General features: G+C 34.2%; 13 protein-coding genes across 30 annotated transcripts; 10 read left to right on the forward strand and 3 right to left on the reverse strand.

The window, feature by feature from the left end:
- Positions 1-3353: 3353 nt before the first annotated feature.
- Positions 3354-10338, forward strand: LOC109817537 (protein IQ-DOMAIN 5). Of its 5 annotated transcripts, none has more exons than XM_020382813.3 (7): positions 3354-3602; positions 5062-5179; positions 5904-6140; positions 6598-6825; positions 7880-7993; positions 8572-9061; positions 9739-10338. In XM_020382813.3, the coding sequence occupies exons 2-7, from the start codon at positions 5096-5098 to the stop codon at positions 9873-9875; spliced, it is 1290 nt and encodes a 429-aa protein (XP_020238402.1). In that variant the 5' UTR covers positions 3354-3602; positions 5062-5095; the 3' UTR covers positions 9876-10338. The 5 variants fall into 5 exon arrangements, with proteins under 5 accessions (XP_020238402.1, XP_020238403.1, XP_029131076.1 ...); XM_020382814.3 differs by having other exon boundaries at positions 3355-3602; positions 5907-6140; XM_029275243.2 differs by lacking the exon at positions 3354-3602 and adding an exon at positions 3649-3796.
- Positions 10339-10973: 635 nt separating this feature from the next.
- On the forward strand, positions 10974-13814 carry LOC109817549 (Core-2/I-branching beta-1,6-N-acetylglucosaminyltransferase family protein). 2 transcript variants are annotated; one of them, XM_083065912.1, is made up of 2 exons: positions 10974-12539; positions 13335-13814. In XM_083065912.1, the coding sequence occupies exon 1, from the start codon at positions 11407-11409 to the stop codon at positions 12520-12522; it is 1116 nt and encodes a 371-aa protein (XP_082922038.1). In that variant the 5' UTR covers positions 10974-11406; the 3' UTR covers positions 12523-12539; positions 13335-13814. The 2 variants fall into 2 exon arrangements, with proteins under 2 accessions (XP_082922038.1, XP_082922037.1); XM_083065911.1 differs by having other exon boundaries at positions 10983-12539; positions 13338-13814.
- A 10867-nt stretch (positions 13815-24681) lies between these two features.
- On the reverse strand, positions 24682-28824 carry LOC109817538 (Outer membrane OMP85 family protein). Its single transcript, XM_020382815.3, has 11 exons — positions 28625-28824; positions 28458-28524; positions 28327-28362; positions 28017-28161; positions 27571-27729; positions 27361-27431; positions 27204-27282; positions 26949-27064; positions 26626-26773; positions 25778-25847; positions 24682-25213 (listed from the first exon to the last, which is right to left on the reverse strand). The coding sequence occupies exons 1-11, from the start codon at positions 28656-28658 to the stop codon at positions 25056-25058; spliced, it is 1083 nt and encodes a 360-aa protein (XP_020238404.1). The 5' UTR covers positions 28659-28824; the 3' UTR covers positions 24682-25055.
- A 90-nt stretch (positions 28825-28914) lies between these two features.
- On the forward strand, positions 28915-41440 carry EMB2820 (Cytidine/deoxycytidylate deaminase family protein). 8 transcript variants are annotated; one of them, XM_083065851.1, is made up of 10 exons: positions 28978-29194; positions 35244-35343; positions 35429-35480; positions 35570-35643; positions 36588-36709; positions 37522-37604; positions 39510-39606; positions 39925-40308; positions 40673-40800; positions 41121-41440. In XM_083065851.1, the coding sequence occupies exons 2-10, from the start codon at positions 35274-35276 to the stop codon at positions 41296-41298; spliced, it is 1188 nt and encodes a 395-aa protein (XP_082921977.1). In that variant the 5' UTR covers positions 28978-29194; positions 35244-35273; the 3' UTR covers positions 41299-41440. The 8 variants fall into 8 exon arrangements, with proteins under 8 accessions (XP_082921978.1, XP_020238405.1, XP_029131077.1 ...); XM_083065850.1 differs by having other exon boundaries at positions 28991-29194; positions 35251-35343; positions 39859-40308; XM_083065849.1 differs by having other exon boundaries at positions 28996-29194; positions 39859-40308.
- A 140-nt stretch (positions 41441-41580) lies between these two features.
- On the forward strand, positions 41581-46647 carry LOC145952829 (uncharacterized). Of its 2 annotated transcripts, XM_083065848.1 has the most exons (3): positions 41581-45741; positions 45833-45996; positions 46091-46647. In XM_083065848.1, the coding sequence occupies exon 1, from the start codon at positions 43705-43707 to the stop codon at positions 45613-45615; it is 1911 nt and encodes a 636-aa protein (XP_082921974.1). In that variant the 5' UTR covers positions 41581-43704; the 3' UTR covers positions 45616-45741; positions 45833-45996; positions 46091-46647. The 2 variants fall into 2 exon arrangements, with proteins under 2 accessions (XP_082921974.1, XP_082921973.1); XM_083065847.1 differs by having other exon boundaries at positions 41581-45996.
- Positions 46648-50658: 4011 nt separating this feature from the next.
- Positions 50659-55171, forward strand: LOC109806752 (GTPase LSG1-1). Of its 2 annotated transcripts, none has more exons than XM_083065546.1 (7): positions 50659-50958; positions 51740-51847; positions 51943-52029; positions 52263-52356; positions 52818-52874; positions 53516-53595; positions 53705-55171. In XM_083065546.1, exons 1-7 carry the CDS (start codon positions 50765-50767, stop codon positions 54819-54821), a joined length of 1737 nt encoding a protein of 578 aa, XP_082921672.1. In that variant the 5' UTR covers positions 50659-50764; the 3' UTR covers positions 54822-55171. The 2 variants fall into 2 exon arrangements, with proteins under 2 accessions (XP_082921672.1, XP_020224848.1); XM_020369259.3 differs by having other exon boundaries at positions 50818-50958; positions 51960-52029.
- An 8719-nt stretch (positions 55172-63890) lies between these two features.
- LOC109805799 (serine/threonine-protein phosphatase BSL3) lies at positions 63891-76007 on the forward strand. 2 transcript variants are annotated; one of them, XM_029272871.2, is made up of 21 exons: positions 63903-65059; positions 67319-67379; positions 67490-67568; positions 67674-67753; positions 67840-67934; positions 68034-68133; positions 68972-69041; positions 69268-69369; positions 69453-69534; positions 69716-69895; positions 71002-71275; positions 71359-71602; positions 71700-71870; positions 72197-72435; positions 73478-73562; positions 73664-73762; positions 73842-74041; positions 74121-74196; positions 74888-75023; positions 75109-75248; positions 75376-76007. In XM_029272871.2, the coding sequence occupies exons 1-21, from the start codon at positions 64633-64635 to the stop codon at positions 75457-75459; spliced, it is 3024 nt and encodes a 1007-aa protein (XP_029128704.2). In that variant the 5' UTR covers positions 63903-64632; the 3' UTR covers positions 75460-76007. The 2 variants fall into 2 exon arrangements, 1 of the variants encoding a protein (XP_029128704.2); XR_014430094.1 differs by lacking the exons at positions 75109-75248; positions 75376-76007 and having other exon boundaries at positions 63891-65059; positions 74135-74196; positions 74888-74964.
- A 197-nt stretch (positions 76008-76204) lies between these two features.
- LOC109805800 (Chaperone DnaJ-domain superfamily protein) lies at positions 76205-82435 on the reverse strand. The gene is made up of 9 exons (XM_083065391.1): positions 82211-82435; positions 81166-81256; positions 81020-81080; positions 78284-78361; positions 77911-77984; positions 77542-77655; positions 77319-77426; positions 76622-76660; positions 76205-76523 (listed from the first exon to the last, which is right to left on the reverse strand). Exons 1-9 carry the CDS (start codon positions 82309-82311, stop codon positions 76437-76439), a joined length of 753 nt encoding a protein of 250 aa, XP_082921517.1. The 5' UTR covers positions 82312-82435; the 3' UTR covers positions 76205-76436.
- A 2766-nt stretch (positions 82436-85201) lies between these two features.
- Positions 85202-87043, reverse strand: LOC109806409 (protein FAF-like, chloroplastic). Its single transcript, XM_020368801.3, has 2 exons — positions 86887-87043; positions 85202-86672 (listed from the first exon to the last, which is right to left on the reverse strand). The coding sequence occupies exon 2, from the start codon at positions 86611-86613 to the stop codon at positions 85474-85476; it is 1140 nt and encodes a 379-aa protein (XP_020224390.2). The 5' UTR covers positions 86614-86672; positions 86887-87043; the 3' UTR covers positions 85202-85473.
- A 5792-nt stretch (positions 87044-92835) lies between these two features.
- On the forward strand, positions 92836-96273 carry LOC145952740 (uncharacterized). Its single transcript, XM_083065694.1, has 2 exons — positions 92836-95489; positions 95962-96273. The coding sequence occupies exons 1-2, from the start codon at positions 93779-93781 to the stop codon at positions 96201-96203; spliced, it is 1953 nt and encodes a 650-aa protein (XP_082921820.1). The 5' UTR covers positions 92836-93778; the 3' UTR covers positions 96204-96273.
- A 475-nt stretch (positions 96274-96748) lies between these two features.
- On the forward strand, positions 96749-98955 carry LOC145952741 (uncharacterized). The gene is made up of 2 exons (XM_083065695.1): positions 96749-96837; positions 96914-98955. Exons 1-2 carry the CDS (start codon positions 96765-96767, stop codon positions 97762-97764), a joined length of 924 nt encoding a protein of 307 aa, XP_082921821.1. The 5' UTR covers positions 96749-96764; the 3' UTR covers positions 97765-98955.
- A 16886-nt stretch (positions 98956-115841) lies between these two features.
- MEF20 (mitochondrial editing factor 20) lies at positions 115842-118994 on the forward strand. 3 transcript variants are annotated; one of them, XM_020369252.3, is made up of 2 exons: positions 115842-116042; positions 116802-118994. In XM_020369252.3, the coding sequence occupies exon 2, from the start codon at positions 117147-117149 to the stop codon at positions 118575-118577; it is 1431 nt and encodes a 476-aa protein (XP_020224841.1). In that variant the 5' UTR covers positions 115842-116042; positions 116802-117146; the 3' UTR covers positions 118578-118994. The 3 variants fall into 3 exon arrangements, with proteins under 3 accessions (XP_020224841.1, XP_020224842.1, XP_020224843.1); XM_020369253.3 differs by having other exon boundaries at positions 116819-118994; XM_020369254.3 differs by having other exon boundaries at positions 116847-118994.
- A 17874-nt stretch (positions 118995-136868) lies between these two features.
- Positions 136869-138549, forward strand: LOC109792144 (E3 ubiquitin-protein ligase PUB23). Its single transcript, XM_020351527.3, has one exon. It carries the CDS (start codon positions 137220-137222, stop codon positions 138429-138431), a length of 1212 nt encoding a protein of 403 aa, XP_020207116.1. The 5' UTR covers positions 136869-137219; the 3' UTR covers positions 138432-138549.
- The last annotated feature ends 5630 nt before the right edge of the window (positions 138550-144179 follow it).

Below are 144179 nucleotides of genomic sequence, written 5' to 3' on the forward strand. Positions count from 1 at the left end.
ATCATGTTTAGGACAAATCAAATGAAGAATAACAAGATTAACTTTATTTTTTATATCTTAATTAATTATGAGACAATTTTTTGTATCAAATACAAAATACTCAAAAAATAAAAACACCTATGACTATTCCAAGCAAGCGCATCCAAGTCTCTATAATATAGTATAAAGGTAGTCGATTCTCAAGGACTTGTGAAGTAGATTTTGATTTCTATTATACTAATTGTTACTTGTAAATTCAAAGCTTGAATATTCACACATGTTAAATATTTGATGTGATCAGTGATTTAAACTTAAATAACCAAAGTCAGATTAATTTTAAGAAAAACAGATATGAGAAACAGTTGGGATTAAATTTCATCAATCTCCCTCTTATGTATTCCTATTGATTCTTACAAATGATTTTATTACTCATTGCCATTGAGTTCTCTATATTCATTCATACCCAATTCCTTGGCATAAGAAATTCTAAGATATTTAACTCGATGAATGATTCCTCACTTTATTCAGTTAAATGTCTTGCATTAAGAATCAGAACTTGTTGCAACTATTAATTTCAAAACCATCCCTGACTTTCAAAACTAATAGGTGATTTGTTTCAAATCTAGATTCAAAAAATGTTTTCCAACCAAATTATAAATCCAAGATCAAAGATAAATGATCAGTTTATCAAAGCATTAAGAACAGAATACAAATCAGTGACACTGAGTAATAGATGTAATATATATATGAATCAAAAAGGAATACAAAGGAGTTCGATGATTACATTAATCCCAACCCTAGAGCTTTAGCTCTCCATAAAAGAAGAAAGCACAAAATAACAAGAGGAAAGGTAGAAGAAAAAGATCATCTGAAGAACCGCGTTCCCACGAGCTCCAAGGTGCTCTGTTTTCTTTCTTGTCTCTGTTCTTCTCTTCGTGCAACTTGTGATCTGTGTTTTCTCTCTCTTCTGCCCTTTTATAGGTGCTGAAATTAAAACAGAGTAGGCAGGAAAGAGAAGGAACCGCTCAGCGCCTTGAAACGGCTGAGAGGTTTGGAGAATTCTTCAGTATGAAGTAATCTGAAGGACTGAGCCCCTCAAATCCACTGAGCGCCTTAGATGATCCTTCACTATTAAGCAAGCAAAAGGGCTGGGCGCTTCAGATATACTGAGCGCCTAGGAGGTAGAGAACACTCATTCTTCCAGGGCCAGAATCGCTCAGCGCTTGGGAGTGGCTGAGCGCCTCTCCTTTGGTGCACTTGTTAAGCTCTCTAGCTTGAAAGCGCTCAGCCCTTTTGAAGGGCTGAGTCGTTTGCCTCCAGACTTCAAAACCTACAAAATAAACACAAAATCTGATCAAAAGACTCATCACTCCCCCTGTAATAACGTAAATTAAGAGTCCCTCTTTGATTCTAAGTATATTGGCCAAAATTATATCAATATATACAAAAATTGTGCTAGATAAGTGTTTCAAATTTATATTTCATCAGACTAGTTAGACACTTATTAACAAAATACTCAAAAGATAAAAACACCTATGACTATCATCATTATTATTACACCATTACCATTCTTTCTTTTATCATTAATGTTATTATTATTATTATTGTTGTTATTATCGATAATATTATTGTAGTTGTTGTCACATAACCACTCTTATCCTCATTAACATTAATACTACCACCACCATCATAATTAATAATAACTTATTAGGATAATTAATATTTAAAAAGGCATAGTAATAAATTTAACATTATTTTCTTTGTATCACTCATGACTAACCAACCAATATATAGAGTAAAAAGTTATCAAGCAATTTAAGTGTTTGTATTGTATTGGTATTTTTATAATGTATCTTAGTTTGCATCAAACAACACATCCTTTTATTTACTATTATCTTTAGTCTTAATTATAAACAATAAATTAATTTTTTTTCCTAATTAAGTAATTACTCATCAGTTTTAAAGTTATCCAAGGATATTTTTTTTATGAGTTAATCATCTATACACTGCCAGTGTAAAGTTTTTTTATACTGGCAACTAATTATATATTTTAATTGTGCCATGTCACTGTTAAAAGTAAATGTGTTTATAGTGACATGACACAATTAAAAGATATAATTGGTTACTAGTATAAAATTTTTTTACACTAACAGTGTATAGATAATTAATTTTTTTTTATATCCTTAATTTATTGTTAACTCTATTTTTAACACATTTGTTTATAACTAACATTAAATATAATAATCACTAAAAGAAAATGGTATATTTGAAATAAAAATTGAATTTACAATATAATTAATGAAAAATAACTAACTTATTTAGAGATCAAATAAAAATTGTTACTAAAATAATAGTTTAACCCTTCTCAAATAACTTGACCTATTTAACTCAATAGTGCAATTTTACTCACACTATATCAAAAAGTGATAGTAGAAGGTAAAATATTAAATTCTATAAAAGTAAATCTTTCTTAAATTCCAATTAAAAAAAAAATACTCATTCTTTTTAATAATTTAACTCTTAATATATGTACCAATAAGATATGATATGATTGATATATAAATAATTTTCTCTCTCTTAAGTATGTGGTTGAGTATTAATTCTTAATTTATATATATATATATATATATATATATATATATATATTTATCTGAAAAAATCAATTCTTTAAATAGATGTCAGTACTTTAAATTAATTCTTAATTTTTAGTCATGGTTTAATCTTTTAGTCAAAGAATATTTTGATTAAAAAAATTCTTAATACAAGTGGATCCAATAACAAACTATTAATTTAGATATTTTTAAGTAATGTATTTTAATTTATTTTCAAATATATTTCGTTTTAACAATATTGAGCATTTTGGAATTCATTTTTGACTCAAATTGAAGTGAATTTTGAGAAGCAAATACATATGACTTTTGCATCAATTGCAAGGATTTGATGTGAATCCATGGGTGAATGTGAATCACAAAATCACATCCCAGCACACTAAATCAATGGCGCTAAAATTTTCAAATTAAAAATTACTAGCAGTTGCTTTAATGCAATGATGTGATTAACCTAGCAACTAGCAAGGATTAGCCGGATATGGCGAGGTGGGGGTAACACGTTCCCGTGAGTTACTCCATTGACAGCTACACGTCATCGTTTTGTGTGCTGCTACCGTCCCGGTGCACGTTAGACCGCACCTGTCCTAAGTCCTTGCTCCATACTCGTGCTCCCTCCCCTATTTTTTAAACCAATATTAGTTATTTAATATATCATTAAAATATTTCTATATCTCTTTCTCAGTCACATCCTTTTAAAAGTTAATGCTTTCTTTATTTATTAAAATTAAAATTACATTCCACATTCATTCACAATACATTTTTTTTTATATTCTTTTTGATTAAGTTTTATTTTATTTTATAGTTTTACCGACTCGTCTTACATTACATTACATTCGTTATCCATTTTATTCCACTGAAAATCATTGCGGAGTGATAGAGAGCAAGCTTCACTTGGAAATCTTCTGAAGAGACACGGAGTTTGCGTGGCTGAGAACTCGGCATTGACTCAGTGATGGTTCGATGCAATTTCGTGAATTGTAGCTCAGTGACGATTTCTCTTGCTATGACTTTCAGGTGAATTGCGCCTCGACTCTGCGATTTCTGGATCTGCGATTCTCTTGCTTGGAATTCTAGGTTTTAATGGCCATTAAATTGAATTGTTGTCAAGTTACCAAATCTATCCGGCATTTATATCAAACTCAAACAGCGAATTCATTTTTTCAAGCAACCGAGTCAACACTAACGGAGGCGAAATGTCAACGTCCTTGGTTATTAATTATCATTACACATTTGATTTTCGTTGCTTGCCATATATAATCTTGATCTTTGTGATAATACCTTTTCAATTTTCATGGTCGTTTTTACTTCAGGTTTTGTGTAATAATTCAAGCTTAGAATGACTTCGCCCGTGAGTTGAAATTTGAAAAGACATTTTTGCCAAGTTGTTACACAATTCTATTTATTTTTGTGTGTGTTTAAAAGACTTAACAATTGATGACATGGTATTGCAGACTTGGATTACCGCGTTATTCAAGTAATACAATTTTTGGAAAATTTAGCATATAGCTATTGTTGTAGTCTGATGCAATCTGGACTTCTTCATAACACTTGGCTATCGCCTAAGACCTAGGTTTTCGTATGACAATGAAAGAAAAGAACTGCAGTAGCAGTGGCGGAACTTGAAAAAATTTTTCAGGGGTGCCAGATTATTTTTAGGGGTGCCAGATTATTTTCATATATATATATAAAATTATAAATTATTTTTTTATTAATTAAAAAAATTAGAATTTCTCTTTTTTAACATAATTTTTTTAGTTTTATTATAATTAATAATATAATAATATATAAATATAATATTAATATATATATATATAAAAAAATTTAGAAAAGTTTGGGGGAGCCGTGGCTCCCCCCTGTCCCTATGAAGATCCGCCCCTGTGCAGTAGGCTATCCTTGTGTGTTCAGATTTGCAATTTATGTCTAATTCTCTACAACACAAAATTTGGCTTTTGTAATGGAGCTATTTCACATATTACCCTCGTTCGTACTACAAATGGTCTTTCTTTTATATGAGGTCAATGTCTTGATCAAGTAGTATTACGTTTATACTTAAAGCCAAAAAAATAAAATAAGAGAGTAAAAACAAATAGTCATTTCAAAAGGTGCATTTTCAGTTTTTCACCTAATGTGCAGCAACTGCATTGTGGTAGATTGAGATCTTTCGTTAGTACTTCACATCCCCATTGCTTATGGTTGCTTAGAAGTGAAAACTCTGTTCTTATAGTTATAACATATAACTAATACGAACTATTAGTATTTTGGAAGAAAACTTTAAATTTAGACAAATCATAACCAATATAGACTATAAAAGATCACAGGAAGGCATATTACTGGTCATAATTGAATTGGTTGTCATTTTTAAGTACAAGTGCAAACTCTGTTCTTATAGTTAAGCCTGTTCACTTTAATACTCTGTGCTTGCTTTGTTAAGATTGTGTATAATCAACTACTTTTGCATTGAATTCTGTGCCAGGTTTGTGCTAGATTGAGATAAATTTGCTCTGACTATGGGTGTATCTGGGAGGTGGATTAAAGCATTGGTTGGTCTAAAGAAATCAGAAAAGCCAGCCTCTTCAGAGAAGGGTGGAAATGTTAGTTTCACTCTCTCTCTTTCACATAACACTTCATGCTTTTATTCCTGAGTTTAAGACTTTTAGTATTTCTTTTTAGTATTTCTACCCACACTACCAGGAAAAAAAAAGCAATAAAGTTTTGTTGCTTGGGTTTCAACTAAGTGGAAAAAAAGTATTGTTTTTTTCTTATGTGTTTGTGAGTGTTATTGCGGTTACTGGACATTTAGTGGTGTTGTTTTGATTCTTCAAATGTTATAGCATGGTTCACCTTGATTAAAGTAGTTTTTGTACTGGTCATTTCAATTCTAGTATGTGCTCAAGGAATTTTCCTCTTGCAAACTATGTAAACTGAATTTAGTAAAATTTAAAACCAGACCTACTATAGATAAGGAGAGAGTTGTTGGAAAGTCTCACATTGTCTGCCTTAATTACTAGGATGCAATTTAAATACCTGTGGGGAAACTTCACTTTATGTCATTTGATTTAAGGGGAGACATTACATCCCCTAAAGTCCTAAACCGATGGCAAAAACCTCACATTGCTTGGGCAATTCAGAGACAATTGATTTTAAGATGAAATCTAATAAGATCCACCCAAGGAGGTGGTTTTTTTAGCATATGAGAGAGGCCACTCAGGTTTTCCCTTATCCCAAAGAAGTTCCTCTGGTTCCACTCCTGTATAAATTACTACACATTACATATTGTAAAATGACGTTTTTTTTTTTTAACTTCTCAATGGTAAGAAGGTTGGCAAGTTTCATCATCAGAGAAGGCATGTTGTTGAACTTGATAATGGTAAACATCCAACTGAATTGGAGAATGATGCTACTCCACCTATTGGAGATGACAACGGCCATGCAAACCTTGACACCCATGATTCATCTTGTTCTTCACAACAAGCACACGATGCTTCAGATAATCAACAAATGAGAGAAGAATGGGCTGCAATATGCATTCAAACAGCATTTCGAGGATTTCTGGTAAATTTCATATTAAATTTGGCTTAATGTACATGAGCTGAACTGAAATCCTTTATTGAAGAAGTTGCGTAAACTGAAATTGCTATCTTAAAATATATATTTTTTTTTCAATGCGACTGTAGAGCAGTGCTTATGCAATACCATTTATTTTTGTTTTCCCCCCCTTTTTTATTCTTTAGGAGTCTATCTTATTCTCCAAAAATTATTTTTGGTATTGAAGAATCAGGTATTGTTGTAGTTGGCATTGGCAATAGTGATTTATCTACCGCTAGGATGTCATATTTCTGGAATTTAATTGATTTTTCTTTAAGATGCACTTCAGATTTATTTTAGGCTTCCACCCCCGCCTTTCTTTTATTTGCTCCAGTATTTGTTCTGAGGGTTGTAATGAAAAATTTTCAGGACTTCTATTGCTAACAACTTTGACCTAGCTGAAAAATTGTGTTTTATGTATCAGGCCAGAAGAGCACTACGGGCTTTGAAAGGTGTGGTAAGGCTTCAGGCTCTGGTGAGAGGCCATGCAGTGAGAAAACAAGCTGCAATAACACTCCGTTGTATGCAAGCTTTGGTGAGGGTCCAAGCCCGTGTTCGGGCAAGGCGTGTTTGCATGTCATTGGAAACTCAATCAACACAACAGAAACTTCAGCAAAACCTTGCAAATGAAGCTCGAGTTCGAGAAATAGAAGTAAGGACAGAGGAGTACTGTTCTGAAAGTGACATTACTTTTTTTAATTGTGGAATATCTTCATCTCTTTCACTATTGTTTCCTTGTCATCCATTGAGAAATTGAGCATGAATTTGAGATATCTATTTGATTGTTACGTTTAGGCAAGAGGATTTACCCTTTTCCCCCTTGCTACTTGTCACTTGGGTCTAGTTGCAATAAATTTCAACATAATGTAGTCTTTTGGATCCAATGTTATTTTGGCATTTTCTGGGCAATCTGTCATTCTATATTTAGTTTTTATGATGAGTACATGCTTTCCCTGATTATATTAAATCAATTTACATGTAGATAATTATCAGAATGCTAGTGTTTTGCTAAAGCAGTATACTAAACTAAAACTGGTATAAACTGTGCCTATAACAGTTGAATATTGTGTGCTGGTTTAATTTCTTTGAGACATTTCTGATGGGAATATCAGGATAAGAAACATAGAACTTGGACTAGGTTAAAAATTAAAAATCCACGGAAGCTGTGCAGTAGATTCTGGAGGGTGTATTGTGAGAACAATAATAAAGAGGGGGGAGATTTTGGGGGCTTGGGAATCAAGAGACACGTTTGAGAAAAATCATATGGAGGTAAAGCCAGTTATAGAAGCTGAAAGGGGGAAAAAATAGAAATAACTGGACCTGAGGGAACTGCTCTTCAAATAAGAAAGAATAGTGAACAGTTACAGAATAATACTGTCCCAACTCCCATTCTAGTTAAAAAGTCCCAGCGCCTCTGAGGGGAGTTCAATAATTTCTTGCAAGGAACTTGGAAGTAAGGACGCGAAGAGGGAAAGGTATCACATGCAAAACCCAAAACAAATTTCTATGATAATTCCATTCTGATTTTGATCTAGTTGCATATGCATCACATTTGTGCACAGAATGTTTTCATAAAGGTAGTAATTGCATAAAGAACTGTATTTACAAAATGTCGTAGTGCTTGGTTTGATATAATGTAATTAAATTTCAGTTTTTTTTTTTAATCAAATTATCTGTTTGAGGGACCTCGTGACTTATATATACAGGAAGGATGGTGTGATAGTGTAGGATCTGTTGAAGAAATTCAGGCTAAAATATTGAAGAGACAGGAGGCTGCAGCAAAACGTGAGAGAGCCATGGCATATGCTCTATCTCATCAGGTGAATTTATAATAGCATGTTGTTTAACTATGTGTGCAGCGAGTGTTATACATTAGTTAAAATTTTCTGCAACCTGCACAATAAGAAATATCAGAAATTTGTAATTTCATTAATTCATTTGCCATTTGCCTTCAAGCTATTCTCCATAAGGAGACATAAGAAATTGCTTGTTATATCCTATGCAAGTGTTGTAAACTCAATCCGAAGTTTTGAATGGTCTGACTCAGACAAATTTGTTTTGTATAAAGAATTATAAAAAAGTGTACTAAATTTGGAAAAAAAAATTTCTCAAGAAGAAAATTATTGGACCAATTCAAACATTATTCAATCAGGCTGCTTAGTTTTGTAACTTCTAATAAGTTATATTCGTAATGTAACATATTAACATAGTACGTTACTTGATGATGTTATCAAGTGGGAGTGAACTTCTAGAATTAAGAGGAACTCAGAACATTGTCCAACAATTTCCTCATCACATGATCAGCAGCTTTGCATTCATTATAGTATCCATTTTCCTTTGATACACGGTTTTGGTCCACAGGCTTGGTGTAAGATTTTTCAAATTTTCCCCTTGGCAGTGGCAGGCAGGATCAAGACAGCAGACTGTTTCCTCTGGATTTGAACCAGATAAAAATAGCTGGGGTTGGAATTGGTTGGAAAGATGGATGGCTGTCCGTCCATGGGAGAATCGCTTCGTTGACATTAATATGAAGGATGGAGTAACGGTACATGAAAATGGAGCTAAGGATGATATAAATGGAACCACACCTCAGTTGGGCTCTGCTAACAGGAAACCGTCCTCATCAAACACTCATCTAAACCCGACAAGTCAGGGAATGGGTCCCACTATTTCTGATGGCTGTGATTCTTCACCTAGTAGGTCTGCAGGTTTGCTAGAGTCATCAAACACACAGCCTGTTAAGCCAACTTCTAAGGCAAATGGCGAAAATACTGTTGAAGAAGTTAACTCAAAACCTAGAAATGGGTCAAGATCTCAAAGTAATCCAAAGGAGAGAACATCACAGGCAGATAAGCAGGGCAAAAAACGATTATCTCTGCCTAACAATGGTGAGTATTCTTACTGTTCATTTTATTTTTTCTTGTACATTGGGGGTCTGAAAGCTGCTTCGGGAAGTTGGAACAATTATCAGGTAAACTATAATATAGATAGACTAACCCCAATCATTGCATTCCACTTCAGCTAGTTTGAGTGAGAGACTGACAACTAGGTGCATTCACTCATTTACAGAGGTTGACCAGCATTGTAGAGGACCCCAAACCTTAAATTGATAACATGAATCTCTGTTGCAAGAGCAATGCTATTTTTCACGATTTTTTTGGTGAAGGGTTTTACGGAAGTAAAGATGACCAGTCACTTTAAAGAGTTTTGTTATGCGTTGTTCATTCTTATGGAAATGTTGCAGAGAAGTTTTCTTAAATTTCAGCATATCTTTCTAAATTTGTAGAAAGTAGAAACCCATTCCTCCGCATTCACTATGGTTTGAGCTATCCATTCTAACATCACTGAGTTAGTTAGTTGTATAGAATGATATCACTGATAATTCCTAAACCCCCTGAGGAATTAATTTGCAATTTTGATTAGAAATTTTAGTAACCGTCTTTATTTCTAAAATTCTTGTGTTGATGAAAGCCTAGTAAGCAATCTGAAAATCCAGTTGGCTGCTGGATTATGTCAGGATAAAACCAGGCTTTGCTTAATATTATCTCTGATCTCTGTTGAGCAGGGGGTGGTGCTGGATCTCAAACAGTCAGACACCCTATTAGCACCAATGTGAAAGGGACGCTAAGCACGCAAAAGTCTAGTAGAGATAAACCTAAGCTCAATGGAAGAAGGGATGCGAATACAAAATCAGTTCCATAGTTCAATGGAAGAAATGATGTGAACATAAACACACGGATATATAGTTTGGAGAATCTCAAATAAGGGAAATCACTATATTCTCCATTGATATATGGCCATTTGTTGTTCCTTGCATATAATGTGAAGCGGTGAGGGCTTTGTACTTGGTTCATCCACGAAGATGGTGATGTGGTTTTACAGTTTTGAGATTGGCTTGGGTTGTGATGGGAATAAGATTTGTCTGGTTGATACAAGTTTGTTTTATTTATGCATTATTTGTTGTGGTCTCTGGTCAGAATGTCAATTATGTGATAACGTGATGTATTTATATCCAAATGTACACCTTTCAGTGTGCGATTGCCTCCCGAGGCATTGTATTGTGTTGCCAGCTGTTCTTTAGTGAGTATACTTTTCCTACACATACACACTTCTGCGTAGATTTGATTATTTGATCATAATTGGTTATGCCTTATTTTCTGTACAATTCTCACTCTGATTTTATCATATTACCAAATGTTAAGTGATGTGTTTGATAAGGATATTACAAATAGATAATTGCCTGAAATTTGGGTTAAGATTGTCCTAGGTCCAAAATCCCAGCAGTCATGATGAAAAGCAGATCTAGCAAAGCAGGTAGATGACTTTCGCGTTCGTGAATTAATTAAAATCTGATCCAGGCGGTGGTGGGGTTCCTGATCTGCCCTCCGAATAGTCAGCGGATTTTGCTAGCTTTATTATTCTTTGATTGGTTTGTATACATTTAATATTCATTGAATTTTAATCTTATTGCGGTATAATCCATTATTTAATGCTGTGTAATTAATTTTATTAAAAATGTATTAGTACAAAATTAAATTTCATTTATGTCCTTTCATAACTTTTAGAGTTAATTTTAAAAATAATTTTTCATAATTATTAATTAGTTGATAGTTTAACTTTTCTATATTAATAAAGTGTAGAATTTATTTTTTATGCATAGCAATACGATTTTCAACATATTTTTTCTTATGATCTTTTTTATAAAAATAGAATCTTGCGGTGGTGATTTAGCGTAATATTGTTATCGTTAATATCTTTTAAAAAGAAAGCAACAAATTAATTACTCGGTAGGTAGGTGAAAGAAACCGTAATAATTATAGGTTAGTTGTTATTTTGTTTAGTTTTTGTTCCAGATAATGATATAGTCTGAAATTTGAATTACGAAAAAAAGAAAAAGTGCGTACGTTAGATGTTGTACGGTGAGATGGAGCAGTTACAGTAAAAAGAAAAATCCGAAATCCGAACCCGTCCCTCTCTCCCCCTGCTGTACCCACCCTACCCACCATCCTCCCCTCCTTTCTTCCAATCAAGAAACGGAAACCTACTCATAAGTCACTGATGAGAAAACAAAGTCCGAAGTGGAAGAAAAAGAGGAACCTAGAAAAGGCAGTGGAGTAGAAGAGGAATCAATCAATCAATCAGAATTGGAGACCGGAATAAGAGCGAGAGGCATAGGCATTATAAGTGGGCGAGGGTGTTGGCGCAGTGGAGCATAAGCATTGTGGGAAAGCCAATGTTGTCAAGCCCATTTGTGCTGACCTTCTCCCTCCTCCTCTCCCTCCCAATCCTGTTCCTTCTAGCACCAAGAATCCTGCCACCACGGCCACACACGAACCCCATCTCCCCCTCGGACGAACTAGATGACCTAACCCTCTTCAACCGCGCCATCGCCCACTCCCACTCCAACCCCAACCACAACCCCTCCAAATACTTCCACCTCTCCTCCAAAAACCCCTCCCTCAAAATCGCCTTCCTCTTCCTCACCAACTCCGATCTCCACTTCTCCCCCCTCTGGAACCTCTTCTTCCACCAAACCCCCCCAAACCTCTTCAACATCTACGTCCACGCCGACCCCTCCGTAGCCAACCTCACCCTCTCCCCTCCCTTCCTCAACAAACTCATCCCCCACGCCAAACGCACCTTCCGCGCCTCCCCCACCCTCATCTCCGCCACCCGCCGCCTCCTCGCCACCGCCCTCCTCGACGACCCCGCCAACGCCTACTTCGCCCTCCTCTCCCAGCACTGCATCCCCCTCCACTCCTTTCCCTACATCTACCGCTCCCTCTTCCTCTCCCCCACCTTCGACACCACCTCCTCCTCCTCCTCCTCCTCCACCCCTCAACCCTCTCACCTCCCCATCCGCCTCCGCTACAAATCCTTCCTCGAAATCCTCCACCGCTCCCCCAAGCTCTGGCGCCGCTACGCCGCCCGTGGCCGCTACGCCATGATGCCCGAAGTCCCCTTTAGCAGCTTTCGCGTCGGATCCCAGTTCTTCACCCTCACGCGCCGCCACGCCCTCCTCGTCGTCAAGGACCGCTCGCTCTGGAGGAAATTCAAGATCCCTTGCTACCGCGACGACGAGTGCTACCCCGAGGAACACTACTTTCCCACGCTCTTGTCCATGCTCGACCCCGATGGCTGCACCAAATACACGCTTACACGGGTCAATTGGACCGGCACCGTCAACGGCCACCCCTACACCTACCGCCCCACCGAGGTCTCGCCCGAACTCATTCTCCGGCTCCGACAGTCCAATCATTCCGAGTCTTACCTCTTCGCCAGGAAATTCACCCCCGATTGCTTGGAGCCCTTGATGCGCATTGCCAAATCCGTCATTTTCAGGGACTGAAATCTAATTTCCGCATCGTAAGTTTTATCCTTTATTATTATTATATTATTATTATTATTATTATTATTATTATTATTATTATTATTATTATTATTATTGGGGTTTGATGCAATTGACAGTACGTAACTGAGTTCGTGATAGCAGAAATTATGATGCTCAAAAGTTTTTTTCTTTTTTAATTATTATTATTATTATTATCGATGCAATTAGCAGTAGATAACTGAGTTGCGATGATCAAAACGTTTGGGTCTTTGCTGTGTGTTGTGGGATTTTTCTTTTATGTTTGCGATCTTAAAATGGTTCTTGATATTGATGGGCACTGCTGTGAAATTGCTTTTTAAGCTACATGTCTGTGGGTGTGCATAGGTGCGGTATGTTCATGCCTTTGCTTTGTGGTGTGAAAAAGATTTATGACGTTTGGTAGTTGAATTCTGGATGTCGAAGTCATGGTATTAGACTAGTAGGTGCTTGGCTAACAAGGTTGGTGCAGTTGGTGAGGATAAGATTTATATACCATACAGTGTGAGAATTTCGTTGGTGAATGATTTACAAGTAGTTTTGCAAATTTTTCTTGGACCGGTGAGGCTTGTCTTATTCAGAGAGTTCTTGGCATCCAACTTACCTAATAATCTGAAGTGTTACAAGTATCACAGCCTGTTTGATTATTTCCCCCCCTCGTTGTTTGTATTAGTTTGGTTTCTTATGCTCAAAATGCAAAGATTTGCCGGTGTTGTTGTGGATGGATTTTTTTATTAATTTCTTTGTTGGATTATGCAGTTGAGATAACTTTATTTGATCAAATTTTATTCTAGCAGGTGGAAAAGGTCGGTAAAGAGATGTATGGCGATATAGTATTGCTTGCTGTTGCTATGGCTATAACTTGACGGAGGTGTATAGTTTGAAGAGGCACGAACAGGATAGCCCACATCCTATATACCTGCAACTCTCAAATGAAGAGACTTGGGTTGGAATTACACTAATGAGGGAATCAAATCAAAATTTGAAAGCAAAAACACAGGGAAACGCCTGCGTGAGTTAAAAAGGAAAGGTGGGTGATCTGGTCGTGTATTCAGTTGGGTGCAAGTGCTCAAGTAATTGCCAATCTGTCATAGAAGATTATGTAGGTAGTTTTTCTTTTTGTGGGATGGTTTTGTACATATGAGTTGTGTAAAAACATTGTTTGAAAGCTCTACAATGTTACCACTTTTTAACCAAAAAAAAATGCTGTTGTGTAAACATGAGGCAACAGTAACTGCAATTATAAAAAGAAAAGAAAAAAAAAGTTCTGTCCACATTTGTCCAATTACTTCTCTATTTTCAATTGATCCCATTGCAAACCTGCTATTTTCGTGTCCTGTTCCTCAATTCCATTGACCACTTTTTTCTTTTGTTCTTTTTGGATCTTTGGATCTTTGTATTAGTACATGATCCCTTTCTTCTGAAAGTATCAAACCGCAACTCTAATTTCAATCCATTAGGTTAGATAAATATGTTAAAGAAAAGAAATAAATCTTTTAGAATTTGTGTGGATTAGTTGTGGAATCAGGTTGTTTCCCTTGGGTAGCGAGATATATTGTATTATTATATATGATCAATGACTAGTTTTTAGCTGTAGTTGCTAGACTTTGTTTTGTGAACATTTTCTTTGCATGAGAATGTGAGATTAGTCGGTGGCAGTGTGAAAGATGAAAGCAATCATGTTTAGCAGATATAAAAGTTATTAATTGTTCAAATTCATATATTCATATATTATATTTGAGAGATGAGCATCATAGATAGATATGCATAGTTGGCTTTTAGAGTGGCGACAAAGTTGTAGTTGTCGGTGGTGGCTGTTTTCTCTTTCTCATTGAAAAAGTGGCCCCGAGAGATGTGCCACGGACAAAGAAAGTCGCAAACCTTTCTTCATCTTTGTGGGGACCATGGCCCCACATAAACACAGTTGGCTTCCATGTTTTTTGTCTTTGAATTATCGTGTACACACGAACATGCGATCATCTTCTGTAGTCTGTAAGTTTGTAACTCACTGGGATTTTTCTTTTTTAAAATTCTCACCTCTTCTGAAAGTAGACAAAAACACCTAGTAATGTATGGTTAACATGTTTTGTTTTATGGGATGTCGGTACTTATTAATCTGAGTTATTTATTGTTTAATTTTGCTCATAATTTGATTGAAAGCACCCACTGTACAACATTACATTGTAACTGTAACTTTCATTGATTCACAGAGGAAAGAGGAAATAGTTCCATGTATTATAATAATGGATTATTTTAATCATCCCAGATCGGTGGGGGATAATAATAATAATGGCAGAAAATAAGAAGTTAGGTAAGTTAACATAACAACTTACCACCAAATTTTGTCACTCATCTCAAATTCCGGTTGAAAAATGAACCATTATTCAGTACGGAGTAATATTTATTATATTTCTAAAAAAAGAAAAGCTTGTGGTTGGACAGTTGCTGTGAAAGCACGAGTCAAAGGTACCTAAATCAATTTAGTTGGCAAGGCTCTATAAGATTTTTTACAAATTAAATCATGTTCCTGAGAAAAAGAAGGGAAACGAATAAACTTTAATCTTGTAGGCTTTTTGTCGAGTTTCGGTACTTCCCTTGAGCTGAAAGAAATGTTGGCACTGTCGAAGCACATGTGGTCTTCACCTTCCTGGAAACTGAAGCAAACAATCAAAGTAGACAATTTGCATTTAATTATTAACCCTTTGTGACAGTTGAGAATTCTACTTTTCATACCTTTAACAATTTTCTTTTATTTTTTTCTTAACACCATTAACAGAAAATATTCACATCCACAAACTAAGTTGCATGAATATAAATTCCAAATCAATTAATCCTAATTCTCAACTCTTATTCCCTGTCACCACTACCGTCTTGCTTTTGCTTTAAACCTATCAATTAGCATTATAAGATATATAATTATGCATATACCACATAATTAACAATATTAATTTTTATAGTATCAAATCTATTATCAAGCATTAAGATATATTCTTTTTATTTATTATTATAATGTTGAATTCTTATATTTTACAATTTAGTTATTTGTAACAAAAAATAAAAATATAAGTATTTAAGATTAACATACAAATAATTTTCAAATACATATCTAATAATATATGTATAGGAATTTAAAATCAACTAGAAATCATAAATGTCTCTCAATGAAACTACATCATATCATATACAGTAATTCGAAACTGAAATGTAAACTTAGGTTGTTGGTCAAACAACACTACCAAAATGACTACAAAAAGTAGTACCAAGCTATACCACTATTCAACATAACTCTTAACTCAATCTTTTCCTTCAGCCCACCCCTACTTTGCTCCTATATAAAAATACAATTAGTCCAACCATAAGAAAATATGTAAGGATAAACTAGTATTAAAAAATAACAAGGTATAAGAGTACTAAACTTACTATACAACAACTTAAACAACTTAACATTAAATAACCACTTAAGGCAATAGTTTAGCAACATAACATCATCCTCAACTTACAACACAATCATACAACTATCAACATGTCAAAACTGCATATGAACAACACAACTCAATGTTCAACTTGAACAACACAAACACACCACAACTTATCCACACAACATCATAGCATATGTATAACATAATTTAACAACTCAACAACATATGCACAACACAACAACTAAATGTGTCATCACACATTTCAACTAAGAGATCTCTTATAATACAAGTGAGTAGTTTAAGTGACTTGACTCTATTGAATCAACTAACAACACGATCTTTTTGGGCTAGCTAAATCAACAAATAATTTGGATAAAAATTCATAATACAACATGGTTTCTCAAATTTTGTTACTTAAACTAAAAAAATCTAGTACTTTTGTCAGGGTATAATAGCTTAGGTGTAAATTTATCATGACCTTAGTATGCCCTTTCTAGTACTTAGTTATGAATTTTAGCCCCTAACCTTGAACCTTACTCTACTTGGTTGCTTTGTACATGTATGACTTGACCTGACTCCTATATTGTGGTTACTTATAGACAGTATGACTCGACCTTGTCTTCATACTATATCAACTAAGGTTCTAGAGAAGACTTAACAACTTGTTTCGAGAGTCAATTTCTCAAGAACAATTTTTTAATAATTGGGTTCGTAGAGCATCACAACACAATATCCTCACAATGAGATATTCAACATTTTAAAACAACCTCTCTTATAGTTCTAAGTCAATTAACACAACTTAACATAATGCCTTGAGCATTCTCAATAACACAACTTTCAATACTACACAACATGCAACATTACTATTTTTCAACATTCCACAACTTTCAATTGTAAGCAACTTAATCACTAACATACCTCATCCTAGATTAATATTCAATGAACTAGAATCATACAACATACCACATATAAGCAACTCAACTTATCACATGCATATTCAACACTAAGTCAAATAAATCAACATTGTAACACTATGTGTTTTTAACTTATGTTAATTAATTGTATGATTAATTATTATTTTGTTATTATTATCATTATTTGAGCTTTAGGGGTCAAAAGGCCCTTAAGAGTTAAGTTGTCTCTGAGATAGTCTCAAATAGTTAAATTGGTTCAACTTAAGAAAAAGTATATAAGATTTTTCTTAAGACACGAGCCTCACAAATTCATGTTTTAAGAAAATCTAAAGAGAAAGTCTCTAGAGTCCAAGCTTTCTACTTCTTATTTTCTTACTAAAAATTCCTTTCTTTTTCCTTCTCTACAGCTAATCCAAGGTGACTGTTTGGAGATTGAGCTACCTAGAGTACAAATCTTGAGTCGGAGTCATGCAAAATCTTTTTCTTCCCCTCTTCTCAGTTGATCAACTAAAGGTAAGGAAAATTTATGATTGATGAGTATTTGAGTTGTATGACTTGTTTGCTGTGTTGAATCATCATGTATTGGCTGATTTTGATAGAATTCAAAAGAGAAATTGAGTTTGCTTAAGTTTTGGTGTTTTAAAGTGCTTCTAGGTGAAGTTAATGATCCTTGAAATGTAATGGTTGCATGCTATTTATGGGGCTAGTTTTGTGTCATTTATGATGTATAATTGTTGAATCATATGTTGCATGTTGGTATTTTGCTAGATTTTAGGCGGATTGAACCAAAATGAGATTCTGTCAAGTGCATAATTTCTCATCATGTCGAGCATGACTTAAATAAGGGGTTTTATACTCGGTCATGTCGAGAGTGGTTGAATGGTGTTGAGCATGAAGAGAGAGAAATGTCTTTGACTTGGTCACGTCAAACATGGTTTGAATGGCGTTGAGCATAAGGAGAGAGAAATGTCTTTACCTACATGATGTCAAGCGCTAGTGTTGTGATGCCAAGCGTCAATCAGACAAAGATTCTCTACCTAAATTAAGGTCGGACATGATTTTTGTCATGCCAAATGTGAGAGATTAAGAGAGTCTCTACCTCACCCACATTGGACGCATGTGGATTGTCAACGGGCGTGGGCAAGACAAAAAGCCCTTTGTCCTGATAACACTAGATGCACAAGGAATGACGTCAAGCATTGGTTAATTAATGAAACGTGATGTTTTAAGTTGTTTAATAATTGAAGTATGATAATTCAATGATATGATGAATGTTGTAATATGCCATTTCATTATGCATTGAATTAGGATAATGTATAGTGATGTATGGAGTCATTTGAGTTGTTAAAGTTGTAATTGTAAAGTCATATGATGTTTGTATGAGTCGATAGTTGATAAAGTTGTAAAGTTACAAGATGTTATAGTCGATCAAGTTGCTAATTGATAGACTTGTGGTGAAGATACGTGTCTAAGTTGAGATACATAAAAACTAGAGAAGAGTATATGTGTTTTAGAAATTAAAATATCCCATTGTGTGGATATAAGTTGTGGTGTTCTAAGAGCTTAAGTTGAGAATTCTTCAATAAGTTTTAGATGAGTATTTATTTTAAGTTATCTTCTCTAGGATTTATATGGAATCTGTATAGGGTTTAGGTTGAGCCATACATGTATAAAGTAACTAACTGAGTAAAGTATGAAGTTGATGGATAAAATCTTTAACCGATTACCTGAAGGATGTGTAGTACTTAGAGGATAGTCGACAAGGTAACCTCATAGGAGACTTAGTTTATGTGTGCTAAGGTCGTGGTAGGCTCACACACAAGTTGTTCCACCTTGACAGTAATACTAGATTTTCCTAATTTAAATGGTGAAATCTGAGAAATCAATTTAAGTTGTATACTTGACACTTTGATAAGGCTTAATGTTGTTTATAATTGACCAAACTATGATAGATCAGACATTGTGGTTCGGTACGATATAACTACTTATACTGCTCATTTTTATCGTAAGAGATTTTCGTAATTTATATACATGATAACACATTAGTTGCTTAAAGGTGTTTAAGATGATAAAGTTATTTATGTTGAAAGTTGTTGTGATGTTTGTATGATGATGTTGTTAACAAGTTGAAAGTTGAGTTGTATTGAATGTTGATTAAGTTGTTTATGTTGTATTGTCGTAAGTTGTTGTGAATGCTATGCTGACTCTTTCACAAACTTACCCTTTCTTTTCTTTATAGTTGAAATTGCAATGATCATACTTTGTATGATAGTAGAACATCATTAGCAGGATAACTTGTTCAACTAGTAGAGGGTCACATGGTTGATGACCTGATTTTAGTGCTGTCATTTTGATGTGACATGGTGATTGTATAGATATTTGACTGATGATTAGGGATCTTTTGTGTACAATAATGTAGTTTATGTAGATTATATATGTGTACATGATATATATGTAAACCCATAAGGAGATTTATGATGTCGATATTATGTTTTCTATACATGATATATGTGTACATGGTATATATGTAATCCCATAGGAAGATTTATGATGTCAGTATTATGTTTTCTATACATGATATATGTGTACATGGTATATATGTAATCTCATAAGGAGATTTATGATGTCAGTATTATGCCCTATACATGTATAGATTGTATGAATGAATAAGTAATTGTTACATGGAAACCCTGGGGTAGTTGACTATCATTAGTATTTTCATTACGTAATACTATACTGTACTAAGTATAGTGAACTTCTAGATCGTTACAAACATAATTTCATTAGGTAACTCATGCCCTATGTCCGACGTAAATGAGGTAGAGAGTCTTTAGCTTGCCAACACTCGACGCCAATCTACCCTTACTTGATGTGAATGATGCAGAGAGTCTCTATGGCAATCACGTCTAGTGTGGCTAATACCTACGCCCAAGCTCGTTTAGGTAAAGAGCCTCTACATGACTCAAGTTCGATGGCACAACACTAACACTCGATGTGATTTAGGCAAAGAACTTTTGTCTTGATCACACTTGATGCCACTTAACTAGGGTCCAACATTACCAAGTTAAAGAGCTCCAACGACATCCTCGCCAGATGCCATTCAACCAATGCTCGATGTGACCTAGTCAGAGAGATATTCTTTAACTTATGCCTAACACTACCAATCTCATGCTTGATATCAGTGAGAAATAGAGCCTCTGACCTACATCACATCCGATGCCTTCAAGTTGCACCTGACACGATGATGAAATATGTACTTGGTAGAATCAAAAAATTGGCTCTCTTCACCTTAAAAAAAAAATAGGAAATCCAAGCATGCAATGCACCAATTCATACATACACATTCCAGGTAACTCAAATACAACCACAAAAACCATTGCAAAGTAAGATCTATCGAGTCCTTCTCATTACTACAAGAACACCAAAACTTACAAATTTTAAATTTCCATCTCAAACAATCAGTATAGCCACGATTTCAATGAAATTCAACAACATACACATCATAGATCAACAAGGAATTGAGTCATAGCTTCCTTTACCTCAAAATTTGAAATAAAAGGGAAGAAAGAAGAAGAAAATGAGCTCCTCCAAGAAGCTCTGCATAACACTTTGAAATTCTGATTTGAAGTTATCCAAGCTTGAATCTAAGCACTACAACTCCACTCAGCTTCGAGAAGGGATCACAACTCAACTATGGAATTAGGATGAAGTAGAGTCATTTATGGTTTCAAAGTTCCTCTCTTTAGATTCTCTTTAAATTTCTTAAGAAGTGAATTTATGAAACTCAAGTATTAAAGATCCTATATATCTTCCCTTATCAGGTCGAACTTAATCTCTACTCAAAGAAACTCTTGAATAACTAAATTGCTTAGGATATTTAAACCCTTAGAGTCTCATACACTATACAACTAGCCACAAAAGTCAATAAATCAACAATTCAACAATTATAAAAATGTATAGTGTTACAATTATCATGATGATTTGTAATGTTATTTCAATTAAAATTAAAACAATAAACAATTATATCTAAGTACAATGAATAATAAAATAACTAATATTTTATTCCGTGTATTTCACATGTTATATATTTATTATAATTAAAATTTCCAATAAATTATATATACAAATAAATACTATGTTTAAATATATAAATTATATTTAAAATTTACATAAACAAATATTTTTAAAATATAAATTATATCTAAAATTTAAAATAATTAATTTATATAGCTACACAATATTATTTTTAATTACTAATAATTTATTTTAAAATATTAAAATATAATTAATACTTAAATAGGATAAATAAAAAATTAAACTACATAAAAAATAAAAAAAAATATTAAAAATACTTTAGTTGAATAATAACTCTTAAATATGCTCTTGTATAAAATTGTCATTAACACTTGACATATAGAAGTTGATCAATAAGTCACTATGCATGTGGAAAAAAAAATCATAATTATTTTATGTATTATGTGTATATCATAAATATTTTTTTTTAAACTTCTCATTATTTATAAGTGTTTATATCATCAAATAATTCTAAATAAATCTTAATTAAGTTAGCAAAATACACTTTTTAAATTTTAGAAAATGAACTTGAAAATATCATTTTTTAGAAAAAATAAATCCTTAAAATATGAGATAACAAAAAAAAATTATTATAAAAAATTGAAGCTAATTTCTTTCAAAAATATACAAATAAATATCAAATAAAGAGAATATTGTATTACAAGAAAAGAAAGTGTATAATAAAAGGCATACTTTTCTTTCTGAGTCCGGAATAACAGAAAACAATTCAATATAACATACTGTTAAATTTCTATATATAAATCTATAAATTGATGAGTTGACACGATTTTATTTTATTTTTTTATAAATTAATGATGTGTTGACACGATTTTTTTTAATTGACGATGTGTTGACACGTTTACAAAACCTTTTTTTTTTTTAACAACAAAATCTTAAGAATATTCAAGTCCATAAAAAAATTACAAGTCCATCTTAATAAATTAATAATTGATGCTTAGCGATGGATCTTGGATACTCCAGCTCATGACAAACTAGGTTAACAAATTCACGTGACAGTGTTTTCTCACCACAACAACGTGCAAGTGATGATAAACATCACTTAAATCTTTTAGTAAAACATTATTATAGTATGTGTTAGTTCTAGGGAGATGGACTTTAGGATATCAAAGTCATATTCATCACCTCATATTTGAATCTTTTAAAACAAAAAAAATATGAAAACTATTGTTAAAATTCGTTTTTGTTATCATATGAACCGTAACTATGTTTTTATAAGATTATTTTATAATATTTGTCTGAAGAAATATTTTATGAGAGTTATTTTTATAAGGTTATTATACAAACATACTTTACAATAATAAGATATTGTCTGTTTTGGGTCTTAGCTTTCACGATTTTATTTTTGATCATCACTCAAAAGATCTCTCGATCATTGAAGTATGTTTATGCTATATAAATTGTTATTTCTTATCTTATTTTATTGATGTAAGACTTGTTTGTATCCCAACAATTTTTTAACCTTTTTATTCGTGCAAAATATTTTTTAACAAACTCAACTGACCTTATTTTAGTAAATTTTCTTTTGAATACGAGAATTTGTTTAGAAGAGATCGGATTTAATTCTAGACTAATTACTTGTTGGGATTTATTTTATCTACATATTTGAGTGTGAAATTAAGGTTTAAAACTAAATTAGATTTCAGAATTTGAATTATCACGTTTAAAAGTCCTACTAAGTGCATATTTAAATTAGATTTAAAAACGTGAATGTAGATTTTAGTCAAAATTAATATTTTTTATTTCAAAGTAAACGTAAAAATTCAAGTCACAACTCGAATCCAAACATACTATAAAACGAACTTCATTACTCATCCTGTGGCATCACACCACCAACCACTGTGATACTAAAATAATTTCAGTTTTGACAAAATTAAATTAAAATTAGAAAGCTACAATTTAATCTTATACACAAACTAGATTCTATATTTAATTTAAAAGCATGAAATCCCCGTCACTTCAAACTCGGAAACAAACTTAATTTTATATTATAGAAAATCTTAAAATTTTCTACTTAATGGGAGGAAATTCTTAAAAAGTCTACATATATTATAGAAAATTTTGAAATTTGTTTAGGTAAGAGAAATATACACTAGCAGTTTATTTTCTGCCTCACTCTTTACTATTGATTAAAATTTGTTGAAATCACAAAATTTTAAGATACGCAGCATTAACAATGAACACACCATTTCTTCCATCAAATTTTAAAAAATAAACTTAGGTCACAACCACAAAGTTCTGTTTCATTTTGTTAATTTTCCCGTTTCATTTTAGCTTCTCATTGTATCAGCTTCAACTTGAAAGTTGAAAGTAAAGCACTAGAATGTGATTGCCGTTTGCTTTATTTTATCATAACAAAGCAATGACTCATTGACTCCAAATCAAAGACTACAAATATCTCAATTATTGAATGGTGTAATCTGAAGTAATAAAGGAGTTTTTTTTTTTTTTTTTTCTGTTGGAAAAATTAAGCAAGCATCAAGTCTATATGGAATTTGAAAGGTCAATACTGCATGTTTGATATGATGGTGCCTTCCAAAACATCCACCTTAACAAATTGGTTATACCGAGTCCACTCTACGAACAGTATATTCATTATCCCTTTTGCTTTATACCCGTATATTCTACACACACCAAACTGTCATCATCTTATCTTCCCAAATATGTGACTTGGTTTTAGTTTCCAAAAAACCATCCACTTCTACATTAGACCCCAAAAAGGACGTGTGTTTGATCTTTGGAAAAACCATATGGGTTGAGAGCTGCACTGTTTTGCACCTCAAAGAGTTTTGATTACGGAAGGAATTTGTCCTCATCATTGGGTCAGTGCTAACTCATGTCCTTTTCAGGTTTCTTTTGAACAAACTACTTCTTCATGATAACTTACAAAATGATTTAAATTAAACTTCTCCCATAAATTTAAATGCACATTAACTTTTCTTTTAGAGAGTTAAATAAGATAACTTGTGAAAAAACTGATATGGGTAAGTTGTTTTTAACTCGCTAGAAAAAAAAACTGACGTGGATAAGTTATTTTAACTTGCAAAAAAAAAATAAAAAATCAAACATGCACTTTGTTTCCTCAACAAGATTGTGCAATAAGAACATCATCTTGCAAAAACTGAGGGTGTTTTGTAGAATTTCATCATGCCCTTTGTTTTGTAGATAAGCATCTGTCAGGACTTAATTCATCGTATGAAGTGGGAAACTTACTACAGGATTCCCTTTATGGCTTGTACTCGGATCCAGAGACTCTCACCACCCAGTGTCACAAATTCTTCGCTTGTATAAATGTTTGTCGGTAGGTCCTGTGATTTTGTCTCCTCAGTCCATTGATAGATTTGACAACTTTTGGTATATAAGTTATATCAATGAGTCGTTGGTGTAATTAGTAGCAGTTCTCTTAAAGTATCTGATTAAGTCGTATGAATAAAAAAATTAACAATTAACAAGAAAGATCAATTAAAGTAATCAATAGATTTTTTTAATTGAGATTAATTGTCGATAAGATACTATGTGGTAACACCAGTTATAAAAAAAAATCAATTTTTTGGTTATAACCATACGTGAATAAGGTATAAATTTGGGTAGACCGCAAGTTATTTATCCCCCAACTAATGTAGCCTTGAATGTAGTCTCTTTACCTAGCTTTATTACAAAGTATACCAAAAACTCGCAGCATCTCTATAATGATGGCCAAAGAAAACAAACAAATGTGTAGCAATTGTACTGTGTGATTTTATTCAAGTGGAAGAATTCAATCCTATTTCCTTTCTGTTGAAAGTAATTTACAATAAATAATCGACCTGCCTGCACCCATTTACCAAAAACCAAAAGCCTTACAAAAATGCCAACCAAATTTCCTACTATCATAAATTGTAAGAAAAAGAATATAATAACGATTTCCCTCAACACATGCAAATATACCCGTGTGTTAGAAATAGAGAGAATGCAGTTCATAAAATTGACTTAGGCTAGAATTAAAGACAAAAATATTCCAGGTTCGGTAGCTTCACCATTCCATCTTCCATAGGACCTGTGTAGTAGAGGAATGTACTGAGAGATCTGCAACCTCCAGGGTCTAGAAATCTCATGAAGCAAGGTTACTGAGGCCAAAATAGAGAGTTCTCTGCTGAAATGCATTAATAGCATAATCAACTTGAAAATGACCAAATTGTGATTTAAATCGAAGTCCATATCCCAATCCAACTCCAGATCCTGGTTTACCATGCCTCAAAGCTGGATTTCCTGAAATTTCGAGAGATCAACACCATGAGAGCACATTAAACGTGTAATCAGAAACAAACATGATCAAGTAGATCAATTTAAGATAAAAACAGAGAAAAAAAGAAGAAGAAGAAGATGCCATGACAATGAAAACATAGTAGTTTAACTGAATATAATGGCAGATGTTGGATCACTTGCTTCAGTAACGGATTTATATGACCATCCCATTTAAAAGACATTTTGTTCCAAGGCTTGGGTATTGAATATTGAATCTTATCAGAAAACTTAGTGATGGGACTCTAAAATAATGGGGAATATTTATTGTTCCAGATTATGGTATAGTTTTTGGCTTCTTATAATCATAGCCTTTATTTTACTACACAAAATGATTCCTAGCGACTTCCTCCTATCATCGGAGAGACAGAATAAGATTCATATACACAGTTTTGTATTGTCCCACCCAAGCTCCATTATTATTCCACCAAATCCACAGAATGGAGCTTTGTATGTATGGACATGCATAAATCAATGCTAGACACAAGAAGAGACAAGTAATTTGAGTATCATAAGAATGATATTACTCACCAGGTACAAGATGACCAGACCGCAAGTCTGTTCCACAATCCAAGAAAATGGCACCTTCCAACATCTTATTCTATAGTAAAAAAAAAGATATCAAGTAATTTAGTATAGAGCATTTCATTTCAACAATAAATGTAATAACAAAAAGAAAAAAAATGCACATATTTAATTCTGTTTACCTGCTTGTGTGTGTGTAGAAAAGTAATTTTAAGGAAAGAGATGAAATATTACAAATTTACAATCACATACAAGGTACGTTAATTGTAACTTGTGGAAACATAGTGGGAAGGCAGGATAGGCTGACTCTGATACTTTGGATAGGATTTCAGTGCCAAAAGCTCACGCACACAAAAAGAAAAAATGCTCTTTTCAAATCAGTCATATGGAGAAAAGTGAAAATTTCAACAGAAATGAAGACCCTAAAATTCTTAATTTATTAAGAGATGACACGTAACAGTAGCATTTTAAATCCAATATGCCATGAGCAAAGCACAAAGCCACAAACAAGAGGCCAGAGAAGATGGTGAATATGCTTCATGATCCTGTCAACCTCTTACCAGATGGCGATATATATTCCCACAGGTGCTAAACATTCATTAGAACCATGGATGACAGATATTTCAACAACTTAAGTAGCAAAAGAAGTTATTGCCATAGGTGGTGAATATGGGATCATGCTTACTAACACCTCACTATACGCAGTAGTACTAGACGAAACAAAACTTCAAAGAAAGCGAGTTCTTTATCAAAGAAAGTGCCGTTTAGCAGTATAAGAATATTTAAGGAAAAGGAGGTTCCAAATCTGTCTGATTTTACATTATAGGATTGCTGTTCATTATGCTATCACATACCAATGGGAGTGTTAGTTCGCTATTAGCCACCAGACATGATCGCCCAGATCCAACTGCTCCTTCGCCATACCCTCGCACACTCCCAAGCCCTCCAATGGAAAATGCTTGGTAAGGAGCCATGTCCCCAACAATAGAGCCACCTGAAAGCCTGTTGCAGGAAAGGGTCGGGCTGATGGTCAATTTTTTGTCAAATGACATGAAGAGGAAATGAAAATAGGAGAATTTTCAAAAGCACAAATGTATTTTAATTTAATTCTCAGCTCCACATAGTTCTTTCTCAGAACGCACATAGTATTTATCCTTTCATGTCTCCACATACCAACCTTGTTAACAGAAATGCAGGTCCAAGTTTGATTCCCTTTGAAGCAACAAATTTAAATCTATTGAAGATTATCCACTTAGAAAGAACTGGAATACCTTGTTCTATTTGAAGATTAAACTGAAAAAGACAGGCATTTAGTCAGTGGAATACACAAGAATTTCTTTTGTGATAAAAATACATATGCAACTAACTGATTCACAATCACTCATAAAAAGGAACTTGGAAGCAAATTGGAAATAAGAATATAAGATATTACATGAAAAAAGCTATTTTCATTCGCCTTTGCAAATCGACTCTCTTGCTTTAACACTACCATACTGTCATGAGGATTGCCACTGCATCAAGCAATGTACATCACATGATCAAAATCAGTTCAACATCTTCAGAACTGGAATACTAGAATCCTTAATTACCTGCAAGTCAAAGGAAACCCATCATAATCTCTACTTATAGCGCGCCCTTCATCGTTCAATGGACGAACATGCTGCATGATGGTTTACATTATAATATTAGTTTCCAATTTTCTTATAACCAAATTGAAGAGTAATGTAAAGCAAAGAAACTCATGCTGGTCATGGTTGGGCTTTAACATTAAGACAGATTCATGAAAAATCCAGCTGAACCTCAAACTTTATGCTGGTTGAGCTGCTCCATTTTGAACTAGCAGGTTCCTTCAGGTCCATTCCCACCGACAATCGAGATAAATTTACTCCTCCACTTCCGGAGCGGGAGAAATTGTTTACAGGGATACCATGGATTCCAATTTCAGGTGAAAGCGAATGCTGGAAGAGGAAAAAGTGAGGCAAGAAGTAGAATTTAAGAACGTGCTACAAACTTCACTTAAAAATAGGCTCATTGTACAACATAGCCTCACATCATCACCATACCATAAAATACAATCCAAAAAGATAGTATATGCACTAATAGTGTAAATGTTTTTTACATTATCATCCAATCACATACCACTGTATGCATTATAAGTTTGTTGACTATCATAATAACTACCTTAAAAATCATACCAATGATGATTTCTCATTTGGCAAAGTATTGTAAAAAGCACAAAGCTAACCTGCAATACAAAAGACTGCTGAGCAAGCCATTCCGGCCGCGGCCTTCTATAAGCAACCAACACATTTGAATCATATAGACCCTTATCCCACGAAACATCAAGCTTCTCACTTCCACCAAACAGATTTGGGTGTTTGATGCAAAGACTATTCAGCAAAACAAGTTCAACTATTCATTACACAGTTATGAGAAAAACTAACCAATACCCTCGACCCAAAGCATAACACAAAGCCATCAAATTTCAAAATTTCGTCCCTCAGATTCCACTCGCATAAAATGACAAAATCGGGGAACAAAACTGAGACTCTCACCTCCCAATTACCAGTGAAAGTGGACTGCCAGAACTCCTATTAGGGGAAAATACAAAATAAACATTTGTGAGCTCGTACAAATCGATTAATTAATTATTTTTTTTCAAAGACAGTGCTGAGAAAAATGAAACCTGAGAGTGGGGAGCATCAAAGAAGCGCATAGCTTGTGAGTAAAATCAACGTTAACGTCAATCTTTGCTGTAAAACCACTCAAAACGGAGAGAAAAACACTTGCATCAAAAACCATGGTCATGCATTAAAAAAAAAAAAATCAAAGCTTTTGCATCTTTGGTCTAACCTTTGCCAGCATGGATGCTCTTCTGAGCTCCCATCCCATCAAACACGCATCAACCATTAAATTAACAGACACGCTATAATTGAACCAACACGAGAAAACCCCAACGTTTGAAAGATTATATAGTATACGGCATCAGCATGCGTGCAGTGGAGACAATGCTGCGTTTCGTTTTGTAACGTTGGCAAAACAACAACCAACGACGGTGTTGTGTTGTGTTGTGATTATTCTGTTCCTAGCTTTCAACTTCTGTTATCCCTTTCGCTTCTCCACACTCCACGACAATTGCACTAGCACGTGACACGACAATCTATGCTACTGGGCCTTAGATATTGGACCAAATAACTAAATTTTTGGGCCGAAGGATATCAGCCCAATTTATACCATCGGGCTCGGCCCATTTTCGTCACTCTCCTCTTTCCTACTCAGTGCACGCCGCACGCACCCATCCCCAAATTCGACGCCGCACCATAACCTCCTCAACGACGGTGACGGCGACGGAGACGGCGCAATTTCCGACGTCCTTCTTCTTCTTCAGCGACTCGGTGTCAGTTATATTTATGCACAATTAAGGTATGCAACTCATTTGCTCTTCTGCATTGGTTTTCATTGTTTATCTATGCTGAACCTGAAGCGTTCTCCAACTACTTCGAAAATTCTTCTACTGCCAAAAGCAAATTGAGCAATTACAGGCAATGTCTGTTTTTTGTAAGAAAAATAGAAAATCCGTGTTAATTTTTTTTCTCCAAATTATTGTCTGCTTTCATTTTTTAGTTTCCCCTTAGGTTCGAAGGAATTTAAGGTTGCAATCTTCTATTATCCGAATTGACAGTGCACGATGTTAGCGTCTAATGTGCTTTATGACTTTTTGCTCATTTTTCGCATTGGTTTAAGTGTGTGATTATTTAGCTCGGAAAATTGTTGATTGAGAATGAGAAAACAGTTTAAGTGAGGTCGGAATTGTGCTATTTACTTATGAAATTTCTTTCTGTATTGTGTTTTGGTGAAATTTACTTATAATTTTATGTGTATTTGTGTAGTATGTAGTGTGAATTTGGTAATGAATCGCGATACTTTTTAAATCACCCCAAATTTACTTGAACTGACTGAGTACTGAGTACCGGGTACTAAGGATGTGTTTGGGTTACAGTTCCTTTGAACTGTACACTGTACTTATAATCCACGCTTTTTTCAATTCATCAATATTGTTGCTTCTTCATTTCGTGCTTTGGAAAGAACAAACGGACATCTGGGGCTTCTAAGACGGCAATTCAAACACACCAAGACGCGCTAAGTCTAACTTGTTGGTCACTTCTTAAATGTACTTGACAGTGTATTAGTACAACTCCATTCTTTTTCTAGAATCTAGATTGAAGTAGGCAATATGTCTTGTCACTTAATTTGTGATCCTACTGAATAACTGTTCTTCAGGTGAGTATATATGTATGGCTGTGCTAAACCTCAAAAGTGGACTGAAAGTAGAATGAAGAAATAGGGATCGCCACAACTGATTTTGAGAAATGGGCATCTTTTATAATTAGTGCCAATGCAAAAGAATGCATGTCTTCAGCACCTCTGGCACTTTCATGTGTTAAATATAATCGTAAAGAAAGAGCTCTGAAAATGACACTATGCAGCTCCATGATCATTTCTACTTATGTGAGTGAACTGTAAAGAGAGCAGTTGCAAAACTGACTCTCGGGTGGTTAGTCTGTTATAGGTGTATTTGTCCTATAAATAAGTGGCTTTGCTCCACTAAATCAATATCAAGAATCAGTTACATTTTCATAAAGTTTTCTGTTTCTCTCCTTCCTCTCTGTTATTCAATATGGTATCTAGAGCGTGACGATCTCAATGGTCGATTCATCTCTCAACCTCTCTTCCTCTGCGCCAATCACCTTCGCGCACACGATTTCAATGAAACTAGATGAAATGAACTTTCTGATCTGGCGTCAACAAATCGAACCAGTCATCAAGGCTCATCGTCTTCAACATTTTGTGGTGTGTCCGAAAATTCCTTTGTGATTCTTAAACGAATCTGATCGAAATGAAGGAAGAATCAATCCAGAATATACAGCTTGGGAGCAACAAGATCAAATGCTTATGTCGTGGTTGCAATCGTCTTTATCTCCTGCAATTCTCTGGCGAGTGTTAGGAAGTGTTCATTCCTATCAAGTTTGGGATAAAATCCATGATTATTTTCACAAACAAACTCGAGCTAGGGCTCGACAGTTACGAACAGAGTTGCGATCAACTTTGCTTGAAGAAAAGACTATGGAAGAATTTCTTCTTCGCATTAAAGCCTTGGTTGATGCTCTTGCATCTGTTGGAGAATCAGTTTCACAACAAGAACATGTCGATGTGATTCTTGAAGGTTTATCGCAAGATTATAGTTCAGTCATATCTGTTATTGAAAGCAAATTCGATACTCCTTCAATTGAAGAAGTGGAAGCGTTGCTGTTAGCACATGAAATGCGCACTCAAAAATACAAAAAGAAACTCCTATCTGAATCAGCTGCAGTCAATCTCACGCAAGTTCCTAATTCGAACCCTAATTTTCAGGAAAATGGTAATGTTGACAATCAGGTTAGTCATTCTTCACAAGGTGCTGATGTAAATATGAATGGTGGAAGAAATGCGTATCGTGGTCGTGGCCGTAGTGGACGATATTCAGGCATTCAGTGCCAAGTATGTTGTAAGATTGGTCATATTGCAACAAATTGCTATCATCGTTTTGACCAAAACTATCAACCTATCTTTACCTACAATTTTCAAGGCAATTTTTCTCAGAATCATGAAAACTCGTTTAGTGGAAATGTTGGACAACAGAGTTATGTCAATCAACCACAACAATTTTTTTCGCACAATGGATCCAATAATCGGTGGACTCAGAACAACAGGCCAACTTCTAGTCAATGGAATCCGAACACCAGATCAACTTCTCAGCAACCAAGTGCTATGGTAACCAACACGAATAATGCTCCAAATCCTACAAGTTGGTTTCCAGATTCTGGTGCGTCATTTCATGTAACAGGAGATCAACAAAATATTCACCACATCAGTCCCTTTGAAGGTCCTGATCAAATTTTCATTGGCAATGGTCAAGGTTTTCCTATCCACTCTTCTGGTTCTTCATTCTTTTTATCTCAACATAATCCAAAAGTTTCTTTAGCCTTACATAATCTGCTGCATGTTCCTAATATTACCAAAAACTTAACCAGTGTTTGTAAATTTGCCAAGGATAACTTTGTCTTTTTTGAATTCCATTCTACTCACTGTCTTGTTAAATCTCAGGCCACCAATGAAGTTTTGATACATGGCAGAGTGGGTCCTGATGGTCTCTATTGCTTTCCCAGTCTTCAACTTCAAGCTACTCCAAGCACTTCTGTCACCTGTTTAGTGTCAAATGTTTCTAATGATGTAAATACCGATGTTGATACCTTGAATAATTCTAGAACTAGTTCTCAGGCCTTGTGGCATGCTAGACTAGGACATCCAAATTTTCATGTTCAGAAAATTGTTCTACAATAATGTAATGTTCCTATTTTGAATAAAAATGATCAGTTCTTTTGTGCTGCCTGTTGTGTTGGAAAAGCCCATTGTTTGCCTTCTTCTTTGTCTGAATCTGTCTATAATACTCCTCTGGAATTAGTGTACAGTGACTTGTGGGGACCAGCCCCTATACAGTCTTCAAATAACTACAAATATTATCTAAGTTTTGTTGATGCTCATTCACGATTTACCTGGTTGTATTTGCTGCAAAATAAGAGTGACACATTTACTGTCTTTAAACAGTTTAAAGCCATGGTAGAATTGCAGTTTAATACTCCTCTTAAAAATCTTCAAACTGACTGGGGAGGTGAATTTAGATCCTTTACCAAATACTTGAAAGATCTAGGGATTAATCATAGACTCATTTGCCCTCATACTCATCATCAAAATGGAGTTGTTGAAAGAAAACACAGGCATATTGTAGAACTTGGCTTAACATTGCTCAGTCATGCTTCTCTGCCTTTAAAATTTTGGGACTCAGCCTTCACTACTGCTGTTTATCTTATAAATAGATTACCAACTACCTCTCTCAAGTTTGATGTCCCTTATAATGTTTTATTCAAACAGATGCCAGATTACAAATTTCTAAAGACTTTTGGTTGTGCTTGTTTTCCCCTTCTTAGACCTTATAACAATCACAAACTAAACTTTAGGTCTCATGAGTGTGTTTTTCTGGGATATTCCACCTCTCACAAAGGTTATAAGTGTCTTTCTCCAATAGGAAGGATCTTCATATCCAAAGATGTTGTTTTCAATGAATATAGATTTCCTTATTATGATCTATTTCCCAATAATGTCAATCCTCCATTACATTCAGTAGATTCCTCTCAACATGTTACTTCAGCCTCAATCCCTGTCCTAAAGACACTGTCTCCACAATCTGCTGTACACAATTCTGGTATTCCTGCTGTCACGATTAATTCCAATTATGATTCCAGTCCAGATTCTCGTCTCAACCCCTCTCCCATCACAAATTTGTCTAACAATACTAGTTCTCTTGTGTCTCCTATTAATACGGAATCTTCTCTACCTCTCACATCTCAAAATGTTCATCCTATGCAAACTAGATCTAAATCTGGTATTTCAAAACCCAAATTACATTCTTCTATCTTTCTCATTGAGTCTGAACCAAAGAGTGCTAGGCAAGCCTTCAAGGATCCTAAGTGGTTAGCTGCTATGCAACAAGAATATAATGCCTTGATTAACAATAACACATGGACACTTGTTAATCTTCCACAAAACAGGAAAGCTATAGGCTGCAAGTGGGTTTTTAGAATTAAAGAAAATCCTAATGGTATTGTGAACCGGTACAAAGCCAGATTGGTGGCTAAAGGATTCCATCAACAACCAGGATTTGATTTCATGAAACATTCTCTCCTGTCATTAAACTCTGCTGCAGTTTGGGTTCAAAGCTAGCAAATGTGATCCTTCTCTTTTCATTTATCACATAAATAACAATATTGTCTATCTTTTGGTCTATGTAGATGATATTATTATCACTGGAAGTTCATCTCAGTTTACTCAACACCTCATATGTCAACTCAATGCTATATTTTCTCTAAAACATCTTGGCAAGTTGGATTATTTTTTGGGAATAGAGGTCAAACACCAGCCAAATGGTTCTATAGTTCTCACACAGAGCAAGTATATCCGTGACCTTCTTCAGAAAACTAACATGCTTGAAGCCAAACCAATTTCAACACCTATGGTTTCTACTTCCAAGCTGTCTAAGCATGGGTCTGATACATTGACTGATTTTACATTCTACAGGTCAGTTGTTGGAGCACTACAATATGCTACAATAACCCGCCCTGAAATAAGTTTTGCTGTCAATAAAGTCTGTCAGTTTATGGCAAGTCCTCTTGAGAGTCATTGGAATGCAGTAAAAAGGATTTTAAGGTATCTTAAAGGTACATTATATCATGGGTTACACATTCAGGCTGCTGGGTCTCATCAAAAGTTTCAGCTACATGCATTCTGTGGTGCTGATTGGGCTGCTGATAAGATCAACGTCTGGTGCAGCTATCTTTTTTGGACCTAATCTAATCTCGTGGTGGTCTAGAAAACAACCTGTAGTTGCCAGATCAAGTACTGAGGCTGAATATCAAAGCCTTGCTCAAGCAACTGCTGAAGTGCTATGGATTGAAACTCTTCTTCATGAATTGGGAATTCCTTTCTTTGTTCCAGTTGTCTACTGTGACAATCAAAGCACAGTTTCTCTGGCTCATAATCCTGTTCTTCATTCTAGGACAAAACATATGGAAATCAATCTGTTTTTTGTTCGAGAAAAGGTTCTTGCCAAGCAACTCAGTGTTCAACATATTCCAGCTCAAGATCAGTGGGCTGATGCTCTCACAAAACCTTTGTCATCTGCCCGGTTTTTACTTTTGCAAGACAAACTCAAAGTTGTTGAGCTATCATCTGCTGCTCACCCAACTTAGGTTTGTGAGGGGGTATGTGAGTGAACTGTAAAGAGAGCAGTTGCAAAACTGACTCTCGGGTGGCTAGTCTGTTATAGGTGTATTTGTCCTATAAATAAGTGGCTTTGCTCCACTAAATCAATATCAAGAATCAGTTATATTTTCATAAAGTTTTCTGTTTCTCTCCTTCCTCTCTGTTATTCAACACTACTACATTAACTTTGTTCATTTTAGTAATTTTTGTCAAAGCTACACAATGTAATCTGAGAGTCCATTGGAAAATACTATTATTTTATTCTTTTCTTTCTTTCTTCAAAATTTTCTTATTTATATCATCAAATTATTTTTTGTGCTGATTTCATTTTCTGCAGACCATAGCTTTATATAAATATTTGTAACCTTATGTTGATGGTTAATGATTTATTATATTTTTATATTTTATGCACTTTTTTTTGTGCTTTTTTTAGTTAAAGTTTGCTGTGCTTTTCTTTGATTATGGTGAGCCAACCTGATTAACTGACCTATGGTGGGTTGAGTCAGGTTGGATAAATTTTGGTTCATTACTAAAGTGAGCGGCCAACCTGTGTGGACTGGATTTTTTTTACAACCTGTGGTGAGTCAACCTAGCTAATAACTCTATTTGGCATTAGGTTCCAGGGGAAGCAGAGCGAGAGCAGGGAATGATGAATAACTGCTTGATTGTGCACATCCCAGACAAGGAGCCACATGACCTTCACCATCAACCGACTGGTCACATTATCTAAACCCATTAGTTGATCCTTTGGTTTCTTTTTGGAATTCACTGAATTGAAACAGTCACTTTGTTTATGTGCAGAGTGTGTTTTTGCTTCGGCCATTGATCCTAAGCATGCCAACCAAATTGTGAGGTTAGCTCCCTACCAAAATCTCTATGCCTTGCTTCAGTTTTTTGTGCCTTATGAACTAATCTATGGAAGTTGCTTGAATTTCTTGTTAGGTGCTTGAATCAGATAGCACCGCTTGAAGATCTCCGGCATGTGAAACGAATTCAGAAGAAGGTTCTTGAAGAAGGTAGTTGGATATCATTGCCAAAAAAAAATCATATGCAAGCAGAATGTCTTTTCCTTTTCTTACTTTTAAGAGAATGAAAAATTAGAGCGGTTTTCTTGAGCTTAAAAAAAGTCATTTTGTGATTTATAGTTTTCTTATGAAGTTATGAACTTTTACTTTTTTTTTTATAAATTTTTAAAATGCATTTGTTATTAAAAATACTTTTTAAAAATAAATAAACTCATACAAACTGCTTTAGACACAAAAATATTAAATATGTCTATTTTTAGTGAGCAAACACTTTTCTGGCACAATAGGATTGACTGTGCTGACACTATACAAGACCATTTAAAACAAATGGTTATAAAGTGAGGGGTACTTTAAAAGAATAAAGTGTAGCTTTATATTTTATAATCATGTTTAACAAATTCACAATTTTTTAAACATGATTATGTAACTAAATATTTTATCACAATTTCTACTGTTGATGATTATAAATCTGCGTTACCCTCTAAAGTGCACCTCTTACTTCTAAGAAGCAATATCCTAACAGAAATGCACAAACTCTCCCAACTAGGTGTTACGGTGACAACATAAAGAGAAAAGAATCTTGACTGTAAAACATATGTTGAAATATGTGTCTCCTACAAAATCCATGGACCGTGAAAAACCAAAATTATCAACTGCTGTGGAATTTTGTCAATGGTGTAAACTGTATTGAATGGATATATAAATGAATAAGGCATGATTTAATTAACACAAAGCATTTTAGATTCTTGCACATAGAGCTAGGTCTTGTTTTCTATCTCCAGAACATAAAGGGGAATGTTTACTTGCAGATGACATATAGTATCCTTATGCGCTTATTTGTATAAGCTTACTGTTATATTGCTTTATTCTGTGTTAATATGAGATATGGCTTGTTGACCAAATCATTTGCTAATGACACGGGGATTGTTTGACAGGACAAATACAGCTATTGGTGATCTTGTGTCTGGCCTCTGAAGGCAACAATCAATTGGATAGTATGCCACCTCATCTTCAGGAGTTGATCAGTTCCTATCAGTTGAGTCCTTTTATCACAAAAGTGGGTCTTTGTTTATTTTGGTATTTCATTTTACTTTAGTTAATGCACTCTTAGATTATGGTTTGATCACGGGAAGAAAATATAAGATGAAAAATATATGACGAATGTATCATATATTTAGATTTATATAAATTTATAAATAATTATGACAAGATTTGACTTGTTTTGGTTTGGTTGTTGTGATTGTGTGTGATGAAACTTCAAAGCTATCTGATATTTATAGCAGTGTGGATGGTCAGTAACTTGCCATTTACATGAAAATAATTCCATGTATTAATTCATAGGACTATATATATCATTAAAAAAAATTATCTTTTCCATTAGGCAAAATCTAATATTGATGCTAAGTGTGGTACCCAGAAATTATTTATATACTCTAAAAGCAATTTTACTTTACCAACCAAATAAAACCAATTCTGCTCAACTCACTTTTGAAATATCATTACCCATACACAAATAAATGTTTTTAAAATCAATCCTTCCAATATCACTTTTACCATAACCTGAAACCAAAAAGAGGTTAAATGATCTATTTAAAAGAAACGGCAAACCTTTAATGTTGGAAATCATTAGTCTATATGTGAATGGAATGGAGTTTAGTTTTCTGTGTTGATAAAATGATGTGTGTAAAAAGCTCTGGGACTATGTTTGTTAAATAGTCATCCATTTAAAGATCCACTATCAATGAAGACTAAGATTATTGTTTAATTTATTCTGGTGAGTTTTGGTTGGAATCCTCAGGACTCTTGGTCTTCAGGCCTTGTCGTGTTTGCATTAGTTAGTGCATGTATTAAATTTGAATATAATTTTAGGTCTGCAAATATGCTGCAACATCTAAAGAAGAGTGGCAAGAGCAATGCAAATTTTGGCCAACATCATACCACCCAAGGACTTAGTAAGTTTCATTTTACTATTCTTTTATTTCTTTACCTGTTTTTATTATTTGCAATGTCTTTCATTGCTTTCTTTTATCAAAATTCACAAACTGTTGGTTCCGCTTAAGTATAAGAAAGTCAAGTATCTATATGAAATCTTTTATCAGGTGAATTAAGCAATGCTTATTAAAATAACATGTACTGTTACATGAGATTTTAAGGAATACATCCTTCAACTTGATGAGATGATTTGCAATATGCTCAAACACTTAAGGAGGCGTATTGGATTGAGATTTCGAAAGATAATTTTAGTATGAAAAAAGTCTTCTAAATTTTAATGGATTTTAAAAGACTTTGTAGCAATATCATGACTTTTAGGATTGTTTTTAAAATACTTTTAAAACTTGGATTTTAATTAAGATTTTGTAATTCATATTTTAATGGATTTTGTGATTCAGATTTTAATGAATTTTGACGGATTTATATGATAAGATTCAAAATTTTATATTTCAATTTTAAATTTTATTAAAAATAAACATATGAATTTTAATAATTTAAAAATTTTAACAATAGATAATATTTAATAATACAAAAATCATTTTAAATATTTAATAATTAAAAAAAATATTGATAAATTATACATCTAAAAAAAGGATAGGAGAAGAAGAAGAGATAAATAAGAGATGAATAAAAAGAGAGAGAAAAGAGATAGAGAAGAAAGAGAGAGAGAGAAAGAGAAGCAAGAAAGGTGAGATTGAAGGAGAGAGTAAAAAAAATATAAGATGATGAAGAAGAAGAGATAAATCAGAGATGAATAAAAAAAAAGAGAGAAAATGAGATAGAGAAGAAAAGAAGAGAGAGAAGCAAGAATGGCGAAAGAGAAGGAGAGAGAAAAAAGAATATAAGAGAAAGAAGCAAAAAAGGCAAGAGAAAAGATTTAAGAGAGAGAAAAAAGAAAGAGTATAAATAGAAGGGGGGAAAAAGTCATGTGAAATCTCAAAAAATTTTGTGAGATTGTTTGATAAGTTAATTACATATAAATTATACTGAAAAGTCTCACAAAATCCATTATTCAAAATAATCCATTAAAATATCTATATTTTTTAATATTAACAAACTTTTTTTAAGTAAAAAAGTCTTAATTGAATATCATCATATTTTAACAGACTCCTAAAAAAATTTAGATTGTCTTAATTAAATACCATCAGATTTTGACTACTCTTAAAAAATTCTGATTGTCTTGATTGAATACTACAAGACTTTTTTATAATAAAAAAGTCTTTTAAAATTCATTGAAACCCTTATTCAATATACCGCCCTTAATATACAAGATATATCTATAAGTTACACAAGTTAGCTTGATATATAGTAGTTATAATCACTAGTGCATCCTGGATAAAAAAAACAATAAAATGACACAAGCACCCTTGTGTTTATAATATCCATTGTGTAATTATTATTCTGTTTTCATATATACCCTAGGCTTGTTTACATTTTTATGATATTTCGTGTAAGTATAGTATCTGATGAATCAGTCTAATCATTGTATATTCTTTTTTCTGTGGGTAAAAGCTGGGTAATCTTAATTCTTGACTCGGAAAGGGTCAACGTGGATTGTTGAAATTTTGGACTTGGTAGGTATTGTAGGAAGTATTGTGAATTTTTAGGACCCTCTGGTGCATTGAGTTATTCTAGTTTTATCATCAAACTCTTACCAAACACAAACACTGAAAACACGTGGTTGATAACATAGGTAGGTGAAATTTTGTTGATAACATAGGTTGTATATATCTAAAATCTCAACATTTTATTTGGTTTCTATTTTGTCAATAATCTTATTGGATGAGAACACAACCTTGTCTTTTATGGTAAATTGGTAATAGCTGACTTTGCTTCTTGGCTTGACATTTTTAATCAAATAACAGCAACATTGATGGCATTACTGGATTTAGCGAGGAGGACTCACGATCAGTTTTGAAGTTTATGCAATCAGCTGTAGAGTTGGCAACATCTGACGGCTTGGTAAATGTGCAAAATTTTCCTTTTTGAAACTATTTGTGCCCATGAAATAATGCATCCATAACTGATTGGACAAGCTTAACATCGTTTGCTTTTCTTCTTCTGATTAGTTTTCACTTAATATGTAATAGCTTGAGGTTTTTTTAATTTGGTCCTTCTTTCCTTTGCTTAATTAGTAAAGACTAGCTTTGTTTAAAATGTCCTACTAGTAAATTTCACATTCAGCTGCTGCATACTAAATTTGATGTATTTTAGGTAGTCAACGCTGCAGTGATAGTGGATCCTTCAACTAAGCAAATAATTTCAACTGCATGTGATCAGATTTTTGCTTGGAACACATGCAAAGACGACAGCTGCTATAGAAAGCCAGAATTATGTAGTTCCCGTACTATTATTTATAGTAAATGTGATCCCCATGAAAAATTGCATTCAAACAGTCCCTCCAATCAGCTTAAACAACCATATACAGGTGTTGCTTGTTTATATCCTCGGCAATGGGCTGAGCAAAAATCTCATCCACAGAGTTCATATTATTGGCACCCTCTGCAACATGCTGCCATGGTAGCTATAGAATCATCTGCTGCCAGGGATAGATGCCTTTTTCCCAGAGAGGAGAACAGTGAAGCCAAATATCTGGAATTGGATAGCGAGAATTCTTCTTGGACTAGCTCTCCTGCAAAGAGACAGAAAACTGCGTGTGCAAATGTAAGTTTACGTAAGCCTGATAATGATATTAGGTCTATTTAAGGAACTTGGGTGGTGTATAATTTAATGATCAGTTGCCGCTGCCCATCTGTATGAAGTGTTAACCATGTCACTCCAATAGAAGTATTAAGAACACCTTAAACTCCTGGTGTTGCTTTTATAGTTGCAATTCAAGTAATGGCAATTACTTGTTCATATCTAGAACTAATGAAGCATCTCACAAACTCGCACCAAATTCATTAATTCAACATTGGCAATATAGAAACATATGCAATGGCATTTCTCTGGATTATCTGTTGATCATTCTCAGTTGAATATATTTTGAGAATAGCTATAATTTTTTGGTTGGATTATGGTGTTTCAGGGTGAGGATGTCGAGAAATTGAATGCTCACGGTCAGGGTGATCATTCTCAGACTTCTGATCAGCCACCAACACGACCGTACTTATGCACTGGTTATGACATATATCTTATTTGGGAACCATGCCCAATGTAAGCTTATAGACAAGATAGTTGTATAACTTAGAATCATTTCTATTTCTTTGCTGAATTCCTTTGAAGTCGAAACTGGCCTTGTTTGCTCATCCATGAAGGGAATATCAGGAGAAAAGGCTAGCAATAGCATTCTGATTCTCCTTTCTTTTTGAATGCCATGTACCTGTGAAGGAAATTCCCTTCTTGATTCATAGAATAGGAGAAAATCTTTAATTCTGATTCTCCCTTTATATGAAGTTTTACTTTTGGTTAGGTTTTTTCCAAAGTAGTTGTTTTCTGATATATTTGCCTAATTTTGCTTTCCACTGTGATGTCAGGTGTGCAATGGCCCTCGTCCATCAGAGAATTAGGCGAATATTTTATGCGTTTCCAAATCCTAAAGCCGGTGCCTTGGGTAGTGTTCACAGATTACAAGGAGAGAAAAGCTTAAATCATCATTATGCTGTATTCAGGGTTTTGTTACCTGAAGAAGTCCTGCATAAGTGTCATACTTAAGTTGCAGAGCCAGAGACTATTTATTAGTGAATTTTGAATGGTAATTTGCGAATTGTTAGAACGACTTTCTGATATTACTTGATTGAGAAAGGCTAACTATACTCTCATACATCATTAATATATCATTTGTCATTAGTTGAAATTTGTTAGAAATTACCAAATTGTGAGTCTTACTCTTTATTTATTGAATCTCACTCACAAGTCACAATTTGTATTTTTCAAAAAATTTAACCAATAAAAAACATGTATTAGAATTTAGAAGGAATGTGTTAAAAGCAGTGTTGTAAAACTCGGCTCGACCCGGCCGGTCGAACCGGTCGAACCGGAAACCGGTAGTTAGACCGAGCCGAACCAGTGATCAGATCGGATATGCAGCTGATTCGGTATGTGACTCGGTTTGACCCGGTTAAAAACCCGGTTGAACCAGCGACTCGCGGGTCATGACCCAAATCGGGTCATCAGTTTTTTTGAAAAAAAAAAATTTAAACGACGTCGTTTTTTAAAACGCCTCTGCTCGTTGCACGCTGCCTCCTCCTTCAGAAACCCTAAGGTTATTTTTTTCAGATTGATTTTGAGAAACAAATCCTGCTCGTCGCACGTTGCTTCTCTGCACGCACCACCGCACTGCCACAGTTGCACCGCTGCACCGCTGCACCACGATAGTCGCACCACCGCACCGTCGCACTACCGCATTGCCGCATCGCTACACTGCCACCTCGTCGCACCACCGCGCGTTGCTTCAGGTTATAAGTTGTGCGATTTTTTGATTGTTTAAAATATTGGTAGCATTTTTTGATTTTTTGATTACGGCTACTTGAACATTATTTTATTCAAACTTGGGTTTTGGATCATCTCGTTGCCAAAAATTATAGTTAAACCAACTCTGAATCTCCACAATCGCCATTTTTGATTTGCCAAAAATTATAGTTATATAGCTAGTAGTAGGGGTGGGTATATGGACTCGAGTCCGCGGACCGGTCCGTAAGTCCGCGGACTTCACGGATAACGGACTCAATTTTTTTAATCCGTATAATCATATGGACTTTTTAGGTCCGGCCCGTTAAGTCTGCGAATTTTGCGGATTTAATCCGCGAGCCCGCGGATTACCCGTTTAAATGTGGAACTTTAAATTTGTTTGGTTGTGTATTAAGACTTTTAAAGTTTTAAGGTAGTAAGGCTTTAATATTTGGTTAATAGTTGGTATGCTTGGACTTTAAATTTTAAAGGCATTGAGACTTAAATATTTCTATTAGAAATTTAGAATGTATAAACTTTGTTATTTAAGACTTTGGTTTATTATTTATATAATGTTTGATGTTACTATTAGAAGTATATTTATATCATTTTATATGTATTTTTTTTCCTCATGTTTTCATAGGTTAAATAAAGAAAAAGAAATTCAAAATCTCATTAAATGTGTCAATATTCATTAAAAAAATTTAGATTTAATTGGGCCCGCGGACTTATCCGTTTATCCGCGGGTTTCACGGGCCGGATACGGACTTGAAAATTTAAGTCCATTTATTTCGCGGACCGGATTTATCCGGCCCGTTAAAAATGCGGATTTCGCGGACCGGGCCTTAAACGGGCCGGACCGGTCCGCATACCCACCCCTAGCTAGTAGCACTGGTCTGTGGCATACTTAATTGTTTGGACGTTCATATCAAATTTTTTTCATTTTCACTCCTCATTGAATCTGCAGAGGACCCTACTCTGTGTATATCTTGGTGTTAAATGTTGATGAATCTAGCTACTTTGATATTTAGTATATATCAATAACCGGAACTTATCTATTTCCGTACAAAAAGAAACATGACTGCACCAAATTTAAAACTAAAGCACCATAGCTCTATAATATTGCTTGTTAAAACATATATACTAGCAAGAATGCGCCCTTACCTATATTGTAAAGCCCAAACCGAAATAATGTTGCTGTCAACCTAACAATGGATTATCTTAGAACCCAGTAGCAACTACTAAAACAAAGGTGAAGACAGCCAGACAATCTTATTAACATTTACATGCAAATGCCAGCATTAATCATAATAGTATCATATGCCAAATACATTCAGAGAAGTCACCACTGGGTCCAGTTAGAAATTAGAATACTTAGAAGAGAACTAACAAAGCCAGGAAGGTGTTGGTAAAATGGATACAACCTTGGGCCAAAATTGAAGCCCAGAGAATTGTACAATGCCAGATTAGGCAACTGGTGGACGGAGAACGTGATCCTGTGAGTGGCAATGTGGAGAGTTAGCTGTTATTTGAATTTATAATTTGGTTATTTTTAACATTATGTTATTGTTAGCTACTCTTTGATTTGCTCATTATTATATTGATTTTGGTTGATTTAATTTACAATAATTTTTTTGTTGGTTGTTATTGAATGATATTTTGATATTAGGCATGACAACCGGTGAAACGCCATCATCACAAGAGGGTTCTACTCAAAACTCTTTCCAAAAGAATATTAGAGGGAAAACTGATATAGCTTGGGGGCATTGTAAATTGCTTAAGGAAAATGAAAAATCTATTATATTATGCATATACTGTGATAAAGTTATTCGGGGAGGTGGAATTAATAGGTTTAAGAGTCACTTGGCTGGTGAGAAAGGTCAAGTTGAACAATGTAAAAAGGTTCCCGCAGATATTCGTTTTCAGATGAAACAAAACATTGATGAATGCAAGAGCAAGAAAAGAAAAATTCAAGAAGAAAATAATGATAGTTACTCTTTCCCACCTATTGAAGAAGGTGAAGTGCCAGAAGTGGAACAATCAACATCAACATTTTTAAAAGGCAAGAACCGCATTGGTAACTTTTTTATGCCTAGAACAACTCCTGGAGCTCAACCTACCTTAAAAAGTGTGTTGCAAAGCAAAGAAGTGATAGAAAAATGTGACCTTGCTATTGCCAAATGGTTCATTGATGCATCAGTTCCATTCAATGCAGCTAATTCAGCATATTTTCAGCCTATGGTTGATGCTTTATGTAGTATGAGTCCAGGGTACAAGGTTCCAAGTATGCATACTATTCGTGGTCATTTGTTAAATAGGTGGGTTGATGATGTAAAGAAGCTTGTAGAAGATTATCGTTTAATTTGGAAGAAAACAGGTTGTACTCTTATGGCGGATGGGTGGACTGATCGATGTAGGCGAACTTTGATCAACTTTTTAGTTTATTGTCCTAAAGGAACTATTTTTCTTAAATCTGTTGATGCTTCTCATGCTTCTAAAACTGCTGATATGTTGTATAAGCTTTTCAGAGAGGTGGTGTTATATGTTGGGCCAGAAAACATTGTTCACATGGTGACAGACAATGCTGCCAATTATGTTGCCACTGGTAGGTTATTGGAAGCAGAGTTTCCTAAATTATTTTGGTCTCCTTGTGCAGCACATTGCATTAATTTGATGTTGCAAGACATGGGAAAGTTAGAGGAAGTAAGTATAGCTGTGTCACATGCCTCAAATATTACTAAATATGTCTACAATCATTGTTATGCATTGTATTTGATGAGAAAGCACACAGGTGGAAGAGAAATACTTCGTCCTGCTCCAACTCGGTTTGCAACTAATTTTATTGCTTTGCAAAGTATTTTGGCTCAAAAAAATCCACTAAGAGCCATGGTAACATCTAAGGAATGGACAAGCTCGGCTTATGCCAAAGAAGCAAAAGCAAAGAAATTTGTGGAACAAGTCTTAGACTCTGGGTTTTGGACTAAATGTGCTGATATAGTAAAACTCACAGAACCACTTGTACATGTGTTGCGTATTGTTGATAGTGAAGATAAACCTGCCATGGGTTTTCTTTACCAAGCTATACATAAAGCTAGAGAAGAGATATTGAGAAGGTTTAGAAGAAATAAGATGAAAGTGGAACCTTACTTGAAGATCATAGATAACCGTTGGGATTCACAGCTTCGTAGAAATCTTCATGCTGCTGGTTATTGGTTGAATCCAGCTTGTAGATTTAATGATGAAGAATTTGAACAACATTTTTCCACAACATCTGGACTTTTAGATGTGATTGAAAAGTATTCTCATGGAGATCCTGAACTACGAAACAAATTGACTACTGAGATGAGAATATACAAAGATGCTGAGTTGGATTTTGGAAGGCAATCTGCTTTGTATGAAAGAAATACAGTTATGTCAAGTAACTTCATAACTTGTGACTTTGTGATCCTTAATGTTTATTTAAGTTTAATACATATACTGATTTATTTCATGCAATATTCTAGATCAATGGTGGGAATCTTATGGGTGTGGTGCACCAAATCTACAAAAGTTAGCTATTCGTGTTTTAAGTCAAACTTGTAGTGCTTCGGGTTGTGAGCGCAATTGGAGTGTATTTGAGCATATTCATTCAAAGAAAAGAAATAGGTTGGAGCATCAAAAGCTTAATGATCTAGTTTTTGTTCGTTACAACTTGAGGTTACAACATAGGTATTATTATGTTTCTTTCTTTTTTTGTGTCATTTTATTTCTAAATACATGTACTTAGATTTAAATACATTACATATTTACATGTGCTTAGGAAAAAGAGACATCAAAGTTATGATCCTATTAATCTTGAAACGCTTGATGACCATTCTAATTGGGTAATGGAGGATTCCCCACCATTTTTAACCAATGAGGAAGTGGATGCACTACGTAATGACCTTGCAAATATGACCATCCAACCAATTTCAAGTGACATTGGTATTTTTTTTATATTGTTATTTCATTATTTTGTATTTGTTATCACTAAATTTGAATTTGTAATTACTAATTTATTTCTAAATTATTGTCATAGATCAATTAAATTTGGATGAGGATGATGATGATGATGTACAAGCACAAGATGATACTATGGAAAACATGAATTTAAATGAAAGCAATATTGAAGAAGTTATTGGAGAAGGATTTGAGATTTTTGATGAAAGAGTGGTGGCCACAACTTTTACTCCTTGGACATAAATAGTTTATATAGATTTGTTTAAATCTTGTAGTTCAATTATGTTTAAATATTATTTGTAGCTTTGTTATGTGACTTGTTATATGTTTGAACTTACAAGTTAGCTTGGAACTTATGTGTGTTTTTTACTTGTTTGAAACTCATATTTAGAACTTGTTTTATTTGCTTAAAACTCATGAATGACATTATAAAATTATGTTAAAATGTGTTTGTAATTTTTGTGGAGTTTATTTTAAGGTATGATGTGATTTTTTTTTTTGAAATTTATAGGTATGAAATATGTATAACAAATATTTTTTTAATTTTTTTTAATAGAAACCGGGTCATGCAGTTTAATAGGTGACCCACCGATCTAACCAGTGACCCATTGACCCAGTACTCTCACCGGTTCAATGAACGGTCCGATTTTTAAAACACTGGTTAAAAGTGTACTGCAAACACTTCTCTGCCTTCTTTCCAATTCTCAGATTTTTATGCCGGTTTTGCAAGCATTTTATGTTGGTCAAGGAAAGCATGGTCATATTGGCCCATGTATCAGTATAGCATTGTATAGGATTTTGATTCTGTTTAAACTAATTACCAGTCTAATATATTTTCTGAAATTTCTGGTATGCTGTAAATTTTGGGAACGTTGTTGGTCATTTTTTAATAAATTTCTCTATATAATTACTTAAAAGTAAAAGTTTCGGTGTGTCTAATAAGTTTCACACATTACTTAAGAATCGAGATTAAAGATAATTTACAAGTATCCTTTTTTAACTTACTGAGACACTTTTTAAAAGATAAAATTGTAATGGTTTAACGAGCGTCAAAGTGATAATATTTTGGATGCAGTGGCCTTTAACGATGTCAACGGACTTAGAAAGAAGGATTAGGTTACTCTTATCTCATTAGCCTCGATTGAAAGTTTGCTTTAATATGCTTAAAAAACCTCAACACTTAGGAATTGAAGCTAAGGAATGTCAAAATGGACAATATCTTAGATGTAGTGACTTTAATGATGTCAATAGATTAACTATCGAAGCATTAAAAAAATAGTTAATCACTTATACACTGCTAGTGTAAAGTTTTTTTACACTGACAACTAATCATATCTTTTAATTGTGTCATGTCAGTTGTTTATTTAATGAAATAATAATAAAATAAGCAACTTTAAAAGATATGATTAGTTTCCAGTGTAAAAAAAATTACACTGACAGTGTATAGATGATTAACTCTTAAAAAAATAAGAAGGTAATAAATTAAACTTCTCTAAGTTGAAATTAATATATTGCATCCAACTTTTGGAGAAGGTCATAAGTCAATTTAACTTAGAAGAAATTTATTTATTTTGACTTTCTTATCTTTTTTCTTTTTATTATCTTGTCTAGTCCTTTATATAAAAAGTAAAAAAAATTTATCAAAATCAATAAAAGTATTTAAGATAATTAATTTTCATTAATAATGTCATAAAATTAAATTTTATTTCAAAAACACCTTCAATTAATTGTTTTAAATAGTGTTGCATTGTCGTTATGAATTGGCATAAATGATTTTCAAGATCCGGTCTGAGTTGGCGTTGTCCATGGTGTGAGTTGGATACCAACCTTTAAAATTTTACTTTGATGGGCATACCTATTCAAAGCAATTTTTTGGTACCATAGATGAAATTTCTCTAGTAAATCTCTATTGACTTTAAGTTCGATAATAAAGTTTTGAGTAAAACTGAACATTATTAAGTTTTAACTAACTACTAAGTAGATAGTGGTATTTAGTCTGAGGATTTTCAGCATATCATTGACTCCCTGTCTAGTAGACTTTGAGTGTTATATTCTATCTATCATTTTTAAGCATAAAAAAATAGTGGTTGCATTAGATCACACTACAAATAACTTTTTTCATGGATGAATATCACTTGTATTGCTAATAGATTAATAAATGTATCCACTCTCAGTATAAACAAAATTAGCAATTAATATATCTTAAAATAAGCATTTGTTTAATATATTTTAAAGTAAGTATATGTTTCTTATAATCACAACAAAAAAAAGTATATGCATTTATTTCTTATAAGAGTCTCGAAAGAGTATGATTTTAAATATTTTTTTTTACATAAAAATGGATGTTTGTAAAACAATGATAATAATAAAATGTAAACATATTTTATTATACTAAATCTTCGGTTTTCCAATTAATCTAATTTTAACCACGTATTTTGAGTTTTTTAATATATTTTTATATATATGTGATCCATACAATATCTTAAAATTAATAATTAAAAATTAATATATGCTTACAAAGTGTGATTTCTACTTATCAAATATTATTTTAATACAAATGAAGATCAAACTTGGAGTACTAAGTCAATCCTATGTATCCCATGACACGTCTTACAACCACTAAATCAAGAGGGTTGTTAATATGACTTAACTTATTTTGACTTGTTGGGGACATTTATTTACATTCATTCTTTTAAAGTGTATATTTAAAAGTTTTGTAAAATATTTATAGAGAAGTGACATAAAAATACATCATTTATATTTATTGAGTTTCAAATTTATTTTTAAAAAAGTTGTTTTTTTTTTATCATGGTTAGATAATAATCTTATTAGCGTTTTTAAAAAGAAAAAGAAAACTGTTATTTTTAAACATAATTTTGAATCTTGCTTATGATCGACCTCTCTTATTTATAGAATAATAAGGTCAAGTGAGATGAATTAAGTTGAGCCAAAAGTACGTTGATTTCTATATACTAAAAAAAATGGCATATGTAAGAATCTTTTGTTAATTTAATTATATCTTTCAAGTGATGTTGTTTTATATTATATATATCATTCAAATGAAGTTTGGTGGTAGTATTTCTTTACCCAGAAACAATATGAAAAACAAATTGAAATTAGTTTGGTTCTATCAAATAAGATAGTAAAGATTTCGTTAAAATTTCAAAGATGTCAGCAATTCGTTATAAACTTTTCTAATTTTAGAAATTAGTTATAAACTTTTCAAATATGTTGTAATTAATTTGGGTATTGAAATCATATTTTGTTCTGATCTAAACTTTTCGTTATAAGAAAAATTAAAAATAATATTTTTTGGACTATAATATAATATTTACATTTATAAAAAAAATACTTTTCTCTTCTTTCTTGATATACCAATACCCAAGGTATTAAAAATAATTTTCTTTATTATATATGGATGTAGATATATGATTCTACTTATCAAATGGTTGATAATAAAGATTAATTTTAATATAAATACGAGTAAATTCTTGTATAATTGGAAAAATTTATACTCTGTTCGAAGAAGGTGATTTAAGAAAAATTTGAAAAAAAAAAGATGAATTAAAAATAAATTAAAATAACGACTTCTATTTGATGAAGTTGATTTAAAATTGAACTAATATGAGGGTTACATAATGAGAATCATCATCTCATATGAGAAAATTCTTGTGAATGTGTAACATTTTATATTTATGAACTTGTGTTTTATAAATGTTAATGCATTATGTTATATCTATATTCTAATATCTTAACACATTAATGTAACATATTATCTAATGTTGAAATATGTTAACTAGTAATGATATATAGAAGCTACAAGTCAAGTAGCATATTTTAACATAAAAATTTAACTATATGAAATATAATTTTAAAAAAATATTTTTTTAATATATTTTTTTTATATAACTTCATTATGATGAATAACTATAAATTTTCTTTTATTTTATATTATTTTTTTAATATTTTTTATCAAATCAATTCTTTTCTTTTTTAGTTTCTTCGGTTTCTCTCTCTATTTCAAACAAAAAAATTAATGTTTCAAGAACTTAAATTCAAGTACACAGTTTTAGATTTCCTTTTTTTTTTTATGATCATTGTAGTATATTTTAAAAACAAAATACATTCAATTTTTCCCGTGTGAGATTGAGAAAGATGGCATTCATGACACACGTGGCAAAAAAATTGGATCCGTTCAAAATATACTACAATAATAATATAAAAAATTCAAATTTTGTGTACCCGGATTACAGCTATTGTAGCATTAAATTTTTTCAGGTGTGTGTAATGTAAAGACTAATCTGTATCCACATCGAAACTAATGTCTGCTATCTAAATTTTCGATAAATAATGTTATCAACTAAATTAATTAATCTTTTAATCCAAGTAAATTAGGTTAATTAGTTGCGTGTGCGGTGTGCGTCAGCGCTTGCGTTAGTTGGATTTGTTTTATGAATTAATCACCTATACATAATTAATGTATAATTTTTTTATATTAACAATTAATTATATCTTTTAATTATATCATATTATTATTAAATGTATTTATAATAATTAAAATATATAATTAATTGTTAATGTAAGAAAATTATACATTAACAGTGTATAGTATACGACTCTTGTTTTATTTTTATTTTTATTTTTTGTCAGGATGAACAAATTAACTTGTATTCCATAAGGTATAAAAGGTAGAAGAAAAACGGTTGAGGAAAAATCTAGGGTTTGAGTTTCACAGTGAGAGATTCCAGCTAGAATGGGAAAAAACCAGAAATCAGGTTTAGGAAGAGCGTTGGTGAAGCAGCACAATCAGCAGAGCAAGGAAAATGGACGTTTACAGAAGAAGAAGGTTCTGGAATCGTTCACAGAGATCAGCGACATCGACGCCATCATCGAACAAGCTGAACATCCTCAACCTCTCTTTCCAACCCCTCACCGCGCCATCAATCTGTAAGTCTGCCAAACCCTTTTTTGCCCTTCATAAAAAAATGGGAAATTCATTTGTTTTGTTAGTTCCAATTGGGGAGAATTTCACTTCAATTTGCATCTTTTATTTTTAATAGGACTTTGAGGGAGGTGGGTATTGGTGGGTATTCTTCCCAAAATAAATAAAAGAAAAATTAAACATTTGCTTAAAATACAAAATGCATGTAACCAAGTCTCATGGCTCGGAGATTGTAAGGTTTGTTCTCAGACAGGTCGACTTAGTCGATCTAGTGCTTCCAAGATCGATTTTTTCAGTGTTAAAATAATATTTGGCTAGGGAAAGTCACGTTCTATAAGAACGTATTAATCTTTGGTTATATTGTGTGAACTATATCTATACATTATATATATATATATATATATATATATATATAATATGCATGTTGTCAGGGTTAAAATACAAATTTGGTTCACGTGTATAGAAGAGCATTGTCGGGAGAGTTCAGCTCCTTAAATAGTCTATGCTCTTTGTTAGATACCTTGGGTTCACATAAAAGATGCATCTGTATTGTACCAATATCAACTTGTCAACAATTTTAAAGTATCCTTGCGTCATAACTTGTTTGTAGTTGTGTACTTATATTGTGCCTAACTTAATGTGGGTTACTTAAAAGGAATTCTCAATGTGTAGAGGAGACAGTGTGAGAAATTTTGTATTTTCGTTAAATGGTTGCTGTTTTACCCATTATCCTTCAACTTTGGTGTATGTGTATAGTGAAAGTTATGATTTTTGTTGCGAGTGTAGGGATTTGGACTCTGGCATGGGCACAAATGGCATAACACCTGAAGAAATGAGGAAACTGCGAAAGAAGGAGGAGGCTTTGCATGCTAGCAGTCTCCGTGTTCCACGCAGGTATTTTTTTCATTCATTGTTTTGTTAATCCGTAATCGATTCTTCTCTGTTTGGTTGGTTGATTGGTCTGAGTCCATTTTTACTAACTACTTTAGGCCACCATGGAGTGCAGACATGTCCGTTGAGGAGCTTGATGACAATGAAAGACAAGCTTTCCTAATCTGGCGTCGCAGTTTGGCAAGGTTAGGTCCAGATTATATCTTCTTGTTAATCAATATAAATAATTACATCAAGCTAAATTAACAGAAAAGGGTAAATATGCTGCTGCTTCGCTGCAAACTGGAAATCAGACTTAAAGCCACAGCAATTATAGTTTATAACTATTCCTAAAAGTGGTATATTAGAAGAATAAGAAAATGAGAACAATTGTTTTATATATTTTTTTATTTATATTTGTAGCATGATGATGTTTCAGACTCGAGGAAAATGAAAAGCTTGTTCTTACCCCATTTGAGAAAAATCTTGATATCTGGAGACAGCTCTGGCGGGTTGTTGAGCGCAGTGATTTGGTAAGTTGATACCATCTTTCAACTTTGGTCTAAAAATATTTAACTTTTAGTTGATAAAGGGTTTCAAATTTCAACACGATTGCCTAGCAACAGTGGATAATAGTGTAGCTTTTATGATAATTTCTTATCCCCACCAAGAGATACATTCATTCTTTGAACTAAAAGGCCTATTTTTTTTAGTGAAAACATTATAAGAGTAATTGTTTTTACTGTTCTTATCAGTTATGATAATTGTTGCATCTCCATACCCCACTAGGTGGTAGCCTCGTGCATTGGTTTACAATTTTTATTTTCTCTTCCTTTTGTTTTTAAAACTTGTGAAACTTTTAAGATAATGATCTCATGGGTGTTATTTTGATGAAAATTATATATCTGGCATTTGCTTTGTTTTGTTCTGCTTTTAAGGGGCATGAATTCTTTAAGATGTCCGTATAATGATCTCATTCTCATTCTTTTACCAGCTTGTTATGGTTGTCGATTCCCGAGATCCACTATTTTATCGCTGTCCTGATCTTGAGGTAATACTCCCCTTCTCTTTTTCCTTAATATCTGTGCTGGATTGTAAGCTTAAAGTAACTTGACAAAAGTAGAGACCTTGAGGTCTTTGGCAAATCTAGTTGCAGATTGACAAAGGTAAGATATTGGGGAAGACTTTTTATTCAAGAAGGTGGTATACAAACTGCAAAGTGGAAGATTATATTCTTTATATGTGATGGATACATAATTTAACAGAAAGTAACAATTATGTGGGGGAGATATTGCATTAATTGGTTGATGCATCATGAAAATGAAGTTTTAGCTCCATCCCTCCGAAACAATTCCCATCAATACGTCAAGGAACATGTTAGAGCATTCAAATGAGTATGCAGAGAAGTTTCAAAATGTTAAACATGACATCACTATCATTAGTGATTATTTTAGCTAAGCTTATAACTTGTTTGCTACTCAGATACAACTGCTAGTAAAAATAAAGAATATAATAAATGTATCAGCATGACTATATTTGTGATTTATCTTTTATCTTAGCTGTTAGATACAACATATAGTTTCTGATGATAAACCACTTTTAGCATAGTTTAAACTGATCCTCTTTGTTTGAATAATTATTCTAATTACATGTGCTAACCATGATTTATTTTGTATTGATTTTACGAGACAGGCATATGCACAGGAGGTTGATGAGCATAAACACACATTGCTCTTGGTTAATAAGGCTGATCTTTTACCTGCTTCTGTCAGGTTGAAACTTTCTGCATATGGTTTGTTGTTATATTCCATTAAATCATAACACTTAGTTTTGCATCCAGAAAAGATTCTTACCATTCGTCTCCGGCCCCTTTTCATGCAGAGAGAAATGGGTAGAGTATTTTCGTGCTCATAATATTCTATACATCTTCTGGTCAGCTAAAGCTGCTTCAGCAGCTGTTGAAGGTAAAATGCTTTGGTCACCATTGGAAGCTGATGACTCTAGGAGGAACAATAATCCAGACACAAAGATATATGATAGGGATGAGCTTCTTGCACGGTTGCAGTCAGAGGCAGAAGATATAGTACAGATGAGGAGAAATTCTAGCTCCTCTGGCACAGGGCCATCTAACATTCAATCTCCTTGTGAAAATGTTGCTGGTAGTTCCTCTTCAGATAATGTAGTTGTGGGATTTGTTGGATATCCTAATGTTGGCAAAAGTTCAACTATTAATGCTCTGGTTGGTAAAAAACGGACCGGTGTCACCTCTACTCCAGGGAAGACAAAGCATTTCCAAACTCTAATTATTTCTGACAAACTGACCCTTTGTGACTGTCCTGGATTAGTTTTCCCATCTTTCTCAAGCTCAAGGTCTGAGATGATTGCTTCTGGTGTGTTGCCTATCGATAGGATGACTGAACACAAGGAAGCAGTCCAAGTTGTAGCTGATAAAGTTCCAAGACATGTCATTGAGGAGATTTATAAGATCAGTCTACCAAAACCTAAGTCGTATGAGCCCCAATCACGACCCCCTCTGGCATTTGAACTTTTGGGAGCATATTGTGCTTCTCGCAGATATGTTACCGCTAGTGGACTGCCTGATGAAACTAGAGCTGCTCGCCAGATACTGAAAGACTACATTGATGGGAAGCTGCCTCACTATGAAATGCCCCCTGGAATGTCTAATGTGGAACTAGACTCAATTAACTTGCATGACTCAGTTTCAACGGGTACTGAAGATGTTGACAGTAAACTTGCACCGGATTTTGAGCAAGTATTAGATGACCTCAATTCATTTGACATGGCTAATGGACTTGCTTCAAATGGAGTTACAATCAATATGTCTCCTGCATCTCTCCATAAGAAGCTTCATAGGAAAAAAGATCGTTATTGGAGAACAGAGAATACTGATGCTGAAGGGATGCGGGTTGTAAGGTTCCCTCAGAAACCATTAAAAACAAGTCAACCAACAGGAGTCGGGTCTAGCAGAAAGAAGTAATCTACCACAACCACAACCTGGCGAACCAAGATTTAAATCTCCGCTGAGAAAGTTGTTGACATTTAGTGTTTGACCATACGCCTATGATATTTGTACAGCAGACAACACCGGATCTGTGAGGCCCAGTATGTACATTGTTGGTCTCAGATGCAACAAGTTTTATACTTTATAATGAATGCACTGTAGAACCAAAATAAGTAGACAATCCCGATAAGGCCCACAGAAAAGTTTTGCAACATAACCAAATATTGTATGCATCTTGTTAGTTCAAGATTATACCAAATCTTCATTACTTTCGTAAAAGATACCACTTTTGCTTAATATAAGCCTCCCAATGGGAGAGACGGATATATTTTAAGTGTCCTCAATTAAATAATTCACTCACTTAAACACTGCCGTCCTAGCTAAGCAGATATGGAGGATAATGAAGAACCCTAATGCTTTATGGGCGTAAAAGAGTAATAAAAGTTGTATGGAAGAAACTTCCTTAAAAAGGTAGATGGATTAAAAACGGCACTCTATTAAGATATGGGTCAACAAAATATGGATGTTGAATAGTAATGATAGATCACGGAATATTAAATAGTTGGAAGGAATTCTTCCTACGACTACGACTTATACTCAAAACTGGGTAATTTATACGTCACTTAAGTTCTAAACCACCTATGATCCATTATTTTAATTAGTAGATGAATTGTTTTAATGTTTGTTTGATATTTTAAAACATATAGATTATCACATCCAAGTTCCAACGACTATAATTATCAATTCTAAAAAAAAATGTACTCTAGGATTACTTTAAACATTTTCCTCAGTGTTTTGCATTACATAAGCCCAGCCCTTGATTAATATTAAAATCGATGGAAATATCCATTTGGTCACTAGCCAGTCTAAATAGTCTGTATTTGGATTGGATTATTTTTCAGCAATTATAGTTAATTTTCATAAAAAAATGTTTTAATATATTTTTCTCATTTTGTTATAGGGATGAAATATTCACCAACTCATTAAAGATATACATAACCATTACATAAATTTCTTATTTGAAAAGTAAAATCTCTATTTTTTTTTCTTCTCTAAAATCCTCTTCATAAGCATAATAGCAACTTCCTAAACAAAAATTAAGGAATGGTCATGTCCATTTTTATTTTTTAATGAGTTAAAATTATAGCAGAAAAGGTTAAACGTAATATGTATGCGTATGATTCATTGTCATGCTATCAAATTAGTGAAATGACATTTTTAATAATTTTTTTTATAGAATGCAAATTTAATTAATTCAACATTTATATTCAATAGTATTAGTAATTCAATTAAGTATACAAAATCGTAATAAATTCTAAAATTATTTAATAATTCATTATATTACTTTATTTTAACATATAAAATGATATCCCAAATACATATTGTTAAATAATATATTGAAAAAAATTTAAATTATTTGTGTTATATTATAAATACAATGATTAAATTAATCAAATTTAAATAAATATATTATTTTATTAATTTGACATTATAATGTCAATCAACCTTAACATTCATAAATATTTTTAAAATGTATCATATTAATAATAAAAAAATATTATTTTATTAAAAAATTAGTTCTCGATAAATACTAGTACATTTAAAAAAAAAGAGATTAAACTAAAACTCAAATTGAATAATTCCAAGCGTGTGGTTCAGCGATAGAAGTTGATCCACGCTTAAGCAAGGTCAGAGATTCGAATCCTACCTTGTGTATGCAGTCGCGTTAAATCTTGGAGCCAGCTATCCCACCTTTTGAGATGCCTCTAACGTAGCGAGGAGATTAGTCACTACTATCGGCCCTGGATACTCCAGGGACAAAAAAAAAAAAAATTCAAATTGAATATATCTTGTCTAAAGCGAATTTAGAAGGACCTTTTCCCCCCGCAACATGTACTTTTTCATAAGAATATTTCTGTCTAACACGTTGCATTCAAATAATTAAGAGAAAAAATATGGCGATTGATTAAATCTAAATGATTAAAATATGTGTTGCAGATACATATGTTTGTGTTGCAGATAAGATGATTACGATACTGATCTAGCAGGTAATTGGTCCACGTGGACTTGTCTATAAGATGAAGTCGACATAATTGGTGGTCATGCCACCTTCCAGCTTAGCGTGCTAAACACAAATTCCCTATCACACTTAAAATAATTGCTATTAATAAAATACATGCTTCATTTAAACACACACTCATAAAAGTGCTTACACAGTGCTTTAGGTTGTTAATTGGATCAAATTATTCTGACGAGTTCGATAAATTGAATTCAATTAATTAAATTATTTTAGATTTTTTTTTCAAATTTAACCCGAACTAAATCAATTATACTCAATGTTAATTGATTTAAATATTAAATTTATATATTTAAAATTTGAATTAATTCTAATCAAACCAATTAATATATATATATATATATAATTTTATTATTATTTTTTATTTGGTTAACAATTAATATGTATGTATCATTTTGATTATTTTGAAGATGATTTCATAATATAATTGTAGATTTTTTCATCTTTTTTTCAAATACTTAAAGAAATCAAGAAGAATTATATTGTAAAATATTGAGTATCATTTTCACATACTTTAGTGCATTTAAAGTTTTTAAGTAAATTAGAAAAAGAAACTAAGAATAATTATGTTGCAAATCTATCAATTTAGTTAATTTTTTACAATATATCAATTTAGTTAATATTGAAAATTTTATTTACTTTGAAAAAAATATTTTTTTAAAAAAAAATTTGGGTATCCAATGATTTGAATCCAACCAACCCAATCAACATTAGGTTGGTTCAATTTAGGTTAAGAGAAAAGTTTAAATTTTAAATCAATCTAAATCAATTAAATTTAATTGATTCAGATTGAATTTTCATCTAAACCCAAATCAACCTAACTTGTGAACACCCCTGCCGTACCTAAACACTTGTGATGGTCTTACCCAAGTAATGTACAAATAATGTGACAATTTTACCATTTATAATGGTCTAGTTCATTTTAAATAGACATATTTTTAGTAAATTAAAAGTGCTTATGATCTATTAATATATATATATATATATATATATATATATATATAATATGATGAAATTATAAATAAATTCATATAAGTAGTGCTAATAAGAATAAGTGTGATTCATTAGTAATAAAAGAGTTGTTTTAATGATTGATTATAACTAGGTGTAAAAAAAATGTATTTGATTATAACTATGATTAAATAATAATTACTAAATTATTTTTTTTATTGATTTGTTGATTATTAATGTAATAATTTTTTATATTTAAATAGGGTAAATGGAAAGAGAAATTTAAATTAATATAAAAATACTCTTTATTGTAAATTACATAAATGGGATATGTAATTATTTTTCGATAAAATAAACTTAACTCATCATTAATAATATTTTGAGCAATGTAAAATGGGATGTGCCTAAACTCTTTCCAACCTCAAGATCCCTAACCTAGTTGATAGCTTCCAAAAGTGTCAAAGCTTCACCTTCATGTGACTTAGGAAGGAAAAGGAAGTTGTGGGATCTACCACTGATGAAGTTGCTCGAATGGTCCCAAAGACAAATGTCAATGCTGTAAGAAATTGCCCTAGTGAAGAGAGCAACATCTATATTGCATTTAATAGTATCTGAGCTAGTAGGGAGCCATTGATGATGACTTCTCCTCGGACCAAAAGAAGGAAAAACATTTATTCTATGACGAGCTTGGACCCAATCAACAAGAAATGCTTTATCTTTGAACACAATCTCATTTGGATCCCACAAAACTTCTTCCCAAAGTAACTTGTTTCTATTGTACCACATACTTTAGATTAGCATAGCAAAGTCAACTACTTTCCTAGCCTCCTAACTTTTCAACACTTCAAAAATCAACTCCTTCAAACCTTCCACGACCTGGACAAGCCACTTCATCTAATCACCAAGGGGATTGGTAGACCAACATTATTTTTCTTTGGAGCACCCAAACAAAACATGCTAAGCATTTTTGACATTATTGTCACACGACACACAAGAAATTGGGCAATTAACGCCCAAAAACTGAAGCCTAGACCTCGTAGGAAGGACGTCCTTACAAACCCTCCACAGAAAGCTTATAACTTTCATTAACACCTAAAGCTTTCAAATATCCTTCCAATTTCCTACCTCCTTCAAATGGTCAATATTGAGCGCGTGAGTCATGTAACCTTGATAAACTGATCTAAGTGAATAACAACCATTGTTACTTCAACTCCAAATTCGAAGATTGAGCCCATCAGTATCAAGTAAGGGTGTACATTTGATGGTTTCCCTATCCTCAGAACTGAATGAAGCGCTAATAACATTGAAAATTCAACAACCATTTGTTTTATCAATAAGACCACTCACCTTAAAATCCTGAAGTCCCTTGATATGATTTGTGTGAATGCATTACATCCTTGTAGATTATCTAATGCAAGGTTCATTCCATACTGGTATATTGTTATTGCTACTAATCCTCCACCAACTACCTAGCTTGATGAAATACTTAGCACAACAAATGCTTCTCTAGGTGAAACTAGGATTATGACCCAACTTATCCTTCATGAAGTTACTGTCAAAGTAGTACCTTGCTTAAAGAAGACAACTAACTAATGAGTTAGATGAGTTAGAGTCGGAGGTTAGCTGTCAGGCTTGTTTCCCCCATAACAGCCAAATTGAAAGTTGTTAAGTTTCTAAAACCCAGCATGTTCTTTCCTCAAGGATAATTTATCCTATTGTATCCAGTTAATACCATTGCCTTGCCCCAGCCTAAAGCCCAACTAAAACGTGTTCAACATCCTTTTAATCTCTTTTAACAAAGAATGAGGAAGAATGAAAACACTCATGATGAATGGAATAGCATACAACACAACCTTAATCATAACTTCCTTCCATCTATAAATAGAACTCTATTGATCCATGATTAAAGCCTCTTCCAAATGTGATCCTTTACAAAGCCAAAAACTTTCTTCTTGTTGGGACACACCAATGAAGGAAAACATATATACTTTGCTAAGGAAGTAACTTCATTCACACCTAGAATACTCAAAATAGATGCATGTGTTCCATGGTGAATATTCCTACTAAAATAAATGTTTGATTTATCCAAGTTTATTGATTGACTTAAAGTAGCTTCAAACACGTTTAGAATCTTGGTTATTACTCTCACTTCTTTGTCATCAGCATGAAAGGACAAAAAAATCAGCAACAACACGTCAAGTGGTTGATAGAAGGAAAATATATGCACATTTGAATGTCATGGATATCTCTAGAGCTTTTGGCATTACTAGTAAGACGATCGAAAAAACTTCCCATGTAAAGGATAAACATAAATTGTGATATGGGATCACCTTGCTTTAGACCTCTACTTGAGGAGAAGGGGTTGACATGATTATCATTAACGATGACCTCGAAGCTAATTGACTTGATACACATCCTCATCCACTTAATCCATTTACAAACAAAAAAATTAGCTTTTGAAGAACTTTCTTTGTAAACCCAATAAATCTTATAATAGGCTTTACTAATATCAATTTTTAAAGCCACTTTACATTGATTCCCTCAACCACAACAGTGGAGATAATACATAATCTTTGAAGCCACCAAAACATTATAAGTGATGAGTTTGTTATCGATGTCTACTCTGAGTTGATGCAGTAGGATATAAACTGTTTTGAGTCTATGGTAAGGGTTTTAGAGAGGATTTTGTACACCAAGTTACATAAAGCTATAGGTTTAAGATTCTTCATTGTCTTTGGATTCTTGCATTTTGGGATAAGAACAATAAGTATATCATTAAGGTGGGCTGGGAGCTTACTTTTATCGAGCCACTATATACATGAACGAAAGATGTCATCACTACACCTTTTGTAACGACCTGCCTAGTCACTACACTTACTATGGTCCAACAACAACTAAGAGGAAGCACAAACATCAAATATTTGCCTAGGATATCATGCGAGCAATCATTTATGTAGGAAATAAAACAATTATTCTATAACATATATACATACTTATACAAAATAAGCAACTATTGTATATAAAATCAACCTACTCGCCGACCAAACGTCTATACAATACCTAGCTACCTCAAGGTAGTAACATCCAAAAGAGGGCCACCTCCAATGTGACTCGCCATAGAACAACATAACTTGACCTGCTAATCCCGTCTTGCTCCTATACCAAGTATGATCATAGCAATCACAAACCACTAGAAAAAAAAATATGGTAAGCTTGTGAAACAAAACAATGTCATACCAACAACATTCAACACAAACAACTAAAATGGCACCCTTTAATACACCCGATAATAATTCTACAACACAACTTAAAGTACTTGAACAACTCGTACAACTTAGCAACTTCATTATAGATATCATATAACACATAGTCATCAAACAACATCACACTCACGACTTTCACCATATAACAACCTATACATCTTTACACCTTCAACTTAACCCCTTTCAATATGCACATATACATATCACCAGAAAATATGAACATCTATGTCATCAACACATCACAAACAACATAGCACAACACAAACACTTATTTGATTATCATCCACCTCACACTTGTAGTAGAACAACATATATTACACACACACACACACACACACACACACACACACACACACATATATATATATATATATATATATATATATTATATATATATATTCGATTAGGGACTAAGTTTCCAACCTCGTACTTTACTCAGTTGGTCATTTATAATCAGTGTAGCTTGACCTTACTCTTATACTATGATCACTTTATACACATGTATCTTGACCTTACTCATTTACAAATACCATATAGAACCTAGAGGAGACAATTGAAAACAACATACCCATTCAGAAGTTGACTTACTAACTGAAAGGGTTCAACACAACGTATATCTGCATAAATGGGATATTAAATCCGAAAAACATCTTTAACTCTCTTTTAGTTCCTATGTATCTGAACATATACATTTATCACAATCACATGTCTAACAATTTAACACCTTAACAACTTATCATTATACATCATTAAGGTGTAAACATCATTCAACTTACATCTCAAATATACAACAACATAACATTATATCAGCTTACATCTTTACAACTTAAAATCATCTTTTAACAGACATACCAACTTTTAACTTAACAACAATAATAAATACAACATTCTATACATAACAACTTTACAACTTTGAACTTTAAGAATTATCAACACTCATCTTATAACATATATATCATCACATTCGACATCAACATACAATCTTCTACATTGTCAACATATCATTCCATCACACATCTCTAGCAACTTAGTAGCATACAATTTTATAACTTTCATGTCAACTAACTTACACCATTCAATTTATAACACTTCATAGCATATGCAAAAAATCCATACACCATATTTTTCCTTAAGAACATAATTAGCATCATACATCATCCATCATAAATTCATATATCCTCATTCAACTATAAGACAACTTAAACCATCCTACAACATGTATAACATAAAATTATTAACTTTCAATTTGTAGATTTCATTATCATATGACATCTTCATACAACCTATTCATCATCACTTAGCCATAAAACAACTTAAACAACAAGTATTCATTATACATCTCATTCAATATGAAAGCAACCAACTCAATTAGAAAATAAAATATGTGACTAAGTGAACATGGAATCTCACACTAAGTGTCAAGCTTCTAGAGGGTCTTGTAATAAAATTTTCAAGTTTCTACACTGAGTATGAAATTTCATGCTTAGTGTCAACTTTCTAGTGGCACACCTAATTTTCATGCTAAGCATGAAACTCACACTTAATCTCACCTTTGCTAAGTGTGATAACTCACGCTTAGTCTCAATATTCTATATGCACTTCCCAATTCTCACGTTAAACGTAAAAATCTATACTTAACCTTAGAAACAAAAAAAAAACATAATTAAGTTTAAGTTGACTCACTTAACCCACTTAGAATTAAAATCTAATAAAAATATTATTTTTTAATAATTAAAAAAAACATATACATATATTGTATCTATATTTAAATCAATAAATGATTTGATAAAAAAAATTGTCTTTTTTTCTCTAAAAAATATAATCATTATTGATTTTTATTAATATTTTTGTTTTAAAAAATTTGACAAGTCAACTCATTCTCGAACCAATTGAGAATTTATTAAATCACTACAAAGGGTTTTCTATAGGAATTATAGTCATTTTTTATTTTTATTGAATTATTGGTCCTATCATAATATCATATAAAGTATTTTATTATTTTTTAAATATATTTTTTAATTTTAATTCTAATTTGATTTAAAAAAGTAGTCCAAAAAAGTTATACTTTTATGATTTTCCGTATAGTTAATTTTCTTAATTTTTTATAGCTTTCAATTTATTTTATCTTTACTTTTAAATTATGTTTCAGTATTTTTTTTTACAAAATACGAATAATTAAAATAAAATAAAATTACGACATAAATTATTTATGATAAGTTCAAAACAATATATATATATAATAATAATAATTTATTTATTAGAAATTTCAACTATAATATATTTTATATATTTAATAATATTTATTTTGACTATAAATTTCAATTATATAATGATAATAAACATTAATCATATAAGCTAAAATGTCAATTTGAATAAAAAATAATACACCTAAAAACAAAATATTTATATTTTCACTTTACTCATTAGAGAATTATTTTTAAAATAAAATAATAAAAATATTGAGAATAAAGTTTTTACTAAAATATTAATAATTCACTCTTACCATATATTTTTTTAATTAATATCAAACTTAATTTTGAATATAATGTTTTATTCACTATTTCTTTAATCAAGCTGCATGACTAAACATAATTTGCAACTTCATTTTTGTTGAACAGTAAGGCATGGTGGTTTCATGTGAAGGTTAATAATGAAAATCACAACCCAACTCAACAGAAACAGAGAATGAAAAACATTTCAATACAGCGCGTGCTTTAACTTAGCGCTTTATAACCGTGCCGTTAAATAAACAGCCCTTACAAGGTGACCAAAAGTCAAGTTCCCCAATAATTAGGAAGCTGCCAGCAAACACCGTTAAACGGTTTAATCAATCCCCGGTTACCCAATTTCCGTTCTCCGCCGCCGCCGTACATGCCCTGACCGGTTCATTTCGGTCACCCCTCTCTCTCTCAAGTCTCAACCTTTCTAAAAAAAAACTGAATATACATAAAAACACATTTTATTTCGTATAAAAAATCCAAAAAGGCTAAAAAATTAATTCTAGAGAGAGAAAGACATAACACCTTCAACTCAACTTCAGAGAAAGTTATTGGAATTGTTTATTTATTTTTGTTTTCCTTTTCCGCTTTGGGGCTGCGAGTGTGTGTTGTGGCTTTGATATTGTCTCCGTTCCCGTTTCCTTCTTCTACCGCTTCTTTTCTTTTCTTTTCTCTGCGTTTCAACTTTCAACACAGAAGAGAGAGAAAGGGAGGGAGAAGATAGAGAGAGAAAACCTAGACACTATTTTTCCTTTTCATTTCGCTCGTTACTGTTTTCGTCTTCGAATTGAGGAATCGTCTCGTTCCTGCTAAGCCTTTTCAATTGCGAGCATTGAGTTTGCTTCTTTGCTTCTTCGTGGCGCGTCTTCTCGAAGCCAGCGAGCTCGTTTGAGGCCTTTGGATTCCGCCGAACGAATCGAAATGTTGTTTCCGAATGCGATTTCGCCGGAATTCTAGCTCCGATCTCACGAAATTGCTCGAATCTTAGGGTTGAAGCAATGGATGTTGATTCCTCCATGGTGCCGGAGGCCGATCACGATCCGGCCGTGCAGAACCACGCCGCCGCCGCTCCTGCGCCGGCTGCGACGGAGGGAGAGCATCTGGCGGAGCCACCGTCGTCCGGAGGCGGATCTCCGGCGCAGCCTCAGGTGCAGCAACAGGCGGCGCCTGCTTCGGCGCCGCAGAGTCCGGTGGTTGGACCGAGGCTGGCGCCATCTTACACTGTGGTGAATGCAATTATGGATAAGAAGGAGGACGGACCGGGGCCGAGGTGCGGCCACACGTTGACGGCGGTTGCGGCGGTCGGAGAGGAGGGGACGCCGGGGTACATTGGTCCTCGGCTAATTTTGTTCGGTGGTGCCACTGCTCTTGAAGGGAATTCCGCGGCTTCAGGGACTCCTTCATCTGCTGGAAATGCTGGCATACGTATGTATTTCATTATTTTACTGTTTTTTTCATTTTCCCCTGCATATGTTAACGTACCATTCCGCGGGATATTGTGGTTGAGTATTTTGGGTTTTGGTATGTGTTAGTTTGAATGTCTGCTAACTAAACGCTTTGCATGCTTGATGTGTTTTAGAGTAGAATTAAGTTGTAGCTACACACACGGGGGTCTTTTGTTTTTGTCACGGTCTAGCTAGGTGTTAGTTATAGCTATTGATTCAATGTGATGGCTCTTTATTGCGTATTTGTTTTAGGTCAGGTAAATGCATAGATGGTGATGGATTGGTAATATTTAGGCTATTCAATTTTCATGGCATCTTTTAGCTTTTAATGCTTATGGACTTGTTTCCCTCCATGGAAACTAGGGTTTTCATAAATCTAGCTTTGTTGATCAAGGTTTTAAATCTTGGTTGCGGTTGCAATTGCTTTGTGGTTTTGGTTGTGGCAGGCACCACCAGCAAGATGTTATAAGTGCTTCACGTTGTGCTGTCCACATTTTAATCCTTGTTATTTATTTGTTTATCTTTTGGGATAGAACCTGGCTGTGTTGATCAAGGAAGCTTCATACTAGTTCACTTTGATGGATGAGATAGATTGGAGTAGAAATGAATGGAAATCACATTTACGATTATTCATTTGTTGGATAGTTTAGAATAACAAAAGAAACCAAGCCTTGTCCCTTTGGCGGTGTCATGTCATCTACATAGACCAAACAACGTCACAGCACTTCATCAAGAACAAAAGTTTTCAATAAATTCAATTAGAGTAAAACTGATATGAACACAAAATCTCACAGCAGCAATTAAAACCTTTTTAAAGTTTCCTTCTAAAGTTTTCTTTGGTTTGTCTTCACCCCTTTCAATTAAACTATTCAATTTGATTTACTCTCATTGGGCCTTTGTTGTTCTATTGCAGTTTTGCTCACATGATCAAACCAACTTAGACTAGTTTATCTTTTTTCTATTCATTAAGTGAAACTCCAACTTTCTTCCAAATATTTCATTCCTAATCTTATCTTAGGGATAGAGTATGAGTCTGTGTGCATTTGACCCAAATAAATGTAATGAATTAATTATTTATGTTACAATTTTGTTTCTATTTGTGGTCGGTTGTCATTTGGGAAATTCATAAAATTTTATTTAAAAGTCTTTCCGTAGACTTCACTTTTTTCCTATTTTGAGGGGAACAATAACTCAAGGAGACATATTTCATAGGGGACACTTCATTCCATTTGGTTTTCGATATAATGCATTCTAAAGATGGATTTAATGGTTCTTCCTTGGTCCTGTTAGTGTCTGTTCTGTTCCACTTCATAGCCTATGACAAGCTCTAATTCACCCAAACAAGCTGGACAAGCACTAATCCCCCAAACAGATAAGCTCTCTTGAGAGAAAGGCCATGGATGGTTTTATATGTAACACACCCTTTAAGCAAGAGAATCTCAAGCAGTGCAAAACCCAATTTACCTTACCCTTAAATTTACTTTAATTATCAAGAATGATGGTGGCAAGGACTGAATTCCTGACCACGATTGTGGCAACAACTCTTCTAAAAGCTTAAGATCTTTGGTGGAGGACTGAAAGTCTGAGAATGTGACAATGAGTTTGGACTGGTTGTACCTTTCCATTTTTCGTATAATTTTTTTGGTTATCATATATGATAAACCATATTTAGTGACATCTTTGGTGCAGTGGTATACAGAGCTCAATAAACCCCTTTTTTACTTTAGAAAGAATGGTTCTATTTCAGCTTATGTTGTGAGAAGTATTCATTTCAAATGATGTTCCATAGCAGTTCTTGAAAATAAATAACAATGCATTTTTTGTTTCCACATTGTTTCAATGCTCTCTATTGTAACCTGGAATATTATGTTTTTGTTAATTTCAAAGCCCTGGATAATTTTTGTTCTAATTCTCTAAGTCATCCTAGTAGGAAAATGTTCATAACTCTATTATTTGTGGTGCAAATTGATGTTGGTAAACTATATACCAAAAACTTGATTTGGTGTAAACATTTTTTATTATTGGGGAATTGGCTATATTTGCTTATCTTCCTGGTAGGAGTAGTACAATGCAAACAATAATTTATGTAGATTTATACATTTTCTCAGTCGAAGAATTGATATTGATCGGATTAATAGAGCTTCTTTTGTGAATTAAATGACATGGATTATAGTTTTAACAATTGAGTGTAAATGTGCTTATGCTCAAAATTTATCATATTATATGATTTGTGTTTCAGGTTTAGCTGGTGCCACAGCTGATGTCCACTGTTATGATGTATTGACTAATAAATGGTCTAGGTGAGCTTAAAACAAAGTTATTTTTCTCACTTCCATCATGACTTAATTAATGCTTGTATAGACTTACATACTTTGTACTATCAGTGCATAATAAGGGCAATATCATGCAGGATAACTCCCTTTGGAGAACCTCCAACTCCAAGGGCTGCACATGTGGCGACTGCTGTGGGAACTATGGTGGTTATTCAGGTAGCATGGCAAGGATATCTTATAGGTTATCATGATATTACTGAATTTTTTCCTTTCTTTAAATAATTAGCTTAGTTCATAATGGAATGTTGCCATGTTACACAGGGTGGCATTGGTCCTGCTGGTTTGTCAGCAGAGGACCTTCATGTTCTTGATCTCACTCAGCAATGGCCACGCTGGCATAGGTTTGAAGCATTACATTTTTTTTTCCTCGATGCCTTATGTTTCCAATGTTAATTTTCTAATCTAGTGGGTTCTGAAATTTATGCAGAGTGTCTGTTCAGGGCCCTGGACCTGGGCCACGCTATGGACATGTAATGGCTTTGGTGGGGCAGAGGTATCTAATGGCAATTGGAGGCAATGATGGTAACTACCCACATGCCATCCATTTTTCATTGTTTACCTTGGTTGTTCTTATGTGTGAAAATTTATTGGATGTCACACTACTTGGTCTTTGTTTTCCAGGAAAGAGACCTTTGGCTGATGTATGGGCCTTGGACACAGCTGCCAAGCCTTATGAATGGCGCAAGTTAGAGCCAGAAGGAGAGGGCCCACCACCATGCATGTATGCTTCTGTCTCCACGAATTCTGCCTTATTAGACTGATATTTTGATACCACTCTGCATTTGGTTTTAAATTTTTATGAACATTTATAGGGTTTGTGTACATTTTAGCATTTGAAATCATGAAATAGGTTGTGAAGGCTGACACTCTAATTATTGCACTAGCAAAACTGTTGAGTGGTTAGATTCAACGCTTCATTCTAGTTTGCTTCTATGTTAATTGGATTAAATAATGTTTTTATGGATTTAATTTAGTTGTTAATTTCCTTTCATGTTCATAGTTTTTTTTAAAGTATTTTTCACTTCAAGTCTTGGATTTTTTTTTTAATCTTTTTCTCCTTTTTTTTTCTCTTAAAATAAAACTTGACTATATTTCTACTAAAATTAAAACAAGTTGAATTGTCTGAAATTTTCTTTAGTTTTTCCTTGTAGCAATGGTGTCCATTTGTTTACTATCATTACTTTGTAAAGTTGGACTGTCATGTTATCTTGTGATTGCCTTATTCTTTATGTGAGCATAGTGCTTATAGTAGGCTCACCTTCATTTTCTTGTTTTTCTCTTTTATTTTATATATGAAAACTTGAGTTAGACGATTGCAGCATGATTAGTGTTTCTAGAACCTCATCTTAATTTGATAGTTTTGACTAGCATTAATATTACTGTTTCTGGAACAAGATTATCTCATTATTGCTTTCTTTTGTGTTAGCACAAGAGAATCTTAGAATATGTAAACAAACATTTTTGTGAAGTGTAGACTTACCTTAAGTTTATGAAGTTTGCTATCATTTAGTGCAACTTGTCATGATTCAATTTTCATTTTTCTATTTAATGTTGACCAGGTATGCAACTGCAAGTGCACGCTCTGATGGACTTCTTCTGCTTTGTGGAGGGAGGGATGCCAGTAGTGTTGTGAGTTATCTATTCATTCTGTTGATTTGATTTTCATGGGAAGCTTGTAATTTGTGTCTGATACTCGAGTTTTTTTTTTTTTTATGTGATGCCCCTTTTCTTTGCATTTCCTTGCATGTGGCTTGTTCTTATTGAATTTTAACTAGATTGTTATTTGTTGTGACTCCTGTGAATTACTTCTTCCTATGCTTTGTTGAAAATATCTTTTTACCATTTATGTTTGCAGCCATTGGCAAGTGCATACGGACTTGCTAAACATAGAGATGGTCGTTGGGAATGGGCAATTGCCCCTGGTGTTTCACCATCACCAAGATATCAGCATGCAGCGGTTGGATTTATTATCTTTTATTTATTCTCATTTTTCTTAGTTGAGTATATGTTCAGGGATCATGCTTAATTTAATGATTCTAGGTGTTTGTTAATGCAAGGCTCCACGTGTCTGGTGGGGCTCTTGGTGGAGGACGGATGGTTGAAGACTCATCAAGCGTTGCAGGTGCCAATTGTTGTGTTGCTTAAATTTTTTCTGTTTGTTGCCTGGTGCTTTTTTATTTTTGTTATGATCTGGATTGTGTACTTTAAATGGTCTATTATTTTAATTTCTGTATATTATGGAGGCAACATTTAATGTTATTCCAATTGATGCTGCATTAAATTTTTTTTTTTTCTGTTTGTAGTATTGGACACCGCCGCTGGTGTTTGGTGTGATACAAAATCTGTTGTTACCAGCCCAAGAACTGGTAGATACAGTGCTGATGCAGCAGGAGGAGATGCAGCAGTTGAGTTGACTAGGCGTTGTAGGCATGCAGCTGCCGCTGTTGGTGACCTAATTTTTATTTATGGTGGTTTACGTGGGGGTAAGTCATAAATATAACTTCTTGTGTGTTCATCCTACTGGATTTTATTTCATATTTGCTTGGTATCTTATGATATTTTTATCGCTCTAGTTATAGTTATTCAGATAATTACTTGGCACTCCTTACAAGTTACAATACAGTTGGAAATTCTTTTCTGTTATCTTTGATATACATGTTCTGTTCTTTTAATAAAACTAGGTCAATTTTGGCTGCTATGACATTGAGTAAACAATCACGAGAGGAAATTCCAATAATCTGAGTTGCTAAGTACTTTCTTCTCAGATGAAAAGTATTCTGTTAGTGACTAAGGTAGTGTGTTTGTCTCAGTTTTTTTTCTGGCTTTTCTTTTCCTTAATTGGAGAAAAGCTCTTAAAAAATGAAGAATATTATTTTTTTATAAAAAAATAAAAAATAAGCTGCACACCTTTGCCTTCTCCCTTTTATCCTGAACTAATTGATGTGGGACAAAGAAATACACTACTAGGGCCTATTTAGGTAAACTTCTGCATAAGACTTATACGAGAGAAAATAGGAAGGAAAAATGAAATAAGCTTCTTCATAAGCTAAAATTACCTTATGCATAAGTTAATTAGTTGAAACTTTTTTCCTATTAACTTCTCCAAAATCTTATTTTTAACTCATGCATAAACTAATTTTAACTTATGGAGAAACTTATTTTGACTTTCCTTCCTGGTTTTTTCTCCTACAAGTACTTCTGGAGAAGCTTATCCAAACAGACTCTTAGTTTTAAAGGAGCTTTTAAGCTAAAACTGCAAAATAACTTGTACATTATTTGTAAAGCTCTTATTTTGAGCTTTAACTTTAAAGTAGCCTTTAAGCCATAAAAAAGCTGGGCCAAACATAACATAAGATTTATTTTATTGATTCTCTTTAACAACCAAGGTGTGTTTTTCCTTTTGATCAAGTGGATAAAATTTTTGCCCGTTATTGCTATTCAAGAGAATGGCCATTTAATCCCTGTTCATCTTGCAAGCTGAAATCTATGATTTCATCTAAAATATTTATTAGCTTTCCTGTATGATGATCTAACCAATTCATCACCTCAAGAGCTGGGCTGACTGTAATGTATCATGTTCATTCTTCAGGAATCTTGCTAGATGACCTACTTGTTGCTGAAGATCTTGCTGCTGCTGAAACAACAGCTGCTGCTTCACATGCTGCTGCTGCAGCAGCTGCTTCTAATGTACAAGCAGGGCGCTTACCTGGACGATATGGATTCATTGATGATAGATCAAGGCAAACAATGCCTGAGGCTGCTGCTGATGGTTCTGTTGTTTTGGGAAGTCCAGTTGCACCCCCAATGAATGGTGACATTTATAACGATATCAGCACTGAAAATGCCATGCTTCCAGTACCTCGGTAAGACAGTTTTTTTCATTCTCATTGGGCAAAGCATTTAATGTTACTCGTTTGGCTTCATTCATCTGAAGGACTTTGAACAGGCGAACTGCTAAAGGAGTTGAGTATTTAGTTGAAGCATCAGCTGCAGAAGCGGAAGCAATCAGTGCTGCACTGGCTGCTGCCAAGGCACGGCAAGAGAATGGAGAAGTTGAATTGCCTGACAGAGACCGTGGGGCGGAGGCGACCCCAAGTGGGAAACAAACATCTTCCTTGATTAAGCCTGAATCTGATTCTGCAGGTTCAAATAATGTTACTCCTGGTGGAGTCCGGCTGCATCACAGAGCTGTACGTAATACATTTTCATTACTGGGGAAGAAGTATTGTATGCTAGTTTCCATAAAATATTTAGGCCCACTTTTTGGTTGTGTTGAATTTTCTCCAGGTGGTTGTTGCTGCAGAGACTGGTGGAGCATTGGGTGGCATGGTTAGACAGCTTTCAATTGATCAATTTGAAAATGAAGGCAGGCGAGTTAGTTATGGGACTCCAGAAAATGCAACTGCTGCCAGGAAATTATTAGATCGGCAGATGTCTATCAATAGTGTGCCAAAAAAGGTACAGATTGATCTCTACAACTAGTTACTAAATGCAGAATAACAATAATTCATAATTTCATATTAATAATATTAGGAAAATTCCTTGTAGTTTGTTACTTGGTTGGCCATGCTTATTGACCATTCTTTCATTGTCACTGCTTACTCCATCTTACATCACAATTTTCTGATTATTATTTTTGGGGGGTTTCTGGTCATGGTTTACATTTATATTTATATCCGCATGTTGGCTTTATCATATCTCTTCTGTTGGATTACTAAGCAGGTTTGCTTTGTATTGTATTCAGATTCAGATTTGTTTCTTATGGGGTTTCCTCACTTTTATAGGTCATTGCGCACCTCTTAAAGCCTCGTGGATGGAAGCCACCAGTACGCCGGCAGTTTTTCTTAGATTGTAATGAAATTGCTGATCTTTGTGACAGTGCTGAGCGGATATTTTCAAGTGAACCAACTGTCTTACAACTTAGGGCACCAATTAAAATATTTGGTGATCTACATGGACAGTTTGGTGATCTCATGCGCCTTTTTGATGAGTACGGTGCACCATCAACTGCTGGTGACATTGCGTAAGTTCATAGCTTCTGTTGATGGTTTTATTTGTGGATAATGAATACTATTATGGTGTGCATCATGATTAATGTTTCAATTGGCTATATTCCTGGTCAATAGGTTAATATTGTATGTAGGCACGGTTGTTGATGAAAAAGATGTCCAATCAAAACCACAACCAGCTTTCTATATTTACACCAAATTTGTTTTATTTGTATACACACAGTGCATAGTTGAGATCTTTGAGCAAATTTTGATTGATTATCCAACATGCACATTTTATTAATGTCTATTTGATTTTCAATTTTTTTATGACAGCTTTTCTTCACCGATTATCCCATTCTACTCTACCATAACAGAGTGGTTCTTGGCTGTGCATATAATCTGTCTGCTATCTAGTATGCCTAGTTAGCACCAAAATGCATGATTCACGTATTCCCTTGCTGGAATGATATATTGCATTTTTTTTGTAGATTTTATTTTATTTTAATTTTTAAATTGTGCTCTGAATAGGATATCTCCTGAAGTTTGCTTTGGATGCCCTAGCATGCTAGACTTGTTTATTTTAGTGGGGTTAAACAAGGAAATTGTTATGCTAATGTGAGTTTACGGTGACAAATGGAACAGAAATTGGGGTCCAAGAATCTTAAATTATTTTTAATATTGAATGATTTCTTGCAATTCATTGATTGTAAAGATGGTGCTGCCTGAGAAACAAATCAATTGCATGAGGAGTGGAGTGTTGAGAAATAGATTTATTAGTGTGATTTGGATTTAAGAAAATTTTCTTGGCTATGTAGACAAGCACTAGCTGTAGACTAAACCCAAAGTTTATAATTGTCTTTTCTTATAGTTTAGACTTTTAGTATAAATACAAGTGTTAGATTAATATTTATAGCACGATATTCAATCTCATTAGTAAAATATTTTTCTTTTTCCCCTCTTTAAATCTTTTCCCTTTTCCATCTAATCCATAAAATATCAACAGGGCTATTATAATACTAGTTATTTAGGCATATGTTTTTTCTCTGTTGCTAATTTTGCATAAATGACTGTCAGATATATCGATTATCTATTCCTAGGAGATTATGTTGATCGGGGACAGCACAGCTTGGAAACTATAACCCTTCTTCTTGCTCTGAAGGTACTCTTGGTTGTTTAGGTTTTCTTTGTTTTTTTGTCTAGTTTGAAGCCAATTGCTCTGAAGGTACATCATATTTATGCATGGTTTTGTGAATATTGTAGGTTGAGTATCCCAACAATGTACATTTAATACGTGGAAACCATGAAGCTGCAGATATTAATGCCCTCTTTGGTTTCCGAATTGAGTGCATAGAGAGGATGGTAAGGAATTTCATGTACCAGGAATTGTGTCTTGTTTATATCGGAATCATCAATCAATCATATAATTATTGTTGATCAGGGTGAGAGAGACGGAATTTGGACATGGCATCGGATAAACAAGCTGTTTAATTGGCTTCCTCTAGCAGCTTTAATTGAGAAAAAAATTATTTGCATGCATGGCGGTATTGGTCGTTCAATAAATCATGTAGAACAGATTGAAAACATTCAGCGTCCAATTCCAATGGAAGCAGGATCAATTGTGCTTATGGATCTATTGTGGTCAGTTCATGCGTGCTATTCCATGTTTGTCACTGTGCTTCATGTCCTTCTGGATAATAATAGCATGATATGTTTCCAGGTCTGACCCTACAGAGAATGACAGCGTGGAAGGTTTGCGGCCAAATGCTAGAGGTCCTGGATTAGTTACTTTTGGGGTGGGTGCTCCTTATGTGTTGTCATTTTGGAAATAATTTTTAAGATTTCTATCGTAATTTGGTTGTTTCAGTGTTTCTAGACCCAAAAAATGGCAATACATATTAATATGCTAATACTTGTTTATCTGATAGAATTTGATGATTTAGAATGTGCGTATAATTATTTATTTCATTTATTATACTATAAACCCTTGGCAATACACTTCTAATGTATGATTTTCAAGCATCTTTTGAAACTTAGAATCGAAGAATTTAATCAAAATGCACCCATATTATAGAAGTTTCTTACATTGTAATTGAATCATAGATGGTTATGTATGTTAAGATTGTTAACTTGCATAGTTGACAGTGTAAAAAAGTTTAAATTGACAATATGCATATTAAACTCATTAATTGAAGTGTTTCTCTTTGAAACTTTTTTCAAGTTTAGCATGTATCTATTAGATAATTATGTTTGAAAGGTAGAATAGATTTATATTTGAAAGATCATGAAACTGATTAATGCCTGTAAGTTGTTATTTATCCATCCATATGTTATACCCTATAATTTGTAGTTTGTCTGCGATTGATGTAGTATTTCCCACAAGGTTGCTTTGTTGAATAACATGCGTACTTTATGTTTTTGACCTTTCTTATTGATATCCTTGAACATGTGTTCTCATGCTCATTTAATTGTGGTTTGGTACTTCAGCCTGATCGGGTCATGGAATTTTGCAACAACAATGATCTTCAGCTGATTGTTCGTGCACATGAATGTGTGATGGATGGATTTGAGCGTTTTGCCCAGGGACATTTGATCACGCTGTTTTCAGCTACAAATTATTGTGGTATATATGTTAACTAAGTACTGCGTTTCACTTTCCTCCTTTGATCGTGTTCCCGTCTAAATTTTGGCACTCCTTGGTCCAATAGGTACCGCAAATAATGCTGGGGCAATATTAGTTTTGGGTAGAGACCTTGTTGTGGTTCCTAAACTGATTCATCCATTACCACCAGCAATATCTTCACCAGAAACGTCACCCGAACGTCATATTGAAGATACATGGATGCAGGTACTCCTTCAAATATTTTCCATTAAATAGTAGCTCTGTGTAATAATTAGTTAATATAAATGACACGAGCACATCAAAGTTAATAGCGCTGTTATTGAAAAATAAACAATGTTATTAATACATGCAGGAGTTGAATGCTAACAGACCACCAACACCAACTAGAGGTCGACCCCCAGGAACAAATGACCGAGGTTCGCTAGCTTGGATATAGTGATCATCAAGAATTATTTATTCCTTACTGGCTCGTGCTATGCTATCAGCCTTGTTTTAATGTTTTGTATATAGCATGATGCCATTTACTGGAGTCTCCGAACCTACTCCCCGCAGAAAGTTTTGGTTCTCACCACTCCACCAGCAGGCAAGCCTTGATAAGATAAGTACACATTCGGCACGCAAGGTTGGTAGCCACTGCTACGTTTACTTTGACCAAGCTAGAACTCTCCCACCCATTGTAAATTGAGCATAGGTTACAAAATCAAGGTTATGGTTGTCATGGAGCCTATATTTTTGTCTTCAATTCTTACATATTTTTTACTTCTTGCCCTTAGGCTATTGTTGGGGTTTTGTTAATCAAGAGGACGCGGTTTTTTTTTTTTTTTTTTTTAATGTGATGGTGAGATATAAATCAGAAATATTTCTTGGAGGTCCTTGTATCATAGGTTTTGCTCTGTAATTTTCATCTCTGTAGAATTAATTTTTGCGTGGATCAGTATTCTCCGACGAAGAATGTTAATTTTTGATAGTAGATTTTGTATTTTACATTGTGCCGCAAATAACTAGGAGATCGAAATACTTATTTTAACAAATTATCCTTGACCAAGATAAGAAAGTGCAAGCCAATATATTGTCTCCATTTTTACGTTAAGCTGAATACGTGAAATTGTCAATTGTATAGAATAAAATAAAATTCTGCATAAACCCTTGTCTAACCTAACATCTCGTTACCTCGCTGCGGATGATCAGAAATAAAGGTTTCTTTTTTCAGCTTAATAATTCCTATGTATCAACATTGGGGTGTAACGTCCTAATGGGATATTCATATTCATTGGATGGAGGTCTACATGCCTCAAATGACCTTAGTGATAAGCTACAAGTTACAAGTATCAATTTGATACAATAGATAGCCTGCCTGCCTGCATGCATGAATAAGTTCTCTCGGACTCCTCGTTCAGCTGATTGCCGTCACCCCTAACCTCTTTTTACAGGCCTCTGAACGTAGGATTTGTTGGGATCTTCCGTCTTGAGCTTTGGGGGCCGAATTTCTCCTTTCTTGTTCTGCAGACATGTAAAATAGTGATATTACTTGAGCAATTCTTTGATTCCAAGGTGCATGTCAAATTAGTATATGAAAATCAGAAAGCTTAATATCTCACCTTCTTTCCACCCTTCATAAAGTCTCTCCAACTGGATACCTGATAATAATGCATTGTGTTAATTTATCTTTCTTTCTTTAAGTGTATATTTTTTCTGATAAGGAAAAAAAAATATTGCATGCCAACAAAGGACACGTGAAAAAATGTCTCTACTCAACATTCATTTTTTAAACAACTTCAGAGTAAAATACGAGAAAAGAATGGTGACCCAATGCACAAGGCTACTTATATATATATCCCCTTATGAGTGGAGAGGCTATTCATGCAGCAGTGACTAAAACTAGTAACCACTCCCAAGCTCATGGCTCCAAAATTATAACAGGTGTGCTGCAACAAGAAAAATAATTTACTCTATTTTAATTCATTTAACTATTTTTTTTTAATAAAAAACTATTATAAATTCAATGAACCCACAAAATGGATGCCAAACTCCAAAGACCCCAAAGGCCAAAGTATTACCACCTAAGGTTAGTAAGCATGAAATTGAAAATAACATGGAATTATAATCAGCCTTTGCAAACTGTATCTAGAACAGCTTAGTTTGCAAGGACTTCTTTGGTATCCCTTACGAAGTGGTGCGCCTTCTGTTCAAATATTTATCTCGTTACTATCTTCTGATATGCTGTCACAGTGGTAAACACAAATTGCAGTTTGATGTATATTTGACGTTTAAAAATGGTCAGTAGAAAAAACTAACCCTCTGTTCTCGTGTTCCTTCCCATTCCTCCTCATGTTCACGCTTTCTTTTCCACATTTCTTTCTGTTCCTCTTCGTCCCTTTTTAATCTTCCTTCCTCCTCAGATATCTACATAACATTGAACAAGTTAAAAGGTCTAAATAGTCTCCAAATAATCTTGCTGGCCTTTTTCATGACACGTCAAAATTTGGAAGTGTGTGGGTGGGGGATAATTAGAACATACCCTCATTTGCATTTTTCTTCTCCTCCATTCTTGTTCTGTTAATAGTTCGCGAACTTTGACTTTGAGCTCCTGCTGAAACTCATTTGACTGTTCATATTGTTTATCATATTTTCCCTGAGACAGACAAAATGGTCTCCTCAAAAAGCAGGTTTATATTGTTTCTGAACTAATAGTAATATACTAAATCTACAATATCAAAGTCCTGTAATCTCACCATTCAGTGTGTATTCAGACCATAAGGGAGGCACAAGACAGACAGCCAAAAAGCCACACACGCAAGGGTAGGCTATTCTAAAATTTCTGGGTTGCAAATTCTAGTGTGACAAAGATCTTAAAATCATAGAAGAACCCTAGTAAAATTATACATACCTCTTCAACCAAAGACTTAATTTTTGAAGCTGTATCTTTCTTCAGCTGTTTCTTCCTCTTTGCTCTAAGTTCTTCTGCAGTGCACATCAATGAAAAATATTAGTTCTATTCTTTAATTTGTCCCAGATTTTCCGTGAATAAGTCATTTCTTCTAAAGAGATAGAGGCCCCAGAAAAAGAAGAAAAAAGAGCTGGATCCCTGGCTACAAAAAAACTTTTACCCTTGAGTAAATCCCAGAACTCATTTAAAACAGGGTCAATAATGACTTCTTATCATTAACCAAGAGTGCTAAAAACATGGTGTGTGGTGTGTGTGTTTTTTTTGGGGGGGGGGGGGGGGAGAATAGGCACCTCTAAGACATATTTACACCAACCTTTTGCTGAATTAACTTGGCTAAGAAGATAATCTCTTTCATTTTGGTCCAGTAATAATTGTTGAGCTTTTGCTAATGCTGCAAGTAAATAACACAGAAAACATTCATATATATATATATATAAAATCATGTGAACCCTCTACTAGCTGCAAAACTTCTCATCATAATTGATATTTAGTAATACATGCTATTTTATACAATGTTAGAAATCTCATACAGAAAACAGAATCAGTGTAATCATATAGAGAATCAAAAAAAGGATCCAGCTTCCTGCAATGTTGTCAAAAAAACCATTATGGGGCCGTTGTAAAGGAATTATGTGTCGGTTTGAAGCTTGATTAGCATTTGCCATCCTTTTTCTAAGGTTTTATGGCAGTGCCCGCCATATCCATTACGCTGTTGCAGGTTATGGCATTCATGGTGGATTTTGATTACTTTTTTTTGTTTTTATAAAGCCCATTTATGGGTTTTTTCACACAACCTCCAAGTATCACCTATACTTTTCTCTCAATTGTTAACGTTCACAAAGAAATCTAGGGTTTCTCTTCTTTCTCTGTTTAACCTCCATACTTGTGGGCTTATAACAAGTCTTCTAACATATTCATGATGTTTCTGTTTTATTTTTACCATTCTTTTTTAGTTTTTTTACAAATGTTTTTTTTTGTCTGCCATAGGCCACCATGCCATCCACCATAAGTTTATAGCGGATTTTCAGCTCACCACCATAGGTTGTTATCTGTTATTGATAACCTTGGCTTCCTGACTCTCCAATATAGTAGTTGTAGCCAGAAAGGGGTAGATATCAAACAAAATAGCAGTTGATATACACACTATCTATGATAAATTATTTAATTTTCCTTCTTCAAAATCAATATGTAATTGATATATGGAAACATCATCTTCTAAATCCAAGTATTCTTTATCATTTTCACTACTATTACAGCAATAGATTTATTTTTTTTTAAATTGAAATCCATAAATTTGTCCTCAAAAAGGGCCCAACGTTTCTATTCAGTGGGCTTTTGGGAAATCAACAGATAGTGCCACTATCCCATCTGCTATGGCCGTTATTCAGCCTGCTATTGGTCTGCTACAGCTGCTACACTATACCACTTAACAACAGCTAAAGGCCACTGTGCTACACTGCTATAGTGCGCTATTTAAAACCCTGGTTAAGCTGAAGCTGGTAAAGATGATAGTACAAAGAAGTAAATATGAACAGTATCTAAAACTGAACAGTTAAATACATAAGAATGTTGATAGAACTACATATAAATTCATCAGTTTGTCTCCAAAGGCTATATGGAAGAAACTTAGAAAAAGTGATGTACTCACACCACTAGTTGAACTTTTGAAGCCTATCTTGCACTATATATGTCAAGGAAAAAATAAATTGCTCACTATCCGTCTGAGTTTTTGGTCTAAAAATTATTCTATTAAGTAATCCATTCTTCATTGACCTATTCCCACTTCATGGTAAAGTGTATTATATTGCATAAATGTTTTAAATCCAGGATAGCAGAGCATAGTGGCCAACGGCCAACCCCAAAAATGCTAAACCGCAATAGCTCATAGCAGGATGGCCACTGTTCTGAATTTTTAATGTGTGTGAGAGTATTCTATTGCTTATTATTATTACTATTATATATATTTCTTAATATTATGTTAATTCTATTTAATTATTATATTTTTCTATTTATATATATTTATCATAATTATATTTGTATATTTCTCTCTATTATATAATATATAATTATGTATTAATGTTTTTCTATATTTTTAAATATTCTTAAATGTTATAGAGTATCTTATAGTTTTATAAAAATATAAAATATGATTATTAATAATAAAACAGCAACTTTCCCAAATTACAGGACTGTTTTGGGTATAGAAGGGCCCAATTTTGGGGTATAGGCCCAGCATCCTCTCTGACTCTAGAAATGAAAAGAACCCTAGCATCTTTCTACCATCAGCCATTCAACCACCACCTCCTCACAGAATTCAACCATCTTTTTTTCTCCAAAATAAGGAGAAACGTGTCTGCTGTTTCTGCAACACTAGACACATGCACATCAGCAGAAGGCGTAACACTTGCAGAATGGCCGCATGCCACCAAAGAAGGCCGCATTCAAAGATGGCTGAAAAAGATGTGACAGCAAGATGGGAGACACGCAAGAGGGAGAAGCATCAAATGAGGGAGATAAGTGTCACGATTTTTTTAGGAAAACAGAATTGTTGTGCTGTACCAGCCGCTATTTGGCAGCTACAACCATGACACTGAACTGTGCCACTGCAGAGGGCCTCACTGCGGCCAGGGGCTGCTCCACTCCGCCACAACACTATTACATGCCATTTTCAACCCCATATCACATATTTCAATTATCAACTTTGGGACTCAAGCTATTGTCCCTAACTAAATTATGTCTTTGGTTAAAGAAGTATATATAATTTTATTAGGGTTTTTTTTTTACTGTTCTATGATCACAGCCACAACTTTTAGGACTCAAGAAAAAATCATGTGCTGAAAAATGAAGTAAATAAATATAGTTCTATTAGAATAAATAAGGTCTAACTCAACCCTAAAAACTAGCTCAAGAAGGAAAAATCGCCTAGTCTTATTCTTATACAATAACTATTTTGGCTATTTCCTTCACAAGTTCAAATAGATAGAAACAAAGATAAACAAGTAAAATGTTTAATTCCACAAAAGTTATCATAAAGCGTGTATTCACATACCTCCAAAAGCCTCCTTGGCCTGTGGATGCTTACATTTGTCAGGGTGAACCATTAATGATAACTACAAAAAATTGACAAAAGTATGTTAAAGAAGCCAGCAAAACAGCTAAAACTTAAAACAGACCTCAGCAAGTGGAAGAAGTTACCTTGCGGTACTGCTTTTTCACATCATCAACTGATGAATCAAATGATAGGTTTAGATACTCAAATGGATTCAACTTAAAACAAGAGAGAATCCTGTGGAGACCAAAACCCAGAGAATGTTGATAAGTAGAGAGCATATAGAACTCGAAACAATAACAAAAATTCTTATTTTCCACATAAACATTTGGTAACAACGAGAACCAAACACATCTTTAAAATTACAAATTGAAGAATATATTCACTTAAAATTCACTCACTACACAAGCTTGACCCCATTTTTGAAGCTTCAAAGCTTTCTTTGGGATCATTCAGCTAAGGTTCATTGTTAACTAACCATCAGCTACTGATTTCACTTCCATCCTTCACACCTCGTGACATGCTCGTCATATCTTCCCTCAAGGAGAACACTCACCGTATTCCAACCAGTGACGAGTGCAATATATACAATGCTAACACTATCTCCAATTCAAATGATTCTTTCCAGTCACAATCAAAAATGCCAATTGAACACTCATCTGAAGGAATTTCATTCTTCCCTGTACAAGGACATCCTTATAGGCCAAATGTCGCACAGTTCTTTGTTGATACTAAGATTCACCCGTTTCATGAAAACTCCAACACAAATATCGCATCTATGAAGAATTCAAATTCAACATTGCAAGTAAAAAAGTTAAAAACGCTAATAATATATCTCTATCCTCACATACAGGCATCATCATCCAAATTCCAACAAATAAAACGACACAAATTTTGAATCACGCAAAGATCTTAGCTCGCGAAACTTCGGTGATCCGAATCGAATGCAAATGAAAAGCAAACGCTCCAACAACACAATAAATTCTCCAACAGATGCAATAATTACACGGAAACAACCGTACAGAAACCCTAATCACCACCGAACCTAAACATATATCAACAACATGCGCATACATTAAAAACAAAACACGAAAAAGAGAAAGAGCAACAGAAAATCACAGTTCGGAAACACATAACCAGAGCGAAACACACAAAAATTATATATGCAGAAACAGAGAGAGAGAGAGGTACCTAAGGACTTCGTTGTCCCTCTCGACTTCGCTGACTTCGGCGAAGAAGTTTTTGAGAAGCAATTCGTCATCGATGGGGGCCGATTGGTTTGTCTCTCCCATTTTTATTTTTTTTTTTGCTTCCTTCCTTTCCGAGGAATTCAGAAGCCAAAACCTGATTCGCCGATCGTACTTCCAGAATCCTCTCAAACCACAAGATAGTTCTGCTAACGAACCACAGCTTCTGAAACTTTACAACCCTTTATACTTGGCCCATTTTCTTTTACTATGTTTATTTTATATTCAAAAATTTTAAATCTTAAGGCATTTTAATTAAGAAATACAATGTTGATATGAGTTAATCATCCATATACGACCAATGTAAAATTTTTTATATTAATAATCAATCATATTTTTAAATTATTTTATTTTATTTTTATTTAATTAAATAAGTAAATAACATGGTATTATTAAAAAATATGATTAGTTGTTAGTATAAAAAAAAATTTACACTTACAAGATATGAGTGATTAACTTCTCAGATATAAGGTTTAAATTAAAAGTCTGAAAGAAAAACATATATACACGCAAGATAATTCTGAATGTTGAATCGGTTTTTTTTATATATTTTTTACATTCGTATTTTTATATAATTAAGTCAAGTTAAAGACAAAAATACACGAATTATTTTGCATTTCATTAACGAGGGAAAGAAAAAAATATATTATAAAATCAAACCACAACTAATATAATTTCGAAAATAGAAAATCAAAATTGGAAGACTTATTAAGAGAGAGATAAAGACAAAAGTATACACAAATTATTTGCATTGACGAGTGATAGCACAAAAAAAATTATAAAATCAACCCACAACATGTATAACTTCAAAAATAATGAATTAAAATTGGAAGTTATCAAAAGACAAATGTGAAAAGACAAACAGAAATAAGAATCTCATTATGTATTGGCTCCTATGAAAACTACATTTAAGCATATTTAAGCGAAAGTATTACTGAATTAAAAAGTCTTATTGTTACATCTCTTTTAAGAGAATGAATAACTAAAGCTAACGATGCTTTAAAACGAACAATGAGATAGAAAAGGAAAAGTATTTATTAATGAGATGAATCAATAAAACTTGATAAAAAAAAAAAAAATTGTTTTGTATTTGTTGTATTTTGTTCGATACATGTCTCCCACTACGGGAATGGGAAAGGAGTTTCTATTCATTAAATTGAATAGGTTTAAAACCAATGGTTAAAAAAATATTTCTTCTTTTACCTTATTTTTAAAAAAAAAATTCCCGATTTATCTATGGTGATAATAAATAAAAAAAAAATATTTAAAAAATCTTCTTTCTTACTAATGACATAGTACACTATGAACAGTAGATATTATGAAATTGAATAGTGTTGTCAACGACTGTGACTCATTGCCACACAACCCATTGCAAAACCCTCAAAAGTGGTGAAGAAGGAGAATAATTTGTGGTGGCAGCAAGGATAAACATGAGTTTGGTATTAGAGATGTGATATTAGGGAAAGGGTAAATCAGGAGAGAAATAAAAAATAGAGGAAAAGAAAAAATCTTACCCACAAATTTTAAAATTAAATTATCTAATGGTTAAAATGGAGTTTCTCATCCTAGCCTTCACCCCTGAAACCTGATCAAAGTATTCCATTTTATTTTTTCAATTATTCTTTCAAACACCTCCAAATCAATGATTTTGAATAGTTAGAACTTAGAAGCTATGAAATGCACAAATCTTTTGAGATCCAGAAGTTATTTGTCATGGTAGATTAAGGAAACCAAAGCAACAAAAGAATCCCAAAAATATAATTAGAAAAACTATCATTTCGTGTTGTAATTTTATTTACTTTATTTTTTAACCTCTATAATTTTAAAAAAAAAATATTTTAGTCTCTATATTTATCTTTTTCAATTTTTTTAATCCTATAATTTAAAATATTTTTTTTTTAGTTTTTATATTTACAATTTTGTAATTTTTTAAGTTTTTATTGTTAATTTTTTATAACGTTTCTTTTTTATTGACATAACAGAAATATTAATTCAATTTTGTGTATCTAACATCAAATTTATTTTATTAAAATTACTCTAAATTAAATTTTTTGATGTTTCATATTTTTCTTTTGTACCCTCACTAGCCATTAGATCCATCCCAGAATTTACATCTATAACAATCCTTATTTAGCCTTAAGGTTGGACCATAAATAAAAACTGTTGGTGGTAATTCAGTTCAATCAAAACCAAAGCCCACTCGAATAAAATGGAGAAAGAAAAAAAGCCTAAGAAGAGCACTTGATAAAAGCCCACTACTTTTTTTGTTACATTTCCAAAGGCTCATCGCAGCGCATATAAAATAGGAGTAGAGCGTATCCAGCGCACACAGCACACTTTCCTTGGTTTGGCTTATATACAAGTGGTTTTTTCTAGAAAGGAAAATATAGGATACATTGCGAACAGGGCAGTGATTACTGATTAACACATGAAACATGCAATACCCATTATAAACTTTCTGAAAGCAAAATCACACTCCTTACTGGTCAGTGGTAATTGCTAAAGTTATGTTATTTAATGCTTTTTACTCATCAGTCATTAGTGGTTTCATCACCAACGGAAAATGGCAGCTAAAATATAATATAATTCAATTAAAAGTTGTTGATGTTGTCAATTTGTCATTGCTCTCTATCATTGTTTTCCGTGTTTAATCAAGTCATAAAAAGACGATTTTGTAAGGTCCATTGGCGATAATAACTTTAGATATGATACATCAGAGAAATTAATTAATAAAAAAACAATTATCCATGTCAAGCACGTAACAGCCACTTAACCTCATGAGTGGAGAGGCAAAAATATCACGAATGGATCGTGGTGTTCCCAAAACACAAGACCAGTTATGCAGGTCACGACCAATTGCGAAACCCCATTGGCCTATATTGCAAAACAAAAAAGGTTGAAAAGAAATCACGATAATTTAGAGAGGACAAGACAGTCAACGAAATCAAAGAAAAACTTTGATATTATACAATTGTTAATAATAGCATATATGGACGGATTGATACAATAATATGACATGCACTATCCAACTGTCCAAGTAATTTCTCTGATCTTACAAATCAAGTATTTCTCTCCCTATCCCTTTCTCCTGTTATTTCACTACAGCTCCCTGAATGAGTGGAACTGAGTAGAGAGAAAAAACTAGAGTAATATAAGTAGTTAATTAAGTAACACAAGTTTTCAATTAGCAATGACCAATGAGTGAGGTCAAGTAGCAATGCAATAGGGTTCCCAGAACAGAAAAGGCCTCCTAGAATCCTTGCAAGTCTTCAAATTGTTCTCCAAACATTGTTGAAATTTAGAAGCTTTTGCCACAGGCTTGGTCCTCCAATAGTATTCATAAGCATTGAAAGCAGCTGAAATAGTTGGGGGAATTGACCTCACCCTTGGCCTAGGTGGAAGTGGACTATGTTGCACCACATCAACATCCTTAAAATTCACCACCTCGTTCGACCATTTTGGACTCATAGTAATAGTGGTGTCACCTAACTTAATTGGCTTATTCATCATTAATGCTAGCCTCATCCCACTAGACACCAACATGGGTGCTTCTGCTTCCTCTGCCTCACCATCTCCCTCAATTTTCATCACTTCTTCTTCCTCTTCCTCCACTTCCTCGCCGGGGGCGAAGGTGAGGACAAGGCGACCGTTTTCTCGCTGAGCGCAGAAGTTGTTCTGCGAAGGAAGTTCCACGGCTTGTAGGAACAACCTTCCGTTGTCGCGGTGAGACCGCATGTGGAGTGAAGGGAGCGGAGGAGGAAAAGAACGAGGCAAAGACAAGGATTTCTTAGTACCATAGTTATGTAGTTTTCGCACGTGCAACTCCTCCACTTCCTGTGTCATTTGCTCAATCTCTTTCACTTTCTCTTCCTCCTCTTCTTCTTCTTCTTCTTCTGAATCCCCTGTCTCAGATGAGAACCCATCTGAGCCAGTTTCGGATCCAAGACTCTCCGTGCATATCTGGAGACTCTTCTCACTCAAACAACTCTTGGACCTTCTCATGAGTGGGTGAACATAAGGTGTTGTTCGGGTTAATTTGGATGCTTCATCGTTGGCTTTCTGTGACAAAATTGAGCTCCACATGTCCAACTCTTCTGGCTGCTCCTTCTTTTGAGTTGTGTTCCAAATTTGCAACTCTTCTTCGGACGGGGATGATGATGAGTCCGTGGTGGAAGATTTTGTGAGTGAGTGAGAGAGTTCTTCGGAGGAAGCGATCTTCTTCATGGAAGAAAACCCGTTTTGAGAAAGCCATGTCTTGGAGGACATGTCTGCGGATAGTGTCCTTCGAAGGGAAGTGGCAGCATCGTGGTTAGAGCCCAAAATGGTTACAATGCCCTGCTTCTGCATCTTCACTCTTCAGTAACCCAAAGAAAAGCACAACACAAGTACTTTACTTACTTAATTACCTGCATGAAAGAATAACAAAAAATTATAACCCTAGAAGCTGGCACACTGAGCTTTTGTTTTATTTTTTGATCCATAATGATCTTAACATGCTGGCACACTGAGCTAGTTAACTAGTTAAGTGTTTAACATAACTTGATGCTGCTAGTACATGCATGTGAACATAAGAAAAATGAACAAATGGAAGGTTGAAAAACTAAAAGAGAATTTGTTTACCTGAGGCAACACAACAGCATCCAACAGAGGTCTAGTTTGAGACCACTGGGAGTGCGAGTTGCGAAGGAGGAAGAAAGGGTGAGGGTTATGATGATGTTAGAGGAATGGCTGTGGTTGATGGCACTGCAAGTAGTGGAAATGGTGGGGGGTATTTGTAGGGTGTCAAAGGCTTCTCGAACGTATCCCTTACGCCACCATGAAAAGTTCCCTTTATTGGTTTTCCTTTTATTTCATTATTATTTCCCATTTCATTGAAAAAAATAAATAAATAAAGTGCCATGAAATCAAACTCTTTGTTGCTTCACATGAGCTCTGCTGCTCATGATTTTCCTGTTTAGCCATAACCAATATATTGACTACTTTACCTATGTGGCATGAACTAGAATGAAAAAGTGATCAATGATTAATTTAAATTAAACATTCTTCTAACAATACAATGGTTTGGATATAAATTTAGAAGAATTTTATTTATTTTAATAAAAAAATTAAAAAGTTCTTTAAAATTTGTACTTAAATAACTTCTTAATCCCAAAATTAACTTATAGAGCGAAAAATACTGATTAATTTATATATTATTTTATTTATAATTTTATATTATTATTCCGAAATAGGAAGGATTTACTAGAATATTTAAGTATAAGTTTACTTAGCTAATTGGAAAAATTTATCTTAAGAGTCTTTACTTTTTATCTTCTTCTTATCTCTTTAGGAGTAGTTTGTTATACTCTTCTGTAATAAAAAAAAAATGTAATAAAAAAAAAGTTTATTATACTCTTCTGTTGGGATACAAACAAGTCCCACATCGATAAAATATCACAAATAATAATAACTTATATAATACAAACATACTTCAATGATTGAAAGGCCTTTTGGGTGATGACCAAAAGCAAAACCGTGAGGGTTAAGGCCCAAAGCGGACAATATCTCATCATTGTGGAGTATGTTTGTGTAATAACCTTATAAAAATAACTCATAAAATATCCTCTCAGATAAATACCATAAAATAATCCTCATCATCTTCTATGTTTACATGAAAGGTAGGTAATTACCCTATCGTAGAGGTGAGTAAGGGACAAATTAGAATGAATTTGTCCTTATCCTTACCTAGTTTAAAAATTTAATCAAATTATTTATTTAAACTCGAACCTAACTTAATTAAAACCCAAAATATATGAAAAGATCTAGGTCAACCAAGAATATATGCGAAGAACTAGATTAACTCGATATTTTAAGTCAATATATTAATATTAACATATATATATAGTTAAATTATGAAATAAAAGAGATATAAAATTTAAATTAAAATATATTTCATAATATATATTTAAAATAAATAATGTCCTTGTAGATATAATATATTGTTATACAAAGTATTATTTATTAAAAAAGTTTTATTATTAATTTATAATTATTTTTATAATATATATTGTAAAATAATGAAGAACGGATTGGGATGAGATGGTTTGAAGAATAACTTGAACCCGTCCCAAAAATTATATTGGTATAATTTTAAGATCCAAACCCATCCAAATTAATAAGAGATTAGGTTAGGTTTGTGGACAGGTTGGACTTTACTCACCAAGGTTCCATTGCCCGCTAAAATCAAAATGTGTGACTTTGTCTTTGGCAATTGTCATACCAGTAACCCATTACAAGGCCTACGGTGTCAACAACCACCAAGGTATGTTAATAGTTCAATTTGAAAGATCATCGTCAAAGTGAGTTATAGGTCAACTTCGAATTGTATGAATTGGTATCAGGTTAAAATAAAGGTTGATTTTGAATTAGGCAAAGTCAGAAATAGAGGTCAACCGTAAGATGTAAAAAGTTACAAATCACTTATTAATTAATCAGAAATAATAGTTTAATAACAAGTAATTAAACAAGTTCTAATATCATCTTATGAAAAAATAAGTTTAAGTCTAATTTAATTTTACAAAACTAATTTATAATAAAGATTTGTTCATCACTTTCATACTTTATTATGACTAATTTATTAATTGACGTGAGATTTTCAATGATGTCTAATCATATTCATGTTAAATGCAAAATCTTTTAACAATTGAGAAATATCGTACAAGTGCGGTACAGCTAAACAAATTTTGTTGAGCAATGAAAAAAATTTATTGGGTTATATCGAATTTACTTAGCCAACAACCCCTTTTTTTTTAATGGGCATAACAAATATTAAGGGAGAGTACACAAAAATGAGCTCTACTTTGTCCCTTTATCAGATTGTATATGTTAAGTTCATTTAACTTCAAAATGATTACAATCTTAAATTGATTTTCTTTTTCATTGGTAAATTGATTTTATTAATATCATGGTATTAGTGTTATGTGTCAAACTTTGTAGTTGAATAATCTCCATAAATGCAAATTACTTGATCTGAGACGTAGTACCATAAAAAACAGTTTGTATTACCATTTAGTTTAGCATTCTAGTCTCCAAACACGTATTATTGTTGCCAACATGCAAGGTCACTTTCATTACGTTCTTCGCTGCTTGTTTTGGCGATGTAAAAATCCATAAAGCACAACTAATGATCTACCGGTTTTGTGTCACAAACTTCCTTTGGGAGGGAAAAAAAGCTATAGTATCATATAAAAACACGAACAACCCATCATTAGGAATGACAACAACTTTTATATTTGGTGGGTACCTACAAAAATGTTCATAACAATAAGGAAAGAAATTAACCATTAAAATAACTTTGGGTCTCTCTATTTGTCTACAAAAACTTGCGAGAATGAGTGAGTCCTGATACTTTAACGAGTTTAATTTTAATTCATGATTAGTGCAAATTTTTTTATAATACCAGAAAATTAAAAATCATTTTTTTAGGATTTTATTTATCATATATCATGATTAAATTATGGTGTAAAAACGTGCAATCTAATTATAGTATATGTCAATACACTGTCTTATTCTCATATATATACGTATAATCTTTATTTAATACAATAATACAGATGAGTTAATGACAAGTCATGATTCTTTCTCAGACACCTTTTATAGTCATTGATAGAGGAAACACTAGTGAGACCATGATGAGCAAAATCAGGTTGTACCTGTGGATACCCCTTCGGTCACGCAACAGGCCGAGAGGGGTACCCGAACCGAAGGAATATACCATGTGGCACCCCCTTGGTCAGACGATAGGCCGAAGGGGGGGCCCGAACCGAAGAATCATACCATGAGGCATAGGAGGCACCCCTTCGGTCAGGCAATAGGCCGAGAGGGGTGCCCGAGCCGAACACCTCTTCGGCCTCAGGGGAGGCCGAACACCTCTTCGGCCTCAGGGGAGGCCGAACACCTCTTCGGCCTCAGGGGAGGCCGAACACCTCTTCGGCCTCAGGGGAGGCCGAACACCCTTTCGGCCTCATACCTAGCCGAAGACTTCAATAAATCGGCCATCAAGGACGAGTCAAACACCTCGGCATTGACCTAGGCCGAGCACCCTTTCGGCCTCAGGGGAGGCCGAACACCCTTTCGGCCTTACGCCTAGCCGAGGACTTCGACAAGTAGATCATAAACAACACGTGGCGAGTTAGATACTTATTATGCGCTGATTACCATGACAGATTAAGAGGAGATTAAGACTAATTCAAGGGTTACCCGTCTCCCAAGACTGAAGGCCCACCAGGCCCAATTGTGTCACTATAAATATACAGGTAGTATGACATAAGTGAGGTACGTTACTATTCCAACTAACATATTTATTGTTCCAAACCGAACACTGACTTGATCGTCGGAGTGCCTTTGCAGGTACCCTCCCCACACTCGGAGTTAGTAATTCGGTCGGCACAGAAGACTCGGAAGGATACGAAGGCTGCTAAGGAGGAAGTAAGGAGACGAGTGTTCTTGCGACAGGAACACAGGTCATTGGCACGGGACTTGAATTGCAGTTATGTTTGATGCGCTCGCCCAGCTGTCATGTTGTGTGTTTGTTTATCCAGAAATCTATTACACCATTCAAAGTTGCTTATCAGTTATAAATTATGAGCTGTATTTAAATTTTATAGACTAGCGCTAATTAAATAGAAAAAATATTTGATAAGATTAGATAATAAATTAGTTGATAAATATAACATTAAATAAAATAATTTTTATGAGAACAATGAGAAAATGATAAAATTGACAAAATTATTTCTAAATTGAAAAGACTGAAATAGATTTAAAGTAAATTAATAAGGATAAAAAAATACAAATTTATAATCTATAAACTACTTCAAGTTTCATACACTATAAACTTTTAAAATAAACTTATAAGTTTGTTTATTAAATAAGTTTATTTTGATTAAATTAACTTGTAAGTAAATTCAATGAGTTTATGAGTTCTTGAAATGACTTATCAAACATACTTGGATATATAGCTTGTAATTCGATTGAAATTTTTTAAAAGGATTACTGATTTGATTTTGACCTTACATAAAGTTGTGTTTTACTCTAATAAAAATTTTCTATTATAAAACACACACACTCTTCGTTTAACAAAGAAAAATGAAAATACAAATACACTTTTGGTTTAAGTCGAAGTTGTAATCTTCCCTTCTTATAAGGAAACATTCATTCATTTTTGTCTCTGAAATTGATTAGTGCATTGAAAATGATAAAACAATGTCACATAAATTCTAAAATAAATTAATATTGAATAAACTTTCAGAATGTTAAATAAATTTTAAAGTTTAATTATTTAGAGTTTGTTTAGATAAATTTTCATAAATACTTCTAAAAAGAGAAAAATATATATATAAAAAAAATATTCTTCTAACAAATTAAAACTAATTTATACATAACTTTGTAAAAACTCTCGTATATTAATTTCTCCAACAACTTATTTTTTGTTTATGTATAAACTAGTTTTAGTTTATGAAAATAAAATATTTTATTTTTTTTATATTTTTCTCCTAACACCATTTATAAAAAAAAATTATTCAAACAAATCCTTATTGTTATTTTGATACTTGAATATATATATATATATATATATATATATATATATAATCAATTTAATTTTACATTTTTTTGTAATTTTAAATTAATATGATTATAAATTTATATTTTTAATTTCATTTAATTTATAAACTAATATGGTATCTTGTAAATTCAAAATTTAAAATAATTGTCTACTCAATAGTACTTTACTTTTTTTTTATATATATATAAAAAGTTAGAAAATAAAATTTAAGGCAGAGATTTAGCTTCCCTTGTCTGTGATGGCAGGCAATCCACATCCCATTGGTACCATGCCAATTAGGTAATACAAAGAGTGACATTTATTGGGTGAAAAATTGGCTTAAGGAGGAAGCAAAAGAATCAACTTTGGGAGAGGCCAATATGATTGGGTGGCAAGAAACCCACAATCCCATTGTCTCATAGAGAATCCGACACTTATATCTATATTAATTTTAAACTCACATAGTTTAATCACAAGGAATAATGTATGTGGAAACGAATGAACGCGCGTCATGTCTTGCTTTTCTGGACCTCCTTTTCGACACAACTTTGCTTCATCTGTCTTTTCATCCTCTTCATCATGCTATTTTTATTTTGCATAATAACTCCGTCTTCCAGCTTATGGAAACTCGTAACTTATAATACTGTTTACGGTGGAATTAACCATCAAATATTGGGTTCTTTTTATTTAGACTAGCATACGAACGTATTTCAATTTAGGTGCCTTACTGTGTGTTATCGTGTTACCGAGAATGGAGAGTAGGATGAAAAAGTCTTAGCAACTACTTGTTTCGAAATGTTCTTCTATTACTACTAACAAGCAATGCTCATGCAAGCAAATAATAATATGAACAGAGTGAACAATATATATATTAGCAATGCAAATCATAGTTCATTTCGTACAATGATCAAATTACGTTACACATGCGAACATATTGATCCAAGTATATGAATACACTACGTAATTAAACAAAGAACAAGAAGACTATTCTACTTCTACTCCTAAAAAGAGAAAAAAGTGGCCGAGAGTCAGTCATACCCAAAAACGATCTTGTGCACGAAAGCCATATGTGTGTGTAGGCAGAGAGTGCTTCAGAGTCCAATTCTAGTATGAGTTTTTCGACCCCAGTAAAGGTCCGTACTCCTTGTATTTATAGAGCAATCAAGGGCGGTTAATTCTGTACATGTACGCTTTTGACTTATAACCGCTATCCACTATATTTGCTACGTGGTCTTGACTCAACTTCCTTTAACCGCTCTTCCCACGTTCCTTGTTTTCTCGATTGATTTTTTAGTAACCGTTTTGGCTTAACCTCCATGTTCTGACAGTCTCAACTTTTCAACTATTTTCGAGCAACACTTGTTTTTTCGAGTCCCATAATTTCATCATGTGTTGATTTTACTTCTCAGGCAGCGCTATCAATCTTTTCGAGTCACATGATTTTCGAGTATGCCTAACAAATGCCCCCCTAGGAATTTGGTTTCGATGAGCATCTTAGGAGAAAACTAAATTCCTATCAAGGTTGTTCTTCGATACTTCCTCGATTTGTTTCTTGATGTTCACTTTTCTTGACGTTAACTTAATCTTTCTTTCGATGAAAACCTATTCTTGTAAGGTACTGACCATTTGGATGTGACATTGATAGCTCTGACGGCGCATACTTCTATTTTTCCATAAATTTGCCTTCTGATATGAAACGTTTTGGCGGTTGTTTTGGAAATTCAATTTAATATTTCAAATAATCTTGCCTAACCTAACCCGTTTCAACCTAGGCCCATTTACCTCGTTTAAAACCCCTTTTTCACCCTAGGGTTAAATTGTTTTCACCATTCTCTTCCTTCGTGCCCAAGTTTTCTTGCTCACTGTTTCTTTTTTGCTCTGGTTCTTGATCTTCTTCTCAGACCGTTCTCTCTGTTCTTGCTTTTGTTTGTTATGGCTTCTTCTGCTGCGTCCACTTCCGCTGCCGTAGCTTCTTCAATGTCTCCTACTGCCACCACTTCTTCCCCTATTTTGATTGCTACTACTTCTGCTGCTATGCCCACCACTCCGGTAACCACTATGGCCACCGCAACTACTATCCAGGACACTCCTCTGCTAATGACTGGTGCTCAAGTTCAAAAGGTCAAAGAAGGTGATGACACTTTCATTCCAATTCCAGGCATGGAGGAGGCTAGTTTGAAAATATACCAATCTCAGGTACTTCTTCCTTTTTCTCTAGCAGATGGTTCTGTTCATGCTTTCCTTGGTCCTTTTGCTGGTCAAAATACCAAGAGATATGGTAATACCCTTTTGCCTGAGGACTCCACCACCCTACCTTTCATTTATTCCCCAGAAATAGACCTAAACCTTTTTGGGGATACTACCAAAATTTTTAGAGCGTTTCCCCCCGTTAAAGAAAGGCACCTCTCTTGGTTAGCTCGTGTAGAGGCTTCTATGTCCTCAGAATGGAAAGAAACAGGTATTTTTGAATTTATCCAACTAGCTAAGTTCGACCTCCACCTTTTCGACCCTCAAATGCTCCTTTCTGCTATCTTCTTCTGGAATAGAGAGACTCGGGCTTTCGAGTTTCCTTGTGGCTTCATTTGCCCGACGTTACTTGATGTTGCTGCTATAACAGGGTTAAAGCCTATTGGAGATAGGTTTTATCCTGACGCCTTTGAAGAGGAAATTTCGATCAAGGATACTTCAATTTCTTGGGATAAGAAGACCTATTTGGCCTTTATTAACGCGCATATGGGACAACCTGACACGCCTGTCTCACCTTCAGAGCATATTGCCTTTCTTATGTACTGGTTGTCAGCCTGTGTCTTTTGCACCCCTTCGCTTCAAGTCCCAAAATATTATTACAATTTAGCTCAAGCCCTTCATTTGCAAAGGAAAATCTGCTTAAGCAAATTACTTCTGGCCTCTCTTTATACTTGTCTTGATGAAGCTTCCGAAAGTCTTGCTCGAGAATCTGGGCCTCGAAATCTCTCTGGCCCGTTATGGCTACTTCAACTTTGGCTCAACGCGCTATTGGAGAAGAAACTTCATTTGCCCTCAAAACCCATTCCCATATGTGAACTCGAAGGAGCTCGTTTAACAACCCTTACCCCTCGAAAGCGTCTGGTAGACAATTTCGAGAAATATATTAGAGCCATCCTTAGCTTTACTGACTTCACTGAAGACTTAACCCCTTTCATTCGACCGAATTTGATAGGTCCTACATGGTTGCGCCAAAATAACCAAGTTGGTAGCATAAGTCCAGCTTCAACTGACCTGTGGTTTGGATTCTTGTCTTGGGATGTGATCATGTCGGGTATGAGGCAAAAAGATGTCAGACTTTATCCTTATCAGCCCCAACTTTTTGCTCGACAGTTTGGGCTTTGCCAAATGAAACCTCTTCCCCTTCGACGTAAAGAAGGCATTGATGCGGATACTTGTGTCGAAAAAGGGAATTATGAAGAAGTCCTTAACTTCATCCTTCGCCCTGATAAAGAACTTAGGCTTACACCGACCACCTTTTCTCCTTCCTTCTTAGTCTCAAAATGCTACCTTCGATGGTGGTGTTACTATATTGTAGATAAACTCACCGATTTTGATGGCTTTCTGAAAAAGCTGATTAGTTCTCCTCTTTCTTGTTCGCAGGGGCCTAAACAACCAGGTACTTTCAAGAATCAACTTATCATTTATCAATTCGAACAATTTTTTAAGGTTTGTTATCGACCTGACAATGCGCACCGAACCATTTTTGACGCTTCTGTCTCATTATCGAAAATGGTACAACGGAACATTCGCTCAAAAAAGGTAATAAATCCTCAAGGTAAAACTGATTTCGAAAAATTTTGTCCAAAGCATATACCTCCTCTTCCAAATGCCCTTTTTGGTCTAGTTAAACATGTATCTCATCCTCCTTGGGTGAAAACACTCGACCCGTTTTACCTTGAGCGCAAAGAAGTTCCTGTAAAGAATAAAGTTACCTACGCGAGATGTTCCGTGTACGATTTTCCTCGAAACAAATGGTGGCCATTATGTTGGGTCAATAACATTAACCCTCCTCCTGGTAAATATTATTCACCTCCTTCTTCTTCGCGTATACCTTAAACTTGTCTCACTTCTTTGCTCGAACCTTGTAGCTGCCATCCCTCAGCGTGTTCCTCGACATGTTGATCCAACTCCTGATTGGGAGAGTGACGATGACGAGGATAAAGAGACATCTAAAAAGGGTCGAAAGAGAAAGACCGCTGCTGACAAGGTTTCTTTACGTTCTAAGGTATACCTTGTTTGGATTGCAGTTTTTCTCGAAACTAATATTTTATCTTACCTTCTCGAAATTCTACTCTACAGAGTATTGGAAACTCGAAGAAACAAAGAATAGGTTCAGACAGTACCAAAACTGTTAAGTATCTTAACTCAAATATTAAGATTATTTTCTTGCTCGTGTTTCATACCTAATCAATTATTTTCCAATTCAGGTCTCGACCACAAAAAAGCAAGACAAGGGGAAAGGTAAGATGGTCTTGCCTCTTCCCAAGAAACCTCAACAATCCTCTAGCGAGAAGTTGCTTAAAGACGCCATGAAGTCCGTTCCTAAGGTATCTCAATTTCGACGTCTTTCTTCATTTATATTTCTCTTATGCCTTTAACCGTTCTAAAATCCTATTAATAGGATATTGCGATTATCCCACTGGATTCTTCTCAAGGGGTGTCTCAAGAGGTGCAGAAAAGCGTACCCTTTGCCACTGAGGTAACCCAACATGTTCATCTTGTTATACCTTGTGACTCAAATTTGCTCTTGATGTTTAGCCTGACTTCTTCATTTCCTCAGTTGTCTACTCCTCAAGTGGATGTTGCGGCGCTTGCCTCTGCCATGGCTTCGATAGAAGTTCCCCCTCCTGTCGAAGAGGGTAAGATTCTCCAACCCGAACCTTTGACTAATATGGAGACGCGGCAAGACTCCGCTCAAGGTGAACCTTCTTTCGAACTACAACCTCCCTTGGATCCGAACCAGGGTATATTTCTTTCGACTTTAATCTTCGATATGATACCTTGTTAATGGAAGTTTCTTATGTATTTACTTTTGTGCAGGTTCAACTGAGTCCCCTAGACCTTTTACCACTTCTCCTTCAACCCAGGGCGGTGCTACTTCTTCTGTCCAAGGCCTCTCCTTGATTCCCTCTCCAGATTTGGATTTGATGAGTTTCTTTAATGACGAGGACGAAGATATCAATACTATCTTCGAGGTGTTGGACAACTGGACGAGTGGTCCCTCTGAGTCAGAGAAAGACAAATTGAAGGTTGTTGAGCCAGCTTCTGACACACCTTCTTACCAACCCCTACTCGACTCTTTTCGCTCGAAGGCATACGTTAAAGATCTCGATCAAGCCTTCTTCATTCCTGAATTCAAAACGGAAGTGCAACAAATGATTGATGAGTTGCTCAGTTATTCGGACCTTCCTTCTGATATTTCTTTAGAGCTTCAAGCATTTATCAAGCCCTTTAGCCGCGCCTGGGAACTTCGAACTCAGTGGTCTACTGCATATCAAGAAGTGACCCAAATTGAGGTCGAAACTAAAGGAGACCGTGCTAAGCTCGAGAAACTCCGAGACGAGTTGGTTTCTATCAAGAAATCAACGGAAGAAATGATTTCTGCTTTACAAGCATTGCAAAAGGAGGAGGCTGATATCGAACGTACTATCGAAGCCTTAAACCACGAGCTTGACAAAACTCGCTCGAAGAAGGATGGAGTGAAAATTAAGAGTCAAGAGATCAAGCAACATCAAACAGGGCTTAAGGAAGAGGGCAAAGCCATTTCTTCTCGATTAGCAAAGACTTTGGAGCAGAAGAGGCATTTAGAAGCTCAATGTGCGTCTCGCAAAAAGAATCTGGACGAGGCTTACAAAGCTTTCGAGGATTTCAAGAAGCAATTTTTGCAATAATTCATTCTTCTTATCTATTTTTCCAACCTTTCAGTTTATATTTGCCTTGTATTGAACAATTATTCTTCTGCTCTTTTATGGAAATGTTTTAAATATTTCCCATTTATGACTTTGCTTGCACTTGAATTATTTATCTCCTTAATTACATATGCGTTCTTTGAATATACTTGCTCGACTAGAAATGGGCCTTCCCAATTATATGACCACTTCCCCAAACATTGAGATTTTTGATCCATGGGAAGTATAACTTTTAATACCAATTCTCCGACTCGAAAACGTTGCATATTCACTCTCTTATTATAAGTTTTCTCGACTCTTTCTTTCTGTCGAACAATATTCTGTAACGCAATTAATCTTTCTTCCTCTAAAGAGATCAACTCATCATACATCAAGTTCCAATAATCCTCCACGGGTAATTCATTTTGTTTTTGTATATGAATTGATTGTAAGTTAATATCGATAGGAAGAATAGCCTCATGGCCATATACTAATTTATATGGGGTTGTTTTCGTGGCATCTCGAGGTGAGTTCCTATATGCCCATAGTATTTGGACGAGAGTTTCATGCCAATTTCGAGGTTTATTTGATATGTGTTTTTTGATTAAACCAATTACCACTTTATTAGCAGCCTCAACTTGACCATTAGCTTGGGCATAATATGGTGTTGAAGTTACCAACTTAATTCCTCTTGATTCTGCATATCGAGCAATGTTTCGACCCGTGAAAACCGTACCCTGATCAGTAGTAATTGTTTGAGGAATTCCAAACCTTGTAATAATATGGTCTTCGATAAAATCAATTATATCTTTTTGCTCGACTTCTTTTAAAGGAATAGCTTCAACCCATTTTGTAAAATAGTCTATGGCAACTAGTATATACCTGTGGTTCTTCGAGGAAGGTGGGTGTATTTGTCCGATTAAATCCATTGCCCAACCCCGAAATGGCCAAGGTTTGATGATCGAATGCAACTCACTTGCCGGTACCTTTTGTATTGGTCCATGCTTTTGACACTCCACACAACTTTTTGCGAATTCGATACAATCTTTAATCATAGTAGGCCAATATAAGCCTTTCCTTGACAAAACCCATTTCATCTTCTTTCCAGCTTGATGTGCTCCACAAATGCCTTCATGAATTTCTGCCATTGCTATATAACCTTCATGGTCTCCCAAACATTTGAACAAAACTCCGTCGAAGCCTCTTTTGTACAATTCATCGTTTAGTAAGAGATAATTAAGAGCTTGGAGTTTAATCTTCCTTTCGACCTTTATGTTAGGATTTCGCAAGTATTCGATCAATTCGCTCCTCCAATCTTGTTGACCTGCTGAACTTATACTTAGAATTGCTCGATAGTCTAACACTTCACTCTCTGTATGAATCAGATATTCAAGATACTCTTTACTGATTTTATATCCAGAGGCTATTTGGGCCAATTTATTTGCAATATGATTTGAGTCCCGAGGAATGTGTTGTAACTCTACTTCATCAAACGTGTCAAGTAATTGTGTAGCTCGAGTTTTGAATTCAATTAATTTTTCATTTAAACACTTATACTCTCGAGTTAATTGTTTGATGACCAGTTGTGAATCTCCTCGAATTTCCACATTTTTAGCGCCTAATTCTTTAAGAATCTCAAGTCCAGTAATCAGTGCTTGGTATTCAGTTTCATTATTCGAGCATCCTGTATTTGTTTTGACTGATAACTTCGTCGGGACCCCTTTGGGAGAGATGATTAAAAGACCTATTCCGGCGCCTAACTCGTGTTTCGAGCCATCGAAATATAATTGCCAAGGCTTGGTGGTTATGTAATTAACTTCTTCAGTTCCATTCGAATGTTCTGCAAGAAAATCTGCAATTATTTGTCCTTTAGTTGCTTTTAGCGGCTCGAAAGTTAATGGGTATTCGGTTAAGGCAAGTGCCCATTTGCCGACTCGAGAATGTAACACAGGTTTACACAACATATATTTTATCACATTACTTCGACAAAGTATTACAACATTACGAGTCCTAATATAGTACTTCAACTTAGTACACGCAACATAAAGACTTAAACATAATTTCTCTAAAGGGGTGTATCTAAGTTCTGCTCCTACTAACATTCGACTTAAATAGTAAATGACTCTTTCGATGCCATTTTCATCATCTTGCGCCAGCATGCCCGCAATAGTCGAATCATTAGCTGAAATGTACAACTTCAGTTGCTTCCCTTCAGAGATTGGTGCAAGCACTGGAGGATGAGCCAAGTAAGCTTTAATTTCTTCGAATGCTCTCTGGTGCTCTTCATCCCATCGAAATTCTTGCTCCTTTTTTAAACGCAACAAAGGAGAGAATGCTTTAGTTTTACCAGACAAATTCAAAATAAATCTCCTCAAAAAATTTACCTTACCTAAGAGAGATTGAAGCTCTTTCTTGTTCGATGGAGGCTTGGTCTCCATGATAGCCTTAGTTTTGTTCTTGTCTACCTCGATCCCCCTCTGGTGTATAATAAATCCCAGAAATTCGCCTGCTATGACACCAAAAGCACATTTCAGTAGATTCATTTTCAAACCATATTTCCTCATTCTCTCGAAGGCTAGTTTCAAATGATATAAATGGTCTTTCTTTTGTTTTGAGCCAACAATTATGTCATCAATATAAACTTGCACGAACTTACCAATCAAATCATGAAAGATTAAATTCATCGCTCTTTGATAAGTCGCACCAGCGTTTTTAAGACCAAATGGCATCATCACCCATTCATAGACGCCTAAGGCACCTGGGCATCGAAAGGCAGTTTTCGACACGTCATTCGCTGCAATATAAATTTGATTATATCCAGAATAACCATCTAACAAACTCATAATCTCGTTACCTGCAGCGACATCTATCATATTTTCAGCAATGGGCATAGGGTACTCATCCTTGGGAGTTTCCATGTTGAGATCTCGAAAGTCAATGCAAACTCTGAGTTTCCCATTTTTCTTTATAACCGGCACTATATTAGAGATCCAGTCAGGATATCTCGAAGTTCTGATGAACTTTGCTTTCAGCAATCTCTCAATTTCCCCTTTGATTTTCTCGATCACTTCAGGAGCAAATCTTCGAGGACTTTGTTTCATGGGCTTCCTTCCTGGGATCATTGGTAGCCTATGTTCCACCAATTCTCGATCCAGACCTGGCATTTCATCATAATCCCATGCGAAGCAATCTTTGTATTCATGCAAGACTTGAATTATCACTCCTTTCAGCTCCCCTTGCAAGAACTTGCTAATGTAAGTGATCCGCTTATTTTCGATAGTTCCCAGATTAACCTCTTCGAGCGGATCTTGGGATTCTAACTTATGCTCTTCATTAGCGGCACTCTCGAAACCCAAAGGTAAATCATCAAAAATGCAGTCCAGTTTGAGTTCTAGCTCTGCTTTTTCTTTTTGCTTTTCATTTTTATCTGAGACTCCTTCGTCCCTTTGATTTTCTGTTTTTTGCTTTTCTTCCCTCTTTTCCCCGATTTCGAACTCCTTTTCTTTTTGTTGTTTTTCTTTTTCCTCTATTGATTCGAAATCCATCTCTTTTTGTTTTTTTTTGTTTTTCTTCGGCCCACATGGCCGTGCTAACCTCATTGTCAAATTGATCTTTATCGGCCAAGTTGGCCGTTTGATCGGCCACGTAGGCCGATATTCGAGCTAAGAAGCTCGAATAAGGATCTTCGTCCTTCATGCATCCAATGGAGCCGAATTCTTTTCGGCTCGAATAACGAATCCTCTCTTTACATCCCAACAAAAGGTTTTCTTGACACCTTCCTCTTCATCCATCAACCCAGAGTTGTAAGCGTCGAAAGGTTTGGTCTTGGCAAATGCTGTCAGTTGTTGATCAGAAAAATACATGCCAACTTCATAAGTCTTCTGATCAGCTTCGAGAACCTCTAAACCTTCATCATCGTTCCAGAAGAAAACCTTCTGGTGTACGGTCGAAGGAACAACACCTACACCATGGATCCACTCCCGACCTAGCAACACGTTGAAGTTTGCTTTGGAAGGTGTTACTATAAACATGGTAGTCCTCTTCACACTTTCGATCTGTACATCGAGCAGAATCATACCTTCAGGATGTGAAGACTTGCCTGCATAGTCGGAGATCATGATGTTATGGGGTTTCAGATCATCCAAGGATTTCCCAAACCTTTTCAGCATTGTCTTAGGCAAGATATTCACAGCTGCGCCTCCATCGACCAAGACCTTGTTTACCTCTTGCCCCTCAATCATCAGTGTTAACAATAGGGGTTTGAGATGTCCTTTCATTTCCTCTGTGGGAGAGTCGAAGACAGCAGAGTTGAACTTAGGGATAACCCTCGAGATTTGATTGACCCATATGATTTTGGACTCATAATTGGGGTCCTCGAAAACGTCTTCCCTGATGATATCCTCTTGTTCATTCACGGATTCCATAGCACCAGCATACTCCGAAGGTAAAATGGAAACTACCCCGCAAATATCTTCCAAAGAATCCTCGAAACCGCTCTCGAAGCAGTCTGTTATCATGTCTTCATCGTCTTCGATGAACTTGCCAGAAGATTCCCCTTTTTGAGGAACTGGGATTGAAAAACGATTTCCTCCCATACCTTCAAAGGTTGCTTTACGCATCCTTTGCTGCCTCCTCCATTGGGTTTTGGTTAAGTTGTTAAATGGCTGTCGAAATCCACGTCCATATCCCCCAGCTGGAATTCCAACATTCCCTGTAGTCAAATTCGAAAATTTTCCTGCATTTCTCTGTACCGGGTTTCCCATGCTAGTCATTACTTGTTTACCTCGACCCATCATAGACCTAGGTGTTGCGTTCCATTTCCCGACAGGCACATTCGCGTTCGGCACAAAAGTATTGCCGAACCTAGACGAGTTATACATCTCCATCTTCCCAACCGGGGCATTATATTGAGGCATATGAACTTGCCTCATAGTCAGACTAGCATTCAACCTAGCATTGGGCTTCATTTTTTCACGCAGCTTCTCAGCTTTGTAATTCTTCATTATTTCATACTCCTCGAAAGCCTTAGCCGCTGCTCTGTCGAAGACAACACTGCATCGAGGACACAACATGACCTCTTTATCAGCTTCTTTTTTCTTCGATAAAAACTCCACCAGACTATCCCCTTCCTTTGGGTATATGGGTTCTTGCTCTTTAGCAAAATCCTCCATTAACTCTTCGAGCTTCTCATCAGAAATGGGCTCAATGCTATCATCGTCCTCAGCAGCGACTTCCACCATGTTGATGGACATCGAAACTGGTTCAACATAGCCAGTATGGGCAGCAAATGGGTCAACATCTACTTTCATTTCCTTCTCTTCAAAAGCCAGGCGACCATCAGTAATCGCCTTCTCGATGAAATCCCTGAAACGCACACAACTGTTAGTCCAATGTTCATACATATTATGATATTTGCAGAATTTCTTTCCTTTTCTTTGCTCGAAAGGTGGAATTTTATGATTCTCTGGGAGTATAATCTGTTTATCTTTTAACAAGGTATCGAATATCTTTTCTGCCTTACTAACGTCAAAACTATATTTTTTAGTCGAATTCCCTTCTATATTACCTCCTGGTTTTAGCATTTGACATTGGTACGTAGGTCTAGGGCGCAATTCTGCCAAATTAATCTCGAAATCTTCACTTACAACTTCATAATTAGAATCCTCATTTAACTCAGAACTTTCTAAATACGCTATCTTTTCTTTTCGAACGAACTTGTCGAATTTCATCAACTTTTCCTTTTCTAATTTAATTTGTTCAATCCTCCTCACTTTCTCAGCAAGTTGAGCCATGTCCCTCAATTGTTCGTTTACTAATTTTTTGCGTATTGAGAAGTCTAAACCTGTTGCGGCGATTCTAACCAATTCATGTTCTGGAATATTAGTATAGCATCGAGATTTTAATTGCCTAAACCTATTTAAATAGTCATCTAATGTTTCATGACTTTGCCTTTTGATATTCATTAGATCGACTATACTAACCTTTGTTTCCTCTCGAAAGAAATGCTCATGAAAGCTACCCTCTAGCTGTACCCAAGTATGTATCAAATTAGGAGGCAAGGTAGTAAACCAGGTAAAAGCATGTTTAGTCAACGAACTTGGGAAATATTTCATTTTCAAGTATTCATTATTAGCCAAATCCCCACATTCGACCCCATACCTAGCTATGTGTTCAACTGTTGACTCAGTTAATTCTCCTGCAAATTTTGAGAATTTTGGGACTTTCACTCCACGGGGTAATTCTACTTGTGTAATATAATCTGGAAAGGCTGACACAAAGTATGGGCGTTCATTTCGACCTACATCGAATCCATGTCTATTCAATATCCTTTCTACCATTTGATCTAAATTATCATTAGGGTTCCTGTTAGGTCGAACTATGTTTTGCAAATTTCCATGCCCCCCAGGGTTTTCTGTATCGTTCAGATTCACACTCATTGCTCTCGAAGGAGTCCCATTACCCAACTTATCTCCTATTTTGTTTATTAGCTCGTAAAGGGGTGTCATGATGTTGTGCATCTGAGTAGACAACAAATTGACCATGTCATGATTACTATGGTCCATCTGTTGTCGAAGGGCCATCATTGCTTAATTACTAATACCCGTGGGCATGTAACTACCTTGTCGAATTAGTGAACCCTCCTGACTTGTTCCTACATGTTGATACGGGTCTTGCATAACAAAACCCAGTCCACTTGGCCCAGGATTATATCCCTGTGGGGATATATTCATTTGTGAATTTGGTCCTATAAAAGGCATTGACATTTCGACATACGCAGGCTGGGTATTTCGCCAATTAGTTGGCATACCCCAAGGGTACTCTCTAGTAACATTTACCAACTCTTGAGTGGTATTATTATGCCTAGCATGGTTTTCAAGCAACACAGGAGGAGATCTTGCCCCCCTGGTCACATTGGTAGCATTATCAAGATTGGAGTTAGGCTGTTCTACATCTACATTATTATGGTTTACGTTCATGTTATCAGACGTAGACATAGTTCTTCCACTCCTTAATCTCATGCAATTCACACACCTAAAACTAGTCCAATTATGTTCTAAATTAAACGGGTCCCACCGGGCGTGCCAATTTGTTTACGGTGGAATTAACCATCAAATCTTGGGTTCTTTTTATTTAGACTAGCATACGAACGTATTTCAATTTAGGTGCCTTACTGTGTGTTATCGTGTTACCGAGAATGGAGAGTAGGATGAAAAAGTCTTAGCAACTACTTGTTTCGAAATGTTCTTTTATTACTACTAACAAGCAATGCTCATGCAAGCAAATAATAATATGAACAGAGTGAACAATATATATATTAGCAATGCAAATCATAGTTCATTTCGTACAATGATCAAATTACGTTACACATGCGAACATATTGATCCAAGTATATGAATACACTACGTAATTAAACAAAGAACAAGAAGACTATTCTACTTCTACTCCTAAAAAGAGAAAAAAGTGGCCGAGAGTCAGTCATACCCAAAAACGATCTTGTGCACGAAAGCCATATGTGTGTGTAGGCAGAGAGTGCTTCAGAGTCCAATTCTAGTATGAGTTTTTCGACCCCAGTAAAGGTCCGTACTCCTTGTATTTATAGAGCAATCAAGGGCGGTTAATTCTGTACATGTACGCTTTTGACTTATAACCGCTATCCACTATATTTGCTACGTGGTCTTGACTCAACTTCCTTTAACCGCTCTTCCCACGTTCCTTGTTTTCTCGATTGATTTTTTAGTAACCGTTTTGGCTTAACCTCCATGTTCTGACAGTCTCAACTTTTCAACTATTTTCGAGCAACACTTGTTTTTTCGAGTCCCATAATTTCATCATGTGTTGATTTTACTTCTCAGGCAGCGCTATCAATCTTTTCGAGTCACATGATTTTCGAGTATGCCTAACAAATACACATATACGTCCACCACTTAATAATACACACAAAAAGGTGGTGACGTTGAACAATTTTTCAAAGTATGTATACAATAATACGCCACGAAATACTAAATAACAAAAAAAAAATGAAAAAAGCTTCATTTCATTTTTATTCCCTAGATATGTCTATTGTGCAAATTGAGTTTCTCCATTTTCAACTGCACCAATTAAATCTCTCGACTACTTTCTTTTTTAGGTGGGGGACTACGTAAGTGACTTTATAATCCTCGGTTTTTCTTAATGTTAAGACTTAAGATGGAGATGTAAAACTATTATTTATTAATACATCTTTTTTCTAAACACTCGTGAAGGAAGGACGTTTTAAAGCTTGGGATTATTTTAGCAAATAAAACACTGGATATTGACAGGTGAATATGGTAATCAGATTAGACCAATTAAGTTCCTCTCGAAAGTGAGCTAAAATTAAAGATAAGAAGTAAATTTATATTCACGAATAATGTTTCAATTTATTTCAACTTTAATAAAAAAAATATATATCTGATTTAATTAGGCATATAAATAGAATAATATCCGATTTATTGAATCACACACAAGGATGGAAACGGATATGTATAACATTTCGTATCCGTACTTATTTTAAATTTTTTTAAAAATAATTTATTATTTAAAAAATTTACTTGACATTTACTTAACTTTTATTTTATTTTAAATTTATTTTAAATAAAATTTAATTAATATAATTTTGTAATTACTATTTTATGTTAAAAAAATTATTTTTTTAATAATTTAAAAATAATTAATTTTTGAAAAGATACATATATATCCGATATTTGATAAACATAAAAATAAATGAGAATATAAATTTCATACCCAATAAAATGAGGACATGAATAAGTATATGATATAAGAATGGGAAGGCAACAAAAATACTGAAACTCTCACCGGTCTTACCCTATTGTCATCTTAGCTAGAATGCTAGCTACAATTGAAAGTCTAAAATGCGAAAGTCATACGCAGCATAAGAATTTAATAAATATTAGAATCCCATTTAATTAATTTGTATAGCATGCAATGGATGGATTTGGACCTGACTCGTCAGTTTTTAATTTTTTACATTCTGGGAATCCGAATTTTGGTTTTCAAGTTATATATTCCTTGTAGTATATTATTATGGAGATGATAGAATGAACTGGATAGCAATTAATTAATATAACTTAGCTATCATGTTTGCATAAGCATAATGTACTCGGGCTCTATTATAAGCATAAACACATGAAAGTTTGTGGTGCTAATCAAACGACCTGATTAATTAATCAGTAACCATGCATTGGTAATTAACATCACTCGGAATTATTGGATTATTTTATTTCATAGATTCCGTCAACCTAAGTGTGATCTTTCTTAAACCTCAAAGCTATTGGATTAACATGCATCGTTGTGGATCTATGTTGGAATATAGCTTAATTGACCTTTGGAGAAAAAATTCCAGCAATTCTTTTAACCTATATAAAGGTCAGAAATAATATTCCTTAAAACAAAGAAGAAGGAAACAGCATAGTTTTTGACCTAGACTTATTTAGAATGGCTATTCATGTATGAAAGTATAAATGCATACAGTGGTCGTTGGTATTATAATTTAGGACAAAATTTGGGTATAACACCATATAGATATCAATTTTTTGATTAAAATTAAAGTTTTATCGTGATAATATTTATTTAAACATATTATATTGAGATGAAATTTTAATTTTGATAATAAAAAAAAAACAACAACAACAATATTAGTATTATATCCAAGTTTTGTCATATGATTTATTGTATTATTTTTTTTTATATAGTTTTCTTTTCCTTTTGCATGTTTTTGGCTAAATTAGAAAATCAGTAAACACTCTTATATACCCTCCAAGTCGATATCTGTAACGAGTATAAGGCTAACCATCCCTAAAAAACCGGCCCAAGAGGTTGGAGAACCTCCCGCCTTATAAAGCCTCATTGGTGAGGAGACCTCCCCGATGTGGGACTTGTTACATTGCCACCCCCCTTTGAAAGTCAGGGTCCTCGATGGCTGCACTCCACGGTACTTCACTCACCGGCACTTCACTCGGCCTTCTTGCCGGTCAGAACCCTCCGTGGGTAGCCCTTCTCGATTTGGCTGGCTCTCAATGAAAGCACCATTGTAACGAGCATAAGGCTAAGGAGGGGAACCATCCCTCAAAAGTCGGCCCAAGAGGTTGGAGAACCTCCCGCCTTATAAAGCTTCCTTGGTGAGGAGACCTCCCCGATGTGGGACTTGTTACATTACCACCTCCTTCGAAAGCCAGCGTCCTCGATGGACGCACTCCACGATACTTCACTCACCGGCACTTCAATCGGCCTTCTTGCTGGTCAGAACCCTCCGTGGGTAGCCCTTCTCGATTTGGCTGGCTCTCGCCTTATAAAGCCTCCTTGGTGAGGAGACCTCCCCGATGTGGGACTTGTTACATTACCACCTCCTTCGGAAGCTAGCGTCCTCGATGACTGCACTCCACGGTACTTCACTCATCGGCACTTCACTCGGCCTTTTGCCGGTCAGAACCCTCCGGTGGTCAGAACCCTCCGTAGGTAGCCCTTCTCGATTTGGCTGACTCTCAACGAAAGCACCATTGTAACGAGCATAAGGCTAAGGAGGGGAACCATCCCTCAAAAGGTTGGAGAACCTCCCGCCTTATAAGGCCTCCCTGGTATAAAGAGACCTCCCCGATGTGGGACTTGTTACAATATCCAATCATTTATTCAAGCCATTGCACTCGAGCCTATATGCGATTGCATACCCTCCAAATCGGTATTTGATCCTTCCTACTATTTGGGTCAAGGGCTATGAAGCCTATTTACACCATTGTGCTCAAGCCTGGTGCATGACTGCATGGTGTTGTGTACTCTCCATGTTGGTATCTGATTCACATCCCAGTTAGATCGTTCCCTACAGTTTGGATCGAGGGCTACAAAGTACAAAGCCTCTTCATATCATTTATGCCTTTTTTATTTTTTATTTTTCATATTACATGTATCATCAACAAGAGACAATCTTATTTCATCTGAATCATGTCAATGTGTTTTAAGTGTATTTTATTTCTTTCTTGTTTTTTAATAAAATATTTTATTTCTATTTTACAATTTTAATTGCAAAATTTTCATCTTTTAAAAAAAATATTTTATTTTTTCTTTATAATCATCAATTGGTACATAGTTATTCAAACTTAACCAATGAATTTAAGTTTGAGTCTAAATATACAATTATTTTAAATATTTTTAAGGAGAGTTTTATCATTTACAATAATCTTATCCGACTCAAACATGGTTATCTATGATAAAAAAGTACTTGTGATATATAAGCTGTGTAAATTGTAGTTTTCCAATAGTATAATTAAATCGTGAGCTTTAAATAATTTATACACGCACATTGAATAAAGTCAACCGACTATTGTTATTTTTAGGAAGAATCTGCATACTCCTTTTTAGGCAATTATCCCGAGTGTATTATTATAAGTACGAACTGTATTGCGTAAGATGCACTTGCGAGTGGTAGAAGCAAGCGACCAACAGTAAAGAGACACATAATGAAGAACATGAAAACTTTATCCACAGAGCCCCCTGCTTTGCATTCCCTTATAAACAATTGTCATAAAAAGAGAGACCAATCGTTATGGAAAATTTGTAATCGGAGAGCATATGGTTCTGTCCCTAATTCCCACTTGTGAAAAACCTATACACAGAAAACAAAGAGAGTGGACGATATTCATTATCTAATCTATCTGTTGCAACATTGCTAGCTACTTTCGGTATCTTTAAATTCTCCTTTGTTAATTTCCTCTTTCTTTTTAATTCATATTTTGCATTCAACAATTCTTACATGAACGCATTATTTATAAATTCAACCAATTATCAGTTTAATGTATAATCAAATAATTATATATTTTACATTAAAATTATTTCCGTATTATTTTAACCTTTGATTTGTTCTATTTACAAGTATTGTGTTAATTCAATTTTTTTTTCCATGTAAAATAGGTTAACCTATAAATCTGTAATTCCTCCCTAAGCTCATACATGATAAGACATTTCTTGTATAATAATAATAATTTATATCCACGCATGTATCTTGAGAGTAGGATAAGTTTAGACTATTTCATTACTTTTGCACAAAATCTTCCTATCCTATATGCTCTAACGAGTTGTGTATGTCGACATAACAAGGTTGTTAGAAAGTTGGGAGCCAAGTCGTAGAACTAGTCATGGTGCGAGGGAATTATAGCATGACATTGACCACTTGTCAACATATTAATTGGATTTATGGGTGGATTGAACATACTTTTTAAAATTTAGGGGATGATAAAATGGGTCGTGGTTTATGACAGTCTAATGTCAAACCCACCAATCCATTAGGTCAAATGACAAGCTGATTTGTCACAATTCACCAGCTCGCATTTGAGGTTTCTGTTAAAAAAATTATAATTCATAAGTTTGTAATATGGTTTTAATTTTGTTGTAAGTGAATTTATTTCTATTTGATTTTGTTACAAGTTTGTAATTTGCTTTTATTGAACATATATTTGCATAATATGTATGCATTTTCAATTTCATGTAGTTATATTTATTTATTTGTAGTAATTTTTTTATTTAAACATAAGATATTTTTTTTGTAATTTTTTTAGTAATATGCAGGCTGATCCACAACCCGTCCTTGGACGGGGCAACCCAACATTCTTAACTCATTTTTTAATGATAGGCCATTGACAGATAAGGTTAAAACGGGTTGAGCTAGTCTATTTTGTCACCTCTATTAAAATTTATGTGTGTATATACATGGATGATAAATAATACGGAAAACATGGTAAACCAAAACTTTTTGTTAGATTTTAGCTGTGTGTACATCAACTTCTATGGGAAAGGAGGCGTAGGCGCAACACATATTAGAAAAGTCCAATGTCATGCAACAACTAGCATACTCTTTGGGATTTGTTCAAGCAAGTGTTCAATGTGTTAGTTGGTGTCATTGATGACACTTATGTTGTATTGTGTTTGTGTACCTGTATCTCGTACTCACAAGTTGTGTACCTGTATCTCGTACTCACAAGTCAAAAATAATCTCTTTTATGTTATGAAAGAGCTGAGACAATATAAAAAAAGTTATTGACTAGGGTGTTATACCTATATCTACACTTTTATGTGAGTCCACGTAAACTTTTGTGAGTATAACAATTGACTAATTTCACCCACGTTCACGCAACAAAAAAAAAAAAAAAAAAAAAAAACCAAAACATTAGTTCATTGAGTAATATGCATGGGTTATTATAGACTTCTTAGTATCAAGTTCAATTCCATTGGATAAAAAAAATACATTAGCAATGAATACTTTACCAAACTTTTTATTTATTATCTGTTTACACTTAATTTTTAGGTAACTAAAAACATATGGTTAATTAATTAGCTATCACAGCCTTGTACATGAAATTAATCAAAAATAATTATAAAATGAAAAAAAGAAATTTGTGATTAAAATAAAAATGATCTATAATGCAACATGAATTTTCGACCGAATAACAATTAATTAAGACGTACCATATTCCACTATATTATGGCATTGTACGTACCATCTTACTAGCTAAAGATATAACCAGTTGTCCGCAACAAAATCTAACAAAATATTGAATCTAGCTATTATACATTTCCATATGAAAAATTATTCGGAAGAAACCATAATGCCATGAAATGAGCAATTGATAATGAAGAAATTGGAAGTCGACTATGGATTGGAAAAGGATCAAGGGAAATGGAAAATGGTATGGATGGTAGGAGTATGGTAAACCATGTTTCTGTTGGTTATAACATAGCAAATCGGGGTTGAATTTGATACTAAATTATTTGAGCAATTTGGCTTGTTTTTTAATTGTATTGGTGTAAAAGTTTAAATTTACACAGATTATAGAAAAACCTAAAAAAAAAAATGAAAGAAATATGAGTCTTATTGAAGAAGCATGGGCATGTTACCTTAAGTACGGTTATTCAACGGAGAATCAAACTAAAAAGCACTTAGGAATTGAAGCATGATCAAAGTAAATAAGTATATTCATTACCTTCAATGCGAATTTTTTTTTTAAACGTGAGAAGGAACTAATTCTGTAGACTAGGATTGTAATAAGTCATGGTTGATTAATTTATAACCCGAATATAATTGGTATTTGGTGTTTTCCTCAGTAATTGATTTATCATTGCATTTAAAAAGTTTAGGGTTTAGGATTTTGCTTTCAATAAAAAAATACATATGATTGTTTACATAAAAAAAAAGTATAAGAATCATAAATTTTAGTCTTTACTATGCTCATTTTACCTTAAAATTATAACTTGACATAAAAAATTCAATTCATTAATTTGATTCCTCTAAACTCATAAATATTAAATAATCTTTAGAAGGTGAATTAAATTTGGTGCTTTAATAATTTATTTCAAAATTAATGGAGTTGACTTTAACTTCAGCTCATATATATACATATATACATGAATATCAATTACTATGCATATACTCTGGATAATTAATTTTTTGCATCAATATGTGCTCGATGATATTTAATAAATTATTTTATAAATAAATAATTTAATAATGAGATATATGTCATTATTTTTTTATAGATTATATGTTAAAATTTAGATGAGGTTAAAAAATTATTTAATTGATCATGAACATAATATTTTCTTATTTATTAATAATGATTAAATTAAACTCTTATTGTTGACATGTGAAATCCCCACATGATAATAGGATAAATGATAATGTATTTATCATATTAAACTTTTACCTAATATTACCATGCATAAATTGTGTCTATTCTTTTTAAATACTAATAAATTACAAATGGATAATATAAAATTTTTAATGATAATTAAAGTTAAACTTAACTTTACAAATTGATTTATAAAATGAGGATTGTTTCCTACTTATATATACTAATTATAATCTTATTCCTAAATGATATAAAATCTTCAACATACTTCCTTCACGTTAAGGACTGAACACTTCAAATGTGAAATTTACAATACTAGATATCTGTTGGTGGTCCAATAACAATCTAATAATAAATGACTTGATAAGTCTAATAACAATATGTTTTGATACCATATTAAAAAAAATAGATTAAAAACTTAATCTAATCATACAAAATTGACTTGTAAAATTTTATATATATTATTATTTTATTTCTAGATAATGTGAGATTTTCAACACACTCCTTATATTAAAAACTAAATATCTTGAGTTCAAAGTTTATTACATCTGTATGTATAAGAAGTTTGAGGAGATTTATAATAAGTAAGTCACACTTTATACAACAACCTCTTTGGATTTTTATTGCAAGGAGGTTTTGTCATTTGTGTCTGGACTTTAGAGGGAAGTATTATTCCTGTGATGTAACCTTCTAGTTTTGTTTTGTTTTTTGTTTTTTTTAAATATATCATTAATAATTTTTTATTAACTGATAATATAAAAGCGTTTACACTAATAATACATGTACATTAAATTTATAAATTTGTAATAAAATTATACTTTTCAATATTCATAAATAAATAAAAAAAAGATAAATATAAATTTTTTTTACATATGTTGTCATTTCGTGGAAGGATTCACCCCTAGAGCGAGGAGTGAATTGCAGAATTGGCTTCCCTTATTGGCTAGCTAAGATTAGACATCACTTTACTTTGTCTAGTGCAGTTTTTATTTTTCCCCATATGTATGTCTGTTGTATGCTGGATACTCCCTCATATGGCGAAGATCGTTTACTTGGTTATAGCCCAAGACATAATGAGGATGTTGCCAGAATTTGGTTAAAGCTATAAATAAGAAACCATAACTGTACAATGAATTGTAAAATCAAGAAAAAGAAAGAGAGAATTAGCTTAAAAAGAAATGATACCTCTGCAATAAATTATTTTAATAAAAAGAAAGAGAGAATTTTGAATTATAATGAATAAAAAAAATGTTGATAACATGTTTTCTAACAGATATTCAGTACACTTGTTCTATTAATTTAAATTTATTAGAAATTATAAATATGTGTGAGTCTCACATGGTATTTAATAATTTATAGTTATTAATAAGTTATAATTAATAATAAGAAAACATGTTACAGAATATCTTATTAACACTTTTCATAAATAATATGATAAAAAAAAGATAAAAATAATATTATAAAAGTTTCTGGATATATATCACGTCTCAAAGCTAAATCAAGACCATCGATCACAATCGCAAAAATAAGAGGCATTTTTCTTCTGCTTTTAAAGTGTACATGGATAGACTAAGATCGGCCAAAGCATAAGGCTGTTCAAGTCTTAATTTTAGGTCTTCAAAATATTTTTTTACTTATAAAACTTAATGAATCAATTATATCAGTACTAACTTTATTTTGTTAGTCATTGTCTAAGCCTAACATTGTAAGGATTGAGATTTGATCTTAGTATCATAATTTTGTGCTAATTTTTTTTTTATGGGTGACTATTAATTTTCTTACCACTTTTTCTCATCTTTAAAAAGGCTCAACTTTAAACTCATTTTAGGCCTCAAATATGTCGGGCCCGCGTCGGATAGACTGCTATTAACAAGGGCTCAGTTGTTTTATTTTTTCAGTTAATTTTTTACACCAAAAAATTTAACAGGGGCTCAGCTTCACAATGACCCAATTTGGTTGGCTTGGGTCGAGGCCTGGGCCTTTTCTTGTGTCATAGGTTTTAGGCTGATGATATATACACCTCTATTTTTTTATACATACACCTCCTTTTAAAAAAAATATTAAATTCCTAAATTATCCTTAATATTATTTGAAATAAAAAAAATTATCTTGAAATTTTTTTTTCGGAGATGTATTTGTACAAAATTATGGAAAGTTCTTTTCGGAATACTTAAATTATTATTCCGGAAATAATTTTTCGTCGGAATAATTATGGAAAGTACTTTCCGTAACACTAAAATTACTATTGCGAAAATTTCTTTCCGGAATTATGGTAACAAATACATACACTGTTAATATTCCGGAAAGAATTTTTTGCAATAGTAATTCTAGTGTTACGGAAAGTATTTTTCATAATTATTTTGACGGAAAGTTATTTCCGGAATAGTAATTTTAGTATTCTGGAAAGTACTTTCTGTAATTATTCTGACGGAAAGTTCTTTTTGGAAGGTTCATGATATATACACCTCCTGTTTTTTTTATATGTACACCTTCTTTATTTTTTTAAAAAAATTATAAAATATTATATATATATTTTTAAATTTTATACTTTTAACTTTCAATTTTCTACTTTTTCTTTTTTTTTTTCACACACTTTTTTTTTCTCTTTCAATTTTTACATGCTACCAAAATAGGTGGGGTGAAGGAAAGATAACGTGGTGCATGTAAAAATTGAAAAAAGAAAAAAAGAAGAAAAAAGAAAGATCTGTAAAAAAAAGTACTAAATTAAATGTTGTGAATGTAAAATTAAAAAAAAAAACAACAAATTAAGAATATTTTAAAATTATAATTATTTTTTTTAAAAGGAGGTGTACTTATAGAAAAAAGGAGGTGTATATATCATCAACCTTTGAAAAACACTTTCCAGAATAATTTTTTTTTATTCCAAATAATATTAAAGATAATTTAGGAATTTAATATTATTTTTTTAAAAAGGGGGTGTATGTATAAAAAAATGGAGGTGTATATATCATCAACCTATGTTTTAATTCAATACTCTGATAAACTTTAGGCCCAATATAATAATAGTTTCGGCGGATGATTTGTTGATACGTGATACAATATTACGACTATTAATATATTTTTGAAATTTATGTAATCTATAAGTATATATTTAAATAATTTTATATTTATACATGTTTTATATTATTTTAATTTTTATAAATTCGTATTTTGAATATTTTTACAAGTATACTTGTACTTCTGAAAATTAATTTAATATTTTTAATTTTAAAATTAATATAACAACTTTTCTAAAATTAAGGAAAAAAATAAATATTTACTATTTTATTTTAAAAGAGTACATGATACCTTTTTTTATATTGAACTATAAGAAATAATTTTAATGTTATGTTAAATTTTATAATTGCAAAATATTCTATCGAAAGATATTTATTTAAATTTTTTCAAAAAAGAATTTATAGCATCAGGTAGAATGGTTTGGGCCAATGAGTCCATAACAATTACCAGTCACCACCACCACCACAACCGTTGCAACCAAAACCCCGTTCCTCTTCTTCACACTTCTCTCTCTCGAATAGGTTCAGTAGTGGTGCCTCTGCAAGCATATTGCTTCCGCTATCTCCTTTTTTCCATCGCGAACTTCCACTTGATATTGTGCACCCGACACAGGTGATTTTTCTCTCTTTCTCCGATGCCTCTTTGCAAGCTGTTACTACTCTAATGTTGCATCGATGTGTACGGTCCTATTGATTTAATTTAATTCAAGCGTGTTTCGTAGTTTTCTAATGTGCTTAGCTGATGTGTTGCGATTAGGATTAGGAAACATCGTTTTCTTTTAGGTTTTGTTTGGTTTTGTGATAGTAATGAGTCATAGATGATAATTTAGCATAATGAACGGTATACATATATCTAAATACTGCTCTGCTACCGTTCTCATTTGAGGAGCGAGTTTTCTTCTATTTTCTGCGCGTGATTATTGGACGGAATTAATGAAATTAATGAAATTGTGAAGCAAAATGTTATAGTTCTCTTGATTTGCTTAATGCTTTTACTATTGATAGTGATGCTGGAGGAATTGAATAAAGCAATGTTAAGGCAGCATCAGAATTAGTTTTTAGCATTCATTTTCAAGCAATTGAGTGCATGGGCCAGAAAGAGTATGTGAACAAAAGTGCATGGCCCAAAATGGCTGAAAAGAAGCAAGAGTAAATGTGCTCCGCTTGAATGATGGAAATTGCTTATTGGATTTTTTTATTTTTTATTTTACTCTGGCTTGTTCTTTTGATTGGAAATTAACTTGCATAGATTTGGGGATGATTCACATTTATTCATTTAATGGAAAAAATTAAGTAATATTGTGCTTTAGTGAATTGCATATGGTACTAAAATCTGATTTTGGGAATTGTGTACTATCTTGCTTGTGATTAGTTTTCTTTCAAATGAAGAATTGACTCAAGCCTTTCAACTCTCAAGCCTCAGCTGAATTAAGGATCTTCTTGGAAGAGTGAGGATGAAATCCACGTAGAAGTTTTTCAATTAGAATTGGATAGACACACCAGGGTGCTTGGGTATGGGGATGGTGCTACCCCAACAGATTTGTAGGGCTCTAAATCATGATCTTCTGCCATTTGTTATTTCCACATAAAACTTCAGGATAAGTTCAATGTGAGTTGCCAAATGAAGGTGAAATATGACACGACAGAGAACTTTCAAACATCAAAATCTATCTATTGAGCTGAGATTTTTAATATTCTTTTATTGGCCATTATCCTTATGTTGAACTCCCATCCAAGACTTGGATGTCTTTCTTTCTTATATTCTTTTCCCAATTTGTCCAACAATATAAAGCAAATTCATGCCCAATTAATCACTAATGGCCTGAAATCTCGTACCTTCTTGGCCAAGTTAATTGAGCATTATAGTGGCTCACCAGACCAATGCGTTGCCAATAATGCACATTTGGTGTTCCAGTACTTTGACAAGCCAGACTCGTTTCTCTTCAATACTTTGATAAGATGCGTTCAACCCAATGATTCTATTCTTATTTTCCAAAATGAGTTTTCAAGGGGACTCATGTTTTTTGATGATTACACTTACAACTTTGTTCTTGGAGCCTGTGCTCGCTCTCCATCAGTTTCAACGTTATGGGTAGGTAGACAAATACACGCCCTGATAGTAAAACATGGGGTTGAGTCAAATATTTTGGTTCCGACTACCAAAATATACTTCTATGCAAGCAACAAAGATATTATCTCAGCCCGAAGAGTGTTTGATGAAATGCCAAAAAGAAGCAGTGTTACCTGGAATGCTATGATATCCGGTTATTCTTCCTTAAAAGATGGAAACAAGAGATATGCTTTTAATGCGTTGTCTTTGTTTAATGACATGTTGGTTGATGCAAGTGGAATTAAACCAACGGATACAACCATAGTTTCTGTGCTTTCAGCAGTTTCGCAAATGGGTATGCTGGAAACTGGTGCTTGCATACATGGATTTGCAGAAAAGACAGTGTGTTCTCCTGAACATGATGTGTTTTTAGGCACTGGGCTTGTTGATATGTACTCAAAATGTGGATGTCTTGATAGTGCCTTGTCTGTCTTCTGGCGAATGAACCAGAAGAATATCTTAACTTGGACGGCAATGACTACTGGCCTAGCTATCCATGGGAAAGGAAAACAAGCCTTGGAGGTTTTATATAAAATGGGAGCTTATGGGGTGAAGCCAAATGAAGCAACTTTTACTAGCTTCTTGTCAGCTTGTTGTCATGGTGGGCTTGTTGAAGAAGGCCTTCAATTATTCCATGAAATGAAGAGAACGTTTGGTGTAACGCCTCAAATACCACATTATGGTTGCATTGTTGACCTTCTTGGCCGTGCTGGAAAGTTAAGAGAAGCCTATGACTTTATCATGAGGATGCCAATTAATCCTGATATTGTAATGTGGAGGAGTTTGCTAGGTGCATGCAAGATTCACGGGGATGTTGTGATGGGAGAGAAGGTGGGGAAGTTTCTTCTCCAGTTAGAAGAGCGGAGTTGTGCAGAGTTGGCTCCGAAGAGTGAGGACTATGTAGCTTTGTCAAATGTTTATGCTTTAGCAGAAAAGTGGGACGAGGTTGAGACTGTAAGGAGAAAAATGAAAGTAAAGAGTATTTTGAATAAAGCTGGTTCTAGCTCTGTTCAAACTTTCAGCATGGCTGTGTTGTAATCAAAATTTTATATTTGATGTTTCTCAAAAAGTTATGTTAGCAAGGCAATAAGCTCATCACATACGAAGAATGCCTGAAGTAGCTGAGACCAAGCAATATTACGGAAATAGCGGTGACAGCGAGTACAGAATATGGAAAAGTACTCTTCATCTACAGATTGGAAATACGAGATGCTTTGAAAGCAGGATGTAGCATAGCTGAACAATGTATATAACTGATGTACAAGTATGATACTAATTGAAGTGTTATTTTTCAGCTTCATTATTTATAGTTATCGATTTCATTAAAATTCACATGAATCTGCCTGTAGAACAAAAACCAAAGAGGGAGGATTTTGAGGCTGAGCATTTGATGAAACGGACAGAGATTGTACTAATGGCCGTTCAGCTGGTTAATCGCACAGTTCCTTCCTGCAATTCTTTTATCTCTTTTCGTCCTATTATTTTCGGATGACACCTTATAAATGTTTATAGTACTTTTTTAGAATATACTTGTGTTTTAATTTAGTAATTTGTATGAATATTTTGTTTAATTGTGTTTTAGTGATGTTGATATTAGGTTAAATAGTTAAATATAAGTTGTTTGTTTTGTAGGCATTTAGGAGATTTAGGAAGTAAATTGGGTGAATTAGGTTTGAAGATCGACACACGCAGCTGAAGCTTAGAAAGGTATACATACGACATAGTTATGGTAAATACTCTTATAATCAAGATTTGATAGTTTAGGTTTTATTTAGTTAATTTTTAAAACATTAATTTCATGGATGTATTAGATATCCATCGATAAAAAAATAATGGATGGATTGATTTTTTTTATAAAATGAATTAAATAGATTAAATTTTTAAATAAACTTTTAATGGATCCATTAATGAAATATTTTAATTTGATCTATTATGATCCATAAAAATTTATCGGATCCTTCCACTATACTGTTCAATGCGAGATTGTGACTTCTACTCATTATTGTAACTTAGTATCTTCTCAATATTGATGTTGTTTTTTTGTCAAAATACTGCAACTTTATTATTTTTTGAATTAGTATTTTATTAGAAATTTACCGAGAAACAAACACAAATTACAGGGTTTTATATCTTGGAATGACAAAAGTAGCCCCCTCGCCTGCCCCGGAAAAAGAGAGGTTTAAAATGCTTTTAGTTTATTAAATTATAAGTTTGTCTTTTATCACTCAATTTTTTTTAATCATGTTATGTCAAAAAACAATTGTTTTAATTTTTTAAGACCAATAACATCATTGATAAGAGTAGATCGATTTAGTTACGTGACATCTGATTGAATTTGAATTTAATGTAATGTTTACATTAATAAGAATTTGTTTGACAAATTCATTAACTATATTTGTGTAGATAGATTGAAATGATTTTTTTTTCAAATTATATAGATTAAATAAATAAATTTTAAATATAATGGATAAAAAATAAATTTCGATTGACACAAAACATATTTTAGAATAAAAAATATATCACTTCATAATCCGCTGTTAATATTTTGCACACCATAATTTGGAACTTTGCAAACTTAGGTCGGTTGATCAGAGAGGGGCTATTTAGGGTGGAATTTGTTTTATGGATTCTTTTTACTTGAACTAGCACGAAAACGTTTCAATTTAGATATGTGATATTTCTGAGTTTTATAGTTTTATAAAACGAGACGAGGAGTAGTAGGAAGATTTAGTAATTACTTGTTTCGAAAGATTCTTCAATAATTAACAAGCAATAATTTCCATACATATAAATGCTAAGATGAACAGAATGAATAATTGAGATACTTGCAATACAAATCATGGTTCAACTTGCATAATGTTCCAGAGTTGCAATGTCAATAACTACGTGATTAAAAGAGATAAACTAAGAGGACTATGCTAATTTTACTCCTAAAAAGCAAAAGAAAAGTGGCCGAGAATTAGTCATACCCAAAAATGGTTCCTCGCACGAAAGCCATATGCGCAGGCAGAGAGTGCTTCAAATCCTTGTCTTAGTATGAATTTTCCGACCTTCGTAAAAGAGTGTGCCTTTCATACTTATAGAAATCCTCAAGAGCAGTTATTTCTGTGTACATGTATTATGGGCACATAAGTGTTGTCCACTAAGCCCATTACGTGGGTTAAAATAAAACCTCTCGTAACCGTCTGCCCCACGTGTTTTTTACCTCTTCGATCCATGTTTTATTAACTGCTTTAAGATAACTACTCAAACTACTTTAAGAAACCTCCAGTAACCTTCTTCATTTATTTTCGAGCACTCCTCTGTTCGATTCGACTAATGTTTTTCGACCCATCTCGCACGTGAACAAATAAGACTGCTGATACGATCCTGGTAAGTGTTCGACCTTTATCTCCCTTTCGAGTAGTTTCATAGATATAGCTTTTGAGTAGCTTTCGAATTCTGGGTTTCGAGTAGCTCTAACAAATGCCCCCCTAGGAATTCAGTTTCGATGAACATGCTGGGTGAGAGAAGAACTAAATTCCTATCAAGAGATCTCTTCAATGCTCTTCCAACTACTTGATGTCAATTGATAACCTTTCGATGAAAACCTATTCTGACCTGTACCCTGATTTGCATTTAATGCACATGACCGTTTGATGCGACCTTGATAGCAATAACGGCGCGTGTTTCTGTTTTTTCACTGTTATCAAAATATTCTGGCGGCCGTTTTTATTATTTGATTTGAATTTTAACTTGAGTTACAGGCCCGTTTCATCTCAAGCCCATTAAAACTCTTTTTACCCTAAGGTAAAAACCACATTCACCACTTTCCTTCTTGGCGTTCAACTCTTCTTTGCTTCCTTTCTGCTTAGTTTCTCAATCTTCTTCCCCGACGAACCTTGTGTACCTTCATTCCCCAAGTTCTTTGCTTTTTCGCTTTAATGGCTTCTTTTGCTGCATCCACTTCTGCCGCTGTAGCCTCCACAGTATCTCCCATCATTGCTTCTGCTTCAACTCCAACTATGATCTCTGCTTCATCTCCTACTGTAGTTTCCACATCATCCCCTACGTTGGCCGTTGCAACATCCCATGCTGTAATGGCGACTGTAACCTCCAGTCAGTCCATTCCTTTGTTGATGAGTAATGCGCAAGTTTGCACTGTCCCTGAGAGCAATGAGACCTTTGTACCTATTCCTGGCATGGAGGAGGCCAGCCTCAAGATTTATAATTCTCAAGTACTTCTTCCCTTCTCCCTTGAGAATGGTAATATGCATGCTTTTCTAGGACCGTTTATTGGTCAAAATAAGAAGAAATTTGGCAATACTTTGTTACCTGAGGATTCGTCCACTCTACCATTTATTCATTCACCAGAGATAGATCTTTCTTTGCTTAGAGACACTACTAAGATTTTTAGGGCCTTTCCCCCCGTCAAAAATACGCATTTGGAATGGTTACTTCGTGTGGAAAATGAAATGAGTTCTTCATGGGTCGAAACTGGTATATTTGAGTTCATTCAGCTTGCAAAATTTGACTTACATCTGTTCGACCCACAAATGCTCTTGTCTGCGATTTTCTTCTGGAATAGGGAGACGCGAGCTTTCGAGTTTCCCTGTGGGTTCGTTTGCCCTACCTTATTGGATATTGCTGCAATAACTGGTTTAACACCTTTAGGAGATAGATTCCACCCTGATGTTTTCGAGGAAGAGATTTCGATCAAAGAACTTTCCATCACATGGGATAAGAAGACGTATCTAGCTTTTATCAATGCTCATGTAGGACAACCCGGGACCCCTGTTTCGACTTCTAAACATATTGCCTTTTTAATGTACTGGTTATCTGCTTGCATTTTTTGTACTCCTTCGCTTCAGGTTCCAAAATACTATCTTACTCTCGCCCAAGCTTTACATTTGAAAAAGAAAGTTTGTTTAAATAAACTTTTATTGGCCTCCTTGTATACATGTCTCGATGAAGCTTCTGAAAGCCTTTTCCGAGAGACTGGACCTTGAAATATTTCTGGACCATTATGGCTACTTCAACTATGGCTTAATGCCATTTTCGAGAAGAAACTATCCCTCACTTCAACCTTCACTCCCACCTGTGAACTTGAGGGTGCACGTTTAACCACTTTGACCCCTCGAAAATGTTTAGTTGATAATTTTGCAACATATATTGACGCCATTCTAAGCTTCACTGAATTTAGTGAGGATTTAGCTCCTTTCATTCGACCCACCTTGACAGGTCCATCTTGGCTTCGACAAAATAACCAGGTTTGGAATATCACACCAGCTTCTGTCGAGATGTGGGCTAGATTTTTATCCTGGGACGTAATCATGTCTGGTATGAGACATAAAGAAGTTAGGATCTATCCCTACCAGCCTCAAATGTTTGCTCCCCAATTTGGTCTGTGTCAGATGAAGCCTCTTCCCCTTCGGAGAAAAGAAAGTATTGACTCTGACATCTGTGTCGATACGGGAAACTATGAGGAAGTTTTAGAGTTTATTCTTCGACCTGAAAAAGAACTTAGATTCACCCCATGTCGTTTCTTTCCCTCTTTCTTAGTGTCAAAGTGTTATCTTCGATGGTGGTGTACATATCATATAGATAAACTTCTCGATTTTGATGCATTTTTGAAGAAGATGATCAACTATCCTCTTTCTTCGCAGGGTCCCAAACAATCAGGTACTTTCAAGAACCGAATTATTATTTATCAGTTTGAACAATTTTTTAAAGTGTGTTATCGACCTGACAATGATGGTCGAACCATCTTCGACGCGTCCGTCTCTCTATCGAAAATGGTACAGAGGAACATTCGCTCGAAAAAGGTAATTAACCCTAAAGGAAAAACTGATTTCGAAAATTTTTGTCCTAAAAGGATACCTCCTCTTCCAAATGCTCTTTTTGGTTTGGCTAAGTATTTATCTCACCCTCCTTGGGTAAAAATGCTCGACCCATTTTACCTTGAACATAAAGCAATCCCTGTAAAAGATCGAGTTACTTACGCGAGATATTCCTTGTACGATTTTCCTCGAAGAAGATGGTGGCCTCTATGTTGGGTCGATAACACTAATCCTCCCCCCTGGTAAATGACTATACCCAAGAAAATTTTCGATTTCTTGACTGTAATAACCTCATTCACTCACTATGTTCTTACACAGCTGCTGTTTCCCAACGTGTTCCTCAACACGTCGAACAAAATCCCAATTGGGAGAGTGATGATGATGGTGATGCGAAGGGATCATCACTTAAAGGTCGAAAAAGAAAGACCGCTTCTGACAAGGTTTCTTTACGCGCTACGGTACCTTTCTTTCAAACTAATCTTTCAAACATCTTCCTCGATTTGTTAATTTCACTTTACCTTTTCTGGTTCTCATATTTCAGAGTATCGAAACCTCCAAAAAACAAAAAGTACAAAAGGTTGACTCAGGCAGCATCAAGACTGTAAGTACTTTACTTTGCCTCTATATTTTCCGTTACCCTTTAATTCGAGTCTTAAAAAGAATGTATCTTCCAACTTTAGGTCTCGACCACGAAGAAACAGGATAAAGGCAAGGGCAAGTTAGTAATTCCTCTTTCCAAGAAACCTCAGAAGCCCTCTGGTGAGAAACTTCTTCAAGATGCGATGAAGTCATTTCCCAAGGTACTATTATTTTGATTTTCGATTACGTTTCTTCACATTTCTCTTTCTTCGACTTTCGTAACCTACTTGTTTATAATAGGGCGTTGAAGTTATCCAAATCGACTCCTCTCGGGAAATGTCGAAAGATATCCCCCCTATTACTGGGACGTCTTAACAGGTTTACTTTTTTTCCGCCAAGCTTTCATTTTGTAAATTTTAATCTTTTCTTCTGTTCACACCTTATTCATTTGCAGTTGATCAAGCCTCAATTGAACATTGCTGAGATTGCTTCTATAGTGGCTTCGATAGAGGTTCCTCCTCAGGTCGAAGAGAACAAGGTTCCCCAGTCGGAACCTTTGGTGAATGTGGAGGCTCTGCAGGAGTCTGCCCAAGGTGAAGATTCTTTCGCGCTCCAACCCCCCTTGAATCCAAACAAGGGTATATTTCTTTTCACTTCGCGTCTTTATTGTGACTTTTAACGAAATTGTCTCAGTTATTTTCCCTCTTTGTGCAGATTCGTCTGAGTCTCCTAGGCCCTTCACGACTTCTCCCTCGACTCAAGGAGGTGCCACTTCTTCTGTCCAAGCTCTTTCTTCGATTCCTTCCCCAGACTTGGATCTGATAAGTTTCTTCAATGAAGAAGATGAGGATATCGAAAGTATCTTCCAAGTCTTGGATAATTGGACGAGTGGTCCTTCTAGGTCAGAGAAGGAAAAGGAAAAAACTGTCGAGCAAGTCTCCGAGACTCCATCGTATCAACCTTTGCTTGACTCTTTCCGATCAAAGGCGTATGTTGAAGATCTTGATCAAGCCTTCCTCATTCCCGAGTTTAAAACAGAAGTGCAGCAAATGATGGATGATTTGCTCACTTATTCAAACCTTCCTTCTGAAATCAACCTGGAACTTCAAGAATTTATCAAGCCATTTAGCCTCGCATGGGACCTTCGAACTTAGTGGTCTACTTCGTTTCAAGAAGTGGCTCAGATCGAGGTCGAAACCGAGGAGGACCGTGCTAAGCTTGAGAACCTGCGTAATGAGTTGATTTCTATCAAGAAATCAACGGAAGAAATGATTTCTGCCTTGCAAAAATTGCAAAAAGAGGAAGCAGATATAGAAGTAGCTATTGAGGCTTTGAAACACGAACTTGATAATACTCGCTCGAAGAAGGATGGTGTAAAAGTTAAAAGCCAAGAGATCAAGCAACACCAAACAGGTCTTAAAGAGGAAGGCAAAGTCATATCTTCTAGACTTGCGAAGACCTTGGAACAGAAGAAGCACTTGGAGGCTCAGTGTACTTCTCGAAAGAAAAACTTGGACGAGGCTTACAAAGCCTTCGCAGATTTTAAATCCAAATTTTGTAATAAATAGATTTTTTTCGATTTTTTTTTCTTTCAATTAATCTTGGTCTATGTTGAACAATTAATATTCTATCCTTCTATGAAAACACTTCAAGTATTTTCCATTCATTACTTTGCTTATATTTGAATTTATCTCTTTAATAATGTATGCATTTTTCGAATATACTTGCTCGACTATAAAGGGGCCTTCCCAATTGTAAGACCACTTCCCTAAGTATCGAGATTTCTGGTCTATGGGGAGGATAACTTTTAACACCAAGTCCCCAACTCGAAAACGTTGTGTTTTGACCCTCTTATTATATGATATTTCGACTTTCTCCTTTTGTTGAACAAGGTTTTGTAATGCCATTAATCTCTCTGCATCTAAAGATATTAATTCATCATACATTAAATTCTAATAGTGTTCAGTAGGCAAATCATTTTGTTTTTGCACGCGAATTGATTGCAAATTAATATCTAAGGGAAGAATAGCATCATGCCCATATACCAATTTATAAGGAGTAGTCTTCGTGGCATCTCTAGGTGAATTCCTATAAGCCCATAGTATTTGAACAAGAGTTTCGTGCCAACTTCGAGGCCTGGTCGATATATGTTTTTTGATTAAACCAATTACCACTTTATTAGCAGCCTCGACTTGACCATTTGCTTGTGCATAATACGGTGTTGAAGTTATTAACTTGATTCCTCTTGATTGAGCATATTGGGCACATTTTCGACCTGTAAACACCGTGCCTTGATCAGTAGTAATTGTTTGGGGAATCCCAAACCTTGTAATAATATGATCTTCGACAAAATCAATTATGTCTTTTTGCTCAACTTCTTTTAAGGGAATAGCTTCAACCCATTTTGTAAAATAATCTATGGCAACTAATATATATTTGTGGTTTTTCGAGGATGGTGGATGTATTTGCCCTATAATGTCAATTGCCCACCCTCGAAATGGCCAAGGCTTAATGATCGAATGTAACTCACTTGCAGGTACCTTTTGTATTGGTCCATGTTTTTGACACTCTTCACAACTTTGTGCGAACTCGATACAATCCTTAAACATAGTTGGCCAATACAAACCTTTTCTCGACAAAACCCATTTCATTTTTTCACCTGCTTGATGCGCTCCACAAATGCCTTCATGTATTTCTGCCATAGCTATATAACTTTCATGAGTTCCAAGGCACTTGAACAAAATTCCATCGAAACCCTTTTTATATAATTCATTGCTCAACAAGACATAATTGAGAGCTTGTAGCTTAATCTTTCTTTCGACCTTTATATTAGGATTTTGCAAATATTCGATCAATTTGCTCCTCCAATCTGGTTGATTCGAGGAACCAATACTCATAATCTCTCGATGCTCCATCAATTCATTTTCTGTATGAATTAGATACTCGAGACACTCTTTACTTACTTTATACCGTGAGGCTATCTGAGCCAACTCATTTGCAATGGTATTCGAGTTTCGAGGAATATGTTGTAGCTCAGCTTCATCAAAAGCGTTAAGTAACTGCACAGCTCGAGTTTTGAATTCAATTAACTTTTCGTTTAAACACTTATACTCTTGCGTTAATTGTTTGATGACTAATTGTGAATCACCTCGAACTGATACGTTTCTAGCACCTAACTCTTTGAGGATTTCGAGTCCCGTTATTAGTGCCTGATACTCGGTTTCATTGTTCGAGTATCCCTTGTATGTTTTAAATGATAACTTAGTCGGGAACCTTTCGGGAGAGATGATTAAAAGACCTATCCCAGTGCCTAATTCGTGTTTCGAGCCATCGAAATATAATCGCCAAGGCTTGGTGGTTAGGTAAATAATTTCTTTAGTTTCATTCGAATGATCTGCGAGAAAATCTGCAATTATTTGTCCCTTAATTACTTTTAGCGGCTCGAAAGTTAACGAGTATTCAGTTAACGCGAGTGCCCATTTGACGACTCGAGAATGTAACACAGGTTTACACAACATATATTTAATCACATTACTTCGAAAAAATATTACAACATCACGAGTCCTAATATAGTACTTCAACTTTGTACAAGCAACATAAAGACTTAAACATAATTTCTCTAAAGGGGTATATCTAGTTTCTGCTCCTACTAACATTCGACTTAAATAATAAATGACTCTTTCGATGCCATTATCATCATCTTGCGCCAGCATGCCCGCAATAGTCGAATCGCTAGCTGAAATGTACAACTTTAGTTGCTTCCCTTTAGAGAGTGGTGCAAGCACTGGAGGATGAGCCAAATAAACTTTGATTTCATCGAACGCTTTCTGATGCTCTTCATTCCATCGAAATTCTTGCTCCTTTTTTAAACGTAAAAGAGGAGAAAATACTTTAATTTTACCAGACAGGTTTGATATAAATCTTCTCAGAAAATTTACTTTACCTAGGAGAGATTGAAGTTCCTTCTTGTTCGATGGAGGTTTAGTCTCCATGATAGCTTTCGTCTTATTTCGATTTACTTCAATTCCTTTCTAGTGTATGACAAACCCCATAAATTCTCCTGCTGTAACACCAAAAGCAAATTTTAGAGGATTCATTTTCAAACCATGTTTTCTCATTCTCTCGAAAGATAATTTTAAATGGCTTAGGTGATCCTCTTTTTGCTTCGACCCAACAATTATATCATCAATATATACTTGTACAAACTTACCAATTAAATCATGGAATATTAAATTCATTGCCCTCTGATAAGTAGCACCTGCGTTTTTTAATCCAAATGGCATCATCACCCATTCATAGACGCCTAAAGCACCTGGACATCGAAAAGCAGTTTTCGACACATCATTAGCTGCAATATAAATTTGGTTATATCCAGAATAAACATCAAGTAAACTCATAATTTCATTACCTGCAGCAGCGTCTATCATAGTTTCAGCAATGGGCATAGGATATTCATCTTTGGGAGTTGTTGCATTAAGATCTCGAAAGTCGATGCATACTCTGAGTTTTCCATTCTTTTTTATAACAGGCACGACATTTGATATCCACTCAGCATATCTTGAAGTTCTGATGAACTTCGCTTTCAGTAATCTCTCAATTTCTCCCTTGATTTTTTTGATTACTTCAGGAGCGAATCTTTGAGGACTTTGCTTCACAGGTCTCTTTCCTGGGATCACGGGTAGCCTATGCTCTACCAATTCTCGATCTAATCCTGGCATTTCATCATAATCCCATGCAAAACAATCTTTGTATTCATGCAAAACTCGAATTATTTCATCCTTCAATTCCCCTTGCAAGAACTTACTAATATAAGTGACTTTCCTATTTTTGACAGTTCCCAGATTAATTTCTTCAAGTGGGTCTTGGGATTCTAACTTATGTTCTTCATTGGCGGCCCTTTCGAATCCCAGAGGCGAATCATCGAAAATACAGTCTAATTTCAACTCCAATTCTTGTTCTTTGTCTTCTTTTGAAATATCAATTTTTCGACCTACCTGTCCTTCTATTTTTTGATTTTCCTTTTTGGTCGAGACTCCTTGATCTGGTTTTCTATTTTTTGTTTTTCTTCATTCTTCTCGATTCCGAAGTCTATCTCTTTTTCTCCTCTTTTTTGTTTTTCTTTTTTCTTTTTGACCTCGAAATCTATTTTCCCTTTCTTTTGTTTTTGTTTTTCTTCGGCCAAAGTGGCCGTGCTATTTTTTATCAATTTCATTTAAACGTGCCTCTTCACCTTCATCTTCCTCGGCCATGTTGGCCGTTCGATCGGCCACATAGGCCGATATTCGAGCTCAGAAGCTCGAGTAAGGATCTTCATCCTTCATTCCTCCAGTGGAGCCGAATTCTTTTCGGCTCGAATCACAAACCCTTTTTTCACGTCCCAGCAGAAATTTTTCTTAATTCCTTCTTCTTCATCCATCACTCCAGAATTATATGCATCGAAAGGTTTGGTCTTTGCAAATGCTGTCAATTTTTGATCAGCAAAATACATACCAACCTCATACGTTTTCTGGTCAGCCTCGAGAACTTCCAACCCTTCGTCATCATTCCAGAATAAGATCTTTTGATGCATCGTGGAAGGGACGGCTCCTACCCCATGGATCCACTCTCGACCTAGCAGGACATTAAAATTCGCCTTGGATGGCGTCACTATAAACATGGTAGGTCTCTTTACACTTCCAATCTGCACATCAAGCAGAATCATACCTTCAGGGTGTGAAGATTTTCCTGCGTAGTCTGAGATCATTATATTGTGAGGCTTCAAATCAACCAAGGATTTCCCAAACCTCTTCAGCATTGTTTTGGGCATAATATTCACAGCTGCACCTCCATCAACCAACACTCTATTCACTTCATGTCCTTCGATCATCAGAGTTGGCAATAGAGGCTTAAGGTGTCCCTCCTCAGTGGGAGAGTCGAACACGACAGAGTTGAATTTGGGGATAACCCTCGAGATTTGATTGACCCATACGATCTTCGATTCATAGTTGGGGTCATCGAAAAAGTCTTCTCGATGAATATCCTCTTGTTCATTCACAACCTCCATGGCCCCAGCATACTCGGAAGGCAGAATGAAGACTATCCCACAAATATCTTCTAGGGAGTCCTCAAAACCACTCTTGAAACAATCTGTTATCATGTCCTCATCATCTTCAAGGAACTTTCGAGATGATTCCCCTTTCTGAGGTGCAGGAATCGAGAAACGGTTTTCTCTGACACCTTCAAAGGTAGCCTTACGCATCCTTTGCTGTCTCCTCCACTGAGTTTTGGTTAGATTGTTGAAAGGCTGTCGAAAGCCACGCCCATAACCTCCAGTCGGGACTCTACCGGGCCCTGTAGCCACATTTGAAACTTTTCCTGGAGTTCCTTGCATTGGATGTGCAATATAACTCATTACCTGTTTTCCTCGACCCATGCCACCCATCATTGGCCTTGGTGGAGCAGTCCATTTTCCCACAGGTACATTCGCATTCGGCACAAAAGTATTGCCGAAACTCGACGAGTTATACATTTCCATCTTTCCTACTAGAGCATTGTATTGGGGCATGTGAACCTGCCTCATGGTCAACCCAGCATTTGACCCATCATTAAGCCTGGCCTTCTCACGAAGCTTTTCGGTTTTGTAACTCTTCATTATTTCCGACTCCTCGAAAGCCTTCGTAGCGGCTCTATCGAAGACGGCACTACATCGGGGGCACAACATAACCTTCCTATCAGCTTCCTTCTTTTTGGACAGAAATTCAAGCAAGCTATCTCCTTCTTTCGGGTAAATAGGCTGCTCCTCTTTGGCGAAATCCTCCATTAGTTCTTCGAGCTTCTCATCTGAAATAGGCTCGATGTTTTCGTTGTCCTCGACATTAACATCAACCATGTTAATTGACATCGAAACTGGTTCTACATAGCCAGTATGGGCAGTGAATGGATCAACATCCACTTTCATGTCTTTCTCTTTGAAAGCAAGACGACCATCAGTAATCGCCCTCTCGATCAAATCCCTGAAACGCACACAATTATTAGTCTAATGGCCATACATATTATGATACTTACAAAATTTCTTTCATTTTCTTTGCTCGAATGGTAGAATTTTATGATTTTCTGGTAGTACAATTTATTTATCCTTTAATAAGATATCAAATATCTTTTCTGCCTTACTCACATCAAAACTATATCTCTTAGTCGAATTTCCTTCGACACTATCTCCTGGTTTTAACATTTGACACTGATACGTAGGACCAGGACGCAATTCCGCTAAGTTGATCTCAAAATCTTCAGTCGAAATCTCATAGTTAGGATCATCACTGAATTCGGAATTTTCTAAATAAGCCATTTTTTCCTTTCGAACAAATTTGTCAAATTTTCTTAATCTTTCTTTTTCTAGCTTGGTTTGTTCGATTCTTCTTACCTTTTCGGCTAACTGGGCCATATCTCTCAACTGTTCATTTACTAATTTTTTACGTATCGAGAAATCTAACCCTGTTGCTGCAATCCTAACTAATTCATGTTCAGGTATATTAGTATAACATCGAGATTTTAACTGCTTGAACCTATTTAAATAATCATCTAAAGTTTCATGGCTTTGTCTCTTAATGTTCATTAGATCGACTATACTCACTTTCGTTTCCTCTCTGAAAAAATGTTCATGAAAACTACCTTCCAATTGAACCCAAGTGTGTATCGAATTAGGGGGTAAGGTTGTGAACCATGTAAAAGCATGCTTAGTCAATGAACTTGGAAAATATTTCATTTTTAAATATTCATTGTTCGCTAAATCCCCACATTCGACTACATACCTAGCTATATGTTCGACTGTAGACTCAGTTAATTCTCCCGCAAATTTCGAAAATTTTGGGACTTTTATTCCTCTAGGCAATTCGACTTGGGTCACATAATCTGGGAAGGCTGACACGAAATAAGGATGTTCATTTCGACCTACATCGAATCCATGTCTATTCAGTATCCTTTCTACCATTTGATCTAAGTTATCATTTGGATTTCTATTAGGTCGAACTACATTCTGATGAAAATTTTCATTCCCGCCAAGATTTTCCATCTCATTCAAATTTGCACTCATAGCTCTCGAGGGTGGCCCGTCACCCAATTTATCCCGTATTTTGTTTATTAACTCATACAAAGGAGTCATTATGTTATGCATTTGGGTTGACAACAGGTTGACCATGTCATGATTACTATGGTCCATCTGTTGTCGAAGAGCCATCATAGCTTGGTTACTAATACCCGTAGGTACATAACTACCCGGTCGAATAAGAGAACCTTCCTGACTTGTTCCTACGTGTTGATATGGGTCTTGCATAACGAAACCCATGCCATTTGGTCCAGGATTATATCCCTGTGGGGATGCATTTGCAGATTTGGTCCTAAGAAAGGCACTGGCATTTCGGCATGCACTGGTTGGGTATTTTGCCAATTCTGTGGCATACCCCAGGAGTATTCCCTAGTGACATTTGCTAGTTCCTGAGTAACATTTGTTTGCCTAGCTGTATTTTCGAGCAACACAAGGGAAGATGCTGCCCCCTGGTCACATTAGTCACATTATCGGGGTGCTCTACATCTACGTGATTATTATTGTTCGTATTTGTATCTCTCTGATTATTAGATGTAGACATAGTTCGTCCACTCCTAAGTCTCATGCAACACACATACCTAAAACTAGTCCAGTTATGTTTGACTTAAACGTGTCCTACCGGGCGTGCCAATTTGTTTATGGTAGAATTTGTTTTATGGATTCTTTTTACTTGGACTAGCACGAAAACGTTTCAATTTAGATATGTGATATTTCTAAGTTTTATAGTTTTATAAAACGAGACGAGGAGTAGTAGGAAGATTTAGTAATTACTTGTTTCCAAAGATTCTTCAATAATTAACAAGCAATAATTTCTATACATATAAATGCTAAGATGAACAGAATGAATAATTGAGATACTTGCAATATAAATCATGGTTCAACTTGCATAATGTTCCAGAGTTGCAATGTCAATAACTACGTGATTAAAAGAGATAAACTAAGAGGACTATGCTAATTCTACTCCTAAAAAGCAAAAGAAAAGTGGCCGAGAATTAGTCATACTCAAAAACGATTCCTCGCACGAAAGCCATATGCGCAGGCAGAGAGTGCTTCAGATCCTTGTCTTAGTATGAATTTTCCGACCTTCGTAAAAGAGTGTGCCTTTCATACTTATAGAAATCCTCAAGAGCAGTTATTTCTGTGTACACGTATTATGGGCACATAACTGTTGTCCACTAAGCCCATTACGTGGGTTAAAATAAAATCTCTCGTAACCGTCTGCCCCACGTGTTTTTTACCTCTTCGATCCATGTTTTATTAACTGCTTTAAGAAACTACTCAAACTACTTTAAGAAACCTCCAGTAACCTTCTTCATTTATTTTCGAGCACTCCTTTGTTCGATTCGACTAATGTTTTTCGACCCATCTCGCACGTGAACAAATAGGACTGCTGATACGATCCTGGTAAGTGTTCGACCTTTATCTCCCTTTCGAGTAGTTTCATAAATATAGCTTTCGAGTAGCTCTAACAGGGGCAAATAAAGAAGAGCTGTTAATAATTTTAGTTGTAAATTGGTGGCCTATGAGAAGCATGAATCAAAAAAATAAGCAAGTATCAATTTTCAAATATGAATTTGGATACCGTGAATAATTAATGAACCTTCTGGTTCATAACCACGCCCTGCCCTGGTCTCTGTACCTGGCAGTTCCGAGTCCTGACAGTGTTATTGGGTATATTAATTAACAACTTGGTAGCTTGCTATAAAATCATAAAAGAATGAAACACTGATCATTACAATGATCACGAGGTACACAGCTCACAGCAAATTCAGCAATGGAATATATAATTCGTTCTTACCCCATATCCTCAATCGCTTCTCTCTTTGACCGTTTACGTTTTCAATTTCCACACAATTCAACGTACCTATCAAATAAAATTAGCTAAACACGAAGTACATAGGACTTAAAAAAATGGTCTATATAATAAGATGACGGCAATTCATTTTCTAAGATACTTTTATGGCACACTTCCGGCTCTATTCGTTGCCTTCACCTAGGTTCAGCCAATTCCCAGTAATTACATGTGATTAGAGATTTAAACCTGTTCAATTTTTATTAATTTACAGTCGGTATTTTTTATTTATTTATTTATATATGTATATAATCAGTTGTCACGTTATATCGTTATAAATGGTTATAATGAATTTTATCATAGTTCATCTTCTTTAACATTACAATCTAGTGAAAATAAATAACAATATTGTAGAAACACATTTTACAATACATGCTTTAAGATTAAGCCAACTGTTTATTATTTTGCTCGTAATTCATAACTGTGTGAAACTGGTAATAGTCTTTGAAATGGTATTAGCCCAACACGGGCACGAAGTTTCCAATGCCATGTGAACGACGATAATCATAATTTTGTAGCACATGGATTTCTAGATCAGATCATCAAAATTGACTTATAAACTTAATTAAAAAAAAAAAGCAATATAGTTTGTTTATTTGCCTTTTCCGAAGAGATGACGGGATATTGTTTAAAAAATATTTTTGTGGTCGAAATGTAAGAAAAAGTTCATACAGCACTATCAATGCAAGCGACAACTGTACATAAAATATGTCAAAAGTTGGCGTATTTCCCTACCTATCACCGTTCCAATTCCAAGTCGAAAATATTAATGTGTCGTTCCTCATTGTATTTATTCAGGAGAGCGTGATTCCAGTGTGTTACGTATTCTTTTTCGTCCAAAATACCCGTTTTCTGCGTGTATGTTCGGTGCATTATTACTACTTATTAGATCTCTTTTGCGTTAGGAAAATGAATAAATCTTAGTTTTACATCTTGTATATGCAAAAGTACAAAGTGTTGGCACTTTTTATATAACTATTTTCTGTCTTGTATCGATGCTTGTCTTTGACTATGTTTGGAGTCATTCAGTGCCGTAGATTTAATGAGACGGAGAAGATAGTGACTTTTTTTTTTGGTACAATAAGGAAAATAAGAAAAACAGGAAATAAGGCAACACATGCTGAATCACATAAAATTCTTTCAGAGCTTCCAGAGGAGGGATCAGGAGAAGATAGCGACTAAGGCCTGAAGGGAACAACATATATATTTGAAAACTACAAAAAGAAGATGAATGCGCTTGATTAATCAGACTAATTACACGCTTATTTTATTAACTTTTACTACATATATAGGAGTTTATATCTCATAATTTGGTTATGAAATTTGTCAGAAAAAATTATTTAAATTTGTTACACAAAGAACGAAATTGAAAAGAACTCATGAGAGTGATAAACCATCTCATAAGTTCAAATAAGTTTCTGTAAGCTTTTTCAAATGTTCCTTTAATAGAGTATGAATTAACTTTTCCCACCTTTGTACAAATAATTATTCAATGAGTCATAACAACAATCTTTAGACAAATTCATATTTGGTAATACTTGAGGGCCGAGTATATATATATATATATATATATATATATATATATATATATTTATGGGAAATGCTAATATACTCTCACCTATTTTTTAGTGGGAATATGTTAGCAACCTACACCAAAATTTTAGGATAAAAAAAATCACTCATTTCTTTTGATTTGGTTCATTCGTACAAAGAATATTATAGTAATTTAATTTAATTTTAAATAAAATAAAATATTTTTTCTCTCTTATTAATTTCATTCTCCAATTCATTTATTTTTTCTATTAATTTAATAGGAGAGAGAAATGACTTAGAGAATGAAGTTAATAAGAGAGAGAAATTATTTTATTTTCATTTAAAATTAAATTAAATTATTATAATATCTTTTGTACGAATTAACCAAATTAAAAGAAATAAGTGATTTTTTTGTGCTAAAATTTTGATGTAGGTTGCTAACATACTCCCACTAAAAAATAAGTGAAAGTATATTAGCATTCCTCGTATATTTATATATATATATATATATATATATATATTAATTAGATTTAGGATTTAAATAATATCTTTAAGATGATAATTAAAGATTAATTTATATTTATAAACATAATTTTTATTAATTAAATATTATTTTAACACTTATGGGAGTTGTATTACATGTAATGTTAATACCTTGCCTAATATATGATATTTCCTATTGATGCAATGCGAATTATATAAGGAAATAATACTGAGAAAAGACCTTAATTAATTTGCCTTGGCGGCAAGATCTTTCAAATTGTGATCGACGAAAGAAAAATGTTAAGACATGTTCTTAAGGCATTTGTTAAAAACGTAAAAGTGAAAATTGTTATAGAAAATCATCACCAATGCACCTTTCATTATGATTTATAATTCCTTATAATCATCATACTCAGGAACACTTGCGAACATGACCGTTATTTACATTGGTTGTGACAACATATGCATATTGTATTTGTTTTTTCTTTTTGGGGGAGTGTTGTACTTGCATCAAGCTAATTCTACAAGCAAAAAGAGCAATAATTGAAGAAATTTAGGAGATGGATGAGGAAGGGAAAATGAGGGTGGACGAAATTAGTAAGGAAAGGCTGAGGTAATTAGCAATTCCCAGAACACGATGAAAGAAAGCATTAATGGAGTGAGCCGAGAAAAGCGTGAGAAAGCATCCAATCATGGCAAAATGCATGAGCCTCATCAGAAGTTGTCGGCAACAACCATGCATGCATTAAGGTCTCCGCAGTGATCAAATAAAAAATAATGGCCATTTCCGTATACTTTAATTGCATAAGTGGAAGTCAAAAGCCTCCATATGAGGCTTTATTCACAATTTGCAACACCCACGTTAACCCCCTCAATACCTTACATTTACTCCTTATTATATAATTAATTCATCATTCATATATCACCCACATATCGAAGCTAATAAAAGTCACTATTATTATAGTAACACACACCTTTTCTCCTTCCCAAACCTTGGAAACGACCCTTATTAATTCCACCCTCCACCCTCTCTCTCAATTTCCGTGTGTTGACTTTATCGTTTATAACAACTTGTATTAAAACTCGCATTTTCTCTACCACAAATTTCATGACACAACTAAATGTGCCACATCCAGCTACTACTACTACTACTTGCACACAATTCACAAAATTTGACTTCTTATCCCTATTCAACTCTCTACACTCTTCACGTTTCTAGCTATTCCTTCCTGTGACATAATCAAAAGATCAAACCCAACTTTTCTTCCCTTTATTCCTATCCAACACATACTTTGGCTTTGCTTTGGCATATTCCACCCTTTCAAGTTTCAAACATGGATGAAATTGAAATCCCTGCTCATTTTCTCTGCCCCATTTCCCTCCAACTCATGAGAGATCCTGTCACGGTTTGCACAGGAATCACTTATGATAGAGAAAACATAGAAAGATGGTTATTTTCATGCAAGAACAACACTTGCCCGGTTACAAAGCAATGCTTGTTAGACCATGATCTCACTCCAAACCACACTCTAAGAAGGTTGATCCAAGCTTGGTGCACCCTCAATGCCTCACTTGGAATTGAACGCATTCCAACTCCAAAGTCACCAATCGACAGAACTCAGATTGTGAAGCTCATATCCGAAGCAAAGAGGATCCCTGAGAAGCAACTCAAGTGCCTCACAAGGCTTAGATCCATTGCCTTTGAGGGCCACAGAAACAAAACCTGTTTGGAGTCTGCAGGAGTGATAGAATTCTTGGCCTCAACCATGAAGAACAACATCACACAAGAAAACTCAATCGTTTTAAGTGAAGCAGCAATAGAAGTTTTGTTTCACCTCAATCTCTCCGAGGCTAAGCTTAAAGCTCTTGTAAACAACGAGGGCATGCAGTTTGTTGAGTCATTGTTTCATGTGTTGAGGCTTGGAAACTACCAATCTAGAGCTTATGCTACCATGTTACTGAGGTCAGCATTTGAGGTTGCTGATCCAATCCAATTGATCAGTGTGAAAACTTTGTTGTTTGTGGAAATCATGCGTGTGCTGCGTGATAAGATTTCACAACAGGCTTCAAAGGCTGCATTGAAGCTTATTGTGGAGCTTTTCCCGTGGGGAAGAAACAGGATCAAAGGGGTTGAGGGTGGTGCAGTTTTGATCCTCATTGAGCTACTTCTTGATGCATCAGAAAGAAGGGCGTGTGAACTCATCTTGATAGCGTTGGACCAACTTTGTGGCTGTGCAGAAGGGCGTGCTGAGTTGTTGAATCATGCTGCAGGAGTAGCCATTGTGTCAAAGAAAATTCTAAGGGTTTCTCACGTGGCTAGTGACAGAGGGGTTAGGATTTTGGCCTCTATTTGTAGGTATTCTGCCAATGCTAGAGTGCTTCACGAAATGTTGCAGGTTGGTGCTGTGTCCAAGTTGTGTTTGGTGCTTCAAGTTAATTGCGGTTTCAAGACTAAGGAGAGAGCCAAGGAGATACTCAAATTGCACTCTGCAGTTTGGAAGAATTCCCCTTGTATTCCTGTACCTTTGTTATCTTCTTATCCATGATCTAATTTGGTCCAAGTTTGTAAGTCCTTTTTTGTGTACATGCATCTGATGAAAGTATCTGGTGCCAGAGATTTTGGAATTACACATAGTTATGATGGGAAAAAATTCCTCGGATCAATTTTTGTTGAGCATTGTACTGATCTAAACTATAGTACTAATAACTATAACTACATTAGGCTTTATTGTGCTTGTTGTCAATTAGAAATTTCATATTCCTTTATCTGAGCAGATTAAAGGATTGCAAAGAGTTCAAGTTGGGTGGATTCACAGAAATGGAGTTAGATTTTGGTTGATACTGATAGGTTTTGTTAAATAAAATGTCGTTGATTTAAGTATTAGCTTACCTATTACTCTTCGGTGAAGACAAATTAGGAGTATAGACGTATGGTAATCAATTTTTTAAGTAATATACATTGCCATTTCTTTGGAAAGGTTGTATATATATTGTGAAGCCTAGGGATATATGTAGGTATAAGAAAGGGTATCTGGCCTAGAAATTAAAATATTTCCCAAGTAATGCAAGGATGGTAAACGAGTTTAGGCTTTAAGTAATCTTTACTAAAAGCTTGCGTGCAACTTGAGGTATTTTTTTTTATTGGAATTAAATTGGATAACAAGGAATTTATAACATTCACGCATGTTATTCTATCAACTGAAATAGATTATGTGTGTTTGAGTTTAGTTGAACAAAATATCAATCCACCTCTCCTCTTCCCTCTACGTTTGTTGTTTTAGAATGTGAAATTTTATGTTTCAAGAGTTCTAAGTAGATTTTCAAACACACTACAGTGTGTAATTTAAGATAAAAAATAATAATTTATTCTTATTCTATCAATTGAAATAAACTATATAGTATGCAATTTAAAATAAAAGAAAGATAATAATCTAGTCGAACACATTATATTTAGAGTAATTTAATCTAACCCTTACTACTCTCTTATACTGATATTCTAATCAAGAAAAGTATCTCTCAAATATCAAAGTTTGTATGCTAGACATATCCTACTCGAGACATTCATACATTATTAGAATTAGAATATACTTGATATATGATTCATTTAAAAATATATATAATTTTATTTTAAAAAAAAATACTAGGGTGAATTTCTCACTACTTTTTCAATCTAAACAAAATTTAAGTTAAATATATTTTTATTCAATGAACATATCTTGAACTTTGATTTTATAAAAGTTTTATTGACTTTTTAACTCTTATATATATTAAAAGTAACATGATTTTATTTTTTCATTAACTAAGATATTATTACAAAGTATCTACTATTAAAAAAATGATTAATTTTTATCGAAGATTATAAAGACATACAAGATAAGTATTCTCTTTTCAATATAATTTATTTCATATCCAAGATTATGATTTGAATCTTAAATAACTTGATTAAAGGACACAAATCACAGTCGCTTATATAATTTATTGTTACATGATTTTAGTTTCTAGTTAATGATTAAAAACATGTTTTTATGAAATATAAAAATATTTTTATAGGTGCTAAAATAAAAACCGATAATATTTTAAAGAGTAGGGAAATATATTTTACCGATTAAATTAATTCACCTCTTCTAGATCTCACCCTTAGTCTCCGCTCTTTGGTATGTAATGACAAGCTCTGTTTCGTTAATCGGTGTTGAGCAGTTATTCAACATTCAAATTATGTTCGTTGGTCGTAGTTCTTTCGGTGGGCTCCATATCATATATCAACTTCAAACAAACTTGGCAAGAACTAGAGGCAGCCCAATAAATCAGAGCATTCAAACTATTGGGTTTAATTTTTTGTTTTATTTGAAAAGCATATTGAAGACTAAGATATGATTCATGTAATATTTAAAAACTAATAATAAGGATTAATATATGTTCATCAACGAAATTTCTACAGATCAAATATTATTTATTAAAATAATTAATTCAGTGATAATTTATCGGATGCATATTTTAGAAGATGTCTCGTAGTAGAGCCGTTAAAATGGGCGGGGCTCAGGGGCCAACCCGGCTCATCTTGATAACAGGCTGGGCTGGGCCAAAAAAATTAAGATTTTGGCAGATGATAAACACACCTCCACTCTCGTATAAACACACTCCTTTTTTTTAAAAAAATATATAAAATGTCTAAATTACCCTTTAAAAAAATGAAATTCCTAAATTTATACCTCCCTTTCCCGCACCCCCCTTCCCCGCACCAGAACGGGCCGTTCTGCAAGAAGAACGGCCCGTTCTGATTGCAGAACGCCCCGTTCTGATTGCAGAACGCCCCGTTCTGATTGCAGAACGCCCCGTTCTGATTGCAGAACGCCCCGTTCTGCAAGTAGTACAGGTCGTTCTGCTTGCAGTACGGGCCGTACTGAAAGCAATACAGGCCGTTCTGCTTGCAGACAGGCCGTTCTACTTTCAGACGGGTCGTTCTGTTGTAATACAGGCCACCGCGTCACTTTTAAAATGGCTACCTTATGACTGGTTTTAAAACTCCGATTTTAAAAGTCATTTTTGTACTAGTGTGTCTTTCCATAGAACAAGTCAGAGTCTTTCTCTTACAAGACCACCTGCTGACATTGCGCACCCCTCTTCTTTCTCTTTCTGGCACTCCTCTTCTTCTTCTTTTTTTCCCGCACCTCGCACGCCCCTCTTCTTTCTCTTTCTGGCACTCCTCTTCTTCTTCTTCTTACTGTTACGGAAAGTTCTTTCCGAAATTATATAAAAATGTTCCGGAAAATACTTTCCATAATATTAAATTCTTATTCCGGAAAGTATTTTCCGGAAATGTTTTGTTACATAATTCTGGAAAGTACTTTCCATAATATTAAAGTTACTATTACGGAAAGTTCTTTTCGGAATTATATGAACAATAATTTTACTATTCTGGAAAGTACTTTCCGGAATGCTAATGACGGTAAAAGTACTTTCCGGAATTCTAATGACTGTAAAAGAACCTTTCTTATGCTAGTTATGATGGGACTAGTCCTTTTTTTCTATTCAGAATGACTGTAAAAGTATATTGCTTAATGACATTGAGCGGAAAGAGGCTTTGGGAAGAAGAGGTGTGTGGAGTGTAAGATGTGGGAAAACGGGGTGCGGGAAGGAACGTGTAAATTTAGGAATTTCATTTTTTTTAAAAGGGTAATTTAGACATTTTATATATTTTTTTTAAAAAAAGGGGTGTGTTTATACGAGAGTGGAGGTGTGTTTATCATCTGCCTAAGATTTTATAGTAGGTAGGTATATTTCAACCCGGCCCACTTTCACCCGGGCTAAACCCGTGGTGGGCCGGGGTAGCCCACCAACCCACCAATTTTTTTTATAATAAAAATTTAAGTATGATTTGTAGTTAATTTTGTATGATGGGATATTGAAAATTTTTATTTTAAACTTTTATCATGATTTGTATTTAATTTTGTATGATGAGTTATGACTTATGACTATTAATGATACTAATTTTATGACTATTATGTTAATTTATAATTAATTTAAAATTTTGAATTTTTTTAATATATTTTTTTTAATTTTTGGTGGGCTAGTGGGCTGGCTCGTATAACCCACCAACCTATGGTGGGCCGGGCCGGGCCAAACTTTTTTTTTAAAATTAAAAGTAGACCGGATTGGATTGACTTGTTTTTAAAGTGGGTCAAGATGGACCAACCCAAATAAACTGGACTGACCCGTTTTGACAGCTCTATCTCAGAATATATAATGAGTTATTATTAGAGAAAGCGTTAGAGAAATATAAAAAGAAAAAGAAAAATGACGATGCTGCATATAAAGTAGACTAATTGAATGAGAGTTTTATTTATTTATTATTATTTAAGAACATAACCATGAACAAAACTTACACACAACTGTTCTGGGCCTTCTGGCAATGCTTTAAAAACTTGAGATTGGAGAATCGGATTCTAAATTATTGCACTGGCTATGAGAATATATTATATTGGTTATGAGTGAGATTGTGCACGCAAAAAATTAGTGATATATATATATATATATATATATATATATATATATATATATATCTTTTTATAAGTATATCTCTTTTTAAAGAAAAATAAAAAATATTTTTATTTTTTAATTCTTTTGATTTTTATATAACTCTTTCTTTTTTCCTTTCAGTTTTCACACTATTATTCTCTTCCTACTTTTTTCACACTTATTCTAGATGTAGAATTGATTTTCAAGAGTATCATAGGTATGTGTAGCTTCCTCAACAATGTCGAAGGTGTTGAGTCTCAATTTGGTCCCAAACTAATTAATTGGTTTTAATTTGGTCCCTAATAAATTAATTGGTTTCAATATGGAACTTCCGTCCAAATTTATTTAACGGAGTTAACTATTGGCCACGTGGATGCCACCTAGATGCATAGGTGAATGCCACGTGGATGAATTTTTTTTGAAAACACCTGGAACCAGAATGGCCCGTTCTGAAACCAGAACGGGCCGTTCTGGATGCGCTTTTGGTGTGTTAATTTTGCACCGGAAATGGGTCGTTCCAAATGCAAAATTTACACACCAAGAGTACACCAGAACGGTCCGTTCTGAAATCAGAATGGCCCGTTCCAAAACTGAGAATATAATATTATTTATTAATTTTATTAAAAAAATGTAATAATTTTGAAAATTATTTTTTTATGGTAAAAAATTTAAAATTACTTATTTTTATAAAATACAATTGCCTTATAAATAGAGTAATAACTTTTTCTTTTTCTCTTTCTATCTGAAGAAATATTTAAGTGTCACTTTATAATTTTTTGTAACTTATTTAAAATTAGAGGAATAAAATGATAAAAATTAATAGGATAAACATAATAAATTATTAATTTATTTTCTTTTAGTGTCCTCTAAATTTTTACATTCATTTAAAATAAAAATATTTTATATGTTAATTTGAATTAATTTAACGAAGTATTATATAATTTTTAATTTTTAAAATTTTTTATAAATTTGATCTATACATGAAAAACTTTTTAATTTAACAATTAAATTCTTAAAAAATTGATATAGAACATTAATTATTAAATAGAATAAATCTATCAAGACTTACTATTGAAGTAAGTAAATTTTTTCTTCATTAAAAATGAAAATAATTTTACCACAAAATAAAAAACAATTAAACATTAAAATAAAATTAAAAAAAAATATTAATATATTTATTATATTAGATATAACAACATAATTAAAATATAATTAATAATTTCATTTCATCATTTACTGTATAGTGTCATTTCATTGACAATATAGTGTCATTTCATCATTTATTGTATAGTGTCAATTTGGTAGTAAGTGGTTCATCCTTTAGTGATACATTGCATTGTCCTTAATAATACATTGTATAGCCTAACTGTTTAGCAATTGAAGTTATCAATTTCCATTGACAATATTACCAAATTTAGTGTTTGAAATGCTTTGTACCTTGGGTCTTTTTCCTTCCATGATTCACAACTGTGAACTATAATCATCAATCGTTTATGTTTAGCAGTCTGGAACCAGAACGGCCCGTTCTGGTTTCAGGTGTTTTCAAAAAATGGCATCCACGTGGCATCTACGTGGCATCCACCTATGCATCCACGTGGCATCCACCTATGCAACAGTTAACTCCGTTAAAGAAATTTGGACGGAAGTCCCACATTAAAACCAATTAATTTATTAAGGACTAAATTGAAACCAATTAATTAGTTTGGGATCAAATTGAGACCAAAAATAAAAGTGGGACTACATTGAAACAAAAAAAGATTATAAGAGACCAAATTAGG

This window comes from Cajanus cajan, chromosome 10 (assembly GCF_000230855.2).
Source record: "Cajanus cajan strain Asha chromosome 10, NIPB_CcT2T_4, whole genome shotgun sequence".
NCBI classification, from domain to species: Eukaryota; Viridiplantae; Streptophyta; class Magnoliopsida; order Fabales; family Fabaceae; genus Cajanus; species Cajanus cajan.

Coding starts and splice junctions, on each gene's coding strand:
- LOC109817537 (XM_020382813.3), top strand. CDS start 5,096: ATGGGTGTATCTGGGAGGTGGATTAAAGCATTGGTTGGTCTAAAGAAA. Junction 6,826..7,879: donor CTCGAGTTCGAGAAATAGAA/GTAAGGACAGAG, acceptor TTATATATACAG/GAAGGATGGTGTGATAGTGT. Junction 7,994..8,571: donor CATATGCTCTATCTCATCAG/GTGAATTTATAA, acceptor TCCCCTTGGCAG/TGGCAGGCAGGATCAAGACA.
- LOC145952740 (XM_083065694.1), top strand. CDS start 93,779: ATGGCTTCTTCTGCTGCGTCCACTTCCGCTGCCGTAGCTTCTTCAATG. Junction 95,490..95,961: donor GCAGGGGCCTAAACAACCAG/GTACTTTCAAGA, acceptor CGAACCTTGTAG/CTGCCATCCCTCAGCGTGTT.
- LOC145952741 (XM_083065695.1), top strand. CDS start 96,765: ATGGAGACGCGGCAAGACTCCGCTCAAGGTGAACCTTCTTTCGAACTA. Junction 96,838..96,913: donor TCCCTTGGATCCGAACCAGG/GTATATTTCTTT, acceptor ACTTTTGTGCAG/GTTCAACTGAGTCCCCTAGA.
- MEF20 (XM_020369252.3), top strand. CDS start 117,147: ATGTTGAACTCCCATCCAAGACTTGGATGTCTTTCTTTCTTATATTCT.
- LOC109806409 (XM_020368801.3), bottom strand. CDS start 86,613: ATGCAGAAGCAGGGCATTGTAACCATTTTGGGCTCTAACCACGATGCT.
- LOC109805800 (XM_083065391.1), bottom strand. CDS start 82,311: ATGGGAGAGACAAACCAATCGGCCCCCATCGATGACGAATTGCTTCTC. Junction 81,257..82,210: donor AGGGACAACGAAGTCCTTAG/GTACCTCTCTCT, acceptor TGGTCTCCACAG/GATTCTCTCTTGTTTTAAGT. Junction 77,656..77,910: donor TTAAGTCTTTGGTTGAAGAG/GTATGTATAATT, acceptor TGTCTGTCTCAG/GGAAAATATGATAAACAATA.
- LOC109806752 (XM_083065546.1), top strand. CDS start 50,765: ATGGGAAAAAACCAGAAATCAGGTTTAGGAAGAGCGTTGGTGAAGCAG. Junction 51,848..51,942: donor AGTCTCCGTGTTCCACGCAG/GTATTTTTTTCA, acceptor TAACTACTTTAG/GCCACCATGGAGTGCAGACA. Junction 52,875..53,515: donor ATCGCTGTCCTGATCTTGAG/GTAATACTCCCC, acceptor TTTACGAGACAG/GCATATGCACAGGAGGTTGA.
- LOC109805799 (XM_029272871.2), top strand. CDS start 64,633: ATGGATGTTGATTCCTCCATGGTGCCGGAGGCCGATCACGATCCGGCC. Junction 73,763..73,841: donor TTGAGTGCATAGAGAGGATG/GTAAGGAATTTC, acceptor ATTGTTGATCAG/GGTGAGAGAGACGGAATTTG. Junction 75,249..75,375: donor TTGAAGATACATGGATGCAG/GTACTCCTTCAA, acceptor TAATACATGCAG/GAGTTGAATGCTAACAGACC.
- LOC145952829 (XM_083065847.1), top strand. CDS start 43,705: ATGACAACCGGTGAAACGCCATCATCACAAGAGGGTTCTACTCAAAAC.
- LOC109817549 (XM_083065912.1), top strand. CDS start 11,407: ATGTTGTCAAGCCCATTTGTGCTGACCTTCTCCCTCCTCCTCTCCCTC.
- EMB2820 (XM_029275244.2), top strand. CDS start 30,719: ATGCTTATGTCGTGGTTGCAATCGTCTTTATCTCCTGCAATTCTCTGG.
- LOC109792144 (XM_020351527.3), top strand. CDS start 137,220: ATGGATGAAATTGAAATCCCTGCTCATTTTCTCTGCCCCATTTCCCTC.
- LOC109817538 (XM_020382815.3), bottom strand. CDS start 28,658: ATGGGAGCTCAGAAGAGCATCCATGCTGGCAAAG. Junction 28,525..28,624: donor GAGCATCCATGCTGGCAAAG/GTTAGACCAAAG, acceptor GTGGTTTTACAG/CAAAGATTGACGTTAACGTT. Junction 26,774..26,948: donor CCTGCATTTCTGTTAACAAG/GTTGGTATGTGG, acceptor TTCCTGCAACAG/GCTTTCAGGTGGCTCTATTG.